We start from the raw sequence: 143,434 nt of genomic DNA, 5'->3' as shown, positions 1-143,434 counted from the left end.
ATACTATATTTGCACAATAGATCTAAATTCAGACAAAAAAAATTCAAAATCCGAGTAGAAAATACTTGTCATTTTTACTGTAAAAGCCACAAACATGTTTAAGGAATTGTTTTCATAACTTGAAATGCGAATAGAAGTTGTACATTTGTAAAAATTATGCACAAGTTTTGCAAACAACTTTATGTTCAGTATAATATATGCAGGTTTTCTTCCTGAATACTATCGTTGTTTATATTTACTGCGGGAAGAAACGGTTTTTATAAGGAAAAACACTAGAAAGCACTCAGTCCCCCTCCCAACTCCCCCAGCCTTTCCTATTGGTGAAAAAATATACCATGTGGACCAATCAAAAAATGATAGGGCAACATAGCATTTAGTTGTTTACGAAGGCGGGCAGGTGTATACATATAGTTTGAGTCTGACGGCTCTTTGTTTGCTTCTCATCTGTAAACTCTGCATACTCTCTCATGTGATTCAGTTTGTTTTGAAAAGTCTCAACAGGATCTTGAGCTTTATTGTGAAAGGTTTACGTGGAAAACAAACAAGCGTACAGCGGAACCACGCGATGGTTTTACCGTCATTGTTGCTAACGAAAACACGTAAAAACAGGCACTTGCCCGCCCATAGTGTGGTTATATTAAATATAAGAGAAAGAGAGAACTTTAAGAAATTAATATAGCCACTAAGGTGACCGTCAAAACGATGAAAAATACTGCTGTAAACAGTTTATTTTACGACATCACGAAACAAACGATAGCGTAATAGGAAACGATAGACATTTTTATATTGTCATTTGATATATATCGTTATATCGAACAGCCCTAACATACACTCTTATATTTGTACATATATTTATTCTTATAATTCTCAGATTTACCCATTCGTATATTTTGCTTGTTCTTATGTTATTGTATTTTGCACACCTCTGTTGCACACACATAAGAATTTCGCTCACATGTGCTGTACCAGTGTACCTGCACATGTTATGTGATACGGGAAATCTCCAATTTTTTTTTATTTTGTTTTTTTTGAGATTAAATAATATACCATTGTAAAGACGACACAAGAGTTCCAGAGGCTCTTCTGGGAGCCAGAGTCGACCAGAAAACGTTTCCCCGAGCTTGAGTCCTCTATGAAGAGCAGCCTTTCCTTATCGGCAGCGGTCACAGCCGCTACAGAGCGCTGGCAGGCTTGTTTCCCTGGGCCTTAAAACTGCAAAGGCGGCACGGTGCTGTCACGCTGATGGTAAAAACACAGGCCTTTAACACAGTGCCGCTGTGCCACTTTATTTTTTAACAAAACACTACGCTTTATGTATAAAGAACTGCCTATTCTACTACTTATTGAAGAAAAAGAATCCACAAAAGATTATTTTTACTTTCTTTTATTTGTTCCAGATAAATTATAAATTATTTTTTAAAAAGCAATGAAATGCATCAGATGTCTCCCATGCTTTCTTTTCTGCTGTAATTTTTTTTTTTTGAACATAAATTGGTCTATTGAAAATAAAATGTAGTAAGAACCACTACATTTTTTCAATAGGCCAATTTATGTTTAAGAAAACCCCAACAATCAAATGATCTCATCTGAGCAAGCACTGGGCGACGGTGGGAAGGAAAAACTCCTTTGTCTTAAAAAGAAGAAACCTTCGACAGAACCAGGCTCAGATGGTGCGGCTTCTGTCAAGACCGGTTGGGGGTTAGGTAGTTAAAAAACTACTCTAACGGTACAGCACTACAGCTTTTTGGTGGAAATGGGTGGAAGGATGGGTGTTACACCTCGTTTCATTGGAGGTCTTACAGGTGGTCGGGGTGTAGATTCAGCTTTTTTACAAATAGGTGGCAGAGGGACAGGACTAGGTCGTGGAATTATAACTAGTTGGGTGGGAATAGGTTGTCTGTGAAGGTTCTCAGTCATGGGAATAGGTTGCTTTCCACTTCTGGATATAGGTGGAACACACATCCTACGAAAAGGTGGTAGGTTGTCGGTCGAGAAAGTTTCCTTTTTCGTTGGTTGTGTGACTTGAGGAGCGGGTGTCAACTTTGTCTTTTTCGGTCTAATGGGTGGCAGTGGAGTCCGCTGTAACTGTTGTTCGTCAGATGCATCTTCCCTGCCTACGTAAATGTATTTATGTTCCTCAAAAAGGGCAATGTCTTTTTCAACTTGACTCATTGCCTCTTCGAGAAACATTTTGTAATTGTATTTTTTGTGCTGTGAAGGGGAGATAGTAAAAGGGAGGGATTGATATTCAAAGTTTAGCTCATTAAACCTCCTCTTTAGGCCCTGGAGAATGTTTTGTTTCTCCTGTTCGGCCAGTGGTTTAACTGTTTCCTGTTGTTTTGTTAACCAGGCATCATTGTCCTGCTTAGCCTTTTCTTTCTCTGCCTTTCTTCTACGCAGGTAGCCTGGAACGATTCTGTAATCGTTTTTCTGTAAATAAAAGGGGACAAGTCCAGATTTCTCAAGGAGCTGCTTGTCCCCTTTGCGTGTATCCACACAAGCAGGTTGAGCCATGACTTTCTTCATGCCTGTGTGTTCTGGTTTTTTCCTGAATGTGTGTTCAGGTTTTTCGCCTTCTGGCCTCTGTGGGCACATTTCGCGATGAGATGGGGCCTTAACCGTTCTTGGCACCATGGTCCTGTGTTCATTTTTATATTTATTTTCTAATACAATTGCTTCCCTGTATTTAGAAATATACATTTTAGGTTTGGGTGGAGGAAGAGTACTCTACTTTGGGAGAAGGTTATAAGCGCTTTCATCTGAAAACACAATTCAATCGCTAGCTTAAATTCACCTGCAAGGGAATTCTACAACTGTGTGTCGAGGCACCCCTATTTATAGATTTTTATGGCCTGGCATGTGACATCATGGTGGCCTGGCTTGTGACATCATGGTGGCCTGGCATGTGACATCATGGTAGCCTGTCTTTGTTCTGTCATTTAAGCCCCACCCCCCTGGTTACTGTTGCTATTGTAACTATTATATTATGAATGCTGGTAGCTAGCATTCCACACACACACATACACTTTTTGCCAAGGTTCCAGCTGCAGTCACCAAGACATGTAAATGTATTTAGTAACCCTCTGGGGTCCAGAGTATAATTGGCCGTTTTTGACTACTTTAGATTTTACCTCTATATTTCACCTTTAAAAAAATCTTCTTCTTTTTTTTTTTGGCACAACCTCAAATATCTGAAATTTGAGTTAATTTTTCATTTATACTATATTTGCACAATAGATCTAAATTCAGACAAAAAAAATTCAAAATCCGAGTAGAAAATACTTGTCATTTTTACTGTAAAAGCCACAAACATGTTTAAGGAATTGTTTTCATAACTTGAAATGCGAATAGAAGTTGTACATTTGTAAAAATTATGCACAAGTTTTGCAAACAACTTTATGTTCAGTATAATATATGCAGGTTTTCTTCCTGAATACTATCGTTGTTTATATTTACTGCGGGAAGAAACGGTTTTTATAAGGAAAAACACTAGAAAGCACTCAGTCCCCCTCCCAACTCCCCCAGCCTTTCCTATTGGTGAAAAAATATACCATGTGGACCAATCAAAAAATGATAGGGCAACATAGCATTTAGTTGTTTACGAAGGCGGGCAGGTGTATACATATAGTTTGAGTCTGACGGCTCTTTGTTTGCTTCTCATCTGTAAACTCTGCATACTCTCTCATGTGATTCAGTTTGTTTTGAAAAGTCTCAACAGGATCTTGAGCTTTATTGTGAAAGGTTTACGTGGAAAACAAACAAGCGTACAGCGGAACCACGCGATGGTTTTACCGTCATTGTTGCTAACGAAAACACGTAAAAACAGGCACTTGCCCGCCCATAGTGTGGTTATATTAAATATAAGAGAAAGAGAGAACTTTAAGAAATTAATATAGCCACTAAGGTGACCGTCAAAACGATGAAAAATACTGCTGTAAACAGTTTATTTTACGACATCACGAAACAAACGATAGCGTAATAGGAAACGATAGACATTTTTATATCGTCATTTGATATATATCGTTATATCGAACAGCCCTAACATACACTCTTATATTTGTACATATATTTATTCTTATAATTCTCAGATTTACCCATTCGTATATTTTGCTTGTTCTTATGTTATTGTATTTTGCACACCTCTGTTGCACACACATAAGAATTTCGCTCACATGTGCTGTACCAGTGTACCTGCACATGTTATGTGATACGGGAAATCTCCAATTTTTTTTTTATTTTGTTTTTTTTGAGATTAAATAATATACCATTGTAAAGACGACACAAGAGTTCCAGAGGCTCTTCTGGGAGCCAGAGTCGACCAGAAAACGTTTCCCCAAGCTTGAGTCCTCTATGAAGAGCAGCCTTTCCTTATCGGCAGCGGTCACAGCCGCTACAGAGCGCTGGCAGGCTTGTTTCCCTGGGCCTTAAAACTGCAAAGGCGGCACGGTGCTGTCACGCTGATGGTAAAAACACAGGCCTTTAACACAGTGCCGCTGTGCCACTTTATTTTTTAACAAAACACTACGCTTTATGTATAAAGAACTGCCTATTCTACTACTTATTGAAGAAAAAGAATCCACAAAAGATTATTTTTACTTTCTTTTATTTGTTCCAGATAAATTATAAATTATTTTTTAAAAAGCAATGAAATGCATCAGATGTCTCCCATGCTTTCTTTTCTGCTGTAATTTTTTTTTTTTTTGAACATAAATTGGTCTATTGAAAATAAAATGTAGTAAGAACCACTACATTTTTTCAATAGGCCAATTTATGTTTAAGAAAACCCCAACAATCAAATGATCTCATCTGAGCAAGCACTGGGCGACGGTGGGAAGGAAAAACTCCTTTGTCTTAAAAAGAAGAAACCTTCGACAGAACCAGGCTCAGATGGTGCGGCTTCTGTCAAGACCGGTTGGGGGTTAGGTAGTTAAAAAACTACTCTAACGGTACAGCACTACAGCTTTTTGGTGGAAATGGGTGGAAGGATGGGTGTTACACCTCGTTTCATTGGAGGTCTTACAGGTGGTCGGGGTGTAGATTCAGCTTTTTTACAAATAGGTGGCAGAGGGACAGGACTAGGTCGTGGAATTATAACTAGTTGGGTGGGAATAGGTTGTCTGTGAAGGTTCTCAGTCATGGGAATAGGTTGCTTTCCACTTCTGGATATAGGTGGAACACACATCCTACGAAAAGGTGGTAGGTTGTCGGTGGAGAAAGTTTCCTTTTTCGTTGGTTGTGTGACTTGAGGAGCGGGTGTCAACTTTGTCTTTTTCGGTCTAATGGGTGGCAGTGGAGTCCGCTGTAACTGTTGTTCGTCAGATGCATCTTCCCTGCCTACGTAAATGTATTTATGTTCCTCAAAAAGGGCAATGTCTTTTTCAACTTGACTCATTGCCTCTTCGAGAAACATTTTGTAATTGTATTTTTTGTGCTGTGAAGGGGAGATAGTAAAAGGGAGGGATTGATATTCAAAGTTTAGCTCATTAAACCTCCTCTTTAGGCCCTGGAGAATGTTTTGTTTCTCCTGTTCGGCCAGTGGTTTAACTGTTTCTTGTTGTTTTGTTAACCAGGCATCATTGTCCTGCTTAGCCTTTTCTTTCTCTGCCTTTCTTCTACGCAGGTAGCCTGGAACGATTCTGTAATCGTTTTTCTGTAAATAAAAGGGGACAAGTCCAGATTTCTCAAGGAGCTGCTTGTCCCCTTTGCGTGTATCCACACAAGCAGGTTGAGCCATGACTTTCTTCATGCCTGTGTGTTCTGGTTTTTTCCTGAATGTGTGTTCAGGTTTTTCGCCTTCTGGCCTCTGTGGGCACATTTCGCGATGAGATGGGGCCTTAACTGTTCTTGGCACCATGGTCCTGTGTTCATTTTTATATTTATTTTCTAATACAATTGCTTCCCTGTATTTAGAAATATACATTTTAGGTTTGGGTGGAGGAAGAGTACTCTACTTTGGGAGAAGGTTATAAGCGCTTTCATCTGAAAACACAATTCAATCGCTAGCTTAAATTCACCTGCAAGGGAATTCTACAACTGTGTGTCGAGGCACCCCTATTTATAGATTTTTATGGCCTGGCATGTGACATCATGGTGGCCTGGCTTGTGACATCATGGTGGCCTGGCATGTGACATCATGGTAGCCTGTCTTTGTTCTGTCATTTAAGCCCCACCCCCCTGGTTACTGTTGCTATTGTAACTATTATATTATGAATGCTGGTAGCTAGCATTCCACACACACACATACACTTTTTGCCAAGGTTCCAGCTGCAGTCACCAAGACATGTAAATGTATTTAGTAACCCTCTGGGGTCCAGAGTATAATTGGCCGTTTTTGACTACTTTAGATTTTACCTCTATATTTCACCTTTAAAAAAATCTTCTTCTTTTTTTTTTTGGCACAACCTCAAATATCTGAAATTTGAGTTAATTTTTCATTTATACTATATTTGCACAATAGATCTAAATTCAGACAAAAAAAATTCAAAATCCGAGTAGAAAATACTTGTCATTTTTACTGTAAAAGCCACAAACATGTTTAAGGAATTGTTTTCATAACTTGAAATGCGAATAGAAGTTGTACATTTGTAAAAATTATGCACAAGTTTTGCAAACAACTTTATGTTCAGTATAATATATGCAGGTTTTCTTCCTGAATACTATCGTTGTTTATATTTACTGCGGGAAGAAACGGTTTTTATAAGGAAAAACACTAGAAAGCACTCAGTCCCCCTCCCAACTCCCCCAGCCTTTCCTATTGGTGAAAAAATATACCATGTGGACCAATCAAAAAATGATAGGGCAACATAGCATTTAGTTGTTTACGAAGGCGGGCAGGTGTATACATATAGTTTGAGTCTGACGGCTCTTTGTTTGCTTCTCATCTGTAAATTCTGCATACTCTCTCATGTGATTCAGTTTGTTTTGAAAAGTCTCAACAGGATCTTGAGCTTTATTGTGAAAGGTTTACGTGGAAAACAAACAAGCGTACAGCGGAACCGCGATGGTTTTACCGTCATTGTTGCTAACGAAAACACGTAAAAACAGGCACTTGCCCGCCCATAGTGTGGTTATATTAAATATAAGAGAAAGAGAGAACTTTAAGAAATTAATATAGCCACTAAGGTGACCGTCAAAACGATGAAAAATACTGCTGTAAACAGTTTATTTTACGACATCACGAAACAAACGATAGCGTAATAGGAAACGATAGACATTTTTATATTGTCATTTGATATATATCGTTATATCGAACAGCCCTAACATACACTCTTATATTTGTACATATATTTATTCTTATAATTCTCAGATTTACCCATTCGTATATTTTGCTTGTTCTTATGTTATTGTATTTTGCACACCTCTGTTGCACACACATAAGAATTTCGCTCACATGTGCTGTACCAGTGTACCTGCACATGTTATGTGATACGGGAAATCTCCAATTTTTTTTTATTTTGTTTTTTTTGAGATTAAATAATATACCATTGTAAAGACGACACAAGAGTTCCAGAGGCTCTTCTGGGAGCCAGAGTCGACCAGAAAACGTTTCCCCGAGCTTGAGTCCTCTATGAAGAGCAGCCTTTCCTTATCGGCAGCGGTCACAGCCGCTACAGAGCGCTGGCAGGCTTGTTTCCCTGGGCCTTAAAACTGCAAAGGCGGCACGGTGCTGTCACGCTGATGGTAAAAACACAGGCCTTTAACACAGTGCCGCTGTGCCACTTTATTTTTTAACAAAACACTACGCTTTATGTATAAAGAACTGCCTATTCTACTACTTATTGAAGAAAAAGAATCCACAAAAGATTATTTTTACTTTCTTTTATTTGTTCCAGATAAATTATAAATTATTTTTTAAAAAGCAATGAAATGCATCAGATGTCTCCCATGCTTTCTTTTCTGCTGTAATTTTTTTTTTTGAACATAAATTGGTCTATTGAAAATAAAATGTAGTAAGAACCACTACATTTTTTCAATAGGCCAATTTATGTTTAAGAAAACCCCAACAATCAAATGATCTCATCTGAGCAAGCACTGGGCGACGGTGGGAAGGAAAAACTCCTTTGTCTTAAAAAGAAGAAACCTTCGACAGAACCAGGCTCAGATGGTGCGGCTTCTGTCAAGACCGGTTGGGGGTTAGGTAGTTAAAAAACTACTCTAACGGTACAGCACTACAGCTTTTTGGTGGAAATGGGTGGAAGGATGGGTGTTACACCTCGTTTCATTGGAGGTCTTACAGGTGGTCGGGGTGTAGATTCAGCTTTTTTACAAATAGGTGGCAGAGGGACAGGACTAGGTCGTGGAATTATAACTAGTTGGGTGGGAATAGGTTGTCTGTGAAGGTTCTCAGTCATGGGAATAGGTTGCTTTCCACTTCTGGATATAGGTGGAACACACATCCTACGAAAAGGTGGTAGGTTGTCGGTCGAGAAAGTTTCCTTTTTCGTTGGTTGTGTGACTTGAGGAGCGGGTGTCAACTTTGTCTTTTTCGGTCTAATGGGTGGCAGTGGAGTCCGCTGTAACTGTTGTTCGTCAGATGCATCTTCCCTGCCTACGTAAATGTATTTATGTTCCTCAAAAAGGGCAATGTCTTTTTCAACTTGACTCATTGCCTCTTCGAGAAACATTTTGTAATTGTATTTTTTGTGCTGTGAAGGGGAGATAGTAAAAGGGAGGGATTGATATTCAAAGTTTAGCTCATTAAACCTCCTCTTTAGGCCCTGGAGAATGTTTTGTTTCTCCTGTTCGGCCAGTGGTTTAACTGTTTCCTGTTGTTTTGTTAACCAGGCATCATTGTCCTGCTTAGCCTTTTCTTTCTCTGCCTTTCTTCTACGCAGGTAGCCTGGAACGATTCTGTAATCGTTTTTCTGTAAATAAAAGGGGACAAGTCCAGATTTCTCAAGGAGCTGCTTGTCCCCTTTGCGTGTATCCACACAAGCAGGTTGAGCCATGACTTTCTTCATGCCTGTGTGTTCTGGTTTTTTCCTGAATGTGTGTTCAGGTTTTTCGCCTTCTGGCCTCTGTGGGCACATTTCGCGATGAGATGGGGCCTTAACTGTTCTTGGCACCATGGTCCTGTGTTCATTTTTATATTTATTTTCTAATACAATTGCTTCCCTGTATTTAGAAATATACATTTTAGGTTTGGGTGGAGGAAGAGTACTCTACTTTGGGAGAAGGTTATAAGCGCTTTCATCTGAAAACACAATTCAATCGCTAGCTTAAATTCACCTGCAAGGGAATTCTACAACTGTGTGTCGAGGCACCCCTATTTATAGATTTTTATGGCCTGGCATGTGACATCATGGTGGCCTGGCTTGTGACATCATGGTGGCCTGGCATGTGACATCATGGTAGCCTGTCTTTGTTCTGTCATTTAAGCCCCACCCCCCTGGTTACTGTTGCTATTGTAACTATTATATTATGAATGCTGGTAGCTAGCATTCCACACACACACATACACTTTTTGCCAAGGTTCCAGCTGCAGTCACCAAGACATGTAAATGTATTTAGTAACCCTCTGGGGTCCAGAGTATAATTGGCCGTTTTTGACTACTTTAGATTTTACCTCTATATTTCACCTTTAAAAAAATCTTCTTTTTTTTTTTGGCACAACCTCAAATATCTGAAATTTGAGTTAATTTTTCATTTATACTATATTTGCACAATAGATCTAAATTCAGACAAAAAAAATTCAAAATCCGAGTAGAAAATACTTGTCATTTTTACTGTAAAAGCCACAAACATGTTTAAGGAATTGTTTTCATAACTTGAAATGCGAATAGAAGTTGTACATTTGTAAAAATTATGCACAAGTTTTGCAAACAACTTTATGTTCAGTATAATATATGCAGGTTTTCTTCCTGAATACTATCGTTGTTTATATTTACTGCGGGAAGAAACGGTTTTTATAAGGAAAAACACTAGAAAGCACTCAGTCCCCCTCCCAACTCCCCCAGCCTTTCCTATTGGTGAAAAAATATACCATGTGGACCAATCAAAAAATGATAGGGCAACATAGCATTTAGTTGTTTACGAAGGCGGGCAGGTGTATACATATAGTTTGAGTCTGACGGCTCTTTGTTTGCTTCTCATCTGTAAACTCTGCATACTCTCTCATGTGATTCAGTTTGTTTTGAAAAGTCTCAACAGGATCTTGAGCTTTATTGTGAAAGGTTTACGTGGAAAACAAACAAGCGTACAGCGGAACCACGCGATGGTTTTACCGTCATTGTTGCTAACGAAAACACGTAAAAACAGGCACTTGCCCGCCCATAGTGTGGTTATATTAAATATAAGAGAAAGAGAGAACTTTAAGAAATTAATATAGCCACTAAGGTGACCGTCAAAACGATGAAAAATACTGCTGTAAACAGTTTATTTTACGACATCACGAAACAAACGATAGCGTAATAGGAAACGATAGACATTTTTATATTGTCATTTGATATATATCGTTATATCGAACAGCCCTAACATACACTCTTATATTTGTACATATATTTATTCTTATAATTCTCAGATTTACCCATTCGTATATTTTGCTTGTTCTTATGTTATTGTATTTTGCACACCTCTGTTGCACACACATAAGAATTTCGCTCACATGTGCTGTACCAGTGTACCTGCACATGTTATGTGATACGGGAAATCTCCAATTTTTTTTTATTTTGTTTTTTTTGAGATTAAATAATATACCATTGTAAAGACGACACAAGAGTTCCAGAGGCTCTTCTGGGAGCCAGAGTCGACCAGAAAACGTTTCCCCGAGCTTGAGTCCTCTATGAAGAGCAGCCTTTCCTTATCGGCAGCGGTCACAGCCGCTACAGAGCGCTGGCAGGCTTGTTTCCCTGGGCCTTAAAACTGCAAAGGCGGCACGGTGCTGTCACGCTGATGGTAAAAACACAGGCCTTTAACACAGTGCCGCTGTGCCACTTTATTTTTTAACAAAACACTACGCTTTATGTATAAAGAACTGCCTATTCTACTACTTATTGAAGAAAAAGAATCCACAAAAGATTATTTTTACTTTCTTTTATTTGTTCCAGATAAATTATAAATTATTTTTTAAAAAGCAATGAAATGCATCAGATGTCTCCCATGCTTTCTTTTCTGCTGTAATTTTTTTTTTTGAACATAAATTGGTCTATTGAAAATAAAATGTAGTAAGAACCACTACATTTTTTCAATAGGCCAATTTATGTTTAAGAAAACCCCAACAATCAAATGATCTCATCTGAGCAAGCACTGGGCGACGGTGGGAAGGAAAAACTCCTTTGTCTTAAAAAGAAGAAACCTTCGACAGAACCAGGCTCAGATGGTGCGGCTTCTGTCAAGACCGGTTGGGGGTTAGGTAGTTAAAAAACTACTCTAACGGTACAGCACTACAGCTTTTTGGTGGAAATGGGTGGAAGGATGGGTGTTACACCTCGTTTCATTGGAGGTCTTACAGGTGGTCGGGGTGTAGATTCAGCTTTTTTACAAATAGGTGGCAGAGGGACAGGACTAGGTCGTGGAATTATAACTAGTTGGGTGGGAATAGGTTGTCTGTGAAGGTTCTCAGTCATGGGAATAGGTTGCTTTCCACTTCTGGATATAGGTGGAACACACATCCTACGAAAAGGTGGTAGGTTGTCGGTCGAGAAAGTTTCCTTTTTCGTTGGTTGTGTGACTTGAGGAGCGGGTGTCAACTTTGTCTTTTTCGGTCTAATGGGTGGCAGTGGAGTCCGCTGTAACTGTTGTTCGTCAGATGCATCTTCCCTGCCTACGTAAATGTATTTATGTTCCTCAAAAAGGGCAATGTCTTTTTCAACTTGACTCATTGCCTCTTCGAGAAACATTTTGTAATTGTATTTTTTGTGCTGTGAAGGGGAGATAGTAAAAGGGAGGGATTGATATTCAAAGTTTAGCTCATTAAACCTCCTCTTTAGGCCCTGGAGAATGTTTTGTTTCTCCTGTTCGGCCAGTGGTTTAACTGTTTCCTGTTGTTTTGTTAACCAGGCATCATTGTCCTGCTTAGCCTTTTCTTTCTCTGCCTTTCTTCTACGCAGGTAGCCTGGAACGATTCTGTAATCGTTTTTCTGTAAATAAAAGGGGACAAGTCCAGATTTCTCAAGGAGCTGCTTGTCCCCTTTGCGTGTATCCACACAAGCAGGTTGAGCCATGACTTTCTTCATGCCTGTGTGTTCTGGTTTTTTCCTGAATGTGTGTTCAGGTTTTTCGCCTTCTGGCCTCTGTGGGCACATTTCGCGATGAGATGGGGCCTTAACTGTTCTTGGCACCATGGTCCTGTGTTCATTTTTATATTTATTTTCTAATACAATTGCTTCCCTGTATTTAGAAATATACATTTTAGGTTTGGGTGGAGGAAGAGTACTCTACTTTGGGAGAAGGTTATAAGCGCTTTCATCTGAAAACACAATTCAATCGCTAGCTTAAATTCACCTGCAAGGGAATTCTACAACTGTGTGTCGAGGCACCCCTATTTATAGATTTTTATGGCCTGGCATGTGACATCATGGTGGCCTGGCTTGTGACATCATGGTGGCCTGGCATGTGACATCATGGTAGCCTGTCTTTGTTCTGTCATTTAAGCCCCACCCCCCTGGTTACTGTTGCTATTGTAACTATTATATTATGAATGCTGGTAGCTAGCATTCCACACACACACATACACTTTTTGCCAAGGTTCCAGCTGCAGTCACCAAGACATGTAAATGTATTTAGTAACCCTCTGGGGTCCAGAGTATAATTGGCCGTTTTTGACTACTTTAGATTTTACCTCTATATTTCACCTTTAAAAAAATCTTCTTCTTTTTTTTTTTGGCACAACCTCAAATATCTGAAATTTGAGTTAATTTTTCATTTATACTATATTTGCACAATAGATCTAAATTCAGACAAAAAAAATTCAAAATCCGAGTAGAAAATACTTGTCATTTTTACTGTAAAAGCCACAAACATGTTTAAGGAATTGTTTTCATAACTTGAAATGCGAATAGAAGTTGTACATTTGTAAAAATTATGCACAAGTTTTGCAAACAACTTTATGTTCAGTATAATATATGCAGGTTTTCTTCCTGAATACTATCGTTGTTTATATTTACTGCGGGAAGAAACGGTTTTTATAAGGAAAAACACTAGAAAGCACTCAGTCCCCCTCCCAACTCCCCCAGCCTTTCCTATTGGTGAAAAAATATACCATGTGGACCAATCAAAAAATGATAGGGCAACATAGCATTTAGTTGTTTACGAAGGCGGGCAGGTGTATACATATAGTTTGAGTCTGACGGCTCTTTGTTTGCTTCTCATCTGTAAACTCTGCATACTCTCTCATGTGATTCAGTTTGTTTTGAAAAGTCTCAACAGGATCTTGAGCTTTATTGTGAAAGGTTTACGTGGAAAACAAACAAGCGTACAGCGGAACCACGCGATGGTTTTACCGTCATTGTTGCTAACGAAAACACGTAAAAACAGGCACTTGCCCGCCCATAGTGTGGTTATATTAAATATAAGAGAAAGAGAGAACTTTAAGAAATTAATATAGCCACTAAGGTGACCGTCAAAACGATGAAAAATACTGCTGTAAACAGTTTATTTTACGACATCACGAAACAAACGATAGCGTAATAGGAAACGATAGACATTTTTATATTGTCATTTGATATATATCGTTATATCGAACAGCCCTAACATACACTCTTATATTTGTACATATATTTATTCTTATAATTCTCAGATTTACCCATTCGTATATTTTGCTTGTTCTTATGTTATTGTATTTTGCACACCTCTGTTGCACACACATAAGAATTTCGCTCACATGTGCTGTACCAGTGTACCTGCACATGTTATGTGATACGGGAAATCTCCAATTTTTTTTTATTTTGTTTTTTTTGAGATTAAATAATATACCATTGTAAAGACGACACAAGAGTTCCAGAGGCTCTTCTGGGAGCCAGAGTCGACCAGAAAACGTTTCCCCGAGCTTGAGTCCTCTATGAAGAGCAGCCTTTCCTTATCGGCAGCGGTCACAGCCGCTACAGAGCGCTGGCAGGCTTGTTTCCCTGGGCCTTAAAACTGCAAAGGCGGCACGGTGCTGTCACGCTGATGGTAAAAACACAGGCCTTTAACACAGTGCCGCTGTGCCACTTTATTTTTTAACAAAACACTACGCTTTATGTATAAAGAACTGCCTATTCTACTACTTATTGAAGAAAAATAATCCACAAAAGATTATTTTTACTTTCTTTTATTTGTTCCAGATAAATTATAAATTATTTTTTAAAAAGCAATGAAATGCATCAGATGTCTCCCATGCTTTCTTTTCTGCTGTAATTTTTTTTTTTTGAACATAAATTGGTCTATTGAAAATAAAATGTAGTAAGAACCACTACATTTTTTCAATAGGCCAATTTATGTTTAAGAAAACCCCAACAATCAAATGATCTCATCTGAGCAAGCACTGGGCGACGGTGGGAAGGAAAAACTCCTTTGTCTTAAAAAGAAGAAACCTTCGACAGAACCAGGCTCAGATGGTGCGGCTTCTGTCAAGACCGGTTGGGGGTTAGGTAGTTAAAAAACTACTCTAACGGTACAGCACTACAGCTTTTTGGTGGAAATGGGTGGAAGGATGGGTGTTACACCTCGTTTCATTGGAGGTCTTACAGGTGGTCGGGGTGTAGATTCAGCTTTTTTACAAATAGGTGGCAGAGGGACAGGACTAGGTCGTGGAATTATAACTAGTTGGGTGGGAATAGGTTGTCTGTGAAGGTTCTCAGTCATGGGAATAGGTTGCTTTCCACTTCTGGATATAGGTGGAACACACATCCTACGAAAAGGTGGTAGGTTGTCGGTCGAGAAAGTTTCCTTTTTCGTTGGTTGTGTGACTTGAGGAACAGAACAAAGACAGGCTACCATGATGTCACATGCCAGGCTACCATGATGTCACATGCCAGGCCACCATGATGTCACATGCCAGGCCATAAAAATCTATAAATAGGGGTGCCTCGACACACAGTTGTAGAATTCCCTTGCAGGTGAATTTAAGCTAGCGATTGAATTGTGTTTTCAGATGAAAGCGCTTATAACCTTCTCCCAAAGTAGAGTACTCTTCCTCCACCCAAACCTAAAATGTATATTTCTAAATACAGGGAAGCAATTGTATTAGAAAATAAATATAAAAATGAACACAGGACCATGGTGCCAAGAACAGTTAAGGCCCCATCTCATCGCGAAATGTGCCCACAGAGGCCAGAAGGCGAAAAACCTGAACACACATTCAGGAAAAAACCAGAACACACAGGCATGAAGAAAGTCATGGCTCAACCTGCTTGTGTGGATACACGCAAAGGGGACAAGCAGCTCCTTGAGAAATCTGGACTTGTCCCCTTTTATTTACAGAAAAACGATTACAGAATCGTTCCAGGCTACCTGCGTAGAAGAAAGGCAGAGAAAGAAAAGGCTAAGCAGGACAATGATGCCTGGTTAACAAAACAACAGGAAACAGTTAAACCACTGGCCGAACAGGAGAAACAAAACATTCTCCAGGGCCTAAAGAGGAGGTTTAATGAGCTAAACTTTGAATATCAATCCCTCCCTTTTACTATCTCCCCTTCACAGCACAAAAAATACAATTACAAAATGTTTCTCGAAGAGGCAATGAGTCAAGTTGAAAAAGACATTGCCCTTTTTGAGGAACATAAATACATTTACGTAGGCAGGGAAGATGCATCTGACGAACAACAGTTACAGCGGACTCCACTGCCACCCATTAGACCGAAAAAGACAAAGTTGACACCCGCTCCTCAAGTCACACAACCAACGAAAAAGGAAACTTTCTCGACCGACAACCTACCACCTTTTCGTAGGATGTGTGTTCCACCTATATCCAGAAGTGGAAAGCAACCTATTCCCATGACTGAGAACCTTCACAGACAACCTATTCCCACCCAACTAGTTATAATTCCACGACCTAGTCCTGTCCCTCTGCCACCTATTTGTAAAAAAGCTGAATCTACACCCCGACCACCTGTAAGACCTCCAATGAAACGAGGTGTAACACCCATCCTTCCACCCATTTCCACCAAAAAGCTGTAGTGCTGTACCGTTAGAGTAGTTTTTTAACTACCTAACCCCCAACCGGTCTTGACAGAAGCCGCACCATCTGAGCCTGGTTCTGTCGAAGGTTTCTTCTTTTTAAGACAAAGGAGTTTTTCCTTCCCACCGTCGCCCAGTGCTTGCTCAGATGAGATCATTTGATTGTTGGGGTTTTCTTAAACATAAATTGGCCTATTGAAAAAATGTAGTGGTTCTTACTACATTTTATTTTCAATAGACCAATTTATGTTCAAAAAAAAAAAATTACAGCAGAAAAGAAAGCATGGGAGACATCTGATGCATTTCATTGCTTTTTAAAAAATAATTTATAATTTATCTGGAACAAATAAAAGAAAGTAAAAATAATCTTTTGTGGATTCTTTTTCTTCAATAAGTAGTAGAATAGGCAGTTCTTTATACATAAAGCGTAGTGTTTTGTTAAAAAATAAAGTGGCACAGCGGCACTGTGTTAAAGGCCTGTGTTTTTACCATCAGCGTGACAGCACCGTGCCGCCTTTGCAGTTTTAAGGCCCAGGGAAACAAGCCTGCCAGCGCTCTGTAGCGGCTGTGACCGCTGCCGATAAGGAAAGGCTGCTCTTCATAGAGGACTCAAGCTCGGGGAAACGTTTTCTGGTCGACTCTGGCTCCCAGAAGAGCCTCTGGAACTCTTGTGTCGTCTTTACAATGGTATATTATTTAATCTCAAAAAAAAACAAAATAAAAAAAAATTGGAGATTTCCCGTATCACATAACATGTGCAGGTACACTGGTACAGCACATGTGAGCGAAATTCTTATGTGTGTGCAACAGAGGTGTGCAAAATACAATAACATAAGAACAAGCAAAATATACGAATGGGTAAATCTGAGAATTATAAGAATAAATATATGTACAAATATAAGAGTGTATGTTAGGGCTGTTCGATATAACGATATATATCAAATGACAATATAAAAATGTCTATCGTTTCCTATTACGCTATCGTTTGTTTCGTGATGTCGTAAAATAAACTGTTTACAGCAGTATTTTTCATCGTTTTGACGGTCACCTTAGTGGCTATATTAATTTCTTAAAGTTCTCTCTTTCTCTTATATTTAATATAACCACACTATGGGCGGGCAAGTGCCTGTTTTTACGTGTTTTCGTTAGCAACAATGACGGTAAAACCATCGCGTGGTTCCGCTGTACGCTTGTTTGTTTTCCACGTAAACCTTTCACAATAAAGCTCAAGATCCTGTTGAGACTTTTCAAAACAAACTGAATCACATGAGAGAGTATGCAGAGTTTACAGATGAGAAGCAAACAAAGAGCCGTCAGACTCAAACTATATGTATACACCTGCCCGCCTTCGTAAACAACTAAATGCTATGTTGCCCTATCATTTTTTGATTGGTCCACATGGTATATTTTTTCACCAATAGGAAAGGCTGGGGGAGTTGGGAGGGGGACTGAGTGCTTTCTAGTGTTTTTCCTTATAAAAACCGTTTCTTCCCGCAGTAAATATAAACAACGATAGTATTCAGGAAGAAAACCTGCATATATTATACTGAACATAAAGTTGTTTGCAAAACTTGTGCATAATTTTTACAAATGTACAACTTCTATTCGCATTTCAAGTTATGAAAACAATTCCTTAAACATGTTTGTGGCTTTTACAGTAAAAATGACAAGTATTTTCTACTCGGATTTTGAATTTTTTTTGTCTGAATTTAGATCTATTGTGCAAATATAGTATAAATGAAAAATTAACTCAAATTTCAGATATTTGAGGTTGTGCCAAAAAAAAAAAGAAGAAGATTTTTTTAAAGGTGAAATATAGAGGTAAAATCTAAAGTAGTCAAAAACGGCCAATTATACTCTGGACCCCAGAGGGTTACTAAATACATTTACATGTCTTGGTGACTGCAGCTGGAACCTTGGCAAAAAGTGTATGTGTGTGTGTGGAATGCTAGCTACCAGCATTCATAATATAATAGTTACAATAGCAACAGTAACCAGGGGGGTGGGGCTTAAATGACAGAACAAAGACAGGCTACCATGATGTCACATGCCAGGCCACCATGATGTCACAAGCCAGGCCACCATGATGTCACATGCCAGGCCATAAAAATCTATAAATAGGGGTGCCTCGACACACAGTTGTAGAATTCCCTTGCAGGTGAATTTAAGCTAGCGATTGAATTGTGTTTTCAGATGAAAGCGCTTATAACCTTCTCCCAAAGTAGAGTCTTCCTCCACCCAAACCTAAAATGTATATTTCTAAATACAGGGAAGCAATTGTATTAGAAAATAAATATAAAAATGAACACAGGACCATGGTGCCAAGAACAGTTAAGGCCCCATCTCATCGCGAAATGTGCCCACAGAGGCCAGAAGGCGAAAAACCTGAACACACATTCAGGAAAAAACCAGAACACACAGGCATGAAGAAAGTCATGGCTCAACCTGCTTGTGTGGATACACGCAAAGGGGACAAGCAGCTCCTTGAGAAATCTGGACTTGTCCCCTTTTATTTACAGAAAAACGATTACAGAATCGTTCCAGGCTACCTGCGTAGAAGAAAGGCAGAGAAAGAAAAGGCTAAGCAGGACAATGATGCCTGGTTAACAAAACAACAGGAAACAGTTAAACCACTGGCCGAACAGGAGAAACAAAACATTCTCCAGGGCCTAAAGAGGAGGTTTAATGAGCTAAACTTTGAATATCAATCCCTCCCTTTTACTATCTCCCCTTCACAGCACAAAAAATACAATTACAAAATGTTTCTCGAAGAGGCAATGAGTCAAGTTGAAAAAGACATTGCCCTTTTTGAGGAACATAAATACATTTACGTAGGCAGGGAAGATGCATCTGACGAACAACAGTTACAGCGGACTCCACTGCCACCCATTAGACCGAAAAAGACAAAGTTGACACCCGCTCCTCAAGTCACACAACCAACGAAAAAGGAAACTTTCTCGACCGACAACCTACCACCTTTTCGTAGGATGTGTGTTCCACCTATATCCAGAAGTGGAAAGCAACCTATTCCCATGACTGAGAACCTTCACAGACAACCTATTCCCACCCAACTAGTTATAATTCCACGACCTAGTCCTGTCCCTCTGCCACCTATTTGTAAAAAAGCTGAATCTACACCCCGACCACCTGTAAGACCTCCAATGAAACGAGGTGTAACACCCATCCTTCCACCCATTTCCACCAAAAAGCTGTAGTGCTGTACCGTTAGAGTAGTTTTTTAACTACCTAACCCCCAACCGGTCTTGACAGAAGCCGCACCATCTGAGCCTGGTTCTGTCGAAGGTTTCTTCTTTTTAAGACAAAGGAGTTTTTCCTTCCCACCGTCGCCCAGTGCTTGCTCAGATGAGATCATTTGATTGTTGGGGTTTTCTTAAACATAAATTGGCCTATTGAAAAAATGTAGTGGTTCTTACTACATTTTATTTTCAATAGACCAATTTATGTTCAAAAAAAAAAAATTACAGCAGAAAAGAAAGCATGGGAGACATCTGATGCATTTCATTGCTTTTTAAAAAATAATTTATAATTTATCTGGAACAAATAAAAGAAAGTAAAAATAATCTTTTGTGGATTCTTTTTCTTCAATAAGTAGTAGAATAGGCAGTTCTTTATACATAAAGCGTAGTGTTTTGTTAAAAAATAAAGTGGCACAGCGGCACTGTGTTAAAGGCCTGTGTTTTTACCATCAGCGTGACAGCACCGTGCCGCCTTTGCAGTTTTAAGGCCCAGGGAAACAAGCCTGCCAGCGCTCTGTAGCGGCTGTGACCGCTGCCGATAAGGAAAGGCTGCTCTTCATAGAGGACTCAAGCTCGGGGAAACGTTTTCTGGTCGACTCTGGCTCCCAGAAGAGCCTCTGGAACTCTTGTGTCGTCTTTACAATGGTATATTATTTAATCTCAAAAAAAAACAAAATAAAAAAAAATTGGAGATTTCCCGTATCACATAACATGTGCAGGTACACTGGTACAGCACATGTGAGCGAAATTCTTATGTGTGTGCAACAGAGGTGTGCAAAATACAATAACATAAGAACAAGCAAAATATACGAATGGGTAAATCTGAGAATTATAAGAATAAATATATGTACAAATATAAGAGTGTATGTTAGGGCTGTTCGATATAACGATATATATCAAATGACAATATAAAAATGTCTATCGTTTCCTATTACGCTATCGTTTGTTTCGTGATGTCGTAAAATAAACTGTTTACAGCAGTATTTTTCATCGTTTTGACGGTCACCTTAGTGGCTATATTAATTTCTTAAAGTTCTCTCTTTCTCTTATATTTAATATAACCACACTATGGGCGGGCAAGTGCCTGTTTTTACGTGTTTTCGTTAGCAACAATGACGGTAAAACCATCGCGTGGTTCCGCTGTACGCTTGTTTGTTTTCCACGTAAACCTTTCACAATAAAGCTCAAGATCCTGTTGAGACTTTTCAAAACAAACTGAATCACATGAGAGAGTATGCAGAGTTTACAGATGAGAAGCAAACAAAGAGCCGTCAGACTCAAACTATATGTATACACCTGCCCGCCTTCGTAAACAACTAAATGCTATGTTGCCCTATCATTTTTTGATTGGTCCACATGGTATATTTTTTCACCAATAGGAAAGGCTGGGGGAGTTGGGAGGGGGACTGAGTGCTTTCTAGTGTTTTTCCTTATAAAAACCGTTTCTTCCCGCAGTAAATATAAACAACGATAGTATTCAGGAAGAAAACCTGCATATATTATACTGAACATAAAGTTGTTTGCAAAACTTGTGCATAATTTTTACAAATGTACAACTTCTATTCGCATTTCAAGTTATGAAAACAATTCCTTAAACATGTTTGTGGCTTTTACAGTAAAAATGACAAGTATTTTCTACTCGGATTTTGAATTTTTTTTGTCTGAATTTAGATCTATTGTGCAAATATAGTATAAATGAAAAATTAACTCAAATTTCAGATATTTGAGGTTGTGCCAAAAAAAAAAAGAAGAAGATTTTTTTAAAGGTGAAATATAGAGGTAAAATCTAAAGTAGTCAAAAACGGCCAATTATACTCTGGACCCCAGAGGGTTACTAAATACATTTACATGTCTTGGTGACTGCAGCTGGAACCTTGGCAAAAAGTGTATGTGTGTGTGTGGAATGCTAGCTACCAGCATTCATAATATAATAGTTACAATAGCAACAGTAACCAGGGGGGTGGGGCTTAAATGACAGAACAAAGACAGGCTACCATGATGTCACATGCCAGGCCACCATGATGTCACAAGCCAGGCCACCATGATGTCACATGCCAGGCCATAAAAATCTATAAATAGGGGTGCCTCGACACACAGTTGTAGAATTCCCTTGCAGGTGAATTTAAGCTAGCGATTGAATTGTGTTTTCAGATGAAAGCGCTTATAACCTTCTCCCAAAGTAGAGTCTTCCTCCACCCAAACCTAAAATGTATATTTCTAAATACAGGGAAGCAATTGTATTAGAAAATAAATATAAAAATGAACACAGGACCATGGTGCCAAGAACAGTTAAGGCCCCATCTCATCGCGAAATGTGCCCACAGAGGCCAGAAGGCGAAAAACCTGAACACACATTCAGGAAAAAACCAGAACACACAGGCATGAAGAAAGTCATGGCTCAACCTGCTTGTGTGGATACACGCAAAGGGGACAAGCAGCTCCTTGAGAAATCTGGACTTGTCCCCTTTTATTTACAGAAAAACGATTACAGAATCGTTCCAGGCTACCTGCGTAGAAGAAAGGCAGAGAAAGAAAAGGCTAAGCAGGACAATGATGCCTGGTTAACAAAACAACAGGAAACAGTTAAACCACTGGCCGAACAGGAGAAACAAAACATTCTCCAGGGCCTAAAGAGGAGGTTTAATGAGCTAAACTTTGAATATCAATCCCTCCCTTTTACTATCTCCCCTTCACAGCACAAAAAATACAATTACAAAATGTTTCTCGAAGAGGCAATGAGTCAAGTTGAAAAAGACATTGCCCTTTTTGAGGAACATAAATACATTTACGTAGGCAGGGAAGATGCATCTGACGAACAACAGTTACAGCGGACTCCACTGCCACCCATTAGACCGAAAAAGACAAAGTTGACACCCGCTCCTCAAGTCACACAACCAACGAAAAAGGAAACTTTCTCGACCGACAACCTACCACCTTTTCGTAGGATGTGTGTTCCACCTATATCCAGAAGTGGAAAGCAACCTATTCCCATGACTGAGAACCTTCACAGACAACCTATTCCCACCCAACTAGTTATAATTCCACGACCTAGTCCTGTCCCTCTGCCACCTATTTGTAAAAAAGCTGAATCTACACCCCGACCACCTGTAAGACCTCCAATGAAACGAGGTGTAACACCCATCCTTCCACCCATTTCCACCAAAAAGCTGTAGTGCTGTACCGTTAGAGTAGTTTTTTAACTACCTAACCCCCAACCGGTCTTGACAGAAGCCGCACCATCTGAGCCTGGTTCTGTCGAAGGTTTCTTCTTTTTAAGACAAAGGAGTTTTTCCTTCCCACCGTCGCCCAGTGCTTGCTCAGATGAGATCATTTGATTGTTGGGGTTTTCTTAAACATAAATTGGCCTATTGAAAAAATGTAGTGGTTCTTACTACATTTTATTTTCAATAGACCAATTTATGTTCAAAAAAAAAAAATTACAGCAGAAAAGAAAGCATGGGAGACATCTGATGCATTTCATTGCTTTTTAAAAAATAATTTATAATTTATCTGGAACAAATAAAAGAAAGTAAAAATAATCTTTTGTGGATTCTTTTTCTTCAATAAGTAGTAGAATAGGCAGTTCTTTATACATAAAGCGTAGTGTTTTGTTAAAAAATAAAGTGGCACAGCGGCACTGTGTTAAAGGCCTGTGTTTTTACCATCAGCGTGACAGCACCGTGCCGCCTTTGCAGTTTTAAGGCCCAGGGAAACAAGCCTGCCAGCGCTCTGTAGCGGCTGTGACCGCTGCCGATAAGGAAAGGCTGCTCTTCATAGAGGACTCAAGCTCGGGGAAACGTTTTCTGGTCGACTCTGGCTCCCAGAAGAGCCTCTGGAACTCTTGTGTCGTCTTTACAATGGTATATTATTTAATCTCAAAAAAAACAAAATAAAAAAAAATTGGAGATTTCCCGTATCACATAACATGTGCAGGTACACTGGTACAGCACATGTGAGCGAAATTCTTATGTGTGTGCAACAGAGGTGTGCAAAATACAATAACATAAGAACAAGCAAAATATACGAATGGGTAAATCTGAGAATTATAAGAATAAATATATGTACAAATATAAGAGTGTATGTTAGGGCTGTTCGATATAACGATATATATCAAATGACGATATAATATTTTTGTTGGAAGGATACAAGTTCTTCCTGTTCTTCTTGTTACTGATAACCTGACCGCTGTCTGTTTTGATCTTCTTCTTCTGGTCTTCTTTTCCCGTTTCTCTCACAAAACGCTTCCTCTTACGGTCCCTAAAAAAAGAAGGGGGAAAAAAGACTTTAAATTATAGTTTGAAATGACCATTTGGTGGATACTGAGTCAAACATAGGGAAATTTGTACCATTTCATCATTTTCTTCTGCTGGTTAAGGCGATCGCCTTCATCTCCCATGAGATCAAGGACAGCTGAAGAGGCCTGCTGTTCAAAAGCACTGCCCTCTCCACCGAGACTCAACCTGTCGACGCATAACACAGGACAAAACAGCATAAAACACAAAGCCATTCACATTTTTTAAAGAAACAGATGCAACAGTTTAATGCCTCACCCTCTCTCAGAGTCAAAGTCTTTAGGTCTGTAAGGGATATAATACTGTTCATCTTTGCCTGACTGCCTCTTTTTCTTGGTCTTTGGTCACTCTTCGCCATCTTCCTGCTGACCTCTTCTTTTACCACCTACCACTTCTGAAAACACCCCCTGGTGGAAATAGAAAGAATTACATGGTACAAAGTGACAAAGCATGATACAGAGATCCTACTATCTTCCTCTTCTAGTTTGTATACAACATCATCTACATCAAAACTGCACTTTATTTTGCTTCTTCTTCATCAGACAGCACAAACAACTTTCTCATTTTGACTCAAATATTGGTTTTGAATGAAAATGATGAAACAATCCTGGGTGTTTATTCAACTTGTGAGCAGGTTTTCTAATCCACCGTACTATTATTATTGACACTAGTACATGTTCGTGCTGCTGGCAAACTAATACACTCAAGAACATATAGCAAAGCAAAAAAGTGAAAAGTAGGTCTTGCCTACATAAATAAACATAAGACAGTTGTGAAACTTTGACATAGTAACATCTGCAGTAATATTTACACCTGTGATGACATCTCACCAGCATTAGCCTTATTTTGAAACCAAGATTGTTTACACAGAGTTTGTAATTGCAGAGAAATGCTCCATTTATTTTGGTCATTTCATTTTTGAGCAGGAAGCTCACCTTTCTTGTTATAGCCTTTAGACGAATAGAGAGATTTCCAATTAAATACATATTCTTTAAATAATGTTCCCTCTTATAAAAAGTAGGATAATTTAAAAAAAAAATTTAAAAAATGTATTATACCTCTATTACTTAGAAAAAAAATGTTTTTTTTCTGTTGTCTGTTATATAACGTTAGTGATGCTCGTTTCAATTCATTTCTTAATCAGCTAAACAGGTCAGTTAAGAAACAGTCAAATATTAAGTTAAATTTGAAAACGGTTTAAAAAAAAATATCCCCATTCCAAAATGTCACATGACAATCTCATTGGCTCATGGAGTTATGATGTCACTACACGATCCTTTGAAGTTTTTCCTTAAACAGGGGTGACACACAGCAGTTTTTTAGTTCGTGTCTTCGCAGCATTTGTGTTTGCAGCCTTCACACGTTCACCACAGAAACTTTTGGAAACCTTTTCAGAGTTGTCGTGTACAACCTTCAACATGTATCCAACAAGACACCAACCAAGGCAAAAAGATTACGCCGCTTCTCCTTCCTGTCGTGGCCGGCCAATTTCCCCAAATGACCTCTTAGCCGTCCAAAGGGCATTACATGACAGTAAGAAGGAAAACTACCATCTCCAGAATAAAATTCAACAGATTGAAGAAGAGAAACTTCAACTGGAGGAGAAGTGTAGACAGATGGAAGCGCAAAATAAGAACCTGGAAGAAAGACAAAAACGCCAGCCCGACATAAATATTATTAATGAGGGTTGGGGAATCAAGTTTGGACAAGCCCGAGAGCAGATTGTCTTCCTAATTAAGGAAAACAAGCAAAAGAGCGTGGAACTAAAGGAGATGTCCAACCAGCTTAAAGACAGCAAAGCTACTGTTGAGAAGACAGAATGGGATCTCCAATATATGGACCAAATGAATCGGCTGCTCCAAACAAACTTCGATGAAGCTGTGAAAAAAAATGAAGAAATCCTCCAACAGAAGGAAGAACAGGAGAAAAAGCAAAGAGACATGGAGCACAAACTCAAAGTCACGGAGGAAAAATACAGAATGCTGAAAGAGAAGGTGGATGATACTCTGCGCCAAAATAAAGACCTTCTTCACGAGAAAAAGCAACTAGAAGGGGAAAAAGAAAAACTGGACAAACAATGCTCGCACATGCAGAAAAGGATGGAGCAAATGGCGAGAAACAACTCCGAGCTCACTAAGGGGATATTGTTGGAATACAACAACTTGAAGCGCAAACACACTGAAATGCAGGCGCAAAAGCAAGAACAAGACAACATACATGACGACCTGCAGCGTACGCTCCAAGATATCCACAAAAGAAATGAGGAGCTACAAGACATGTACAAAGAAGTACAACAAAGAAACGCAGACATGCACAAGGACAAGATAATGCAGGAGGAAACATCCAAAGAGCTCAGGGAAAAGCTTGAAGAAAAACAAGCAACGTTGGAAGAGGTGGAGAAAACGTGCAAGAAGCTTGAGAAACAAAACAAAGAAACCATCGATGAGTTGAGAACCCTCATCCTGGAAAAAAAAGCTCTTGTAGAAAACTGCATGAAAAAGAAGAACAAACGCTTCCGCTGGCCCTGGAGGAGGAACTCTACTGCTTCCTCAGCAGGTGTAGCCTCGTCTTGCTCCACCTCTGTTCACCTCCCCAACCAGTCCCGGCAGTTGACTGTCCCCTCCTGAGCCTGGTTCTGCCGGAGGTTTCTGCCCGTTTAAAGGCAGTTTTTCCTCCCCACTGTCGCCTAGTGCGTGCTCAGAGGGGATTGTTGGGGTTTTCTCTCCTCTTGTTTCATTATTTACTTAACGTTTTGTTCTTACTTCATTTTACCTTGTTTCATTATTTACTTAACTTTTTGTGCTTACTTCATTTTACCTTGTTTCATTATTTACTTAACGTTTTGTTCTTACTTCATTTTACCTTGTTTCATTATTTACTTGTTAACGTTTTGTTCTTACTTCATTTTACCTTGTTTCATTATTTACTTGTTAACGTTTTGTTCTTACTTCATTTTACCTTGTTTCATTATTTACTTGTTGACGTTTTGTTCTTACTTCATTTTACCTTGTTTCATTATTTACTTGTTGACGTTTTGTTCTTACTTCATTTTACCTTGTTTCATTATTTACTTGTTTAACTTTTTCTTTTTCAACTTATTCATAAAACAATAAACCAATTGAATTTATCCTTTGAGTATTTTTCATCTTTTCATCTATAACTTTTTCAAACATTCATATCTGTCGTTTATCTTCTTCTTGAAACCTCATAAATGGTGAAGGAAAAATCCTGGAACATGGTTTGAAACACTGAAATTGTTTCAGCTGAAACCGGCAAAGTCATACGTGTGTGTGTGTGTGTGTGTGTGTGTGTGTGTGTGTGTGTGTGTGTGTGTGTGTGTGTGTGTGTGTGTGTGTGTGTGTTACTCTGTACATGAAACAACTTTGTAGAAAACCATTTTCCTGTCGAAACATTAGCAAACACAAACAAAGTGTTATTAACAAACGAATTACTAATATCCCTCTCTATGATAGTGATTTATTTTCTTACGGGATTAAAACTGTAAATTTTACCAAACTAAAGAAAGCAATACAAAGTAATAAAACTTTTTATCATTTAGTTAAGATCCAACATCCATTCTTTTCATAGTTGGTTGCTACCACCAGAGGGCGACATGGAGTACTTTTACCCATGTAGAGAAACATAAACGCTCATATATTACACACGCACCAACATTTTACTGTCTATTACTACATCAGTCTGTTTACATTAAACTGATATTGATGAATAAACTCACAAATATAGCTTCATGAATTTGGTAACGTCCTGTAAGTCATATCGTCAAATGCTTTTGTTCCAAAATAAAAAGGCTGTTGAAATAATGATTGGTGTGGTTTTTACAGGTGAATGAGCAGCAGAATAACTACAGAGAATCTGTGAATACATGAATGACCTTTTGTAATATGCCTTTAGCCTATTAGTGCCCTGAAAGAGTGGAGATTTTACCTATTTTAGCAAAATGATCTACAAACTGTATGGGTGAATATAGGAGCTTGTTAACAGGTTAGCATGTCCAACTAACAGACAGGAAAATGAGCTATGTATTTTTTAGATATCATGTTATCAGCTGACCACTGAAAGCTCTTTCTGCATATATCTTCTACACGTTCTGTCTCTTGTCACGTGTGTGTTTATATTTAAATCATGTATGTTGATTATTTAAATATGCTTTTTCATTCATTTTTAAAAAATGTCAACAGCTGTCGTTTACAGATTCATTGTTTACTATATGCTATATATATATATGAACATGAACAAAACTGAAAACACTGGGTCACCGACCCAGGAACCCTGACAATATGTATTTTACCTGGTTAATGTGTGTGGCGGGGCGTGGTCTGCAGCGCCGCTGCAGGGGAGGCGGACGCACCTGAGCGGCACCCGCGATCACGCCTCGGCGCCTTAACGTCTGTGCTCTCTATGCTGTTGTGTTGGTATGTGTCGGGCTGTGAGCTTTAACACCGGCTGTATGCATACAGCAACCGTGTGTGAAAAGTGGTCAATAAAGAGAAGCTGTAAAGCGTGTTCATGGAAACATCGTTGGGTCTGCCGTGATATGTTTACAATGGGACTTCTGCTCCTGAATCTCTGCACACAGCGTCTGCAAATCGGAGCTGTATGAAGTCACTTTCATCTTTATGCAGGACTGTAAGCTGTCATCTGTGAGGCGTGAGCGGTGTTTGTTTTTAACATAGTTCACGGTGCAAGAAGCTTGAGAAACAAAACAAAGAAACCATCGATGAGTTGAGAACCCTCATCCTGGAAAAAAAAGCTCTTGTAGAAAACTGCATGAAAAAGAAGAACAAACGCTTCCGCTGGCCCTGGAGGAGGAACTCTACTGCTTCCTCAGCAGGTGTAGCCTCGTCTTGCTCCACCTCTGTTCACCTCCCCAACCAGTCCCGGCAGTTGACTGTCCCCTCCTGAGCCTGGTTCTGCCGGAGGTTTCTGCCCGTTTAAAGGCAGTTTTTCCTCCCCACTGTCGCCTAGTGCGTGCTCAGAGGGGATTGTTGGGGTTTTCTCTCCTCTACCTTGTTTCATTATTTACTTAACGTTTTGTTCTTACTTCATTTTACCTTGTTTCATTATTTACTTAACTTTTTGTGCTTACTTCATTTTACCTTGTTTCATTATTTACTTAACTTTTTGTGCTTGCTTCATTTTACCTTGTTTCATTATTTACTTGTTGAGGTTTTGTTCTTACTTCATTTTACCTTGTTTCATTATTTACTTGTTAACGTTTTGTTCTTACTTCATTTTACCTTGTTTCATTATTTACTTGTTAACGTTTTGTTCTTACTTCATTTTACCTTGTTTCATTATTTACTTGCCAGCCCCACCTGCCAGCCCCACCTCCAAGCCCTGAAAACACATTTAGATCATAATCCAACATCACTGCATGAGTCTCTCTGATCCTACATCTGTTAATTTGCAAAAAAAAAAAAAATGGTATCATCTCCTAATCACACTGTCGTGGTTTTAGCAATAAAATGATGCTTGTGTCAAAAACATAGACTGCATATGGACTTGAAGACAAATATGTAACTTTAAGGGGAAAAATAAAAGCAATCTGTGTTTAAGATAAATAAATTATGTCTCATTGAGTAGGAAGATGGTGTAAGTGATACTGTAATAAAACGTGTGTGCAGTGCCATCCTCAGCTTTGTGCAGGCACGTCCTGCTTCCATTTAAGCAGCAGAGGGCACTCAAGAGTCGGTTGTTTGCACCATACACTCAGTGGCTCTGAAAGAAAACTTTCACTGTGGAGGTCACTAAAACACCACACACGTTAGCATAATACTTTGGTTCTTTCATTTGATAAACAGAGCACAATCAACAGCAGGATCTGAAGAATAAGCATCTGTAACATTTTAAAGATGTACTATGTTGCACACCTTTTAATCCTCACTTAAGATTCAATTCAATTTTATTTATACGGTGCCAAATCTCAGCAACAGTTGCCTCAAGGTGCTTCATATTGTAAGGTAAAGACGCAGTAAAAACCACAACAATCAGACACCCCCCTAGCAAAAAAAACTGGTGACAATGGCAAGAAAAACTCCCTTTTAACAGGAACAAACCTTGGGCTCAACAAGGCTCAGGAAGGGGGAAGCAATCTGCACTTATGAGGGCAGATGTTGTGAAAATTTGCACTGAATAGGTCAACATGACGGACTACAAGAGAAGCATTGCACACAGATGTTTTGGGTGATGACTGAGAGATTACTCCAGCATTAGCATAGTGCCTTCTGCATTATACCGATTCTTCACACTGGTCAACTTAAAATAACATAATAAACCTGCTGTTTATACTGAGATGTGATCTGAGATTTTTGGACTTGAACAGATGAGACCAAAAGTTTCAAATCTCTAAATCAAGCAAACAGAAACGAGGCTTTTGTCTGTTTTCACACTGCCAGTGCTACTAGGCTCTTCAAACCATCCACCTGGCTCCAGGATCATTTATGGCCTCTACATAGGCCCACGTCAACCAATTGGCTCTCAAAGTTGCAGTTCTGTCATTTTAGACTGAAAATCTGCAGCACTTTATCTTGAAAGTGGTAAAAAAAAACCCAACCTAAATATCTATTTAAACATAATATCACCTATATGTATAGAAATGTTGCAAAAGGTTCCAAAAGTTAACTGCCCATTTATAATCTCCCTTCTCTGTGACTCCTTCTGTGTTCATACAGGCTGACTGTAATAGAGAAATTGCTGATTTGCCAGCAGATGGAGACTGAGAGTCCAAATGATCTGAGTCTTGATTAAGTTGATCAGAGGGGATTCCCGCAGAATTTTCCTTGTTGTTCAGTGAAGATCAGGTCTTGATAACATTATGAAGGTTGTTGTGCCACATTTTGGCACACGTTTGCTCTCTGTTTGTCTAATCGCAGGCTTTGCTAATGTGTAGAGCAAAGCAAAAAAACAAAAAAAGCTAAACTATGATGCAACATTGGGTTATGGAGTTTAAGTGATTAAAAAAGGGTGTATGCTACAAACTACACCCAGCTGGTAAGGCTGGTTGCCAGAGAGCCTTCACTGATCAATGTTTTTCTACAGCAACAAGGTCTATAAAACCACATATCGTTGTGTTGTTTTACAGGCTTTAAGGTGTATTCTGTGTGCATTTTGTCAAAGAAACTGCAAAAATAAAATGCAAAAACAGGCAAAGGAAACACACTGGTCACAACAATAAAAATTGTAAATCCTTTGTGTCTTTAAATGATTTTTTTGGATTCTCTTCCCAAAGTAAAAAGAATAAATCAATCATTTCAAACATTCCAAAGTGTATTCAAACGAGATAGACAGCAGGTTGTAACAGGCTGGACTCTGATGTTGACTTAATAGTTTCTCAACTGAGCCTGTCTTTCCGTTCACTGTGAAAGTGCTGTTTTGCCCACATGTGGTTAGTAAAGCAATATAGTTATCCCCATGGCAAAAGACCTAATTAAGCTTTGCGACAACAGCTCTGGAACACAAAGCTCATTTGTTACTAATGGGAAATCAGCCCCGACTGTCATGTGAATGTGACTCTGCCATCTATGCATGAACCTCAGGCAGTAATGTGAAGGGAGGGTGGTCAGTATCCTGAATGCAACCTTTGTATTTGTGAAGCTTTTTCCCCACAGCAAGCCTTTTGTTGGCCTGGTCTGTGTCACCAAAAACTGTGACCCACCATAATGTTTAATACGTAGACGGTGCTGATGAGATACACAGTGATAATTATACTGTCATACAGATGATGTGCTAGTAAAAAGAATTTATGATGAGTGCAGCCTCATGTTGTTTATGTTTAATATTTAAATATCTTTATATTACTATTTTTATGTAATACACTCTATCGTAGTGTCATAGTACTTCATAGTGCTGAAGTAGATGATACTTTTACTGCACTACAGTACACAACACCACACAAGAACATACTGTATGGTTTGGTAAAATATAGTATATTGTGAAACTGCACAATATACTACTGTAAATTTTAAAAATCTATCATTGTGCTGTAAGACTACTCTCACATAAAACACTGCCTGAAACAATTACATGAAAATTAAACACAACAATATCATCATACAGACAGCTGAAACTGAAAGCGAAAGTATAACACAGTGATGGAGGAGTGGAGAGGCAAATTTCGTGGTACTAACTCTTAAATAGTACTGTAATATTAGTAATAGTTATTATTATTATTATTATTATTATTATTATAGAGATAATAATAGTAGTATTTATTGCTAATAAAGTAATAGAGTTTTAAGTTTGTCAACTCCAAACCACTGATTTTAACACAGGAGATTCTTTTTTCACACATTTATCTTCACTCACAGTGTAAACAGAAACTGTGACAGGACCAGATTGTTTGCTGTATTTTTTCCCGATTAACTGTATTTACATTTGTCACTCATTAAACCTTTGTTGACGGAAAACAAGGCCCCAGGTGCTCATATATTCCATTCATGCCCATTCCAGTTGTTAATGATTACCTAATGTTATTGTATTTTTGTCATTACAGACCATCAAATACTGCTGTTTAAACCCAGCTACCTCCGCTCAGGGAAACAAGGAAGTAGCCCTGGGAGGTACGCGGAGCAGTTCTCGTCTTACAACCAAATTATCTCATTTGAACCAAAACCACATGTTTTCCTAAACATAATTAAATACTTTTGGAGCCAAACCTAAACCTAACAGCTGCCAAAAATAACAGAGAACAAGAAGTGAGAACGAACATAACCTGCAAGTGAAACAGAAGAAAGCGCAGGTGTGAACAGGCCTGTGGTTCTACTCACACACTCAAGCTAGGCGAGCTAAGCTAAGCAAGCTAAGCTAAAAGCTAAGCAAGCTAAGGTTCAGTCAAACATCACTTGATCATTTATGAATCATGGAACTAATACGTGTTTCCAAAATCTTCCAAGGATTAAAAGAAATTTATTCGCTTTCTTAGTTCCTTTTTCACTGTTAAGCCATTTGACCGCATACATGTGTGGAAGTTTGATGATGCAAATAAAATTGCGCTTATGCCAAAATCACATGATGAAGAAAATTTACCCCTTTCATGTTTTGCACGCATGGAAGGCCTTACTTCCCATTTCTGATATTTCTTTACTTTCCTCTAATTTTCACACCCTCACGGGACACGAATAGAATGTATGTAGCATGTATCTTTATTGTTATTATGCGGTGCAGAAAAATTTGGTTTGTATCTCCACAGATTTTAATAAGATTAAGTTAAACACACACACACGCACATACACACATATACTATGCAGATATGATTGCAAATATGTAAATTATAATGTGTATTTTTTTTCCATCAAAGCTAATGGAACACTGCAAATTAATATGGTCTGCTGGTCTCAGGCAGGGGTCTCATGCTTGTTGAATCAAACGCTGTGGGAAAGAATTCTAATTGCTCACCGAGTGACACAGCTAAGCAACAATAGAGCAGTGTTGTCTGCTCATCAGCTCCCTATCATATGCGTGTCACACAGACATACACGGAAGCAGTCTTGGTTAAAAACCTGTTTGATGACCGACTTCTTCAGAAAAAAGAGAGGCTTTAGTCTCTGAGTGATCCAACACATATCATAACAAAAACCTAGTGTGTATCTACATCACATTTATGCTGAAAGACATGTGCCATTGTTTAGTTTAAAAAAAAACAAAACATAAATTACAAGAAACAATTCCACTGCAGGAAGCAGCAAAAAGTACCACAAAGAATGGCCTTCTTAATATGGCACAGACTTATCCCTGTGGGGATATGACATGGATATTACACATATTTCACATGAGGAGGACGTTTTAAACGCTTTCAGGGCCCACAAGAAGGCAACACCCTTAAGCGACCCAATGTCACAGAGTTCTGCAACAAAAGGGCTGTGCGTCTTATCACATCACAACACGTTTGACAAGTTCAGACAGGAAGAGCCACACACTGCCAGGCTCTCACTGAATACAGCAGCATATTAGTTTGTTTATCAAGCAGTCCTTCACAGTTTAACACAGCACAAAAGATATAAAGGATAAACAGTACTGCTGCGTTCAGGTGCCTCTGGTGATTTTCCAAACCTTTGCTTGTTCTCTGTGTTTTCCTGAGCGAAACTTAGTTTTGCATACAGTGTTCCTGTCAATAACGCCATCTACCCACCATGTAACTATTGGAACTATCACTGAACCAGAAGGAGTGAACTGCCTATTTATTTTTGTACAGTTTTTCCTCTTGTGCTTTGGTGAGTTAGGGAAACCACGTCTTTTTTTCTTCTTTTTACATTTTGTTTCACATAGGGTTAGGTAACACTTCCTCTTACTGGTTGGTTTTGTTTTTAGCTTTGCTTATGCCTTCAGTTTTGGGTACTGACCTTTTGACCAAGAGTCACTGCTCTTGCTCTTGACGAAGGCGGTCGCACTTTTCTCCTCTCCTCCCCTCCCTTAGCTTCCCTGCTTAGCCTCTTATGTCCTTGTCTAGTCTCGTGTTTTTTGTATTACTTTTCCCTGGAACACTCTCTCACAGTCTGTTCTCTAAAACCTAAAAGAGGAATTATGGATTTGATCAACTGGTCCCTAAATGCAATTGACACCCCTTTCTCAACGAGAAGTTTGGGCTTGGGTGAGCCTGAGTGCTGAAGATATCTACCTATTCGGAACCATGGTAACAGGGTTCTTTCTGATCGGAGCTGGCTTGGCCCTGACTTATCAAAGATTTAAGAAAGCAGAACCGGCTGTTCAAACCCCCACAAGGCTGCCCACTGGGATTGAAATGATGGGACAAGACGTGAGTTTCTCAAAATGGGCTCATTGAGTGCAGCACGGATAAGATCTTGGAGAACGCACGGCTGCCGTGAATACTCAGAATAAGATCTCTGAGTGCAGACTGGATTACATCTTGGAGGGGCTCGCTCGGAATAACATCTCTGAGCGCAAATTGGATTACATCTTGGGGAGGCTCACTGTGGTCGTGAGTTCTCAGAATCGGCTCTTTGAGCACAAGAATGACAACATCACAGAGCGCAAGTTTGATAACATCATGGAGAAGCTCACGGCTCTCCAACGGGAGATTGAGAGACCAGTGTTGGACTGTTAGAACAGCTTTGAAATTCATATGAGCTGTTCGCACTAAAGTAAAAAGCACCATCACTTCATGCGGATACCCTTTCGGCGCCAGCTGCGGTCGCAAGGCTGGAGCCGAACAAAAAAACCCTGATAACGACTGTGTTTAGTCTGTTCCTTCCCATTCCATGCAAGACCACCTGGGTTGGCTGGAAGACTGTTTACTTAGCCTGGCAGGGCGAAGGACACTGTCTCAGCTGAACTCTGGACACGCACACACATACATATATACTGATATGCACACACTTATCCCCCCTCCCTTTCCAAACGCCTTCGATGCTTGTTCCCTCCTGGGAACACGGCGGGTCTGAGCCCGCGCTGGAATGGTAGCGCTGGGCAGGATGGCTGCTGTGTTTGCTTCGGATTACTCCTCACCCCCCACCCGACCCTGTGGCTTGTCATGTGTTCCATAATGTTGTGCTGTGGACATTTATGTGCTTTTTTGTGCAGAGGAGTTTTTTTGTTTCCTGCTGTCCTCCCAGGAGCCCAGCATGAGTAGAGGTCTCTTTTTTCCTCTTGTACTTTCCCATTGTAGTGTATATTTCAGTGTTTTTTTTTTTTCCGTAACACTACCGATCTCCGACCTGTATCCCTATGTGATGTCTATGATGTGTGTGTAAGGTCGGGGGGGGGTGTCCTATTTCACTGCAGGGCAACCTGCACATGGCGAATAAAGCCTTGATTGATTGATAGATTGATTGATTGAGTAGTAACAAACCACACCTTTAATTGTGACTGGCAGCTGGACCTGGCTGCAGCTGTTCCATTTCCCTACCTCTGGACCTGGGTATTACAGAAATCTTCACTTATTCTCATTCATATATAGTCCTTCTTCGTGATTTCTTCCAGCTTGATTAGACTCTCAGTTCCAGACACACTGAAGACTGACAACATAAACATCTACCGTGTTTCTTTGTGGGTAACACTGTTCTTTGAACACCTCTCCCTTCTTTCTCCAAACATAAGCAGCGACTTTGTGGCCAAGGAGCTCTAGTTCCATCTTATCTGACCAAATCACGCACTTCCAGTATACATAATCTGTCTCCTGGTTGTCCTTAACATGTTTTAGTCTGACTTGAAGGTGTTTCTTTGGCAGAAGTGGAGTTTTTCTTGGTCTGCACCCTCAAAGTCCATTACTGTGCAGGGCTGATTGTTTCTTTGAGACTACAATTCCTGACTTGGCTACATCATTTATAAGTATCTTGGCAGTTGTTCTAGTGTCTTTTTGTTTGTTTGTTTTTTTCGGCTTTTTCCCAGAGTCTTTGAAATCTTTCTCTTTTTTCTCAACTCTATTTATTTTATTTTTGGCATGATGCTTTCTCTTTTCTGCACCATAACACTGCGACAAATTCCTTGGTCGTATACAAATCCGGCAATAAAAGTGATTCTGATTCAAGAAATCATCACTGAAGTTTTTATGCTGTATGTTAATTTGAAGATAACCCTCAGTTTTAACTCGATTTTACAAGCTTTAACTATTACAAAGCTAAAGCACATCATCATGGTTTGTGTTGTGGTATAAAACACTTTTGTCATTTTTTATTTTTTTAAATAATTCTGTTATTGCGTGCAGATAGAAATAACTTATGCTCTCTGAAGAAAACTACTATGTTTAGAAATGCTATGTTGGAAATCCACATTAAAAAGAATGCCGTTTTTATACTTTTTATAAGATAGGTTGACATGAAGTAAAAGTTATGTTGTGCCAAACATGTCATATGCATATTTCTCAGGTCACATGGGGGTTCACAATACTACAAATTCATAAAAAATACGCAAAACAGGCTCCTCCACAGCTCTACATCAAATTTCATATCTGGCTTACACAAACATATAATTTATTGTTTTGTTTTGTTTTTTGTTTTTTTGTTGATGAGTGAGTACAGGGGTGGGATTTAATAAGTTTTCTTCGTCCCACTCCTTTTTCAGGCAATTTTTGTTTTTTGTTTTGTGCATTTTATGTTCAATATAGGTATTTGTTGTGCCTGGAAATGAACAAATAAATGAATGAATGAAATGCTTTAGAAATGAAACAAAGCTTAAACAAAGCTTAGAGACATATATCTAAACACTGAAACATTTCAGTGTGTGCTTAGCCATTTCATGTAAAACTGACATTCGTAGATCATCTATAACAAACAAGAGAACCCACTTCCTGCATCTCCACAGTCACATACACCCATTTCCTGTGTCTGAATAGTTTCATCCAAACGACAAAGCCATCGTTATCTGTGCTAATGAAGTTATGAATGTGCACATGCAAACCAAATCTGGATATACAGAGCCCCTGTCAAGGTAAAGGTAACATAAGCTCTGGATATAGATATAAAGCACAATAAGACACAATAAACACGGGAAAGGTTTTTGGTCATCTATCCATCTATAGTCTTAACCGCTTCAGGGTCCACTTCAGGGTCGCGGGCTCTAACGCAGATGCCACTGGGTGGGGTACACCCATCTATCAGACAGATGGAGAGATATCAGACAGATGATGAGTTATCAGCCAGTTTAGAATCCCTAATTAACCAAACATACATGTCTTTGAACTGTAGGGAAAAGCCGGAGTAAACTTACAACTCCACGCAAGGAAGCCCGAGCCGGACAGCGGTTCTTGCCTCTTACTATGAGGCAAGCAGCGCTAACCACTGTTTCACCACTAACAGTAAATCCCACGAGCTGCGTGGGTGTGAATTGGTACAAATGCAGCACAGAAATGCCGAATATTCCCCAGATTTTACTGATACTTAAGCACGTAAAATTAATTTAATGCAACTGTCATGGTTTGAATATAAATCGTTATTTGCAATGCATTCATAGGTTTAGTAATATATGTATTTAAAACATTTATACTTATATAGATGAGTATAACGGATATTAAGTGTAAAAATGAATAAACAAAAACAAAATAAGTAAAATCTCTTGTCTAAACTATAAACTACTAGGTGCATACTTTACACAGTTGCATAGACTGTGGTACAGCGCGGGGGAAATCCGGGAGTTTTTCACCACCGTTTTGCATTTGACGTTGTACGTAACATGATTTTTCATAAACACGAGGTTTCCGGGAATACCTCGAACGCCTCACAGCCAAAGCGCAAACAAGTTGTGAAGCCACAGGAGAGAGAAGTGAAAGTGAGTAAGGTGAGCTCGAGCGCAGAAAAGAGGATACGGATAAAAGAAAACAGAGAAATATCTCTCTGTCTTAATTTGTGACATTAGTCCGGATAGAGCAGCGGAGCCTGGGTGTTCCTCCTACTGCAAAGTCGAGTCGACTCTCCCCTTTTAAATGCGGACTCTGTGACAGTTTCGACGCAAACAGCACGAGACAACATGGACTCGGTAAGTGCATACCTGCCTCCTCTGAGCTAAAGGACATTTAAATGGCTTTCACAAAAAACACGAGATGAATGAGAGATAAAGTTTGTTAGAGCTGCCGTTTTCTTTCTGTCTTTTGTATTTTCTTTACTTTTAAGAACGCCTAAAGCACGCTGTGACCATTTATAGTCTGTTATGGTACTAATGAACAGGCAGGTCAACCTTCAGTTCTCTTAGCTTAGCTTAGCTTTTTACAACCCAAACTAACGTACTCATCCAGAGACTCGGTACAGCGAGATAACATGACGTCTGTGAAGGTTCTCAGTTAGAGATAACATGACGTTAATTCATACATTAACAATGTGAAGGTGAAGAGAGGCTAACCCATTTTCAGTCAAGAGAGGCACCAGGTCATGTGTGAAATGAGATAGATGTAAACTAAATGGAATGAATTTATTTATTATATTTCTTCTCTTTTCATTTTTAAACCTGCTCATTTAACACATCCTGCTTTAAGAGTAAACATCTAAGATTATAACAATTTATGGACCAGCAGAACACTTAAAACAGTGCCATGATACAACATACTGAGCATGTTATAACATGATGTGGCTTACTGGGATAATATCAGGTACCTGAATGCGGGCAGGCAGGAGGGAGGGAGTGAGGGAAGGAAGGAAGGAAGCAAGGAGGGGAACTGGAATGGGCAGCATTTCCTGTGTCAAGACACCGCCATCTGAATTTTAAACATACACCATTGTTCAGCTGCTATTTGCTATGCCCAGGATGAGATAAGCCCAGCATAAATCAGTTGTCACCATTGCTGGGTGAGATGCAAGTTTCTTAGCCAGGTCCAATGAAAAGCAGACCGCAGTATGGGAGGGCTACGAAAGCCTTTAGAGAAACAGACAGCTGAGCGTGAAGTGAATCAAGGTGCTGAGGCGTATTTGTTTTGCTCTGTCTGTCAGTTTCCTGTTCCTGTCAGTATCTGAGATGTCGGTTTCCTCTCACGCCCCAGAGGACGAAGGTGAAGGAGAGAGCTGTCAGGATACCAATGGCCCTTTGGTCAAACTATCCTTGAAAGTAGTTCAAGGATAATTTGACTTGACAAATATCCTTGAAAATCATCCCTCTTGTTGTTGTTCTGCTCATTTGCTGTCTAATAAACAGCTGGTACCAGTCTGAGTGGCAACACGTTTTCTTTTTAATAGTTTTAACATGTCAGAATGTGTTTGCTTTACTGTGTAAGTTAGTTTGTTCTGTGAGTTGCTTCCAGAAATATATTTGTAGCTATACAGTTTAACAATTAACATATCCCTGCTTAAGCACGCTTGAAAAGCAGGTGACGGGTGGAGAAGAGTGCTGCTGTGTTTATAAAACAAGATGCCAGTCTGACCTGTATCAGGCAGCCTAGATCTTGTTGGTGCTGGTTGCCATTTTTTTTATTTGGCAGCTTAATGTTTGATTCGATTTCTTTTCAAAAGTTGTTTACAAAAAAACGACACCAATAAAAGTAATATAGTAATAGAATTAGAAGTAACTAAACATCCAGTGTTGCTACTTGTTCTGTTTAAAAAAGAATTTCCACAAAAGCCCACTGAAACGTCTCAGCTCCATTAAAGGAGACCTGTTATTATTTTTCTTACTTTCTCTCATATATACAGTTACAATGGTAGAGGCTCTTAATTAACTTAAGCAGAGACATTATAAGATAAGTGACTTCTGCAACAGCAAGGTAGAAGTATAGTTTTAAACTCTTAAACTCTCGATCTAATTTATTTAACCTTAATTGAACCAGATGCTTGAGATTAAAATTGTGTATTGGTGGCAGATGAGGGGCTGCACAAAGACACTAAATTAGGATTATTTTTGACCATGAATGATATGAAGCTCTACTCTAATAGAGTCAAAGAATGAAAATATACCCTTGGTAATGGGCATAACAGGTCTCCTTAAATTTGATAGCACATATTTGAAAGTGACGCACAACAGGAACAAAAACTGGAGTCATCCAAATTAGAAATCCAATCTTGTGACTTTCTTCTTTTTTTTAAATTTGATTTTAGTTGTGACATAATGATGTGCGCTGACCTGCATTTTTTGGCTACACAGATGACTTCCACAGTCACTGTGGGCATGCTCACTGAGATCCTCTGTTTATCCAAAAACACAAAGAGCGCCTCACAGTTTGTGTGTCAACTGACATCTGTCATTATGTCACCGTGAGAAAGTTTAAATAATGTGAGCACATAATTCCTGTGAGGGTCCTAGGAGGTTGGGTTGGTTTAGTTTTAATCAAACTGTGTGTTTTGATTGGACAGGAGAACGGGAAGAGCCACCTGCAGAAGACCCAGGAGGAAGTGGAGGAGGTGAAAGTCATCATGCTGCAAAACATGAACAAAGCTGAAGAAAGATCTGGCAAACTCAATGAGCTTGAAGACAGGGCTGATCTGCTGCTGGAAGAGGTACACTGTCCAAGTGGAAAAACATCATCTCTTAGCACAGCTCTATTTTGCCTACATGTTCCTTGTAAAAGTCTTTGGCTTTTATTTTGAAGGTAAATAACTGGGGCAAATGGCACACAGATCCCCTCTCCACAAGCACCTTTGGATTAATACTAAGACATGTCACATTGATGTCTATAAATATGCTTTAGGTGGAGCTGGAGAGGAAAGCAAATGTGCGATTTACATCCTGATTCTGTTTTATGGTGCTATATTTAGAAAGGTATTTCCTATTGTTTCTTAAGATGAATGAAACAAGCTGGTCTCCCTGGGTATGAATATCCTTCCAGGGGTCAACAGCGAGGTTGCATCATTCCCACATTGCCCCATTGGCTGCGTTACATGACACTGGTGAGGAGCCAGGGGGAGAACTAAAAAAGCAGACAGGCAAATTGAAGTTCAAGAAGCAAACTGAGCTACTTTTGAATATCGTAGACTGTGAAAAAAACAAGGTTCGGTTCCTATGTGTTTCAAAGAAAATGCATAGATTCTTACAGAGGATCTCACCGATACAAAAAAGGAACAGGCTTACCCCAGACAGAAGTAAGCAAGTTTGACAAAACTGGGATCAGCTAAATCAAAAACATTAAAACTCTTCAGTCCAGAGCTTTCATTTACACAGCTTTGCTCACTGACATTACTACCACCCTACTCAGCACCAGATCATTTGCATTGCACTCAGACCACAACACAGGAAAAAGAATCTGCCAAAAGGTGACACCTGGAGGCAACTTTAAATCGTGGGTTATAATGTAGTTAATGTAATCTATCCAGTTCAATAGAACTATTAGAATAAAAACACCCCGAAAAATCATTTATCCCACTTCATGTATGCCTGTCTGATGAAAAAATATGATCAAACTGAACCAGAAATATGTGGGCCCTAAAGAGAAAACAAGATGAAAGAAGCTAAAAAATCAAAAGCTGAGACATAAAGCAAATCTCTGTGGATTTAACATTAACAGGTTTGAATAAGAAAGCACTGATTGCTGCAGTTATATCGAAATCTCCATTTTTCTTGTACTTTCCTGTTTAATGAAAAACACGCTGACCTTCAGTCTGTGACTCGTTTGACCTAAAGATACAAGGACTTCCTCTGGATTTGTTTACGTGATAAGTTTACTTGGAAGTGGCATGAGCGTGTCAGTTCTGGGTTTTATCTTTGTGATCACAGCTATTAGACATTTAGAAATGTAATTATACAAGAACAAAATCTTAAACCTTTTAATTTTGTTTTTCGCAGAGTAAAAAGTTTGAAAAGACATCCACCCAGGTGAAGACACAGAAAAGATGGGCGAACAAGAAGATGAAAGTGGTGCTTATTGCAGTTGCGGTGGTAGCAGGACTCATCATTCTGAGTCTTATAATCGTTGCTATTGTTCAAAGCACCAAAGGAAGTGACTAAAGGTAAAGCACCTGGGAAGAGGAGAGGAACTGTAACTGTGGAACTCCAGCATCTTGCCTGAACTGTTCTCTATGACATATTTATGGAGGATAATTCCTGTTCTTCACTCTACTGCACGCCTTAAGTTGATATGGTACCGTGGGTTGCTCAGCTGCTTTTTCTCTCTCCTTTTTAAAAGACTCCCTTCTTTAAAAGGTGATGTTTTCAAAACACTGAACAGCCCACACCAAGAGATTATAGGTGGATTTAAAGTCTTATAAGTTCACTGGATGAATATCAACAGAATGAAACTGGTCCACTGTCCTCCCAGTGAAATCTCACTGCCATGAATATTTATTCAAATGGTATCTACATACTAAGTAGATACCATTTGTGTTTTGCCCCCTTTCTTTTTTTTAAGGAAAACTGCAAGTATTTTTAATCAAATATCACCAGGCTCCTGCTGCGGTGCCCATTCATCTCTCAGAGATGATCAAGAGATGAAAGAAAACAGAACAGATGCCAAACTTTTATAAATATGTATCCGCCTCAGATAGCTCCACGTGGGAAAGGAGAAATAAATGTCTAAATGTGATAAGTTTAGGTGTAAAACTTACTGTCCTCACAATCATTAAAATGTTTTTGTGTTTGTTATTTTTGAGTGGTTTATTTTAGTGTCAGGTTGCTCTTCTTTTCTTTGCTCAGATACAATCTCCAGATTTCTTCTTCATGTTGCACTTACAAACAGAATGTAAGGTCTCCACGTGCCATGTCAGTATGTCATGTGACCAGCACATGTGGATGGAGAACAGATTCACTCCTTGACCGTCTCATGTTTGGAGTCGTATTGTTAATAATTTGAAAGTCTGAGCTTGGAGCCCTCAATAACGGGAAAGACAGTTTCTGTTTATCTGTAGTCAGAACGAAGAGTATTAGAGAAAGCAGTGACCCCTGGTGACTGATGTTTTCATTTTAGATAAACATGCTAGGTAGAGGCCAAAAACCTCTGTGGAACCATAATATTTATATGTGTGTGGAGCTTTCCAAATAATCAGGTGACTTGGTTTGTTAACATAAGAACTATGTTCACTGTTATTACTAACTGTCAGTCTGTAACCAAATAATAGAAACCCCATGAAGATATTAACATTAGCCTACACACACACATATTGTAACTGGACATTTAATAAAAGAGTGGATTACTCTTACAGTTCACTGATGCGTAGGCATGTGTCACCTTCACTCTAGCAGGAAATTACAAAGACATGCTGTGCAGCGAGGCCAGACAGTGATATTGCGAGGTGAAAGGTGATTGTTTTAGAGCTGTAATATGTTCACACGATTCACTGTGGCTGCACTACTGTGCTTGGAGTTTATGCTGTTAGAATCTGTGGTACCTGCATTATTATGGTTAATGATTGTGTAACAGTCTGCATGTCAAAGTTACCAATTCTGTGTTCTTTTGTTAGCTCATTAGACCAAAATCATTTCTGGATAACCGTAGAGCTGACTGACAACAGTTTCCCTGGGAATAAAATATGTTATCAACACAATGTGCTTTATAGCAAACTGGGCCAGGAATCTCTGTATATTTGCCTCTGAACTCCTCCTACATGATAAGGAACTGAGCAACCAGAATTGGCACGTAGCTTCTTGCTCACCAGAAGATTCTAATCTATATCAGATATTATGATCTTGTAATGTTGCCTAGCAACCACTTACAACATCTGAAGCTTTTTCTTTTGTATCTGCAGCTCTTTATAAATGCATGTTCATGGCAACATCTGATTTATAACAATAATCTTATAATCCTACAGTGATAACATGATAACTGTCATTTTATTTATCAATGATGCTTAGCATGTTACCTAGCAACCACCTAACAACAGACTGAAACCACAGATCAAGCAATACTACAGCATGGTCATTACTTGAGAGATAAATATAAGGGTCTGTTTTTAAGTTTGGATCATGAAAATAATAAAAATATGGATTTTTGAATGAGCAGAATAGATTCACTTTTATTTATATATTAACAGTATTAATCATTTAATTTTGCACACTTATTAACACAATATATGCCTATACCTGATTCTCATTTTACTACACTTAAAAAAAAGAAAACACATTACAGTTTTCAGTATCAGCATACCCACATTTACATATGGCAGTGAAATATGTGCCCATATGCAGCTTTCCTTACACTTTGTCTTCATAGCATAAGCCTTTATCTTTAGGCTTTGTGAAACGTTATGAACAGACTTTCAGTAAGTGGACTTGAATTTTTCTTCAGTTTGAGACTCCATTGTGTAAAGAAATAATTAAATAAAAACAACAACAACAACAAAAGAAATAATTAAATAACACTAAAATGACAAATGGTAAAAAAAAATACATAAATAAATAAATTATACAAGTCAAACACCACAAGTTAGATACACACAACAGGAAGAATAGCAATAACGGCCTTGTATAAATTAATTAGAGGACACATAAAATCATGTGAGAAAATGTTAAAGCTAAAAAATGAACAGCTTTTATAATCTGACATAGTCTTTGTGAAATTTACCAAATGCAAATGTTAAACAATTTTCTAATCCCCCCTGTCGCGGGATTTTGTAAATAAAGTCTGAAACACTGAAAAGGCTGTGTTCAAGCTATTTATTACTGCGCGCAGGAGAGCCAGCACACACATCAAACATTACAGTTCACAGTCATGCCAGCTTTGCCTACACACAACTGTTCTTCTCCTTCTGAGCAAAAGAGTTAGCAGATAACATAGCGAAACATCGTTAAGCAAAGCTAAGCAGTTTTCACAAAGTCACGCTGACACATACACATACTTCATCTGAGCATACAAAGGTTTTACAAAATCATACAGTGAAGTTCTAACCGCCTAAATCTACATGTGAGGTTAAACTAGAATTTTTCTGCAACACTCCAAGACACAGGAGAGAACAAAACTGTGAGGGGACATGACGATGACAATGATTTACAATGGATAAAGCTGCTGCAGCAACACACATCATTGTTATTGCTGCTCTTTCAAGACTTTGTTGCTGTTATTACTGCTCTTTCTTATGTTGGGAAAAAGATTTGAACCCAACACCATTTACTTACTCACACCACAGGTTAAAAATAAAATAAATGTGGTTTACACACTGTTCAATAGCAGACACAAATTTCCTTCGCGATTGCGTCAGGAGAACTACGCCAAATCAGTCAAGGAGCTATCTGCTGTGGCGACAAGGGAACAGCTGAAAGTGGCATCTTATCTTACATGGAACTGTGTGTTTGATATTATAAAGAAAACAGGACTGAGTGCGGTTTAAGTTGTGGTGCGTGTGGGTTTATGGGGTTGCATTCATAGTACCTCGTGCATAAAAGTTTGCAATTACAAAATTAGGTGTTACAGATTACTATTGTGTTTTCTTTATGATTTTTCTTGTTACTAGATTGGAACTTGAACTTTCCCAGTTCTCAAGAATGCAGCAGAAGCATACGTAGCCGCCGTGACCCGGAAGTGGCACTAACAAGTCCTTCCTGCATCAAGACCGGCAAGATGGCGGCGGACACGCAGGTTTGTGTGGCAGGATTTTATTAACTACTTTTACTATAGCTTTCAGGTGAGGCAGAAACAAAAATGGTGGTGTCTTGGGGGTCCATTTATTTGAACATCTCGACGGGTTTCGGTGTTCGCCACCAGACTCGAGCGGCCCTCTACAGCAGCTAACTAGCAAGCCGTTAGCTTTGTGCTACGTCGCATCAAGTGTGACTGGATGAGGCTGAGCTGTTGCAGCTGACGAGAGCAGAGGACCGCCTCAAACTTTTGTTTTCATCGTCTCCGACCAAGTTCATAGCCTTCTGACATGAACGTTCAAGTATGAGGGACAAACATTTTAACAGAGCCGAGCTGACAATTAAGTTCAGCAGTCATTTAAGACACAATCCAATAAAAAACACACCCAAGTATTCTTATCAAGCCCATTCTCTGATGTGTTACTGAACCCCCCTCCTCTGCCTCACATGACCACAAGCTGCACATTTTTAGCTCTTACACAAGACTGCTGTCATGTTTTCCTTTCTCATTGTGAGTGTTGCTTCAGGTTTCAGACACGCTGAAGAAATTTGCTGTGAAAGTGAATACAGCCAGCGTGAAGGAGCGTAAGGAGATATTCGGAGACCTGAAACGGTGTATAAAGGGCAAAGGTGAGAGCTTATGTCTTCTTTTTTTTTTTAATCTCTCCACTTTTCGGTCTTCAGTAAACAATAACAAGCTGTAAAATGCTTTTGTTTTAGAGTTACCAGAGCCCGCCATTAAAGGACTATGCAAGCTCTTCTGCCTCACCCCACACAGATATCGGTGGGTTTCTGACATCATCTGTAACAGTGAAGGTGAATCTTTACACTCAGTTGTTGTCAGGGGTTTCAACACTTTCTATCCTGTGTGCGCTCTTCAGGGATGCTACATCACGCAGAGAGCTGCTCTCTGTTATTGGCCAGCTGGCTGAAAGTAAGCCTGACATCCTGGTAACCAGCCTGCTCCACTGCCTGCTCAACAGTGGAGTCATCAGCAAAACCGGAGAGCCCAGGTAATGACCCAAACTTCAGGGTGCATCTAGTTGGCTTTAAACATTGCAGATGTTCACTGGTAATAAATTCCTGCTTTTACAGACTTACAGAAGAGAAGAGTCATAAACATCTTTAATCTTTCTGTGTTTGCCTGTCACAGTAAACATAATTTATATAACTTAGTGTAGCGGCTTTAATTAAAATAATGTGGGTGCATTGCTTTATGGCATAGTAAATAGTGTTTATTCGCTTTCTCGTTGCACACACTACTCCACAATCCTCTTGACATGGCAAGAGGGTTTGAGTGTTTTCTAAGTGTATGAAAAGTAAAAACTGAATATTTAGATTCTTTGCTTGGGTGAAGCCATTGACAGCATCGACGCCCTAAAGTTGCCTTGGATCATAAAAGCTTGGATTTTTTTTTTCTAAACCTTTGAGAAGGCATCAGCACACAGCAGGGCAGCAGTCCAGAGCTTTATGAAGACACTGCTTTCTTTTCACATTCTTGAGTTTCTAAAATGTGAGATCTGGGGCGCTCTGGAAGAAAAGTTTTCACTGTATTTTTCTGCATCCGTCCTTCCATCTGTGTGATCCTGTCACAGAACAACAGTCCTGCAGCATGTTGCTGCCATGACCATGTTTGACTGTAGGTATTCTGTAATGTCTTATCCATCTGGGAATTACTGCCGCCTCACAGCAAGAAGGTAATGGGTTCCAGTGTGCTTACTGGGGGTCCTGAACTAACAACTTCTCCACCTCTTGCCCTACGACAATTGGGATAGCCTCCTTCAACATTACCATAAAAACTTACGTTTTACGTGCTGTTATTTTTTTTTGTTTTCCAAAGTTCTCACATCTCCATTCAAATTTGGAAAACTTGAAGTGTTCTTCCATTTTTTTTGGATGCACTGTGGAAAAATGTCATTTTTCTGTTTACATATTGTTCTGGTTGATTTCTTTGTTGTATTTGCAGTAAAGCCACAGGCTCCGCCGCCTTCGTTGGCCTGTCTTGGACCTGCCTTTTAGTGTCCAGTGTGTTCTCTGCCCCAGAGAAAAGAGAAGGACCAACCTGGAAGAAAATGGTCAGTGAAAATGCTTTTTCTTTTTTTTTTTCTTTTCTCTTTGTGACAAATAGCATTATTTAAACATTTTATCAACAGGATTTGCTCGCATGAGACCAGGGCCATATACCAGGAAGCATGGTCAACAAACTGAGTTTAAAAATAAAGTCTGACATCAGCAGCTCTTAGTTTCTCTTTCTGAAACAGCTGATCAGAGCAAGTTCAATTTTAAGATTGTTCCCCTTAGTTAAGCGCATAATTACGTAAAGAAAGCCATCATCAATGGAGCCCCAATGCCACAATTCACCATGGTAACGGATAAATATAAAAGTTGAGGGTAAAGAGCAGAGGAACACATCAGTGTGGACCGATATCTATCTTCAAAAATTGGAGGAGGAAAAGAGTTTTAATCAGCTTGCACCATGATGGCCTCTGACATCATCACAGACTGTATAAAAGTTTGATGTAAAATTTATGTCTGTGGTCGTCATTTACCCAACTTGAACTTTTTATGAGGTCAAGATGGAGTCCTAGTTTGACATTTAATATTTATATTCTAATTATTGTGACAGGAGCAAATTTAGATGACAGAATCTGTTTTATTAGTAAAAGCAAACGTTCTGATCCGGACTGAATCCATTTAGCATCCATCCTGCTCTCCAAGTGGACTCTGACATGGACACGGTTTGCTGATCTGTTACAGAGTCTTTTACCTGTCCTGGGTCGACTCACTGGGAGTGATTTAGGTGCTCTTCACTTGAAAATATGTTAAAGTTGAGACTCTAAATTTCAGGCTCTTTGAAGCCATTTAATGGCTGAATCTCAATCTGTGAACAAATTTCAACTTTTTGAGATTGTTAAACCTCAGACTGTCTGCAGCTGCATTTAAAACGTCCATTTAAAATACATTTTGTTCAGTTTGTAGAGTCTTAAAATCATTTAATTTAATTTCAGCCTCATCTTCATTGAAATAATCACATGTCTGAGATCCACCTGTAACGGACATTTTTCCACCAGAGTGATGACAACACAACAAATGACTGTTTAAAGCTTCATATACAGAGATGTTTTATTTAAACTGTGAATGCTGCAATAAGATACAATAATTGTTTGCAGTGCAGGGACAGCTGACAGGAATAGCTGTGTTATTGTCCACAGAGTCAGAAACATGGAAACTGAAATTTTATTCTGAGCTGATGATAAATCTGTGCTGCAGTCGCTGTCTCCATCCTTTTAGAAAGCACTCGTTTTAATACAAAAATCAAGCAAACTTACATCTACCTGGGACTTCAGTGTTTGTAAAAACATGAAGGTCTGCAGGTGAATCCACTTCAATGTGCGCTTTTAAACTTTATGAATGAGGAAATGAATCTGAGTGTCAGTCAGCTGGTTCAGGTGCACCAGGAGGGGAGGAAGAAAACCTGAATGCGAGCTGGCTGAGTCCACAGAGTCTGTTAGCTCGCTTTCTAGAACAGAAAACCAAATCTCAAGGTTAACAAACTCAGAGTTGTTCACTAAACCTGCTTCCTGTAATAGAGCACAGGTTTTACTTGGATGTTGGTCTCACCCCTGGGTGTTTTGGCTTCTCTTTCAGGTGGAGGTTCAGAGTCTTCTTGTGGCTGAGGTTGTGGGTGGAGCCAAGGCCACCGCTAAGAAGTCAAGCCTCAAGAATCTCAGTCACTTGTGGAAGGGAGTGAGTTAGAACACATTCTTGGATCTGACCTGCTTTTTTCACATCTCACTTTCATTCACTTCACCTAAAGGTGCAGTTTATTAAATTCACAAGCACCAGATCATGTCAGCTGTCACAGAGAGCACTCAATAAACAGTTTGTTATGGCTTTAATTATGCATGCGAAGCTGATTTCATTAGCTCAGCATGCACAAACAGAAATTGTCCTTTGCTTACGTGGGTTCATTTCAACATAACTTAGCGTGCGTGTGCACACACAGTGAGGCTACAGTGAAGGTGATAAATTGTAGTTAAAAACCCAGACTTTACTAACACATAAAAATGGCCAATTTGAATATCATATTCCAGATGATTGTGTACTGCTGAAGTGTTTTCATATGATGTAGCTGCACGTTATAGAAAGCTGGTCATTTCTTACTACCATGATAAATGATATGTAAACTATCTCACTATTTGATTTAATGTCAAATTTCAAAAAAGTAACTGTAGTTCAATAATCGAGATGGACCAAATGTGAAATTCTGGGCTGATACAGATGTTTAAAACAACAGTTTTGCTAACAGTAAAGCTGATACTCAGTTTTTGGTTGTTTTTTTTGTTATTTCCCATTTTTTTTCCCACTGAAACAAAGACAGTGTGTTTATAAAAATAAGTCACTTCTTTTTATTTTAGGTTTTTTTCTTCCATGTTTTAATATTTAGTTACCACTGAACATGACATTGATATAAATATGGTGTAGAACAGGCTGCAGAAACTTCAACTGCTTTTAGCTTTAGCCATCTAGCCATTTGATGATTCACACAGGTTTTCTAACAGTCACTTCTCTTTACCAGAACCCAGGGATGGTCAATCAGTACATCAGCACCCTGTTGACTCTGGAGCAGAGCCCCACGACTCTGGCTTTGCTGGGGGTGTGTTTTGACTTCTGCTCTGCTCAAAAGGACAACGCTACTATAGAGAAACACAGGGTGAGTTTAAATTTGTTTTCCATTTTTAGCAGTTCTTTCTGATATCTCTTTGTACCCTGATGTTCTTTGTGTGCTTCTTTCAGAGCGCGCTGCTGGACCTGTACGTGAAATCGGTCCTCATGAGCAAGACGAAACCACAGCAGCACATTCTGGACAAAAGTACTTCATTACTGCGTCACGTGTCTCACCCTGAGTTTAAGGAGACGCTGCTCCCTACCCTGCAGAAGACGATGCTCCGCAGCCCGGAGAACGCCATGCAGAGTGAGCTGCCTTTAGCTTTTGGTCATAGTGTTTAATCCTCACCTGTCTGAAGCTCATGCAGCAAATGAGGAAAAAAAAAAAACTCTTTGATGTCATTGCAGCCGTTTCCTGTCTGCTGTCTGCTGTAACGCTCGACCTCAGTCAGTATGCCATGGATATCGGAAAGGCACTCGCAAGTAAGGCTTCGGCTGGTGCTCTTTATTTCTTGAGCAACATGATTTTAAACCACACACTCAGCCTGTGCGATGCTATGCTTTAGGTATCATTGTGCTTTGTGTTGCAGGTCAGCTGAAAGCTAATAATGCCCAGCTGATGGAGGGAGCAGTCCAGGCCGTGCAGAACTTGGCCCAGCAGTGCAGCGACCCCACAGCTGTGCAGGATGTCGTCACACATCTCTTCAAAATCCTCGGAGGTGAACTAACTATTTCCCAAATAATGAAGATTTTTATGTTTGGGTTTGTTGAGCTGAAGCAGTATTGTTGTGGTTGCAGGTTCTGAAGGAAAGCTCACAGTTGTTGCCCAAAAGATGAGTGTGTTGTCAGGTATGCAGGCTTTCAAACACTTTGTATTTATGAGCTTGGCTGTTTAACATGAGAAAAGAAAGGCAAGCATTTGCTCTAAATGTTGCAGGCATTGCCAGCTGCAGCCATCATACCGTGTCAGGAGCCTCCAACCAGACTCTGAGCTCTGCAGTCACTGTGATGTTCATCCCCTATTTACAGCAGGAAGGTAACGCTCATCTTCCTCACCTTCCTCTCTTGGTCCTGTGTGTCTGTGAGCTCAAAATCCAGGGTTACTCTAAACTTGTTGTTCTCCTTCTTTTGTTTAGTCCATGAGGGCACGTTGGTGCACGCAGTGTCTGTGCTCTCCCAGTGGAGCAACCGCCTCACGGTGGAAGTTCCCGTCGCTCTGCTGGATTGGTTCAAGAAGGCGTTCACCCTGAAGACCTCCACCTCTCTGGTTCGGCATGCCTACCTTCAAGCCATGCTGGGGGCCTTCAAAGGTCAGTGAGACGCAAGGAGACATTATGCTGCATCACACGTGTGCAGCTGGCTTAAAGGAAGTCAAACCTTATTTGTCTGTTGTCCAGGTGACACTCTGGCCCAAGCCTCAGACCTCATACCGTTGCTGCTCCAGACAATTGAGAAAGCTGCAGCGCAGAACTCCCAGCATGCTCTGCTTGCGGAGGGCGTGGCGGCGTCTGTTCTCTTGAGTCGATTGGCTCTGCTGGAGACACAAACAGGTGAGGCTTTTGTTCCAGCTGTGGCTTTTTGTCACTTATAGAGCCTCTAAGAGAATATGAAGTGACAGAGGCTGTTTTTGTCCCTGCAGAGACCAAATTCACCAGCTTTTGGAATCTGATCTTGGATGAGAAGAAGCCGTTATTCACTACAGAGAAGTTCCTCTCCCAGTGCAGTGAAGAAAGTAAGAGCATTTTAAAAATGCTGTTATGTAGTTTTACGTTGCTTATGAGCGATTTAAAAAATGTCTCATTTCTGTTTTGCACTCTGTCTCTAGCTCTGCTCACAGTGCTACAGCTCTGTGAACGGCTGTTTTTAGATCATGCCCACAGACTGAACAGCAGCAAAGCACAGTGAGTCTAACCTCAGTGTTCATTCACACCAGAAACACTTAGATATCAAAATACTGTCCTCACACATCGTGTGCCCTTTTTGATATTTCTAACAAGGTGAAGGTGAACTTAGAGCCTTTCTAATGTCTCTTCTTTATGGCTGATACAGATTGATAGATTGAATAAAAGCTTTAAAGGATTTTGATGATAGCACTTATTGACAGCATACCAGTATCTGCTGTCAGTGCCTACATCAGCTGACTGATATCAGCCCAGTTATAGCCAGAAACATATGTTAATTTTAACCTGAGATGGTACTTTTTTTTTAGTGGGCAGTGAAATAGGGTTTAAAATGTAGTGCACAACAAGGACCTTACACAACTTGCTTATGCTATTTTACATATTCCCATGGTATTAATACTGTTGGGGCAGTGCTTTTACTGTATGAAGGAGCCTAAATGCAAGAAATTGTTGTGTGAAAAAGTCTTCACATGCGATGCTTGATCCCTGTAGTTTGTTTTTCTTGCTGTTATTTATTCCCCTTAGGCTAGTAACAAATCTTAATAAGAAAAAAAACTGTTTTAAATCTTTTCATCATACCATGTTTTAACATTTAAGCAGTAAAAAAGTGGAAACAACAGAAAAACATCAGTCTGTCATTTAGATACAGGTCTGGAAGGCAATATTGGCCCATGGCAGTGTTTGGTTGGAATACAGATACAACCCCAATTCCAAAAGAGTTGTTGAAGTAAACAGGACAAAACCCAAACTTGCTGACTTGCTGAAATTAAAAGTCACCTAGTGTTGTTTTTATGCAGGAAGCACGCAGTCTGCCTTTTATCCCGTTTTGCTTTAATGACATTTGCCCTTTTGTGCGCTCTGTAGGATGTATCATCAGGCCACGGTTGCGGCTCTGTTGTCTCGAAGCTGGCGTGTGAGGAAGAGAGCACAGCAGACAATCAGGAAGCTTCTCTCCTCTTTGGGAGGATCCAGTCTTGCTCATGGCCTTCTTGGGGAACTGCGGGTGGTCATCAACAAACACAAAGTACAGAATCACTTATCATTTCCAGCCGCTGCAGGGCTGGATGCTAACTCTTTCTACTCACTTTATTTTTATCTTACTGACAATACTGTAAACTTTCAGGTTTTACCCCAGGACAGCGTGGTGTCAGAGTCCGGAGAGCTGACTGAGCTGGGTCGCAGCTATGTGCCCCCTCGCGTCCTGTTGGACGCACTGTGTGTTGTTTGCTCCTCTGCCAGCCAGTGGGGCGATCCTGCTGAAGCAGAGAGTTTGGCTATGGAGACCCTGATAGTTTCTCATCATCCATCTATAGGTACATGGTTTTCACAGTTTGATAACCCCGAGGTTTGTTGCTATAGTGCTTTGGTGGTGGTAGCAGCATCTGAAATGTCTCACTCCACGTTTATCTTTTTCAGTGGAAGCTCGCCGTGGCCTCTGGCCTGTTCTCCTCTCCTCCATGAACTTGAAAGCTGAAGAGTTCATAGAAAACAACCTGGAGGCTATTCTCCCACAGCTGCTCAAAGTCGATGCCGACAACCAGGTTTGACAATCGTACAGCTTCATTTCTTGTATTCCACATTTGTTTATACAGATTCATGTAGAAAATGGTGAAAAAACAGAATGAAACAGCTTCATGTAGCATCTAGATCCAGGAAAGGAGACGTGTTCAGATGATGATAACAAACATGCACCTCTTTACATTTGCTCTCCAGCTAAAAAGCAGCATTTCTTTTTTTATTTCATCTTAAATTGAAGAACAGTTTTTCTTACTGTTCACTAAACTCGTACACTTGCAGACTTTCTGTTTGTATCTTAAGTGATGAATAAGGTCTTGGATTATTTAGTGATTTTATGTATTTATTTTTATTTTCTTCCTTTCTCCTCAGGCGGTCAGAAATGCAGTGGGCTCCCTTTCACGCCTCTCCCCAAACAAGCTGTTGCCACGGGTGATCAGTCACATCACTGAAGGGCTTTCCAAACCGGCACTGCTTCAGGTCACCAGGGAGGAGTACGCCATCATGTTGACACCCGAGGGAGAACTGTATGACAAGAGTATCATCCAGAGGTAAATGCGCAGTTTCACTCACCTGCAGCTGAACTCAGAGCTCCGTCTGTGGGACATTTATTCACTCCTGTCTCCCCTCTGTTAACCTGCTGCAGTGCCCAGAAGGAAAACACTAAGAAAGTAAACATGAAGCGAGAGAACAAGGCGTACTCATACAAGGAACAGATCATTGAACTGGAGTTACAGGAGGTAGATTAATTATTGTTTTTTATTTTTTAAGGACCTTAATGTTTGAAACTATTTGAATGTGTTAATTTCCTTTTTGATGTGACAGGAGCTCAAGAAGAAGAAAGGTATCAAAGAGGAGATCCAGCTAACTACCAAACAGAAGGAAATGATGCAAATCCAGCTGGAAAAAGAGTCTGCTACTCGCAAAAGACTCCAAGAGGTAAGGAGCTCTAAAGTCTGTCCAGTAAATCAGGTCATTAAAACAGATTGCCCCCCAGTGTGACATTTTAAAATTCCCTGTTTGCTGTTTGCAGCTGGATGGAGAGCTGCAGAGTGTGGTGGGTCTCCTGGAAGCCACTCTGATAGAGAGACCTGCTCAGATCACCAGGGAGCTCCCTGCTGTCCTCCAGGTCCTAATGCCCCTGCTGCATTCCCCCCTGGCTGCTCCAAGCATCCAGCAGGTCTTCTTGGATATTGGAGTGTGCCTCATGCCCAAGAGCCTTCAACATCTGGGTACAAAGTCTGTCTTGGTGTAGTTTTAAAACACTGTTTCTGGCATCTCAGTTTAAAATCACTTTTGTTTTTCTTTCCCCCATCCAGCTGTCCTTGTGGGTCATGTGACTTTACGGTTACTGAAGCCTGAGTGTGATCTGGATAAGGCCTGGGAACAAGAGGACCTGGCTACAGCTGCTCACCGCACCGTGATGCTGCTGCACAACCACACCGTCCCACAGAGAGAGGGCAAGACTGCCGGTGAGTACATGTGGTTCACAAAATGAAATGAATGTGAGTCAATAAATCTGAAAGGCTTGAACCAACACCACACTGATGATTAAAAACATTAAAAGATGAGAATAAAATCTAAAGAACACAAACTAAAGCGCTGCTCACTGTGACCACAGTATAACTGCTGAATGTGATGAATATTAAACTGGTTTCAGTTTCATATTTTTTCCCCCAAAAGATGAAAATAATTCAGATGAAAGCTCAAATAAAGGAGACAGGTTTATAATAGACATTTCTGTGCAGAAAATACAAACCTAAAGTATGTAAAAGATACCTTATGGGTCTGAAAACCTGAATTCTTTCAAACGTCCAGCAGAGGGCGCCTGCTCTAGTTTAAAAACAAAAAAGTCCCAGTCTTTAAAGGTCTAAGATGAGCTGATCTCTGTAAATACTTTACTGATGAGTTTGTGCCGTTTAACGGTAATTTTAATCCTTCGTGAAAACAGTGAAGCTCATTTAGGTTTGGTCAGTACTCTTGATTATCAACAGACATCAATGACCCAAAAAATATATTCAGGCCTTGTAGTGAACAAGGCTATTAAGTATAAATTACCCTAATAGCATACATGTGTAAATCATTTTAAATTATAAGGTACTAAAAATAATTATCCGGGCACATAAAGCAGGCACATGAGATTCCGAGGAACATAAAAATGATAGAAAGCAAACTGTTAAAAAACCCAGAATTAAGCGTTACCTTGGCGTGTGTGTTGGGCGGTGTCAAGCAAGCGTCGTTCAGGAGAGGGATGACCTTCTCTTCCTTTCCTTTCAATATGTATTTTTTATTTTTTCCTCAGATGCGGCGCCTCTATCTGCTCCTGCCTTTTCCTTCTGCTTCCCTCTCCTCAACGCTACACTCAGGGAGTCTTCAGACAGCACCGAGGAGACTGAGAACACCATGATGAGAGCACTGCAGGTCATCAATGAACACTCTCAGCTTCGGGCTGACACCAACAGTGATGACGTTGCCATAGATGAGGTACAGACGAATGGCTTTATTCCATTTTCTGTGTGGTGGCTGTTATCTGCACAGAGCGAGTTCTAAACAAGTTGGGAGTCTGTGTGAAGTGTAAATAAAAAGAGAATGCAATCATGTGCAGAAACCCATATTTTATTCATATAGTGCACATAAAACATATCAAACATTTAAGAGGAGAAAATATTCAACTTCAAGGAAGATATTGGCTCATTTTGGTATTTAATGGCAGCAACTCGTGTCGTGAAAGTTGGCACAGGGTAGAGTTCCCTGTTCTTTTAACAACAGTCTGTAAACATCTGGGGACTGAGGAAACCAGGTGCTGGACGTTTGGGAGATGAATGTTGTCTCACTCTCGCCTGACAAAGGATTCTAGCTACTTAACAGTCGCCATACTTCTTTGTGGTGTTTCATGTTACATGACGCACTGAAATGTTTTCAGTTGGTGAAAGGTCTGAACTGCACGCAGGTCGATGAACTCTTCTAATATGAAGTCATGCTGTTGTAATAGATGCAGGATGAGATTTAGCAGCATCTTGTTGGCCTTTCCTGAAATAGATCCTGTCTGCATGGGAGCACACGATGCTCCAAAATCTGGATATGCCTTTCAGCATTGTGCCTGGTTCCAGATGTACAGTCTGACATTTCTATAAACACCAATGCACCCCTATACAATCAGGATGTTGGCTTCAAGGCTGATGGCTAGCCGGATGATCCCTCTCCTCTTTAATCCAGAGGACGCAGCGCCACTGTTTTCCAAAGAGAATTTCCGATTTAATTCATCTGACCACAGAACAGTTTTCCACTTTACCTCAGTCCATGTTAAATGAGTTTATGCCCAGAGAAAGATGGCAGCATTTCTAGATCAGGTTCACATAGAGCTTCTTTACATGATTGAGCTTTAACCTGCTTTTGTGAATGGCACAGTGAACTGTGTTCATAGAGAACAGTTTCTGAAGTGCTCCTGAGTCACGACAGAATCGTGTCTGCTTTTTAATTCAGTGCAGCCCGAAGGCCCAGAGATCATGTGGTATCCAGTATTGATTTTTCCGCCTTGTTCCTGTTTCAAGTTAACCTGATTAGCTGTCAAACGTTGTTCTAGCCCAGTTTTTTTAGTACCACTTTTTAATTTAGTTTGTTTTTTTCCTGTCCCAACATATTTGGTCATGTGTTGCCACCATCAATTTCAGAGTAAGCTGAAATGTATTTTGAGAAATGATAAAGTTTCAGTTTAAGATGTTTTCTAAGTTTATGAGATTTGTAAATCTTTGTTTTTTGTTTTCTTTTTTTGTTTTTAAATTACGCTTTACATACCGTCCCCCTTTTTTCTTGGCCTGGATCTGTTTATTTTATTTTACAATACAATTTAAAATCATTTGTTTACTCTGTGTAAAAGCGACATAGGTTTATTCTTTGAGTTAGGGCCTTTGTTGTTTGCATGATTCATATATCAGTGTTAAGTAACTTAACAACATATCTACCCTTGACCTTCCTTTGAAAATGCTCAGCTACAAGTGCTGGACTGAAAGTGAAAAAACAGCCAGTGTCCAAAGAAAGGCCTTCAGAAAGTCTGGAGAATTATTGCCCAAGAGCACTTTAGAAATGACAAAGTCTGGCTCTTTGCAGTGTAAATAAAATGAAGAGTGGCTCTAGACTTGCACGATATAGAGTACATTTCCAAACACTGCATAGTATCATTTCTTTGTGTTGTTTTCTTGTCATAGAACGGCCCAGAGCTGCTTCCACGTGTCAGCATGTTGTTGCTACTGACCAGAGTCATTTCCACCGCAGCACCGAGGCTCCAGGTAAATGCCAGAGTTTAGAGTTTGTGTATCCAAACATTTGGACCCTTTCTAATGCTTCAGTGGGACATCAAGTCATTTTGAATGTTACCTTTTAGGTCTTGTTTTACTCTGCTCCAGAATTATTGCGTAGCTCCACAATGTGACACTTTGCACACTTTGTGTTTCAGGTGTTGGCGTCTCAGTGCCTGACGGCTCTGTGTGCCAGTGCTGGAGGAGAAGAGGGCTGCACTGTAGCAGAGCAGCCAGAGATCGATGTCTTACTCAACGCCCTGCTTTCACCCTGCTTCTCAGTCCGTGACGCCGCCCTCAGGGTGAGCCTGGGATCACTTCATTTTGATATTTGCTGAAGTGTCTCTGTGTCTCTCTGTCTTGCATTTCACTGGCCGTGGTTTTTAGAAGTGTTTCCATTACAGAACAGTTCAGAGCCTTTGTCCCTGACTGCCACAGATTTCTCTGAATTAACTTAGTCTTTTAATAAATTAATGAAGTTAATTTAATTGTTCAGCTGTATTCCTGAAAGCCTTGGCCTCTCTGGGTTGCTCTTTTTTACACACTCATGTAATTAACCTGGTTTTAAGAGATTCCGCCAGATGTTTTTCAGTCTTTCAGTGCCTCGTCCTAACTTTTTTGAAGCATTTTAGCAAATTAAAATGTGAAACAAACATACGTTTTTCAAGAAAATCAACATTTTAAGTTTCAACGTTTGATTAACGGTTCGTCCTGTTTGTTTTCAGGGGCTGTTGGAGATGGAGTTTGCCTTGCCTACAGACAGCACAGATGCCAGCGGGATGAGTTTGCTGCGCAGGCTTTGGGTTGCCAGATTCGATGTTGAGGAGGAAGGTCAAGCCTTGGCTGAAAAGTATGTAACACCTGTTCCTAACTTCCTGCAAACAGTCACTGACTGAAAATGTTTGACTTTTGTTCTTCAGCCTGTTTGTTCGTTCATGTTTCATTCAGTCCCATGTTGCATGTCTGCAATAACATTGTTTGAAAATTTACATTTTAACCATTCTGGTTTTTATATTCGAGTCAAAACATGATGAAAATGTTTGATTTGTGCTGTGGAGAAACAATGTTGTAAATTGGCCAGTTCCCCTGTTTGTTCCTCCTGCTCAGGCTCTGGGAGTCTCTGGGTCTGGAGTTGGTCCCTGAGATCTGCTCACTGCTGATCGGGGACGTCACTCACCACGAGGAAGCCATCCGCTCTGCAGCAGCTGACGCTCTGTCGAGTGCCGTGTCCCAGTACAGAGACCAGTCTGCCACGGTGCTCTGCCAGCTCACTGAGCTCTACCATCAAAAACTTTATGTAAGAACATGTCCCACCCATAGATTTTTATTGCTGTAACAATGTAAGTTTGTTTTGATCGGTTCTTTCTTCTCTTTTTTTCCTTCTAAAGAGACCACCACCTGTGCTGGATGCACTGGGCAGAGTCATCTCTGAAGCCCCACCTGACCAGTGGGAGGCCAGGTAATTAAATCTGGGTCTGATGGAATTTAAGGAAAGAAAAAAAGCTCTGAGTGCCACACAGTTCTGTATTACCCAAATGTAAATGATGGGAAAACATCAGGACTTAAGAAGTGTTCCTAAAGACTGTGGTTGAATGCAGTGTTGTTCTTGTGCGCTGATTATATTTTTTATTCCCAGGTGTGGCATTGCTCTGGCTCTGAACAAGCTCTCTCAGTACCTGGATGAATCTCAGGTCACCCCTCTCTTCCTTTTCTTCGTTCCCGATGCTCTGAACGATCGCCACACTGATGTGCGGCGCTGCATGCTGGACGCCGCCCTTTCAGCGCTCAACACACACGGCAAGGTAACGCTCAGTTCTATTTTTCTAGACGTTGTTTTCAGACAGCTATGATTTCTGTATTCCTCGGCATCTCATGCGCCTTCCTTATGTGTCAGGATAACGTGAGCTCCCTGCTGCCAGTGTTTGAGGAGTTCTTGAAGAACGCCCCGCAGGATGCCAGCTACGACTCTGTGCGTCAGAGCGTGGTTATTCTCATGGGCTCCTTGGCCAAACATTTGGACAAAAACGACCCCAAAGTCAAACCCATTGTGGCCAAGCTTATTACCGCACTCTCTACACCATCACAGCAGGTAAAGGCCTACTTTGGCTCCTTTTCTACCCACTCAACCTGTACTACTCCGATTTTCACAACGTCATCTTGTGTGGTATGTCGTCCTTCACCAGGTCCAGGAGTCTGTTGCCAGCTGTTTGCCTCCTTTGGTCCCCGCCATCAAAGAGGATGCTGCAGGGATTGTTAAAAACCTGCTTCAGCTGCTGCTTGAGAGCGACAAATACGCAGAGAGGAAGGGTGCAGCGTACGGGCTAGCTGGACTGGTCAAAGGACTCGGGATCCTGGCACTTAAACAGCAGGACATCATGACCACACTTACTGAGGCCATCCAGGATAAGAAAAACTTCAGACGCAGGGAAGGTCAGCAAGAATTCATGAGTCATTGAACTGTCTGGTTTTGATTCATCCTCTTTATACCAGATGCCACCATTATTAGCACAGCTCAGAGTATCCGGTTTATTTTTGGTTTGTTGCAGGGGCGCTGTTTGCCTTTGAGATGCTGTGTAACATGTTGGGAAAACTGTTTGAGCCCTACGTGGTCCATGTGCTGCCACACCTCCTGCTCTGTTTTGGAGACGGGAACCAGTATGTTAGAGAGGTGAGCAGGCAGGTCGTGTTGTTGTCTAAATATTAGTTGTTGGAGACTTTTCCTCAAGTGGGACATTTTACCACCCCTCCTGCTTGTCCTCCCAGGCTGCAGATGACTGTGCCAAGGCTGTGATGAGGAACCTGAGTGCCCATGGGGTGAAGCTGGTCCTGCCCTCCCTGCTGGTGGCCCTGGAGGAGGAGTCTTGGAGGACGAAAGCAGGTAAAGCGCATCTTCAGTCAAAGGGTGTCACAGCAGGTCTTGAATATAGTGATGTATTTAGAATGGGCTCTAGTTTTTTTTTTAGCACACACACACATGTAACTAGAGAACAGTAGTTACACGTGTGGTTTTCAGCTGTTGTAACAGCACTGAAGAGTTCATAAATGGGTAATAATCAGTCTCAGTCAGATGACTACTCCAATCCCGTCGCTCACCCCTCTTGTTCCTGCAGGTTCTGTGGAGTTATTGGGTGCCATGGCTTACTGTGCACCCAAGCAGCTGTCCTCCTGCCTGCCCAGCATTGTGCCCAAGCTGACGGAGGTGCTGACTGACTCCCATGTGAAGGTGCAGAAGGCCGGCCAGCAGGCCCTCCGACAAATTGGCTCAGTCATCCGCAACCCAGAGATCCTGGGTAAGTGATTCAGTGTCTTGAGGCACAGCTGCCAATGCAGAAGGCTTGTTGCTCATAGGCAGTCATAAAATATGGACCCAAAGAGGATTAAGAAACAGAAAATCTGAATATTTCCTTTGTCTTCATTCAGAAGCTACTGTTTCAGGTAGTGTCGATGAAGAGCAAATAAAATGAAAGCTATACTCTGCTGCAATGAGTTTAATCCTTTTTTAACACAGGAATGCATTCCTAAATTTGAATGCACTTTTTAGAGTGGAAATATTGCACTTTCCCTTATTTTGTCATGTATACTTTCCAACAGTGAATGCTAAGCTTTAACCTGCTCAAAGTTTCAAATGAGGTCAGTGTACAGCTAATCTCCGTGAGCCAAAACTTCAGCCCAAAGCATGAAAAGCTCAGCTTCAGACAGTCCTTTTGAACTCTTTGCGTGATAATAATGAGAACAGATATCCTTAATCTCAGAGCACTGAAGCCCACCCACCTGTTAAAATCTGCAGTTTGCAAGTAGAAAAAAATCATCTGAGGGGCTGCACCAAATACAGTCTAACAATAAAAACAGAATGTAAATAACCATAATTGGCTCACTCTAAAATATTTAGCCAAAAAGGTTTGTTTTGTTCTGAGTGACTGGAACAAATCATCTCAACAATGTCTAGTACATCTAGTACAACACCTTATGATATGACGAGTTGCATATTAATTTAATTCAGTTTTATTTATACAGCGCCACATCACAACAACAGTCGCCTCAAGGTGCTTTATTTTGTAAGGTAGACCCTACAATAATACATACAGAGAAAAATCCAACAATCATACAACCTTAAGCATGCAGTTATTCACCCCTTACTTAAGATGCCCGGCTCAGATATTTCAGTAATGTCAAACTTTAGACCCATCTCTAAACTTCCTTTTCTGAGTAAGATCTTGGAAAAGGTTGTTCATACTCAGCTGATGGATTATCTAAACAACTCTCAAATGTTTTTCAGTCCGGCTTTAAGCAGTTTCATAGCACAGAGACAGCTCTCATAAAGGTTATGAACGATATTCTGGTAGCGACGGGCTGTGGTAAACATGTGGTGCTTATACTACTAGATATGACTGCTGCATTTGACACAGTGGATCACGACCTGCTGATCTCTCGATTACAGCTTTATGTGGGCATTTCTGGCTTTGCACTCCTGTGGATAAAATCATACCTGTCAAACAGGAGCTTCTGTGTTAAGTTGGGCTCGTCATTGTCCTCTGTGGCCCCTCTGCCATGGGGTGTACCACAGGGATCTATTCTTGGGCCATTACTGTTTACATTGTATCTCCTGCCGCTGGGTGCAATCTTTCGTAAACACAAAGTTTCATTTCATCTATATGCTGATGACTGCCAGCTTTATTTTCCTTTCAGTCATTCTGATAGCTCCCCAATTAGACTCCTGCTTGATTGCCTTAGTGATGTTAAGTCATGGATGGCTCAAAACTTTTTAAATTTTAATGAATGTAAAACGGAAGCAATTCTGTTTGGCCCGAATCGTTCCTCTGATATCCCTGATGTTGACCTTGCTGCTCTGACCCCTCACCTGAAGAGCTCGATTACCAATCTTGGGTAAAAATCGACTCTGCACTTACCTTTGATGGCCACGTGAATGGGGTGGTGAAATCGTCATTCTATCAACTCAGGCGTCTGTCGAAGGTTAAACCTTTTCTTTCAAGGCGTGACTTGGAGACTGTTATCCACGCTTTTATAACCTCACGCTTGGATTATTGCAACTCCCTTTTAATAGGGGTTGGACTGGGCACTCTGACATACCTGCAACTAGTACAGAATGCTGCGGCACGGTTTTTATCTGGTAAAAGGAAATTTGAGCACATTACTCCGGTTCTGGCCTCCCTGCACTGGCTTCCAATTGAATTTAAGATTCATTTTAAGGTTCTTTTATTGGTTTTTAAATCTTTAAATGGTCTGGCACCTGCATATTTGTCTGATTTGCTGAAGCCCTATGTCCCCACTCGTTCGCTCCGGTCAGCTGAGCAGCTGTTGCTCTCAGTCCCCAAATCACGGCTGAAACTGAGAGGAGACCGAGCGTTCTCTATCGTGGCTCCTAAGCTTTGGAATAATCTTCCTCTTCACATTAGGCGATCGACATCAGTGCTGGTTTTTAAATCCAGATTGAAAACGCATTTTTATTCACTGGCTTTTGACTCAGTGGTTGACTGACTTTAATTTACTTATATTTTATTGTTTTTGCTATGTTTATTATTTTATCGTATTTATTATTATTATTATTATGGAATCTATTATATTTCTATTGTTCAGCACTTTGGTCAGCCTTGTGTGTTTTTAAAGTGCTATATAAATAAACGATGATGATGATACGACCCCGTATGAGCAAGCACTTTGGCGACAGTGGGAAGGAAAAAATCCATGTAAACAGGAAGAAACCCCCTGCAGAACCAGGATTAGGGAGGGCGACCATCTGTAATCTACTGGTATTATACCAGTGGTAGGTACAGTAATGCTAACAGCTAAGTTTGTTTTTCTCTTCCAGCTATCACCCCCATCCTATTGGATGCTCTCACCGACCCGTCCAGGAAAACCCAGACGTGCCTGCAGACGCTGCTGGACACCAAGTTTGTGCACTTCATCGACGCCCCCTCTCTCGCCCTCATCATGCCCATCGTCCAGAGAGCCTTCCAGGATCGCTCCACTGACACTCGCAAGATGGCTGCTCAGATCATTGGAAACATGTACTCGCTCACTGACCAGAAGGTACACGGGGATAAGCGAAATATCAGAGTAGTCCATTCAGTAAAACTAGTGTTTTCCAAAGCTTTTTCTTAATGATTTGTTTGCTTTGTTTTTGTTTTCTTCTGCTCCTTACAGGATCTGTCACCATACCTACCCAGTGTTATTCCTGGACTGAAGGCCTCCTTGTTGGACCCGGTGCCTGAGGTGTGTTTAGTATTCTTAAATAATCCTGTATGTATGTAGCTGACGATGAAGCAGCAGTTCACTCCGTGTTTTTTTTTTTTTTTTTTTTTTTTTTTTAACTTCATTTTATCTCCTCTCATTTCTTCCTTTCATCTTTTATCATGTTTCCTTCTCTTTCCCCCTTCAGGTTCGTACAGTATCAGCTAAAGCCCTGGGTGCCATGGTTAAGGGGATGGGTGAGTCCTGCTTTGACGACCTGCTGCCGTGGCTCATGGAGACGCTGGCCTCTGAGCAGAGCTCTGTGGACCGCTCAGGAGCTGCACAAGGTGGGTTCTTCTCTACTCTGTCCTCGTGTTTCTGATTTGTGCTCAAAGCCAAGAGCTCAGTGGTTTGTGTGACGGTCTTTTTCAGGTCTGGCTGAGGTCATGGCTGGACTGGGAGTAGAGAAGCTGGACAAGCTAATGCCAGACGTAGTGCAAACTGCCAGCAAGGTGGACATTGCTTCCCACGTCAGAGATGGCTACATCATGATGTTCATCTACCTGCCGCTCACTTTTGGAGATAAATTTACTCCCTATGTTGGTCCCATCATCCCTTGCATTCTCAAGGTACTGGTTACTAAGAGCTACTTACTGCTAAGAGTAAAACATTTTAAAATCACAATGAATAATAATATAAAAATGTTTCTTTTTTTTGTATAGCTATTTTCAGTTTTTCACTGTGTATCGTGTTCACGTACATGTTTCACTGCAGCCTCATGCTCTCTCTCGTCCACCAGGCGCTGGCCGATGAGAACGAGTACGTGCGAGACACGGCACTGCGAGCCGGCCAGAGAATCATCAGCATGTACGCTGAGACCGCCATCGCACTGCTGCTTCCCGAGCTGGAACAAGGACTGTTTGATGACCTGTGGAGAATCAGGTCAGATAAATGCACGGTAACATGTTGGCAGTTCAATAAATGTCACTCATAGAGCTACTGACCTGCTAACTCGTGCCCTTGTTGGTTTATAGATTCAGCTCTGTGCAGCTGCTTGGCGACCTGCTGTTCCATATCTCTGGAGTAACCGGAAAGATGACCACAGAGACGGCGTCAGAGGACGACAACTTTGGAACTGCTGCATCCAATAAAGTATGAATATGTATATATTTTTTTTCTCAGCAGTTCATTTTCTATTAACTGATATTGGTTGAATTTTGTTTGCTGATCTTTGACCTTTACCCCTCTCAGGCTATCATTAGTGCTCTGGGAGCTGAGCGTCGTAACCGCGTCCTCTCAGGCCTCTACATGGGCCGTTCAGACACCCAGCTCGTGGTTCGACAAGCTTCTCTCCACGTGTGGAAGATCGTGGTGTCCAACACCCCCAGAACTTTGAGAGAAATCCTCCCAACCCTCTTCACACTCTTGCTGGGCTTCCTGGCTTCTACGTGTCCTGACAAAAGAACAGTAATGCTTGTTTTTCTTTAACTCTTTTCATGATCTCTGGTGTTTCTGTTTGGCTCTTGACGTGAAAGTAGTCATACAGAGCTTTTTGTTAACGTCATTTGTCTGCACGGTTTTAGATCGCTGCTCGGACGCTGGGTGATCTGGTGAGGAAACTTGGAGAGAAGATTCTCCCGGAGATCATTCCCATCCTGGAGGAGGGCCTGCGCTCTGACAAGAGCGATGAGAGGCAAGGTGTCTGCATCGGCCTCAGTGAAATCATGAAGTCCACCAGTAAAGACGCAGTGAGTCACACTGCTGTTGTAACACACATTTTTTCCGCACGTTTGTAATTATTATAGCTCGTGGGATTGAATTAGAACTTTTACAATGATTTTATTTATTAAAAATGGTTCTGAATCAAGCAGTGGGGCCTGTTTTAGCTTAAGCTGAAAATTCTAGTAAACTTAAAACCTTAAATCTGATGACACTTGTGTTGCAGGTGCTTGTTTTCTCTGAGTCACTCGTCCCTACAGTGAGGAAGGCTCTGTGTGACCCTCTGGAGGAGGTCCGAGAGGCTGCAGCCAAAACCTTTGAGCAGCTCCATGCAACCATCGGTCACCAGGCGCTGGATGACATCCTGCCTACCCTGCTCAAACAGCTGGTGAGGGAGTGAGGGGGAAAATGTAATATGAAATCTGTAGGATTTAAGAAGCTTTGCAGTCTAGTCTATATCTCATACCGAACATGTTTTTGCAGGATGATGAGGAAACGGCTGAGTTTGCTTTGGATGGCCTGAAGCAAGTCATGGCAGTAAAGAGTCGTTCTGTGCTGCCTTACTTGGTTCCAAAGGTAAAGCATCACACGTGATTTCCTTTTTAAGGCCTTTATGTCATTTTTATGTTGTGTGACTATAATCCAGTGTTCTCTGTGCTTCTGCTAGCTGACTGCTCCTCCTGTAAACACCCGAGTACTGGCCTTCCTGTCTGCTGTGGCTGGAGATGCTCTGACACGTCATCTAGGAGTCATCCTCCCTGCCCTGCTCTCTTCCCTCAAAGGAAAACTGGGAACAGAGGACGAAGCACAGGTACAACCAGCAATCTCCAAATATAAAGCTTCCCTACTGATTCTGTTGTGTTTGAGGATTTTGTTAACGTCCTTTAGTCAGATTTTTCTTATTTGCTTGTTTGTTTTTTAATACCATACCACTCCTGTATATGTTAACTTTGTAGTATTCTGAGACAATACTCCAGCACTACTGCTGTTGCCCAGTTCTGCTCAGTAGCTTCTTCTATTTTAAATCAACTGGAGAATTAAAATCCTTCTTATCTGCTAAACAGGCCATATGTCCTACTTTGATTTCCTCTTATTGTCATTCAAAATGCAGCTGCAGACGTACCAGAACACCATGTCTCCCCTCTAGGCTCAGATTATTTTTTTCCCCTTTTTAAAGCACAGCTTTGACCATCACCAGGTTAAATCAGTTACTATCCAGTCTGTGGTCTCCCTGTCTTTTAAAACCTTCTTAATTTATTTCAAAACATTTTGTACACAAAGGTATTGGCAGTGATTTAGAAAGAGCTGCAGTTTTGTGGTGTAAATATTTACAACGCATTTAAACCCTAAAATACTTTTCAGATCTATGCGAGAAGTGAGCTCCATTAAAATGTCATGGTGTTGCTTCTATTAACTCTGACTTTTTAGTGGTTATTTTACTGTGAACACTGCATATTTTAAACTGCCTTTCTGAATGATATGACTGGATGTTGTTACCTTTGCACCAGGAATTGTGCAGCTGTCAGACGGTGATCCTTTCTGTGGAGGATGAAGTGGGCCAGCGGATCATCATAGAAGACCTGCTGGAGGCCACACGGGGCACCGATCCTGGCCTCAGACAGGCTGCCGTCACCATCCTCAATGCCTACTTTGCTCGCACTCGACTGGACTACAGTGCCCACACACGCACGCTGCTGTCAGGCGTCATCCGCCTTCTTAACGATTCCAACCCAGAGGTTTTGTCTCAGAGTTGGGACACCATCAACTCCATCACCAAGGTGTGTTCCTATAAAAATTTCTTTCCATTTGCATGAGCTTTCATAGTCTAGTACAAAATATGTTAGTAAATAAAACAGTGGACCTTTTGATTGTTTTTAAATCAAAGGTGAAATGCAAACTCACTGTGGCTTTGATGTGTTCTTTAGAAACTGGATGCAAGCAGCCAGCTGGCTCTAATCGACGATCTGCATCGAGACATTAGATCAGTAGCCGGAGACGTGAAGGGTCAGCACCTTCCTGGTTTCTGTCTGCCCAAGAAGGTAAGAGGGCAGCGCCTGACACAATAAACACTATTGCTACATTATTACAGCATGGTGATGTCATTCTACAGCAGCTCATTCATCCTATTGAGTTCTTGTTCTGTCAAGTGAGCAGAGCTTTGAGTGGGCACATTTGTGACATGAACTGTGTCCACATAATTAGAAACTCATTAATAGTGATCATTCACGTGGAGGTCTTTCTATTGATTTGCTCAATAAGAGCGGGCACTGCAATGGGCCAAGTGTGTTTTAACCTGGCTTACACACTTTCAGTAACAATCTGATTTTAATGTTGTTTAGTTCTTCAAAAAAGCAAAGTACCACATGTCCACTGGATCCAGCTTTCAAAAGTGTTTATATCATTGTGTATGTATATTACCTGTGGATTCTTGACTGTTCAGGGAACAAAAAAGCAATTTCAATATGCCACCAATTAAACATTAATTGGGAAATGTTGGTTTCTTTCAGCTCTGTTCAGTTAATATTTTTATTTTTATCTCGATGCTTACATAGGGTGTGACCTGTATCCTGCCAGTCCTGAGAGAAGGTGTCCTCACTGGCACCCCTGAACAGAAAGAAGAGGCGGCTAAAGCATTAGGAGGGGTCATCAAACTGACGTCTCCCGAGGCTCTGCGGCCGTCTGTAGTCAACATCACTGGACCTCTTATTCGTATCTTAGGAGACCGCTTTGCCTGGACTGTGAAGACTGCTCTATTAGAGACTCTCACCCTGCTGCTGGCAAAGGTCTGGTGGAAGACAAAATGGCCAACCGTACCTCTCCAAAGCTGGTCAAAGTTTCTGTCAGAAGGCTCTAACCTTTGCACTGCGTTCCTCCTCCAGGTGGGCATAGCCCTGAAGCCCTTCCTGCCTCAGCTCCAGACCACCTTCCTGAAAGCCCTGCAGGATTCAAGCCGTGCTGTAAGACTGAGGGCAGCAGAGGCTCTGGGTCAGCTGGTTTCCATCCACGCCAAGGTCGATCCACTCTTCACTGAGCAACTCTCTGCAATTCGCAATGCCGAGGACTCTGGAGTCAGGTTTGTGTGCAGTCTGGTATTGTTCAGTACAGAATCAGCAACAATAAACATCCCCAACAGAATTTTCAAAATGTGTGAGCCTGTGATGTTAATATTTTAAATCATTTTATCTCCACAAATAGAGAAGTTGAAATGTATCATCTGATTAAAGATGCTGCTTTGTCTTAATGTTACAAGCACAGACTGGGAGCCATTAGTCTGAAAATGTGTGTATGAAGCATAGCCTGTATATTAAAGAGGGCAGTTCACTCCTCTATTTTGGAATAATCATTTAGACAATAGAATATGCTGAGAAAGCATTTACATGCTAATTACTGCCAAACACCAGAACCAAACCTTCAGGGCACAGAGCACAAACTTCAGGATGGACTGAATCACCCAGAAAGTCATTTTATTTGTCACTTAATTTCAGCATGAAGACTCCCAAAGGCACCATGAGCACAAAAAATATGGAGAAGTCATAAATTGGGCACACCAGCTGCCAGTACAGCTCTTTATATTGGCACACGTGTCATTGAAAGAATGATTTTTTTTATTTTTATTTTTTTTTAAACCTGGTTTTGTATCCTCAACATTAACTTCTATAAAGTAGACACAACAGTGTTTGTGTTTTGTAACTTTTTTGCTCTAATAAGGAACATAAAGAGCATTTATTTAATTTATCGGTAGGCCTAAATTAGTGACCAGTATTAGCTATTTGCCACTCTACCGATCTCCTCACTGATAAAAATTAAATAGTAAAGAAGAGGCTGGAGAAACACTCTTCAGTTGTGTTGTGGGTGCTGACATTGCACAGTTTATCCATCAGAGGGCACTCTGTAGCGTCACTTTTTGCAAGAAATGCGACAACAATCTGATCTGAGCAGTGTCGAGCAGAGCGCAATTAATAAGTACACATATCAGATGTTAGGAAAATCTGCTTAAGAAGCATAAGCAGTAATAATATCAGCCAATGATTTAGAATTTGGGATCTTTTTATTTTTTTCTTAAATCATCAAATATTGGTGTCGGTCCAAAAACAAATCCTTTATCGGCTGGCCTCTGCTGGCTTCAGTTTTCTAGTTGCTGCTTGGTTTGGAGTCAGTTTTAAAGTCTGAAACATTTCTCCCAAAATATTATTAACTAGAAGCTGATAGTGCAGCCTGACACCAGCTTAACTCTAAAAAGTGTACGATGGAAGGAGAGCCAGAGTACAGAAATGCAAATGTGTTTGGATTTATCTTTAAAAAAAATAGTTCCTCATTACATCCTTTGTCCACCAGAAAGCACTGACAAATTTACTACAAATCTTCTATCATATTTCTGGGAAGTTGAGTTTTAGCATATAATTAGCAAAAACTGTAGTTTGTGCTGTGTGTTTATATCCAAAATACAATATCTGCTTACATGTTTTTACATGAAATAAAAAATATTTGCTTTTGTCTTTTAGTTTAATTCTCCTGTTTGTGTTCACAGGGAGACTATGCTCCAGGCCTTAAGGTTTGTCATCCAGGGGGCCGGATCAAAGGTGGACCCAGCCATCCGCAAAAACATCACCACCACATTGCTAGGCATGTTGGGACATGACGAGGTATGACGAGCAGCCCTCAAAGACTTCTTTTGAATGTGTTGCAACCCTTTTTTCCAACCCAGAACCTGCAGTAGCTACTGGATGCATAAAGTAATTAGCAGTGAAGTACGTGTATAAGCAGATTTCAGAGTTATTCACAAGTAGAGTTTCCTCTGTGATCTCAGTAGAAAAACGGAAGTCAGACAAAGAGGATGTGGTTTTCTAAAAAGGTGGTTTTAGTCTTCGTGTCAGTTTGAGAATAAATGACACACAACCTGTCTCTGTCTGGCTGTCTTATTGGTGTGTGTGTCTGTGTGTGCACTTGCAGGATGCAACTCGTATGGCCTCAGCCGGCTGTGTTGGTGAGCTGTGTGCCTTCCTGTCAGAGGAGGAGCTGAAGAGTGTGTTACTTCAGCATGTCTTAGGTTGGTATTTGTGTGCAAAGTTATTTTACACCTCTCTCAGGATCTCATTGTAAGTGTGTGTAGGGTTGCTTTGTCATTGTGACCATCATCAGATGTCCTTTTTCCTGCTCATTGTGAGTTATAGAGTGAAATAATTATAGCGCTAAGAAATTTGAAATTTAAAAAATCCTTTTATAAAAACATTTAATGTATGTTTGTCCAGTGTATCTGCATCAAAAAAAGCTTCAGCTTGTTATTGTCTGCTGTTGTGTGCTGCATTATTTTGTGCGTTAGCCGAGCAGTGATGCCACGAGCTCATGAACGGTCTGCCTCTCTTTAGCCGACGTGTCTGGTGTGGACTGGATGGTGCGTCACGGTCGCAGCTTGGCCCTGGCCATCGCCGTCAAATCTGCTCCCGGGAAGCTGTGTGGGAACGAGTACTGTGACACTGTGACAGAGACCATCTTGGCCAATGCCACTGCTGATAGGGTGAGCAGAGAGTTTACTCATAGATACCCACAGGAAGATTGGAAAACAGTAGAAATAGTTGCCATTTTGGGAAGTGTGTTGTGATTTTGTTGTGGTAATGTCTCTTGGAAACATCAAGGTAACACAGTCACTTCTGAAAAACACCAGATCAAAAAATATATTTCAAACCACTGTTAATAAACCAATGTACTCTTTTACTATAAGGATTAAACAACTGAGATGTGACAGGCGGTAATGGAAAAATCACCGTAATGCCTCGCAGTAAGGTGTCACCAGTACAGCTTCCACTCTGATTCTCCAGGTTTGAACTCTGAAAAGTTGGACCCCTTTCCTCCACAGGAATCCTCCATAGGTGTTTTCACATTCATGTCATTGTCACTGTTCAGCGGCCCCATATAACCATTGTCATGCATGGCTTCAGTATAGAAATACTTTTGTATAAAACACTCTGAGTGCTGGAGTAGAGTAGAAAAGCGCTGTATATGAACCGGTTCATTCACTATTACCATACATCATAATACAGTGATTCTGTGATACTCTGTACGTCCAGATATTAAGTAACATAAGAAGGAAAAAAATATCCCCGCACACTCTAAAAGGAGGAATCGGGTATCTGTTTGCTGCACTGTGGTGGTGTCAGTGTGTGTTTGACTACTAACTTTTTATAGAAGCTACTTTTGGCTCCCTTAGTAGCAAGGGGTCATTTGATTTGGCAGATTTTGACACCGGGTGTGCTTCCCAGTGCAACCCCAGTGTGTGAAGCACTATGGACCTGCTGTTATTACATTTTAATAATGTTCCACTTGAATTAATGAGCTCACTGATTTATTTTCCTGTGCATGACACTATTTTAAACCTATGTGTTTCTTCTTCATCACCATAGTTTTATTTCCATTAATGAGATGGTGTCTGTGGTTAGTCAGATTAGTGGAGAGCACCTGTTGTTTTAATAAAAAATATCAATATTTGGTTGCAGGCTATCAAATAGCGAAGCACCAAAAGTAAGTGAAAGTTAGTCACTTCATCTGGATACAGCATTTTCAGCGGGAAAAATATTTCATCACATCCAGTTTCAGCTGACTGTAGGTTCCCCAACCTCGTAAACTGTACAGTTATGTAACAATCAGTGCTACTGCATAGCAATGAGCCACACAGTCATTTTCATCATGACTGATATGCAAATGGATACAGAGTACTGAGGACTGGCTGCAAACACAGCATTGTCTCGCTCTAACAACCTTACAATCTATTGCTCTAGATTGTCTCATTACTGTTGAGGGGGCGACCGTGGCTCAGGGGGTTGGGAAGCGCATCTGTAACCGGAAGGTCGCCATTTCGATCCCCTCCTCTCTGTCCTGGTCGTTGTGTCCTTGGGCAAGACACTTTACTCTTCCGCCTACTGGTGTTGGCCAGAGGGGCCGATGGCGCGATATGGCAGCCTCGATTCTGTCAGTCTGCCCCAGGGCAGCTGTGGCTACAACTGTAGCTGCCTCCACCAGTGTGTGAATGTGAGAGTGAATGAATAGTGGCATTGTAAAGCGCTTTGGGTGCCTTGAAAAGCGCTATATAAATCCAATCCATTATTGATTGGTCTATTTTCAATATTGTATATTTTGATGTTTTGTCCTTTTAATGCACCGTGCGATTATCTTTTTTTGTGTGTGTTCTTAATCTCATTGATGTATTCCTAATGTAATTATTTGCATTTTCATTTTATCTTTCATATCTTTTTAATTGAATTTACTTGTTAAGTTTCTTTGTTCATATAATATGTTACTCTGTCTTATCAGCTTGTCAGTCATCCTTGTAGCAATTTCAGCTGCACTGATCGATCTTCTAGCCTTATCTTAGAGTCTTTTTGTCCTCATGCGTGGCATTTTGTTCCTCTTCCAGATTCCCATTGCTACCAGTGGGATCAGAGGTATGGGATACCTGATGAAGCATCATTTGAGAACAGAGGGGAGCAGTGGTGTTTCCCAGCAGATGATTACACAATTTGTTAAGGTAAAGCAGAGAATCAAACCCTGTCCACTTCCCATTTCTATATTTGTACAGGTGAGGAAGTGGGAGCAGTCAAGTTGCCAAAAATGGGCTCGTGCCCACTGTAATGTTGGAAAAAGGTGTAGCTGTTTAAATTAATACTTCTCACAGTAAAATTATGTGTAATACAAACATAGTTGCTTGTAGTAGAGTTATGCTGTAGTATTATCTTTTTTGGTTTTATAGCTCACGCTCATTGTTTTATTTAGGCTCACAGCTCTTCTTAGTCTTTAGGTAGAAAACTGAACACTAAGAGAAAGTACCTGCACAGTAGTGAGGGCCAGGAAGAAACTAAGCAGTGTGCTCAACAGGATATTCAGCATCTGTAAATGAGGAGTGTAGAAAACATTTATTTTTGTGTGTGAGTGATTAGTGTGTACATTTCCACACTAAAAGCACAGCATGAAAGCTGATATCAGTCTGATCAGGTGTTTGCTGTGAAGCCTGTGTATTTATAAGAAGATGATTCCTTTGAGTACCTCTTTGAACAGTGTGTATTGTGCCATTATATCTGTTGTCTGCGTGACCCTGCAGTGTCTTCAGAACCAGTCTAGTGATGTCAGACTGGTGTCAGAGCGGGTGCTGTGGTGGGTATTCAAAGAACCATCACTGCCCTCCGTGGACGTGAATCTCATCAAACCTCTGCTGAAAACTCTGCTGGACAACACCAAGGACAAGAACACGAGCGTCCGGGCCCAGAGCGAACACACAATCGTCAACCTGCTACGGCTTCGTCAGGGGGAGGAAACCATGCAGGTGCGACTATCAACTCCCTACTGTAATCTGCACACAGATGTAATCTGTAGAGCAAAACATTTTTACACGCTCCTCTCTTTGCATTTCAGACTATTACTGCCATTCTGGACTCTGCAAGCAATGACCTACTGTCAGAGTGTCACCGCCGGTCTTTGAAAAAAATCGCCAGCCAGCCAGACTCCAATGAAGAGATCGATGACACAATCCTAACATGATGGACTAAACAACGAAGTGCTCTGATCTGCAGAAAGCAGCAGAAGATTTACTGACATATTAAACAAATCCGTGTATGAGAACCTCAGACACACTGGGGAGCCTGAGATGAGTAGTGTTTTGGCTGTATTCCCCAGAAAATTTTGTTTTTGGCGTTTTTCTTTCTCCCCCCCCCACTTTAAATCCTTGTTTTAGCGGCCTTTAAGCCCAATTTATTTTATCATATGATGCACAGGTTGTTCTCTTGTACCGAGCAACAATAGAAGACACGATGCCAAATCTGTTTTGATATTTCAGTGTTTTGCTACTTATTTTACCAAAATGATTTCAATTATTGCCACTGTTAATGAAACAGAGCCCCCCTTTCTTTACCTTTTATTTGAACTTTGAGTGTGACGGTTGTTTGGGGAAAGCAACTTCTTATAAAAACACAAATCATTCTTATGTCAGCGATGCAGTTGTAAAAAGGCAATACATAATAAAAGGTTCTGGATTTCATAATGTAGTGTGTTAAATATTGGATGCTTGGTTTTTCTCAGGTTGGCGTCTCTCAGACTTTGTCACACCTCACTTGAATTCCACCAAGTTCTCTGATTCACCAATTGCTGGATTTTACTCTTGAAGCTTCAGCAGACAAAAACTTTTGGCTTCCAGTTAAAACCTCGCCACTCTCTTGCTTTCTATGTGGCCTCATCTCGCTTTTCTACTCTGGTGATTTGGTCTGAAGTCTCCCTTCATGGTCTAGGTTTTCCAAACCAGGAACACAGAGCCTAGAGGAGATGCAGGAGTACATTCACATCTGAAATATTATCAAGTGGCCTTAAATGTCTGAAGAAAAAGGTTTCAGGATTGGTTTTCCACTTGTATATTTTTATTTATTTTTTTTTATTTTTTTGTGTCCCGTTTGGATCTTTAGCCATCAGAATTGTTGTCTTAAGGCCAAGAAAGATGCCAAGCGGATTTATTTTACCAAGTGGATCATCATGGCCTTGCCATATTGGTCCATTTGATTGACCTTTATTATAATTATGAATTTATTTTATTTTCGGTTGCTACAAACGGGACAGACATGACTGTGGGATAGGACAGGGAGAAAGAATGAAAGAAAGAGAGGGAGAGAAAGAAAACCAAAGGGGAGAAGAGACGGTGAGAAGGGGGGAAGAAAGAAAAAAAAACCCCACCTGGATCACCTGTATGGAGAAAAAAAACAGAAGAGAAGGCAAACAACAAAGAGCAACATAATAAAAAAAACAAAACCGCACCATCACAATAAACTAGCTAGCAGTAGATAACAGTAGATACTAAATAATAAACGCTATTGTGCAGCACGCAAGATAGACAGCGCACAATGTGCTTTGAGGCAGCAGCCAAGAAAGGTGTAGTCCGCGTCTGTGAACACCCGTGTGTACACCTGTGAGCATACCTGTGTGGATCAGCATGCTTGTATTCCAAAGGTTTCTCCATGTAACGATCTGCTAGGGAGTGTGGGGAGCCATAGCCCCGTCCACCAGGGTATGAAGCAGGTATGGAGGAGATCCAGGCCCCAGATATCCAGAGGCCCCAGAGTACAAGGTCTGAAGTCTTCCTTCATGGTCTAGGTTTTCCAAACCAGGAACACAGAGCCTAGAGGAGATGCAGGAGTACATTCACATCTGAAATATTATCAAGTGGCCTTAAATGTCTGAAGAAAAAGGTTTCAGGATTGGTTTTCCACTTGTATATTAAGAGGAGGAAGGGGAACTATTATGCCTTTCATTTTTTCTGCCATATGTATGCTCTTACAGCAGTGGAGACTTATTAAATGAGGCTAGTTTCAGTTAATGAGGTTGGTGTTTGTCCTTAAACTACTCTAAATTCCGTTTAAGGCTTTTTTTCCTACGTTTGGCTCTGTGTGATCTCACTGAGAGCAGATACCCTTTAGCTCAGGCACACAGCTTTAAGTTGGCAGCTAAAACAGTCCATTTCAGACAGGATGCACTGAGGGGAAACGCCAAGGATAAGTGTAAGATGAATAAGAATTATGTAAAAGATTAAATTGCCCATATCTGCTACTATAGAGCTGGAAATGCATCAAATTATAAGTGATATCGGATAATTTCTAGTTTTGGACATATTTAAATGAAGTAACAGGTACCCCAGTCTCTGAAGCCTGGTGTGTCTGCGCAACAATCCGGATGAAATAAAAGGTGGAGCAGACTGGAGAAAGGTAATTCAGCTACTGTAATACAAATAATATATAAAAACCATGAGACAACAGCGAAATAAAATAAGTCTTCCCCCTTTTAAGGCTCCAAATTATTTCTAGTTGATTACACAAAACCGACAAACTGAATTTCCTCTCTATGCAAATACGAATTTAGTTGAACTTCCTGTAAACTACTGCAATGTGGAGTTAAACTACGAGTTTAACAACACGTGCTTCTCAGTATTGTGTGGTTTAAGTTGTTTTCAGTGCATTAAAAAAGAAGCATGAATCCTCGGGACTCTCCAGCGTTTCTCCTGGCATGATTCTTGTGTTCATCAATGGGATGGGACCGCTGTGCTGTAGCTCGAGTCTGCGCAGTGAGACTGGGTCGCAGTTGGGTGCAGCTCCACCAGAGGAGGAAGCGGAGTTTCCGGCTGTTTGCAGCGGAGAGTGAGGATTGCTGACGCCGCGAAACCCCGAGAAAAAACGCCGCCGGCTCGGGGGGCTAACAGTTTGTGATATCCTTAGTTGTGGTGGTGTTTTATACCGGGGGGATCTGGGGTCTGGTGATTTTCTTTACGCACCGAGGGAGTCCGACAGCTAACCGAGCAAAGAAGCGGTACACGGCGGGGGTGAGCCACCAGCTACCGGCATGGCCAGGGACTACGATTACCTCTTCAAGCTGCTCATCATCGGTGACAGCGGTAAGCCGACGCCGGGGATGCAGGACGGGAAGTGGGCCTTGTCTTGTTTTTTTTTTTACAATGGGGGAAGCAGAAGTACTATTTTAACCCGGCTATGTACCATCCGGGCGCTTTTGCAGTGTATTATTTTGTCTTTTAGGCACTGAAATTACGTGTTAAACGTACACATCCGCCATATTTTCGTGTCAGCTACAGGGCGGAGGTTGTGTGTCCGGGCTGGGCATGTCAGCCGATGAGGCCGGATACCGCCTCCAGACACTAAGGATTTATCTCTTGAAAATGTCCTAAATTGTTCTTATATCGGTTTAGACAATTGTTTTACCGCCGTAACACAACACGTACTGTGACCTATACCGTTCCTGTGGTAGTAGGATGTAGTTATGGCCTTTTGTTTGTATCTACAGTTAGCTAGGTTGTGTTGGCTAGTTATGAGCTAGGCTAACATGACAAGTCCTTGCCTGGTTATATGTTGATAACTGTTAGTTATCATTTGCTGCACCGGGAAGGTTAAATGCTAAGAAGTTGCCGGCACAGATGTAAATTCAACTAAGTCCGGTTAAGATGTTGCAATGGGTTTTGTTATTTATTTATTTAGCTAGTTAGCTTGTGAGACCTAGGAGGTTGAGAGTGGAGGAATGCTGCACTGCAAAGACATGTTTGCATCTAGTTAGTCAGACTACAGTGAAGTGAGACTGACACCGCGGTTAGTGTCAACCAAAGTGCCCTTTGGTGTATAAGGTATAACAGCACAAAGACTCTGACTGCTTCTTTATGTTTAGCACCTTTTTATCATGTTAATAATTAGAACAAACAGCCACAGGTAGATGCATAACTAAGATCTGTGTATATATGAAAAAAAAATGTTTGCCCCTCTTGTTTTTAAGTGGAAAACATGCTTTAAGAAAAGCGGGAAAATAAAAAAGTATTCCACCCTCAGCAGCTAGAGCCTCATCCCGCTGAACTTCTTTTGTGAGCAATGGTCTTTGGATTCATTGACAGCTCCGGTCCTGGCACTGCCCCATCAGCTGGCTTCTCACAGTGGAGAGACAAGGCAGTACAGCAAGCCCTTCACTGCATGTCACACACAGGGGCCAGTGTGCCCTCAGCTGCAGCATGGAAGCACTACTGTTTGCAGTGCTGCACAGAGATTTTTATTTATTTATTTGGGGGGCTCTGACCTTGTGCCCTTGTTCTGTTGTCAGACCTGCTGCTGGGAATCAGATTCTCCACTCACTGAATCCCTAGTTGAACGTGAACACCCTCTAACCTATGACAAGTTAGAGGACATACAAAATTTCACAGTACACATGAACATCATTCTCTAAATGGAAATTTGAGCAACATTTCATGTATCAGATATGTATTACCTTTTTTTTTCCATGGTCTGTGGTTAATTTATGCTCCATTGATGTAGAGATATAATTACAGGCTGACAACAGAGGTGTCCTGGATATTTTTACACCTGACAGTTTTTTGTTTTTTTTGGGGGGGGGGGGGTTGCCAAGCTAAAGGCCCACACTACATGTTAAAGCTGATGAATGCTCTTCTGCTTTGAAGCTTTGGTCATTGTATGTTTGAACAAAACTCTGTAGTGCTGAGATCACAGGAACCTGATAGCTTTTTATGTGAGGACAAATCAAACATGAAATGACAATAACACAATAGATAACCTGTGTAACTGGGCTGCAGGTTCAGTCCCACCTCAGGCCAAAAGAGTGACTTCCTAACTTTCAGTTGTAACCTCACAATCACTCTTCCTCACACTTATAAACTAACCTCATTTTCAGTCCCTTTCTCTTTTTTTCTTTGTCCTCTCCTGTCATCTTTTATTACTCTTATTTCTTTCTGAATTCCACTGTTTCATATCTGAATTTTTTAAGAAGCCTCCCTGTGTCTGCCTCACTGAGGTTAAATCGATTAAGATTCTAGAGCTACCTTCGTCATCAGAATGAGTATGTAGGGTGTAGTCTTGCTTACCCGAAGCCTTCAGCTTGTACACTGTGCAGCAGGTTAGATCCGTGTTTATGTCTTGAAGAACTAAATCTGTATTTACGCAAAGATTAGAGGAACGATTCAGCTTGACATCCCCCACTTTTCTTTTTTTTTTGTGTGCGTGTGCGTGCCGTCATCACGTGCTGCTGCTCTTGGTTAGCTAGGATATAATATGCGAAACCAAAACTCTTGCTCTGTTGTGGTGCAAAAAAAAAGTGTTTTCAGACTTGCCAGTATCAAAAATGCAGAGTTGTTATAGTGTATATGTTTTTTGTTGTTGTGCCGCTGTACATTAAACCTCTTCCTGTGCTTGTGTTTCCTCCTCAGGAGTGGGGAAGAGCAGTCTCCTCCTGCGATTTGCAGACAACACATTTTCAGGTGCGGGGGTCGACCAAAGCAGCGATGTATAATCAGGACTCATCTCCGTTTCAGTTTCCATGTTTTCATAATAAATTCGATTTTGTGTTCGCGTGCCCACTCGCAGGTAGCTATATCACCACGATCGGTGTGGACTTCAAGATCCGGACAGTGGAGATCAATGGGGAGAAGGTGAAGCTACAGATCTGGGACACAGCAGGGCAGGAACGTTTTCGCACCATCACCTCAACGTAAGTGGATCCATTCACACACACGTCCCCCTCCTTTGCTTGGAGTTTTCAGGTGAAACTTTTTGTTTATGTTTTAACAATTAAGTCTGAAACCATGAAAGGCTCTTTGCGGTCCTGACATTAGGTTTTATATGAGGAAGCAGTAGAATAAGTCATTGCTGTTCTATGAAACTGGGTGGAATTCCCCACACATCCTAATTACAGATGTGAGAGGGAGGCTCCTTGTTGTGTGCTGTAGTGCTCCATGACGGTGCCGAGTGTACGTCATTACCCTCTTACACTTGCAGCGTGTTTCACACTGCTGTCCATGTGCCCTGAGGGTTCACAATGATCGGCACTCCCACGCTTTAAGAAGGAACGTTGGCCTAAATTTTTCTTTTCTCCACAGTTTACCTGAATAGACCAAGAACACAGACTGCTGTCTGTCCCAGAAGTTCACTGCTGTTCAGAAAGCCTGTAAAAACACAAAAAGTGCTGCTGCTACTCTTGCAAATTTAAATTTCTGTTTTTGAGAGCTTTTAAGCGTTGGTCGACTTTTACGACAAATAAACATGAAGTCTGTCAGGATATAGAGATAACAGTTGTTAACAGCATAAATTTGGTTTTGGTCTGTGCAGGCTTTTTTTTTTTTTTTTTTTTTTTTTTTTTTTAAATAGAAATATTATCACTTCAGTTTGGTCTTGTGGTTTGATGGCAGCCTACAGAAAGATGCTCTCTAAGCTTTCAGAAGACGTCCCATCATTTACGTCAACCCACATAGCTCGCAATACCACGAGTGGAAGTCTGGAGTCTATTACATTTTGTTTTAAGGTTGGATGATGCAGCAGTAGTAGACCTCCAGGTGACAGATGGTGGGTTAGTGGGCAAAAAAACGCTTGATGCAAATGAATATGATCCCAAACTAATGAAAAAGTAAAGCAATTTCAGCATTTAGTGCTCATGACTATTACCACGCCCACTAATGTTGCTTCAAACTATCAAACTATAACGATTGCTTTTATCTTGGATAACACGTTTTTAGACTCCTAAAAATAAATTTCAGTAATCTTTGCCATTGTATCAAGAGAAATAGTCTGCATTCATAGGTTTCTATATTCATGACAAATAGTCAGTCACTCAGTGCTCTGAGCAGCACCGATAGGAACATCATTGATGTGACCTACAGCTTAAACTGCAGTCATCTCACATGCTCACCCCTTTTTGACTTTGACTGAAGCAGACACAGACTGCGCTTGGGAGATATTGGAGCGTCATTTGCCTCCCGAGTTTCGTCTTGAATGGGACCAGGAGGGCATGTTTGACTCTTATGTACTAGCACTGTTGCAGGGAGGCCAATCAGAATGCTAAAATCACCCAGAAAGCGTGAAATCCTTAACGCTTTAGCCCCTGTGGAGCATAGCCGTCCTAGTTTGGAAGGATTGTTGCGACTTGTTCTGCAGGAATCCCTCCAGCGAGCAGGCTGCCTATTAAGGGTGATTGTTCCCTGTGCCGAACTAGAGTGGCATGGTGCCTCATTAGATCCTAAATGAATGTTTCTGTGGAGATGGATCATGGGCAGTGACCTGCTGAGTCTACTCAGGCAGACTAACCTGAGGTGGTAGCCATATGTCAGTGAGCAGCTGTGTTTTCAGCCTCAGGCTTCAGTCACAGCATAATATCACTTTAACTTTATCTTTTTCTCTTTTAGAGACTTTTATGCTGTTGTTTTTCTCATAATTATTTACTGTTTTGCATTGTAAATAAAAGAGCACATAATGAGATTAACAATAGTAAAAAGTCCGCAGGTGGACTCCTACCGAGGGCATCTAGGTCCCATGTTCAAGCGCCAGCAGCGGTCCACCTGAATGATGATTCTTTCAGTGAGTTCAGTATGCTAACCCTTTACAGAAAAGGGTACATCAGGTTGGGCTGTGAGGCTGTTTGTGTGTTTGGCAGTTTAAGGTTCTTTATTCATGTGCACTGAGCAGACATAAACGCACAGCCACACACCGCTGTTGTGTGTCTGTCCATCATTGAAGGACTTTGGGGACAAACCCAGACAATAGGCTTGGGTAGTATCTTTTTACTGAGGATACAGTAGTATTGTGTGTGTTGTGGTGTTTGTTTGGTTTTGTCATTGTAGTTTTAATTAAACAATTAGATGTTTCCACCCATACTAGTCAGCACTATTAATACCAGTCTGCTAGCAGGAGCAGTGCAGAACAATGGTCAGTAAAGTAAGGCAGTCTGATTTGTTTAGCCAGAAAATTAGACTCTACAAACTTCACTAATTGCAGCATGTATTAGAGCAGGGCGATATGGCCAAAAATATTTATAAAAATGTAACAGTGCAATTGCAAATTCCTTGCTGAAAGTTTAACCAAAAGGCATTTCCAGTAGAAATGGGCTGACATATCCTGAGCATAACCATGTATAATATCCACTGAAGTTAAAAAGAGGTGCTTTGCAACATTAAACTGCAGTGTTCAGTAACCCTACAAACGTCACTGCTGTTTAGTTTCCTGTCTTCATTTATGTTGGAAGTGATAGCAGAGCTGTACGTTTGATTTTTTTTCAGAAATCTCAGTCAGAACATGCAATATCATGCTTAGGTAACTAGCGAAATTAGCGAGCTAACTTCCGCTAGCTTCCTGCTAACTTCTAACTCCGTTAAATGTAATACATTTTGTTTTCATGGATGCCTGGAAGTTAAACTTCATAGTTACACCTGGTAAAGCAGCAATGCTGATCGTTTTATTAAAGATGAAAGAATTTAGACAGTTTTTAACTCTCAGTGATGCTGCAGTGTTTGACCAGGTGAATACGGAGTTTAGGACCCAGATTACTCCCAGATTTAAGAGCACCTTAGTCCGACAAATACGACACGACGGCCGCTTGCATTGTTCTGCAAAAAAATGTGCTTTGTCGTGTATCTGACGGACAAACACCAAACCAGTTCCACATCACTGAAGTTTCACCATTTTTACAAACCAATTCTGGTTCATCTGTTTCACACAACAATCGGCCATGTGCGTATGAAAACAAATGTACTGCGCACGCGCGTTTTACTCATATTCTATCGCGATATTTCATTTTCCTATCGTTGCCTAACATTATACCGGTATTACCGTGATCGGTATAATATGGCCCAGCCCTAGCATGTATGTATAATAAGAAGCGCTCTCCTTCCATAAATGAGGAGAACCAAGCTTGGTCTGTGTTGGCTTTACACTTTACTCTTGTATTGGCAGTCTTTGCAGTACAAAACATCTCATCAGATCACCCTTGTATCAGTTTCAGTAGTAAGAATAGTTTTTTATGGTATTGAAAATCATGCCCAATAATGTTAATTTACATTAATAACATAGTGTGATGTAAATCCTTGATGCCACCAAACCCTATCAAAACAAGCTGTATCCCCAAACTGTCACCACACACACACACACACACACACACACACAGAGAATCCCTGACAAAAGTTTCTTTGTGTTTGTTTGGCGTAGTGCATTGGTACTGGGGATGCACTCTCTCAGATCTGGCCTCTGTTTTTGAAGCCAGTTCATTTGTCTGTGCGGTATAAATGTGGTGCTGTTGCTTTTTCCTTCACACAGTCATACACTCTGTCCTGATGAATGTATTTATTAAGTTGTGCCCCTTCAAGTGTCTTTCCCTTTGCTGGATAACATTAGTTATTCGCTCAGAAAGTTAGGGATGACTTGAAATTAAAATTATACCGAAGGTCAGGCCATAGCATACTTAAACTGTTACACGGTGTAGTGGTATCAAAAACTCTTCACACATCAATCCTGTTGGCCTTTTTTTTTCTTTTTCTTTTTTTTAAATTTTCCAGTCTGTTTTGTGTGTTAGCCATTTCTGCTGTGTGTTTTATTTTCATCTATTAACTTTAACAAATTATTTTTTACATATTTATTTGCCAACTTTAGCTTTAATAATTCCTTTTATTTGTTATTACCTTTACCAAACTATCTCTGCTGTTTATTCATTAATCCTGTCTAACAGTTTCTATTGAGGCATTACTTTTAGATTTATTTTTAAATTTGTCGGTTACTTTCCATCACCATAATGTGGTGTTCAGAAAAAATGCAGGTCAAAGGGTTTTTTTCCGCCACCGAAGCTACGTCCATGTTTTACCCTGTCTGTTATCCTTTATCTTTAGGTAATCAGTTATACTGTTGTTCATACTCTTCGGCCAACAGTTTTAGCGTTCTCTAGTCTTGCTGCTATACTACCATTTCTCTGTAGTAAAAGTAGAAGTCGTTATAACTGTTCAGCTAATTAGAAATATTTTATCTAACTAGTCACAGCAGACGGAGGCCCCTCACTGAGCCTGGTTCTGTTGGCGGTTTCTTCCAATGTCACCAAGTTCTTGCTCAAAGGGTGTTATATGACTGTTAGGGATTTTTTCTGTATTATTGTAGGGTCTTAACCCCACAATTTAAAGCGCCTTGAGGCGACTGTTGTTGTGATTTAGCATTATATGAATAAAATTAAAATGAATTCAATTGATCTTTTTCGCAAACTGTAAGCTGACTGTTTCCCCTTTCTTCTGTCTTTAGATATTACAGGGGAACACATGGGGTCATAGTGGTATATGACGTCACGAGTGCGGAGTCCTTTGTCAATGTAAAACGATGGTTACATGAAATCAACCAGAACTGTGACGACGTGTGCCGAATATTAGGTGAGTGCGCTCCAAAGAAACACCTTGGCACTGTTCTCGCCTCGTCTTCTTTAGCTTAAAAATAGACTCTGCCCTTCACTCCAGTGCACACCTCTTGTATTTGCTGGCAGTATGGGAATAATTTCTTGCTCCATTATTTTACACTGAGCTGTTTTCTATTTTTAGTGGGAAACAAGAACGACGACCCAAACTCTAAGGTGGTCGAGACAACTGACGCGCAGAAGTTTGCAGAGCAGATGGGAATCAGCCTTTTCGAGACGAGTGCAAAAGAGAACATAAATGTTGAAGAGGTAATTAGTTGTTTTGTGTTACTTGTAGCCTCAGACTGATAAGCTGGTCTGGAGCTGTTCGCCAGACATGCCAGGCATGCACAGAAGCTCTGTGATAACTGCTGATCAGCTTGTCACTGCACAAAGCATCGCTGAAAGTTACTGTTTTTGCCCCGACAAAACAATCTGCTAATCGTTTACTCAGTTAATTCAAGTGAGTGCTATTGTTTAAAACGGTTCACAATCACACAGCACAAAGAATAGTGTCCTTATTTTTGAAAAGCTAAGAGTGGATTTTATTACTTTTTAACCAAAGGCTGTTAATGTGCTCTTCTGCTTTATTGCAGTGTTAGATTGGCTTCAGATTTATAGGAATAGCAATGAGAATGGTGTCGAGTTTGCTAGCCTGCTTGTGTACATAGGTAAACAAATCCACCCCAAGACTCGCTAATCAAAACAAAATAACAACATCTATGTGGAAACTCATCATCAGAGGTTTTCCACCATTGTGAACAGCTGTGGGTGGATTTTTGTTGCCTGATTCTTAATTTCAGTTATCCAGGCTGCATCTTCATATTTAGAAATAAGACTCAAGTGAGGCTTTGAACTGTTCCTTTGTCACCATTATGACACACAAATCTGACCGCTCTAATCTGTTCATGCTTTTTGGTTTGTGCCTCTCTCGGCAGATGTTCAACTGCATCACGGAGCTAGTGCTAAAAGCCAAGAAGGAAGTGCTAGCCAAGCAGCAGCAGCAGCAACAAAACGACGTGGTCAGACTCACCCGGAACAGTAAACGAAAGAAAAAGTGCTGCTAACAAACTCGAAGCCATCCACAGAAAAGCGGGCGGCGTCTTCACATGCATATACACACATACACGATGGGACTCAGAGCATCTAAATTAAAGAGCAGATAAAGATTTAATAAATATATGGTGAAAGATTAAAAAAAAAAAAAAAATGACGGCAAAAATGTCCCCTTTGGACAAACTAATCATGAAGACTTTAATAAAAAAAAATTGTACAGATTTTATTAGACATCAGATCAAGTTTTATTTGGAATTCAGCAGATGGGCACTATTGACCTGAGGTCCTAATTTTTTGTTCAAGGATCTGCAACTGACAGCTATAATGCTCCGATTTGTATCCACTTCCACAACCCTGTTTCTCTCACATCAGTATCTCATCTCTCCTTCTCATTTCACTGCACACGGGACATTCAGAGTCGGGTTGGACTCTGCGTCTGAGGAGGAGGAGGGCTCACCTTTCCTGGATTTATTTGGGTTTGTTTTCTGGGGCGGGGGGAGGGAGGGGGGCAGTTTTTGGAACAGGTGTCTCTCCACTGAACATCTCCATTGAACGTTTCTGTGTTACGATGGCTTCACGCCAACAGATCATGAACTTCTAGGTTTTCTTTTATTTGACTTGTTGGGGGGAAAAATCACTTGGAGGAGGAGAAGGATCATTGGTAGTCAATCTTTAGCAACTAATCTGATGGACAGAACTGGTGACTTTTTTTCTTCTTTTTTGTCTGTATTTTGCCAAGTTTTCCCTTGTTTCCTTTCTAACTTCCAGTAGTGCTGAGCCATCCATAATAGATTTTTTTTTTTTTTTTTTTTTTGAGTGCAGCGGAGCAGTTGAACCACTCTCGGAGCTCTGGGACGTCGAGCTCCTCGTGCACCTTTCACTGCAGTCTTACTATGCTTCAGAGTTTGCTTTAAAACCTTTCCCCAAAATATTTTTTTCCCTTTTTTTTAAATTTTTTTTTTTTTTTTAAACCGTGATACTGCCAATATTATATATATTAAAAAAGAAATATTAGGAGCTGCAGCGCCTCTCATTGGACTGTTGCCATAGTGGCCAGTGGCTGGCCAAGACGTTTGGTGAATTGAGTCCTCAGGCGCTCCCTCCATCCCTCTCCCTCTTTTACTTCTTTTTTCCTGCAGCAACCAGCCTTCTCTCCCCTGATGCCCACATATCAGCACCCCTCTCAGTGATGGACTCCTGCATTTGGTCCAGCGACGGTGCATGGAAGCTCTTCGCCAAGACACCTGTGCAACCACCCAAACCTCCCAAATACATTGCAGACTGTGGTTTTCAATCTTGTGTTTTTGAGCATGTAACACTGTTTGATTGGGTGTGTTTAGGAAAAAAAAAAAGATATACCATGCATTTTAGCATTCAACCTCTTGTGGATTTCCTGCGTTTTCTCCTGCAGAATATTCTAAACAGTCGACTAAAGCATTAAGGTTTATCGCTTTGCTTTTCATGGTCATGATCTGCACTACCTGCCCAAATTGAAGTGTTACAGGACAGTGTTTTTTGGCGACCCTCCACATTGAGAGTGTGGCGCACAGTGGGACTGTTAATATAAGAACAAATGGGGATGAACTGCAGCACTGGATCCGCTCCCTCCCCGCCCGGATTTGCCACAGAGGCCGAAGCGTTGTACAATGTCTTACTGACATTATTATTAATTTTTTTTCTGTCTCTGGAATTGGGAGCGAGCTTGATGTTGCACAAGCTTCTGTCGAAAACACTTTGTTTTCCTCCTCTGGGCAGGCTCCGGCAGCTGGTTTGGGATCCCGATACGTGTCAAGAGGTCACCGCGACCTCAAGGGCCTCGAAATGATATCAGATCTCACACTTTATGATTTCTCTTCATTATGTGTATGTATATATAAATATATTTGTGTGTTTATATTCAATATAGAACATACACACATGATTAGCACACCAACTGCACATGTGTTAAACATGGGCCGTGTGCTGTGGTTGAAAGACACTTGTCAGCTGTGGTTTGCTGTACACTGGAGACAAAGATGTACTATTCATTTTTCCCTACATGAATTTAATCAGTAATAAACGTTTTAAAAGAATAAATATTTGACACATAATGACTGATCTCATTTGTCAGTGGTCGGAGGCTCAGTCCCAACTTGAGTTTAAACCTGTGTCCGTTTTATTTTTGCCGTTTTCTGAGAGTGTTTTATGGTCTTTGGAAAACCTGTGGCTACTTAACTCTTATGTGGGTTGTTCATATTCATTTAAAGGAGGTTTATGACCACTTAAGGAGCACCAAGTGGAGTAGATACCCTCATCTTATACTAAACATCATTAGTACTCTCATACCTGCCTGATTTTACATGGTCAGTGCAACTGTGAAGTAATGAGAAGGATTTGATAAATTACTCATATCCTTCGAATTGTTTACTAAAACGTTTTATATGACTAGTTTGTAATACTGTGAGAAAATAAGCCAACTGGTCAGTCAGTCATTGAGTGTTTTTGTTTTTTTCAATTTCTGAATGCTTGAATAATTGAATCATTTAACTTTTTCAAAATTATTATTATTATTATTATGGCTTTTGTATCTTTTGGGTTGAACCTAAAATTTCTGCACAGAGGAAAAATATGATTTATGATTTTCATATTTATAAACAGTTTTACTGATGGAAATCATAAAAACTAAAAATACCGTAATTAAAAGAAGCTTCATGTGGAACGTGCTCGTGATAAAAGCAACACTTTTTGTGATTTTAAGATGAAATTGTGCATCTACAGTGTTTTGAGAAGTAAAAAAAATTTTCATCTACAACTTATTTTAACTTAAATTTAACATAATGTATTCCAAGTTATATGTTACAGTTTATCGTGTAAGTTATACATGCATACCATGCCCAATTATGTCTGATCTCAGAAGATAAGCAGGGTTTTCTACCAATTGGAATGTCAGTGGTTTGATCCCTGCTTATCACATTTGCATGTTAACGATTCCTGGGCTGAACCCGTAGTGCTAAATAAGTACCAGTTTGCTTTGTTGGTTGGTTGGCTGGGAGTCCAGTGCTAAAGTTGTCTGAGCAATGGCAGTGTTATTACTTTTGTAGGTTTGTGGTCATAAACTAAAGAATATGACAAATGAAGACTTGATGAAGTTAATGCATTATCTAAGCTCGAATGAAATTCATCTGTTTGCGAATCACATCAGATCCCAAACATGACATGGATGTGTCACTTCCTGGATTCCTGGGCCATATATAAAATACAACTTTTGTAAAACTGCTTTTTCCTGCTTAAAATATATGTGGCTCTGAGAACCACAGGCAGAAAGTGTCCCAGTTTTCAAATCCAAGTCAGAAGAGACAAGTTGATTGTAAAGTATTTATTCGTACAAAAACAAACCAAAAAAAAGTCTTAAGAAAATTGCATGATTAATATTTTGAATAGTTTGAAGCATTTTCTAACTGAAACAGTGCCGTTAGTCATGGGTGAATGGAAGCACTCACATGGAGCACAATGGGCCCAACAAAAGCTCTAAATTTCTAAACAACATCCGCCCAAGGAGACACAAGCAAACATTCAATGGCATGTCTGTCTGCCCCTGGACACACACTCGATCCACGGTGGCAGCAGCGTGATGTTTACCACAGAGACACAGCACACAGAGTTTTAAAAATGCTTTCAGTCAGAAAATGAAGGAGAGGATACAGTCGACCGAGGAAAAGAACACGATGCTGACAGATCTGAATATGGTACACAGTATGATTTCTCTACATGAAAAAACAAACAAACTGAAGTCTGGTGATGGGCAGGAGCCACTGGTGTTGAGTCACAGCTTTCTCACACCGGTCATCCAGTCAAAAATCTGAAGGTCCAGTTTTTAAATCCATATGCCATCACTCTTCCTGCTTATTTCTGCTAGAAGGGGGAACACGTTTCTGATCACAACACATCAAACAAAGCAGGAAAGAACTTTGTGATAGGACACCCCTAAATGGAGGGATTTTTCAAAGGCTGCATTAAAGGTCAAAAAACTATCACTGATTATTGGTAATACCTTATGCAGACTCTTATTGGGATCTTTAAAATAAGTCACCTATTTCTGTGTTATGAGCAAGTGGCCTGTTGATTCATTTACACAGGACTTCTAAAGGAATATGTCATAAATGTCATATTTGCACTCAGACACATAGTCACATCTAAACAAAGAGCTACCAACAGGAAGTTGGTATTAGCAGTTTAATATTTCTCAATCAAACTTAAAATCTCAACCAATGCTCATAACTAATCCCTAAAGCATTAGTAAGCAATTTAGTGGTAGTTAAACTACTCCTGATATTTTATGGACTATTTATATGGGATGCCTTGTCAAAAAGTTGTATGAGAACGTGTCAGATAAACTGAAGTGAGGTGATGTTTTTAAGGGTTTACTGTAGATATGATGCAAAGTTTAGGTTGTTTGATCTCCTGGGATTGACTTGACTGGGACTATAATCTCAACTGCATGCCACACCAGAACAACAAAAACAGAAGAAAATAAAATACAGTCTACAAACAACATTATACAGGTGTTCTTCTGTCTACAAAAAGACTTTCATTCAAAAGGTACACATTTTTTGTCATATAAATATATCAATTTCATCCAAACCTATTCCTTTTTTTATATATATAAAAATCACTCTTTGGGTTGATCCTCCCCCTACAACCAGCTGAGACAACACAAAGACATCTGCATAGGTTTGCGCAGCTGCGTTAGACGTGAGTTCAAACACAGACATACATGAGAGACATCGCTGCACCACACTGGGAGTCGTCCATGCATTTTCAGGTCAACGCCTGCTTTTCAACGACAGACGTCACCTACGGAAAGAACGGAAGCCCGCGGCCGAGAAATCAAAGTGCCCGTGAAGTACTGAAGCAATGAGAATGGAGGTAGAACTTCTCTGATAGTGGTAAACGCAAAGCATAGCAGCAAATGCTGACCACTGTGGAGGACGTTTTGTGGAGTTACTGTACACTGACATGCCTTTTAACAATGCGAAATTCAACACGTTGACACGGAGAGCTGATGGGCACTCTACATACAGCAGTTCTGCCTTCTTCTCAAGCTGATGTAAACATATTGGAAATTTTGGTCAACTAGGAAGATGATTGACATCATGGGGACAACATTCAACAGTAGATTATCATTTAAAAAAAATTATACATTTTTAAATCTTAAATATAACATTAAATGTAGAAAAATAACAGCTGGACAGACTTTGTAAATTACTTGAGCTACCCAAAGGTTTATTCAGGTGTCAGAGGTGAACATGGAGGCCTGACTGTGTTCATAACACAGATCATTACACATTCACGCAATTCAGATATTCTCTTAATATAATACAAATATTATGATCATTTTCTTTTTGGGTTAGGAAGCTAGAAAATTACACTAACCCGAAAAAAGTGTTGTAAAGTACAACAGGTAAAAGGTAGGCTGGAGAGGTGTCGGAGAGTGTTGGTTGCATTATACAAAAAAAAAACAACTTGAGTTTCTTCTCCTGATTTCAATGGAAAAATAATTTCTTTAAAACTAAACCAACTGTTGCAAATGGAACTATCTGCAAATACTTCAAAAACACATAATGTCACATTTTATTAAAATTGTTTGGCAACATGACCACATCCCCAGAGCTGAAAAAGCAGTTCCAAAAACTACCTGCAGCAGTCACTTAACGATGGCTCCAAAAGTGAGTGATTCCCCTAAAGTCTCATGTTAACATGGATGTTAAAATCCATGTTTACAGCCTTATAATTAACTCTTCCATTAGGGTATAAACCCAAGGCAAAACTTGGGTGTAGAATTTTTGACTAGCAGGTGTGCTAACAGCTAGCTAGAAGCTGTATAGCTACTAGGCTTCACCTCTGCTAAATTGAGCTAAACACCATATATGTGGTTTCTTTTCTTTTTGAACTTTTTTAAGTAGAATCTTCTGAAAATATATACGGCAGCTGTGCCATACAGAACATCTGCTGGAGTTTTGGTTAATGAATTTCTGGTATGTTCTTAATGCTCCTTAGCACTAATTAGCTTATCGATGCAGTTTGCTAATCATGCTAGCATGACTTAGCACTCCAGCCTCTGATCCAAGCTCTGGTTCCAAAAACACAACATGCAGTGGCCAAAATGCTTAAATTGAAGTTTCAAAACTATAGAGTCCAGAATTTTCTATAAAGTCTATTGTTCACTGATCCATTGGGCAATGGGCTGTAGCATTAGCAGTCGTTTTAAAAATACGTTTCTTTGTGCCAAATAAATTTCAGGGCCAAAAAAGTTGGAATCAAAATAATGGAACAAAGATAGTGATGTCTTGGTGGATTTAATGAGAAAAAGCAAACAAACGTTAAGCTATTTGTTTCTATAAAAATATTGCTTAGTGCAGCTTTAATAGTGTATGTATATATTTGTGATACCCCTGTAGAGATATCTTTTCTTACTCTGAGTGTTTGGATGTGGGGCTATAAATGATGGGGCTCCCCCCCCCCACTCACTTAAGCCAAGTAAACAACACTCTATATTCCTGATACATCAAGCCTCATGTTCCCCTGAACAAATGAATAAACCTGAGAGATCACATGGGCTGACTGGAGCATTGTTGCTCTGTACCTAGAGGATAGCAATCATATTCTGTTATGTCTTATAGTATTATAGACTTATAGCTTTCTCCAACTATCCTCATCTTTTCTTCGTGATCCTGCTTGGTCCCACGTATCTGCCCGTCTTTCCCCAGACTCCTTGGCCTGCTAACTGGGATGCATACAGTAAGAGTTAATAAATAGTCTTCTTTCTCTACAGAGTTGGCAGTGGGGTAGTAGAGATAGTTTTAGGCACTACAAGGAAACCTCCCCTTCTGGAGGTACATTTGATGACCCTGTTCATGCTCTGTAAGATCAATAGCTTTCTATTTGAGGGGCCTTAAGCCAAAGCCTCTGGGGAAGTTCTCAACATTTCACTCACTGTCAGCAGTCACCAATTAATCACTAGGGGAATAATAATGGGACAGATAAAGTGCAAAATGACACCCCCCACCCCCACCCCCCAAATAAAATAAAAAAACCTCAGTGTGCATGTGCCACTGCCTGTCTTTGGCTGTGTTTTTACCCCCTGTATTGTGATGTCACTACCCTCCTTGTCCTGCACCTCGTCCGTCTGCGTCTGTCGGCTGTGCTCAGGGCCAGCATGATAGGGTTCAGTTCTTTTTGAAAAAAGAGAAAAGTCTCTTGTCCCGGTCGGAGATACGCTGAGCTCTTCTTGAGGACTGACCCCTGTGGGTTACGGACGACCCCGACAGAGATGTAGGGGCTGCGCGCCACTCGTCCTGGTGCTTGTCCATCAGCTGCTGGTCAATCACTCTGTGCATATCATCCTAAAAGCAGAAAGGTAAATGAGTGAATGACAAGAAGGAAAGGTCATGCGGAGAGGGTGTGCGGTGAGATGTTACAAGCACTTCTGGAAACATTGGACCCACTGAACAAGTTACCTGTTGGATAGTAATTATAGAAACACCACCATTACCTTTCACCTGTGGTAGATGTTTCTGTTCTGTGTCCTGTTCTTTTTTGTATATGTGTGTTTTTTGTTTTGCTGCTGATACAACCAAAGTTCCCCTTGTGGGACAATTAAAGGATTATTCTATTGTATTATTATAGTTTCCCCTCAGAATACATTATTTAAATCATTTTTGAGAGGCATGGGAGTTTAAAATTATTCAGTAATTCACTAAACAAAGTAAAGGATTGAAAAAAAAAAAAGAATAAAACAAGCATAATTTTGGCACATTGTGTAAGAGTCCACTGTTCTGAACTGCACCAAACACTTTGAATCTGATGCCAGATTCATTCTTGGTTGTTGTTGTTGTTGTTGAGGTATAAAGCCACCAGAGGGCAGTAACAAGCTGTTTAATAAAGTGGGAACCAATTGTGATGTCAGACTGAGACTTACACTCGGTACCTGGAAAAAACAACAACCATAATATAATTTATCCGCTAATGTCACCGACATACAGTAGCATAAATATAACCATACACAATTCAAATATGTGAATTGATGAAGTGATCTGCACTTCTGAAAGGGGTGTTCTCTCAACAGGTAAGCTGACCAGTGGACCGGCATATGCAAGTGAAAGCAGAGAGGACACAAACAGGTGGTAAGAGAGGAGGTGGTGGGTTTAGATGGTTCTCTGTGCTGGCTAATGGTTTCAGATGGGGAGGGAAAAAAGAGCTGAAATGGGCATTTCTCTTGGCATGGAATGGCTCAGCGGTGGCTGGTTTAGTTGGTGCGAGGTAAAACAGCGAGATGGCACTGCCCGGGCTCACCTCTAAGGCAGGAGGGGGGGTGGGTACCACAGGGGAGAAGGGGTGGTACAGAAGCTGAGAAAGGCCACTAGATCAGAAACCACAAGAGCCAAACAGTAAAGAGCCCTGAGGAGGCAAACTGTGGGTAGGGAGGAGAGAGAGGAAAGAGCAGCTTGTTACAGATAAAGGGGATGGGGAGGGAACACACACACACACACACACACACACAATATGTTCAAGCAAAAAGTCTAATACAGTACTGTGTAAAAGTGTTGAGTCACCCCTTGTGGGTGGGGGTAGAAATTTATTGAAACAATCTTGAAAGTCAATATTTGTTATCACTGACTTTATTCTTCAACACAACTTGAACTGTTCAAAATGTCACACAAAATCTAAATCTTCCAATTTCTTTAAGTTGTCTATTGATAATGAATTGGACCAAAAATTTCAAATTTGGATTCATCACTCAATAAGACCTGTTGCCACTTATTTTCAGTCCAGTTCTTGTGTAATTTACCAGAGTCTTTTCTCCCTGTTTCCCTTCTGTAAGAATGGTTTCTTGACAGCCACCCTCCACCCATACAACACTTCATCAAACAGTAGATGACTCAACTGAAGGGCCAGATGCCGGATCCCTCAGGTTCTGTGTCAGGTCTTTGCTGGATGTTTTTCTGATATCTTAAGGACATGACTTTCTGATAGCCTGAAGTTTAAAGGAGGGTTGCAACAGACTGCAAGTTGCAAAGTTCCTAAAGATAACATTTAAAATTCAGTCTTCACCAGGTTGTCTGTTATTTGAAGATATCACTGGTTCCTCCCTTGAGTAAGGTGCTTTTTTTTTTTTATGCTTGACTGTTTCATGGCTGAGTGTTAAAACCTTTAAAAGACTCAGAAATCCTGGAGAACTTTTCCTTGAGACCACTTTAAAAAATTACCAGAAATTCTGGCTCCTTAGAAGCAAAAAATAAATAAATATTGGCTCAAGACTTTTACACAGCACTGTAATGTTCCTTTACTTTTGTCCATCACAGACGAGAAACTGACACTCTCCCTCCGCAGTAAAGTGAGTAGCTCAGTTTGAATACACAGATGCTGTGAGTGGCTTTAAGGTAACAGACTGACACAAGCTACAGCGAAAACAGGGGGGAAGGACAAACTGTTCTAGCAGCTAGATGCATTTTATTCATGTATAAGTGTATTTAAAGTTGTCCAAACCTAATTTAGTCGCACTTCATCTTTTATTGCGTTGGCATTTACGTAACTTATGTTTTTAAAATGAGCTGTTCCAAAAAAAAAAAAATGCTGAATATAGCCTTTGACCCACCTGCCAAGCCTCCAGCTGCTGCGACAAATTGAGCTTCTGCTGGATGGCGTCCAACAGCTGGCTGTTCAGAGACATGATGTCTATTTTACATTTGGCCAGCTCCATTTCTACTGCTTTCTTCCTGCAAGACACACACACAGACACACACACACAACAATATGAATGAAGGCCATGCACAAAGTCAGCTCTGGCACTTTGCCACACAAATTACTCAGTGACAGAATAAGTTGACTTCTTGCAGCAAACCTCACAGTTATGTTGAATATATGCTGTATCAATTTGTACTTGCACAAGCAGCAGATTTTAGATGGATAAGAGCACTTTGTCAGCATGTATGTCACAGTTCTAGATCATGACATTATGGTCTAGAACAGCGGTCCCCAACATTTTTTGCGCCACGGGCCGGTTTATGTCCAACAATATTTTCACAGACCTGCCTTTAAGGTGTCGTGGGAAAAAAAACAAAAACACGGCACCAGTAGGTATAAAAAAAAAAAAAAGAAGATTTATTTATAATACATGGAAAAGACCCAGGAAAACTGAGTTAACGATTAAAAAAAAAGAAGATTAAAAACCCTGAAAACCATAAATTTCACACCTGAGCCTCAACTCTCGCGGCCCGGTACCAAACGACTCACCGACCGGTACCGGTCTGTGGCCCGGGGGTTGGGGACAGCTGCTCTAGAACTGTTTTTTCCATCTATCTAGACTCTAGAATAATAAGGTTTAGGGTTAGGGATTAACAGACTTGATAATTCAGTTATCAAACATATGATTAAGATCTGAAATGATGGCTGAAAATATTTCATTATATTATAACTTGAAAAAAATTCAAGCGCTGTCGCACTGTTTGATGAACTGAGGCATAAATTTAATGTAAATACAGTAAAAAGATAAAACTTGTAATCTTTTCAACAGCAAAATGAACTTACTAAACCCGTGCATACACCTGTTGAAGTAGTGATAAAGGACTAAGCTAGTTGTGAAATCGCGCAGTCTTACTTAGCTATGGCATCGTCTCGGTCTCTGATCGCACTCTGGAGCTGCTCGCTGGGTTCTCGAACATCAGCCATTGTCCTCATTCGCTCGTTCTCTTCTCGGAGAGAGCGCATCTCTACAGAGAGCAGCGCCACCTGTGGATCATGCAGAGTGAATGCGAATGAAACATCCCTGTGAGATTGAGGCCATGTATTCAGGGTGCACGGTTTAATGGCAAAGTTAGACAACATGGTGCTCATGGGCGAGATATTTGTTTGACCTAGTTCGGCAGAGGATGGAGTGCGTGAGCAGCTTGTGTCATTTAAATCATGCAAGACGGCATTTTAAACCCACAGGAGAGCGTGAGCTGTCCTGGCAGAGAGAAGGTTGAACAAGGTTGAAGCAATGTCCCACATTAGAAAAAGCATGCATCAAATTCAAACTGATGCGCGACAGGGTGAGGACTACATCTGCTGCAATACGTCATCACAGTGTTAGACATGAGAAACTCCTTAATGCAGCGTTATTACCCCAGAAAGACAGGAAAGGATCTTGACTTCAGCTACATTTATTATCTAAATCTCTGACTGACATGCACATACATGATGCACACACATGGTTGTTTTACCTGGTTGTGCAGCTGCAGCAGCTCCTCTTCATTGCCGCGTGTTTTGTCCTGCTCCGTCTCATACAGCTCTCTGACTTCCCGCAACTCTTCTCCCAGTTTCCTCACCTGCTCCTCCAGAGCCTCCTCATCACTACGCCGTGAGCCCTTTGCACACAAAGCACACACGTTACAACAAAGACTTACCGTGGACAGTATCGGCTTTATGAGAAAGGAACTCATGTGTAAAGTGACGATGATTTCTTTAATGCTAAAAATATGCATTACATATTGTAAAGACAAAGTGAGGTGAGCATTGCCTGTTTAACATAAAAACAGAGTAGTGGGAAAGTCTGTAGACATTCAGTGTACCTGTCTCCTGGCCTCCTCCATACATACTGATGATAATTTGAACCAAATACTTCAAATTTAGATTCATGACTCCATAAGACTGTTTCCCGTCCCTAAGTATGGCTTCCTGACAGCTACCCTTCAACTGAGACCATTTCTGATGGGGCTTCTCAGGTCCTGTGTCAGGTCTTTCCTGTTTCTGAAGGATGTGACTCTGGGATACTGCCCAACTTCTGCAGATAGCTTAGGCCAGGGGTGTCCAACTCCAGGCCTCAAGGCCCGGTGTCCTGCAGGTTTTAGATGTGTCCTTGATCCAACACAGCTGATTTAAATGGCTAAATTACCTCCTCAATATGTTTTGAAGTTCTCCTGGTAATGAACTAATCATTTGATTCAGGTGTGTTAACCCAGGGTGCTATCTAAAACCTGCAGGACACCGGCCCTTGAGGCCTGGAGTTGGACACAGCTGGCTTAGGCCCACCACTTCCACTTATCTAGTTTCCTCAGATTTTTTTAGGACACACTGCACACCAAGTGCCAAGTTTCATCTAATAGTTATAACAAATGTTTCTGTGACAGACTGCTAGCACCAAAGGGCCTAAAGATAAAATTTAAAATGGATTTCTTTGTCTGTTGTTCCTTCCTTGTGTACCTTTCTTATGCTTGAATGATTCACAGGTCAGTGTTAGGTGGCTTAGCAAACAAAAGAAGTATTCCTCTGAAAAGCCTGGAGAACTATTGATGAGAACAAGCAGTGGCTCAAGACTTTTGTCACACAGAAAATAAGCTGCTGTATTGCTGTGTACAGTACTACATAAATAGTTCTTCTTTTGAAATAATTCAATCGCCAAAAATTACTAGTAGTCCAAAATTAGTCATTATCTCACTTTTTCAGGTAACACCTAATATTAGTCTAACAGCAACAATGCTGACTGCCAGCGTGTTGCTCATTACCGTAGACTCATTGCCATCCAGCAGATTCTGAGTGAGCCTCCGTAGCTCTAGCAAGCTGGTGTGGAGGCTCCCAGTAGGCACATCCTTGGCTGAGGAAGTCTCAGAGGACTCGTCCATGGAGGAGTCAGTGGACAGCGCTGAATCCGTGACATCGTTTCCCCGCAGATGAGAGCAAAGTGAGCGAACTTCACAGTAGGCCTCCCATAGCTGAAGACGTAGCTGATTGATCAACAAGACAAGATAGTTTAGATTATTAGTCACCAACACTCCTGATGCTCACAGCGAGTTTAAACAAACTGACTGTGGATACGATCAGGCAGTCATAAACATCGCTACCTGCTCCCTCTCCTGCTCCTGCTCCTCCTGCTCCATACTTTGCTCTATCTCACACAGCAGGCTGGAAGGATGGGGGGTAAGAGTTTGGAGGCTGTGCTCCTCCGTCAGCTCCTCCAACCTAGCGGCCAGCTGCCTGTGGGACACCTGAACCTCCAGCAGCTCCAGCTGGCTCTGCCGCAACTGGACACGAGAAAGGAGTTAACTAAGACTTAACAGTGGCATTCATCTCATTTCCAACTCTATATGTTTATACTTGGGCTATATTAGAGTAGCTCTGGATGATAGATAGTTCAAAATCATTGTTATTTATGCAATACTGAACCTTAGTGGAGTTCATCAGCGCCTCCACTGTCTGAAACAAGTTTTACCTCCCTTTCTCCTTCTTTTAAGTAACTTTTTTCGGGTTGGCTATGCACATAAAAACTCACAGGGATTACTTGTTTATACACTGATGTAATAGTGTATATACAATACCACTACTGTAATAGCTAGATATGAATGAAAATAAGGGAAAGTAAAATAATCTAAAACCACTCTAATCATTTGTAATAATGATAATAGGAATAATGTACACTATCTACTAAGGTAGCAATTATTCCCCAAAGCTTCATTTATGTGTCCGTACCTGGAGGTCCTTCTCGTGACACTGCTTCTCCAGCACCAGCGTCCTCTCCCGGAGCTCATCCACAGTATTCTGCAGCAACTCGTTCTCCTCGAGCATGGCGTGCACTCGGTGCTCCGACTCCATCTTCCGTTCTGACAGCATCTTAATCTAGCATTTCAAACAGTGACAGTTAGACCCTGCGCTGTGGGAAGCAGGCGTTACATTTAGAATCCAAGGATTGCTCAGATTTCCTGGTCGATCGCAAACAAATGGGCAGCTATGGACCTGATTAAAGGCTGCATATTGTTTTTTCCCTGCCTGTGAGGGAAGCTGGGCTCTTACACAAGATTAAAAGCACTCCCACTGGCCTAAAGAATGTTCGTTGCCTAGCACGGGTGTCTGCATTGGTCGCCACCCTCGTCTTCAGGAATGTTTTGGTGATGCTTTAGCATCTACACAAAGTTTCCTAGCAGTGTACTGCTTACCGTGCCTGTGTAATGGCCTTATATTGAAGACACAAGATAGACTTCATGAATTGTCTTCCCTTGCAGCTGCCTGAGCAGCTTTGCCCATTAAACAAACATCAGCTCTGCTCATTTTTTATCCCTCCTGCTTCTGACCTACATCTGATAACCTACTTCGCAGCACAGGGAGCTTTCATGCAGAACAGTTGTTTTTACTGGCACATGTGCATCTACGTGATCAGGTTCTGGATATTTTGGGTAGTCTCTGCTTTCACCCTAACAGGCCAAAAAGCCATTAGTCATCAAGAACATGTCATATAAAGGCAAAGCATTGGAATAGGGGGAGCACCCAGACATTGCAGTATCTCTAAATATAGAGCAGGAGCCTTTTCTCCCAATTATAGCACAAGCTCTGCAGTCTGGGTGTTTTCTCCCTGGCTTTGAAGAGAAGCTGCGGAACAACCTGAACTCTTACAGCACTGACGTAGAGGACATATCCATTCAGATATGGCACAACTGACATCACAACACAGCTCATGCTCTGATAAAAACAAAAAAAAAAGTATCCAAGCTTGGCCTCGGAAACAGGGATCGGCAAAAATGCTGCACACATAACATATTACATACTATAAAGGTGAAAAGAGTCGGCACTTTGCCCCATCATCAAGACACATGACAGGCAATTGCAAAAATCAAAACAAATATCAGCGCCTTCGCTCTTCCTGCTGTTTTACAGTGTGTCACATGCAGCATGCAGTCAGGCTGAGAGACGGTGCAGGGGAACCACTCACTTCTAGCCCTTGCTGCTCCAACCAAGAAGGAAGGAGGGTGAGGGGAATGGGAAATGGTGAGAAAGGCGAAAAAGATAAAGAAGAAAGGAAAGAAATCACACAAGTGCCTCGAGTTCAAAGTGATGATCATCCCCTGAGAAAAAAATAATTTATTAAGGGAAGAAAGACTTTTCTTTTTCTTTTTATCATTAGTGGAGACTTTAAAGCATGACTGTGACTTTTATTGAACAAGTGGACACTGTGGCTACAGGTGGTAATTGCAAGATAATGGCATACTGACTCTTTAAAGTCATCATCATTAGGCAAGCAAAGTGAGGGGACCGGATGTCAGATAAACAGCAACATTTATACTTACCTACCTCGCGATCGATTACAATTAAAACTAATGATGCATCTCGAGTCTCCCACTTAAATGTTTGAACTCGCTATACTAACTAAATAAAAGATGGACCATAGACTGTGCTGTAACTCATAACAAAGCCCTAGGTAAAGCCTCAGGTGAGACATGCAGTGGTTTCACTTTAGAGGCTGTTTTCTTATATACACTCCCTGGTCTACATGGTCTAAATATTTCAAAAACCCTACTGGGAAAATCCCAATAAATGAGCAATTTCTTGCTGATATCCCATGTCAGTGGAAAGCTGCTTTAGGCTGAGGCTAAGGGAAGGATGAGGGCATCGCTGACTTACAGCTTGTCAAACCTTGAAGCAGATGAGTTACAGCAACAGAAGACCACACCAGGTATCTCTTTTGTTAACTAAAAATAGGAAAGTGAGGCTACAATTCACACTGGCTCACCAAAATTGGACAAGACTGGAAAAGTGTTGTCTGATGAGTCCTGATTTCTGCTGCAACGTTCGGATGGTAGGGTTGGAATTTAGAGTAAATAACATGAAGGTATGGATCCATCCTGTCATGAATCAGCAGGTCAGGCTGGTATTGGTGGTTTAATGGTGTGGGGATATTTTCTTAGCACATTTTAGCCCCTTTTATGAATTACTCCTATTACACATGGAGTATTAATTATATGCCAAAGCTTGAGTATTGTTCCTGACCACGTCCATCCATTAAAGGTCAGAGTATGTCACAAAACTCAAATGATCTCAAATTGGTTGGCTGTACTTAAATGACCTTTGCTGTCACCAAATCACAATCCAATAGAGTAAATTGGGATTGCAGTGGAACAGGATTTTCATTATGAACGTGCAGTTGAGAAACCTGCTGCAACTGTGTGACGCTATGATGTCAATATGGACCAAATTCTCTGAGGAATGGTCCCAGCATCATTTTGAATCTGTGCCACAAAGAATTGAAGCAGCTCTGAATCAAAAGGGAACTAGCAAGTTGTACCTAATGAAGTGCCCTGTGAGTGTATCTCTGACAAGAATGACTTCATGCAGTGCACTGTAAGTAAAGAAATAGTGAAAATATGAAATATTTAAATAGCTGCGTGTATGTTTGCGATAGTTTCCAGCCAGCAGAATATCGTCAGCATCCAAGGGCAATGTCCACACTAGCTATTTAGCTATTTTAGCTAGATTAGCTATTTTAGTTTAGCTGTCTAGATTAGCAATCTTAGCCTAGCCATGCGGATTTTCTTTCCTTTTTAAATCAACCACTGATGTTAATGTGACATGCATGTGGCACAGTTTGGCGCTGGTGCGTATTAAAGCGCCATCTTCAGTATAAATTTTTTTTTAGATAAGTGGTGACTGGCATAACGCGTTTTAAATGTAAATGCAAAATCCAACATTTCTGGTAAGTGTATAACTTGCCTTACTTGACTTGGGCCTGTCAAAAACAGTGTACTACATGGTTGTGGACAAAATGAAGTATCTGAACAGACCAGCTTATTCAAAAAATTGTACAGTCTTGCTTTAACTTCCCTTGAGTTCTGACGCCACCCTACAGTTCTTAGAAATGACTTAAATTGCTTCTACTATAGGCACCATGATTTTTTAACTCTTAAGTACCTAAGATAAATGTTCCTGTTAGAAGTTCTAGTCAGCTTTAGGGGGAGTTTTCTCACTTTGTGCATGTTCAATCAACTGTACTTGTTATGAAGTTATGTATACAGTAGACGGGATGCACACAAGGCTGACCTCAGCCTGTAGAGTCTCTAGTCGTGTCATGTGCTGGCGTGTGGACACACTCTTCTCCCTGAAGTCATCCCGTAATGAATGGACCTGAGTGGACAGCTGCCTCTCCACCTCTGCAGCCTGGACAAAGACAGAAAGGGAAGGACAGAAACTGAGCTTAAAAGAGGCCTGCTTTTAGTTTGAAAGAATACAATTTAGCACTGTAAAATGTTGCTCATGTAAGCGTTGTTCGTGGTAATACTGGCATTAAAAATCAATGTTAACGTGTTGCAGAACTTGATAACTTAAATTAGAATACTGGCACTGCAACTCTTTTGTCTTTTCTCCCCCATGGTGACTCATTGGAGGCTAACACATGCAGACACTCAAACACATTGCTGTTCAGATTGCACTCACACTGTGTTAGTGACACTGACGTGCTGTAAATCAGCCCTCCCCAGTCTGTTTTGGTAAATGGTGCATTTAATAGCTGGTTCTCTAAAAGCACAAATTCACCCACAAGTCATGGCCCTTGCTAAAAGCCTCAAACAACAGAAATGATCTGCTCGCTATTTGTGCAATCCAGTGAAGCAGCAGCAGCAGCCTTAGTGCATCACTAGAGCTTATTGGACAGGTGGGATCAGACCACACAGAGCCAGGCTGTGCATCATTAGCATAAAGCTGCACTCAGGAAGCTACATTTTGCATTATCATCACTGCCATGGCAACAGCAAAATCCTAAAAAGCATACTTTATCTCTCTCAGGAGATACTGAAAATTGAGTAAATGGACTAACAAAAGAAAAACTAGAAGCAGGAAGTCAGTTTATATTTCCTTATTTTTGTTGTCTTTTAATCACCGAGTGTTGAATGAAAGTGAGGATGACTTATTGCATCGATATCAATAAAAGCCTCTAGATGGCACTACACGCTGCTGCAGCTTTTTGAGGCGCTCACAGAGAGATGAAAGGGCTCAACAGCTGGGCTGTACATGCATCAGGCCATTTTAGTTCACTTCTGTTTGTAAAGCAGCACTGTTTGTGGTGTCAGTGTTCTTTGGGAAAGTCTCTAAGGACAGGCTGCCATTATGACCATTTCTGAGGCTCCACTCTGAACAACACCTAACAACACAGTGTAAGCACCATGACTACCCATGTTTCTACTGCTTACCTGCAAAGGCCTATTTACCTTTAAATAAATCAGTTTATCATCCACTTCAATCCATCATGAATTCCAAAAGCACACAGCGCTAAAAAAAAATCCTGATTTACAGAACTTAGCGCCTCATGGACAATCAAATCCTTCCCTGCATGCATATGACCTGGATTAAATAATGAAAATAGGGGTTGCTATATGTTATTCTTTTAGAACAAGTCAATAATGTTTACATCAGAAGGGCAAAAAGTAAAAATAAGTTGAAAAGTGAAAGTTAAGCTTTCCTTCAGAAAACATTGTGGTACTGATGGTCTAGAATAATCTCTGGATCCAGATAAGTTTGTGATATATTTGCAAACATGATTCAGGTCCCGACTAACTCTAAAGGTTTAATCACTTCTAAGCTGAACAAGCACCATCTCTTAACTTTTTGAGTAATCCTACCAACAAGTAGATAAACTGAACCAATCGCATGAACTACTTGGCAGAGCAGTGATGACTAAGTGATGGCTGAGCAATAACTTTAGTTTTTATAGGTCTAATTATTCATGTGTCAGCTTTGCACCTGGTACTTGAACACAGAATTGAAAACAAGCATGCTTTGTGTGCCATGCTGTAATAAAGGAGCCGAATGAGCTTTTATGAATCAAAAAAATATGGTGTGGGAAACCTTCTTTTTACTTTTTACAAGAACCAACGGTGGATGTATATAACTTGGGAAAGCAGAGGGATAAAAAACTCCAAGTTATATCCCAAACACCAAAGATTCATGGATGTTCTGTCGGCTAAATGTGATTTCCATGGAGTTTTTCCCCCTCGTAACACTTGTTTCTCTTTCCTGAACTGAGTGGTTTCGTTCATATTTCAGGGCTGCTCAGGTGTGTGTGTGTTTCTTTATGTGTGATACCTCTAATCTACACGTTCTTTCAACTAGAGAATTTTTTGTCATAGTTTGTCATTAATTAGACTGTAATAATTGTCCTTTTAACATTTTGTTCAACAAGTGTTTGTTGGTTGGGTAGTCAATGTAGTTGACTCTTTGTAAACCTGTTGACAAACTACAGTCATGTTTTCTGAAATAACACAAAAGGACACCTTTTTCAAACAATGTAAATGCAGGTATGGGATATGTCATTCCAAAAAACTTGCTGGGAAAAAGGAAAACATACAAATACTTGACAGTCTGATCAGTTTAGTTCAGTCAAAAAGCCCAGATGTACTTATCTGGATGAACACTACATAGTGCCGTTGCCTTTGAGTGGAAAACAGGGGCAGGTAGCAGGAGCCAGTGTGACAAGCAGGCCAATGTGACATCTGACCCACTGGCCCAACAAGCTGACAGATTGAAATCGTTTTGGGCAAACCGCAGAATCGACCGTGAAGTTCCAAACAGTCACTTAATCTGTGCATAAACTCCTCAGATTCCAGATCAAGTATTATCAACATGACAGGACAAACTGGGGGGAAAAGAAATCAGACTGCTGCGACTGAATCCAGGGCACCAAAGTAGGGCTGAACAGAGAGACGTGTTACTGTAAAGCCTCTTTACTCTGGACATCACTTCCGGTAAATACGTGACATTCGCTTTTCCAAAGGTGGCAGGAGGAAGAGGAGGAGAGTCACTGCTGCTGATTCTGTTTGGGGCTTTCTGTGCGGGACCCGATTCAGGTGCATCAAGGGTCTTGGGTGACACAAGCTGGCATCAAACTATCTGTATCCTTGTACCATTCTGTAGAGCACATTCCCATGGTAACAACACAGAGGGTTTCAATTTGCATGTCACTCTGGTTGTCATAGCAACCGCAGAGAAGTGGGATTGGCGGAGCTGCGACTTGGGGTCTCAGTACTTGTGGTATTTTCCGCATTCTCTTTCTCAGAGCGCCGTTCCTTGCATGGAAGGAGGAACCCTCCGTCTTAAACAGTTGCATAACAAATCCCACGTGACAATACGTGAGTGCGACAGCAGATCTTATAGGTGCTCCAGCAACTGCTCCATATGGTGTCAGCAAACGAATGGACAGATGAGCAGCACTGGCTGGAGTTTATAAATGTAAGGTTTGAACTAACCTGACAGGTAAATTTAAGCAAGTGATGAGGAAAAAAATTGCACTGACTCCTCCTGTACAGCCTCAAATGAATCAAACACAACATTCATGGGTGAGTCCATGTTTCATAAGTGAACTCTGAACGTTGAGGGAAGTAGAAGTGACCCCAAACATAAAGCGTGACACTTTTTTTTGACAGAGTCAGGGCACCCTCTGCTTTCTCCCAGCCTGTGTGGTAATGTAATTACAGAAAGGTCCCTTTTCCTGCTTGTTCGCTCTGATCAGATTAAGCCCGATGAGATTGGCTGCCCTGACACTCCAGACCCACGGAAACAAGCACACACCTCCTGAATCAATGACAGCCTATTTTCTCTGAGTGCACTGAAATAACATATAGCATTAATAGTCAGATCTGGACTCATTCAAAACACATACACACAAATATAGTGGCCAGACAGAAGAAAACCATGAAGGAGGGGACTATTTTTATGATCTTCTTTGCTCAAATACCAGCGTTACCTGCTGCTGTTATTAATTAAGTAGAGTATGGATTGAAGTTGTTTTGGTTCCTGACTTAATGCATATAGCAAGGCTATTAGCTTGGATTATAGCTAATCCCTTCAGGACCGTATCTTACCCCATGACTTACATCACTTCCTATGAAGTGCCCTGGGTTGTCAAGGTCATCTCACTGGAGCCAAATGAAAAGAGCCTGTTAAGAGCTGATCCCTGTGTTGTTAAAAGAGCACAACACTGTTTTCTTGTATTTGCCTGTAGGTTTTACTTCCTCTGAAAAGCTGGCCATTTTACATAAACAGACTTTTTAATGGGCAAATGTATAAATAAAAGCATAAATCATGAAATATTTAGCATTTAAAGAAAATAACTCTAAAAAAGCTGAGATCAATTCACAAATTGACCTTAATGTGATTCACCAGAGAAATAAAAGCTAAAATAAACCTGCAAATATAATTAATGCTAATGATTTCTCTATTACTTTTTTTGTTGCTTCTACATTTTGTAAATCCATATATATATGCTTTATTGGCAAACAGGTCTGATTTTGATCTCTGTGATTAAATTAGAGACAAGGCTGGATTTTCCGTGGCGTTGTGTCTGGTCCACTTGTTTGTGCAGTGATGTATAACACTTTTGCAAGAAAAGGTGCAAGGCTATGTAAAATGTAAACAAGAATGGCCAGTTCAAATATAGCTTATCAAATATAGAAACTCAGACATTTTGATAACATAACGCATTTAGTGCATTGACGACTAGGAAAATATTATATCTTGGATTTTTATTTGTTTGTTTGTTTGTTTGTTTGTTTGTTTGTTTGTTTGTTTGTTTGTTTGTTTGTTTGTTTGTTTGTTTGTTTGTTTGGGAGGGGGGGGGGTATTTGGTGAGATCTCACTGTTTGGGTGGAGGCTTTGGGAATACTATGACCTGACTATCTACTGATGGTACTGGAAATTTCAGCTCTATGATAAGTCACAAGGACAGTTTGCAGCTTACTGATAGTCAAGAGACATACTGTGCTTCCTTATAAGAAGTATGTACTGAACCTGTGTGTGTTATTAGACCTTTAGAACTGGATGACCAGCCCTGCTGTAACATGTAACTTTCTCTTTGACATTAAGTGACCACAATACTGCACAGTATATTTCTGAGGAAAAACTCTGTCTCATCATAACAAATAGTGCAATAAGTAAAGTAACAGCTCACAAATGCAATTTAAAGCACTACAAAAAACCAAAAACACGCAGGCCCATTTAGGCCTATTAAGGAACTGTCTTGCTTGTCACCAGCACAGTGATCAAATCCCACCATCAATTCCAGTAGAAGAGTCCATTAGTTACTGTGCTCGATGTCACAGGTGGCTTGCATGTTTGCAAAGACACCATAAGTGCTGTTTATTATACACAGGGTTTAGAGAGACATCTGCCATCCACACATTAACCATTGTGCACATCATCCAATCACATGGCTCCACAATGAAAACTAAACAAAAATAATAGTTTGTGAGCTGTGCCCGCCCACCTGCACGCTAGACTTTTGCATTTGTTTCCAAAATCCAACTTTTCAGTTTTCCAACTGTACCTTAGTAAAACAAGTGATGCAACACAGTGAAATGTGTCACTGTCCCAACTATTTTCAAACGTTATGTCAGAATGAAGTGAAAAATTTTGAAATATAATCTCATTTCTCAGTTGCAACATCTGGCATGTCTTCAATTAAAAATGAATGATGATTGCACAGTATCCCAACTTTTTTTTTTTTTTTTTTTTTTAGAAATCAGCAACGTGATTGAAAACAATTAGTAGACGTGCTTCATTGTGATTTTTAGGAGGCATGGCTTACGCAACAGTGACAAGCTAGTTATCACTTAGCCAACTTATTTAACAGGGTTAATAGGACAACATATAGATCTACTTTTATTATGAATCTGTTTCACTAGAAAATTTAACCATTACCAGAAACAGGTCAGATGAAAATGAAAGGCCTTCTGTGGCTTTACTACTGCACAGTTTCCTCGGGGTAGCCTTACATTCCCTCCATTCATCCAGACATGTAAACAGCTAATATTACTTAGTCACAGGCCATTGCTTAGTAATGAGCCCAGACAGAAAGAGAAAGAAAAAGAAGAAAGACGCAAAGAAGAAAGAAGAAAGTGAGATGGTGGGAGCACTGTGGCTGACCTCATTATTTTTACTAACCAGTAGGTCTTCCTCTGTCTGCCCAGCACCCTGAATCATGAGATCTGGATCGATGCAGTCAATTTGTTCTCGTGAATTTCCCTGAGACCACAAGATCTGCTGTCCTCCTCAAAACACAACACAGACCACTTCTGGGAATATCTTCAAAGTTTCCCATGCCAGGATTTCAGTGAAATTAAATCCAGTTTAATTTTTCTAAGTGCCTACTTTTGCTGCAATCCACAGTAACTGACTTGTACAGCATCGCCCTTTGATTGCAATGCGATCGTGGTGTTGGAGCAAAACAGCTCAGGAAGCCGATTTAACCTGATGAAGATGAGGGGGAAAACTGTGGGTTAAAAATCAACTGCACTGGGCCTTTCCCATGTGCCTGGGAGCAGATCATATCTTCTCCCAGGAGGGGAAACAAGCACAATCCTGAGCGTCATCAGAGGCAGTAGTGACGGCATTATCGAAGCACCTGTACAGGCCTGTCAGTTGTTCTGTACAGGGGCCTTGGGGCACCTTTAATTGTAGCTTCAGCACCCACTGTAAATCTACATGACACCAGTCAGTACAATGATGCCTCTGTTTACAGCCTTCATTTTGTAACACTAGCCTGACAGGTGCTGTATGTTTCTCTCATGTGCGAGACGAGCAGGATCAGGGGCGTTTCAAGAGTAAAAAAATAATAATCATAAAATTCTGTCTGAAATAAATATAAAACCCTACCACTTGACAGATTTCCAGCCTCCATAAACATGAACTCTAACACATAGCTGGCCTGTAAGAAGTGATGGCAGCGACACTGATTCAACAGCGAGGTACTGGATCTATGAAACGAATGATGCTTCACAGGTCCTTTGTTTAAAGGTCACTTTTAAAAAGCAAAGAAGTTATAAAGGAGACAGAAAGTGGACCAAACCACTGTTAGGCATATGAGGGGGAGTCGATTTTTTCAACATGTAGAATATATAGTTGTTCATCGGCTATAATTAGCACAAAAGGACTTCAGGGCATATTGTTACATTGCTAAATATCATACTTAAGATAATGCATTAAGGTAGACGACACAAAGAAAGGGGGATCTGGCCTCCACCGTCCCCCCATGATCTCCACCAACGGTTACACTGATATGACAATTCAATTCTGGGAGGGGGCAATCAAATTTCATGTGCAAAGGAACAGGGCACACCACAAGCCACCAAATCTAGCCACAAACACAAGCAGCATTCTGGTCTGTGAAAGCACAGCATTCCTATGACATCAGTTATTAAATACGATGACCTTTAACCACCAAGCAGAACATAAATAATATTAAACCGTTGTTTATTAAGTGGCGGTGCAATTATCACAGAGGTGAACAGTGTGAATAAAAGGACACTCTAATAGAGCAATTAAGTGTGCACTCGGTCTGAATAGAGGCTGCTTGTTTTGATGTTGATTGAACAGATTGAGGTGTTGTACTGAGCTCCTTAGGAAGGCTTAATCAGCTCTGGCTACAAACATTAGCATTCTCACTTCTGTCAGTCTCCACCTGCTGTCAGACTCAGTTTACCCTAATGTGTTTCCAGTATATCCAACAAGGATAGAGCCTGAAGCTTTCATGGTGACCCCGATCGCTGCTATATTATACATCTGCGTGCTCATCTACTGTAATGTGTCTGTCAGGAGATCTGCTATGAGACCTTTTCTACTGTGCCAGTCATAATAACTGCACTCAAATTACCTGTCAATATGCAGAGTGCTATTGCATAAGTGTGCAGTCCAATCGTTCTAAATTATTCCGCTTAAGACCTGGAAGCTACACTTTTATATTGATGAGTTAGCATAATTCAGGTGAAGTCAGAGAGAGATGGGCTGAATAAAGATAGATCCACCCTGAGGGGTGATGAATCCTCACTTGGCTGAGCACCTTATGTCATACCAGCCAGGCAAACTGAGTTGTGGCCTCACTGGCCCTGAAGCCAGGCCAGAGAGAAACACTTATTCAGATACACAGATGCACATACTGGCATTTCTGTGAGTCGTGTTTCTAGGTGGGGTGGAAGGGCATTTACAGCGGCTTTAAGACCATGTGATTTGATGAGTCAAAGCCCAGACTAAATCTTCCTTGAGGGTGGCCCAGGGAGCCTGAAGCAACACATTTGAAGCACAAACATGCACACAGGCTGAAGCATTCCTCACCCTACTGAGTTGCTCCAGCAGTCTGTGGTTCTGTTCTGAGAGCTCGCTGATGGCCTTGGTCTTGTCCCTGTCAGCTTCTTTCAGCTGGACTTGCTGTCGCTCCAGCTCGCCCTGCAGCTGCTGGACATCCGTCTCCAGCTCGGCCACCCGGCCTTCCCATTCCCCCTCCCGGCTTTCCAGACGCCGTCGCAGCTCATGCTTCTCTTGCTCCAGGTGCTGCATTATGTTGACAAGAAGAAGAGGTCATCATGTTTAAAACCCTTAACTTTAAACACAAGTACCAAAAAAGACTATTGGGGGTTTGACAATGACAAATACTGGTGGTTCTATGGACTGAGAAAGTAAATCTGTCTTGGCCAAACACATTAGAGTATTGGTGGTTAAAAAGCAAACAAAAAAAAAGTTGAGACTGGAAACACCAGTTGAATCCACTGAACAGATATGACCCTAGCTATTGGAGTGACAGTTCAGATAATAAGATGCTTCTTTTTTCTGCAGTTAGCAGTGGACAGATGTGCATTGCACCACCAGCAGCTGCCAGCTGTTATGGTCCTAGGATCAAGCAATCACAAAAAAGAGGTATCACATAGACTCAAAACAAAACAACATCAAGCACTGCCAAAAAAAAATGAAACAACATCAATAATAAGGAGATGTTAGGGCTCAGCTTCTCTGAGGATAAATATGGATCAAAGGGATGAACAGATGTACAGCAGATACACTAGGCCAGGATTAGTCCCTGTGTTTTTTCATGTGATTTGTTTTTTCTCGGCCCATGTGCCTGGTTGTTCGAAACATTTGGAAAACAACAAGAACTAAAGATCAGCTGTGAAGCCTTCGTTGTAAACATGATGAGTTTATAGTGAATGCTGTGCTGGTCACTCTAGCCATAGACTGGACTGAGCAGCATGCCTATCTACACTGTATACTATAACTAGGCTTGGAGCACATAACTTGCAAGTCTGCAGGCAGCATTTGTTGCTGAGTTTGTTTCCAAACAAGGCCTAAACTTGACACAAACCAAAACGATACTTGAATTAAAACTTGTCAGGCGTACTTTCTTTAGATTACCTCCAATTTCTCGTTGAGATCTTTGTGCATTTTCTCATATTGCTTGGTCAAGTCTTGGTTTCTCTCCAGCAACGCTTTGCCGAGTTTAGCAGCTAAAACCAAGTCTTTTTCCTTTTGGCGAAAGAGCGACAGCAAGTCTGCGTTATGCCCCACCGCAGGCGTGTCTGGGTCTGACAGCTGCTCCTCACCTCCCCGCTCCCCGGTAAGCATGGCCAGTTCCTCCTCCAAGGCCATCCCGAGGCCTCCGGAACCGGCGTGCCGCAGCGGATGACCCTGAAAGCCGCCGGGCTCCTGAGCGGTGGGGCTACCCCGGGACTCCATGCAGTCGCTGTCCAGCTCCAGTGGTGCTGAAACCACGGCAGACGTCTGCAGGTCTAGGCAGAACGCGGACATCGCCGCCCGGCGGAGGAGAGGCCAACAGATTACAGCCGACTGATTTCACACCGGATAAACCCACCCTGCTCCGACTGTGTTGGGCTGACCGGGCCGGCTTCTAATCAACAATTCATCCATTATCGTCGCTCTTCGGATCCCGTGGTGTTTAAAAAGTGCTGCCTTCCCAATTTCCTCACGTCCCCCTCTCCTCGTTAACCTACCAGCCGCAACGGTGGCTCTGATTGAATCCCAGCAAACACCGCCTCCTCTGCAGCTCACTGACTGCTTGTTTATGATTGCTCACAACAAAATATTTTTTATCCCGGTATGAACCGCCTCAGTGAATTCTTCGCAGCTGTCGGTCGGTCAGGGTCCATCCCGTCTCGGGGTCCTGGATCCCCCATAATGATCGGCCTCCACACCGGAGGAACTTAGCAGCCAAACATGATAAGCGCGATCACGATGCCTCTCAACCTCCTTCCTTTCCTAATGCGCGTTCCCGCCACGGCTGTGACGCCAGCTGAAACCTGTTACAAACGAGCAGCCGATTGGGTGAAAATGATAGCGCCATATTTTGGTGCTTCACACACACATCTGTGACATCCAGTAAATGAACACGTGAAGGGATAAAATGAAAACACTGTGCTGCCTTTAGTAGTGCAGGAGCCTAAAACCTACACACATAAGCGGGCACTTAAAAACAACAACAACAACAACAAAAAAAAATACAACCTTTTTTTACATTGATTAATTTAAACTTAAGCTTTCACGATTTTTAAAAAAAGAATCTTTCAACTTGATCGCTTGGTCCAAATAAATAGGCTGGTAAACATGGATTTATGTAAATGAACAAAAGGTAAATAAAAACAAAGAAAAGGTTAAAAAAGAATCTTGACTATTACCTACATAAACCCATCTTGCCACAGTTTGTGGGTATGTTTGACTACAGGTGTAGCTGGATTACAGTGTCAGAGGATGTTCAGGGGTATTTCTGGCAAAAATAGTCTGCAACACGAAGTTATCACGATATTTGATGACGCGCACATTTACAGTCTAGGTTCAAAATGTAATACCAAATCAAAGTGACCAGTAAGGTTATCATATTACGTTTTGTTATGAATTCGTTTATTTGAAAAAAATGTAATTATTTACACCATAAGATACATATGATACATTTTGGGGAATGAGTAAGTTTATAACTTGTTTTTGGTTCTTTGAAAAATGCACGCAGCCTCTCAGATGTTTCTAGAGAAGCTAATTAGCATAATGAGCTAACAGCTGTCTGTGAAATGAAATGTCTGTACACAGTGTATCAAGATATAGCTAATTTAATTGTTGTCAAATTTACACAAATTTAGCATTAGGCTATATTAATTAGTAGTTATAAATAGGTGCTGCGACCTCCGTCCACCCAGCAGTTTGATGTCTTCCAAAAGCGCCCACTAAATATAAACTAACACAAATCATAAGGAAGAAAATGGAGAAATACATGATGGGAAACTGCTTATTAACTGCTTTAAGAGATAAATTCAGGGTAAGTTGATAAATAAAGGATTAAGCGCACAGGGATTAGGTTTAGGGTCATGTGTTTACAAGTTAAAGGTTTTTAATGGACTCACTGAGTCCTTCACAGATACTGTAATATGTGTGTATGTAGTAATGAGGGGGATGGGGTTAAAGATGGGGTTGGGGTCCTACAAACAAAGGCTCTACTGGGAGCACAAAAGAAGTGGGTCACGGCCTGCTGGCCCACCATGGCCCAACTTTGTGGATGGGGGTGCCACCATAGCTCAGTGGATAAACTCTGCTTTGATAAACCTAAGCTTAATGAATTTATCCGTATTAATATTATATTATATTGTTTGCAAATATAGGGAAAAATATTAACATCTGTTCTATGGATAAATAGTTGTACAGTTGCTTAAAGTCTCTTTATATTGTAAGGTAAACACTCTACAATAATAGAGAGAAAATACCAACAATTACACGACTACCTATGAGCAAGCACTTTGGCGACAGTGAGAAGGAAAAACGTACTTTTAATAGGAAGAAACGTCTGGCAGAACCAGGCTCAGGGAGTGGCATCTGCCATTGGGAAAGAGGTTAGAGAGACAGGACAAAAGACACACTGTGGAAGAAAGCCTAACTAAGGTCGGGCAGAAGGATTTCAAATTATTCTTTGTTATTATAAGTTTATTAATTTTCCTTTTATTTTTTGATAATCATTTTTAAGGTTTAAGTAAATGCAAACCCCCTGGCTCAAAAACAAGGTTTGAAACCTTTTCCAGTTTTTAATAGAGGGTAAAAATTTCTTCAGAGTATACCAACGTTTTTATATGCAAGAAAAATCATGAAAAATAAATCTTTTTTCTTTTTCTTCTACTTCTTTTTTTGACTAATAAGGGATTAATCAACTGCTTAAAGCCTATTATTAGGGCTGATGATCAAAGGGACACAAATCAGACCAACCCCGGTGGTTCTTTATTATAGACTGTGGCTCCCTCTGTGGAAAAGATGATGATATTACATTCACCTTCCCCAAGTGATGAATAAGAGATGATCATCCTACTTTCACTACTTGCAGCTCTCTTCCTGCAGATCTGAAAAGTATTTTAGGATTGTGATGTGTTATAAATATTTATGCTATAAAACTGTATCTGAGCTCTTTCTGAATCATTGCCAATCCCTTTGTGTACAAAATGTTTTGAAACAAGTGAAGGTTATTATAGAGATTCATGACCAAAATATGTAAATTGTTGACATATTCTGTGAAGCTTCAGTATTTAGAAGCAGTCGGAACGACCAACAAAAGAAGACGAAGAGCTTTCTGCCTGTGCTGGATTGTGAGTGACAATTCTCCATCCCCTTTTCACGTCAGTTGCCTAATTAACTGATTGAGTAATCAATTTTAAAATCCTCTAAAGAGCAAAATTAGCTCCCTTAATAGTGACAGTTTGGAGTGAATATGAGCAGAGTCTTTTAGTACTTTGTGTTCTGTGCTTATGTAACACCAACCCTTAGTCATACAGGCCTGACTTTGCCTTTTTTTTTTCAACTGATGCAAGGTTTGGCTTCCTGTTATGTAACAGAACCAGGCTCTTCAAACCTCTAGATTACTGTATTTCTCCGTGATAGCCCTCACCCTAAACCAACATAGCAGAACATACAGAATGCAGAAATGATGCTATATAAAATATTTTGCCAGTGGGTGGCAGTGTTTTTGCACTGCTCCTTCTGGTCAATGACTTGGAAAGCTTGTAACACCTGCAGAAGAGGTACTGCTCTTTCTGGGAATTTCAGTTTTTCCCTGTTGATAGTTTCTGCCATTCGTATGCTCAATAATATTTCCTAATGTTTACAGGAACAAAATAACCCCTAAATTCAAGAATCCTGTGCTTGCTCGCTTTAAAACAATTTGACACCAATCATCAGTCAATACAATATGGATGGTGGTCCATCCATATTACTTAATGCATGAGCAGTGGTGTACATTACAGTGAAATACAAGTGAAAACAGCCTTGGAAAAGGCCTGTTATTTTCCATCTTCACTTCAGAATTAAGCTGTGGTCTTAGACACATACAATACCTTGTTGCTAGGTAACATCAGTATGATGCCTGTGCTCAGCCCAGTACTCAAGATCACTTTGAAAATGCGCCCTTATTTCACACTAATGCCAGTAAATTATGCTAACTAAAATATTCCATGAACAGTTTTGTCAGTAAATTGACTTCATTGTGACTTTAATGTTAATTGTAATCAGACTAACTTGTAATGACAGGTAAAATTTTACCATTTTATTCAATGTAGATCCACACTTGTATATATATTAGCTATAAAGGTTGGGAAAAGTACCAAGTGGAAACTTTACATACCTTTAATAACATGCTGGATTGTGCAGTGGCGTAAGCTAGAAGTAGCTCTATTTATAAATCATCACACATTTTTTCCTTCAGATATTTAAGGATCAACAAAACAAACATTATGTAATACTCTACTCCACAGATTTTGGTTTTCAGGTTTCCATAGCAGGTGTGTGTGTGCTATTTCTGAGTGTCATCCCAAGGTCTGTATGCTGAACTCTATAATTAAGGGCTCTTCCTGTATGTGTGCTTTTGCAAACACAGGCTGTTTCACAGTAACTGAAACAATGTAAAAGTGTTGTTAATGCACCAGATTCAAGGAGCAAAGAGGCAAAACTGGTCCGTTACCTACAGCAAGGAGGATGTGCAGAGTTGGAGATGAGAAAGTGGAGGTGTGAGCTGATTCAAGGCCAACATATGGGGGTATGCAGGCCTTAAGAAAGAAAAAAGATGGCTTTTGTTACACAACTAAGTCAGTGATTTCATAACCTTTTTTTAAGTATGAAAGACACGGAGATCTAATTAGCAGCCATAACAAAGCATAAGTGAGTACTTCCCATGTTCTCTGTCTGCCACTGATTACTGTCACACGCACTAAATGTACAGTACTGTATTTTCACCTTGATAGCATTTTGTCCCTTCTGTTGCGTTGATGTAGTACTGCTTGCCAGGTTAGGTTCTGCCATCTGTTACAGAGTGTGTAATCTGTCACTGTGTGCGTGTAGTTTGCAAGTCAGTGCCACGGTGACGTGTCACTTAGATTGCCAGACACCAGGGACCTTGTTAAGTTGTGACATGACATGTACCATTATTCTGTTAGCCCATGTGCAATAATACTTTCATGTATATTGCACCTGGTTTCAGTACTTTAAGTGTACTTTGTTACAGAGCTATTAGACACCATTATGGTTTACTGCTTCTATTGGGCCTTACTGGGTTTAAGCTAAAAGAGGGAAAATATATGTGAAAATGCAACATGTGGCTGACTCAGCTGTTCACAGCTCCTGCCTTTATGTGGGAAAAGTCTTTCACAGTCCATGCAAATGGGCTGATTAATTACTTTGCTGATTTAAAGTAATTTAAAAAAGATTACTATTGTAGGTTACAAACCATATTTGGCCGACAACCTTGGAGTACTTGAGTCTTTTTCCGTCAACTTGAAAATGAAAACAGATATTTGCTGTAACAGCACTCTTGTCCTGTCAGTTATTAGACTGCAGCTCTGCTCCTCAATTAGAAGCTGTTTAATAATGGTCACTGCATTTAGAAACTAATGAGGTGCCCAGTTTAAGAAGTCTTAAGCAAAATAAATGATGTACAGTATGTGGATCAGGCTGCTGACATTAGTGTGATTAGTTCTGGCTGCTACAGAATAGAGAGGAAGACAGAATTTGGGGAACGGTAAGGGTGAACAGATGACAAATAAGTGAGAGAGAGATAGCTTCCTCTCACACTATGGTATGTGATCTGGTCTGCTGCATTACTCTACAATGCATTTTCTATGTAGTCCTCCACTCCCTCCCTCTCTCCACTCTCTGTAAGCAGTAATCTCCAGTCGCTCTCACTGCCTCGCAGCTTTCTGCCCTGCCACAGCGCATCTCTCTCTCTCTCTCTCTCTCTCTCTCTCTCTCTCATTCTATCTCTCTCTCTCACTCTCTCTCCTTTCGGCTCTACTTTCTCCCCAGTGAGGATGACAACCCCGAATTTGATGAACCAGCGAAGCTCTCATTCCGGCTGGTGGCTTCTGAGGGAGACCCCACATGAATGGGCTTACTGGACGAGGAGGTGCCGCGTCTAAGGAGCTTCGTAGGAAACCTGTCAGCTGTAGCAGTCGCTGAGTGAGTGTTATACTATTTTACTTAGGGTTTCTGTCAAGAATAAAGAATGAGTGAGGGTGATGACTGGATCGGGGAAAGAATGAAACCAGGATTTTATTGCTTTTCAGGTGTGACAGTGCATTATTTCCCCTTTAAGCATGCTGGAACCATTAGTTGACTGATTGATTGTCTGACACTACAGCTGAGGATTTATAGACTTATGAGATAACTAAGGCAGCGTTGAGCTTACGCAGCAGCTGTATCCCGTCTGTCAGGGCTGAGCACTGTTCTTGGTCACGACACTGAAATGCTGTGCCTTTGTTTGCCCATCTCTCTTCATCGCTGTGCTTACTGTAGCATACACTCATACAGATGGCTATCACTCCCTAGGGTTGTGTTCAAACTCACCATTGTTTGTAAATGGTCAGATTACGATCACATCAGGCTTTTCCAAACATCTATCTATACTAAGAGTGGGGAAGTTTTGAAACAAAGTTGACATGACTATTTATCATGTAAGGATTTTTCAGGTGATCTTAGCTCACTTTAACAATCCACTTGGCTGTAATAGTTATATGTGGAAAAAGGTCTGAAATAACAAAGTCTGATAAAGTCAGAAAAAGTGTAACAAGATGAAGGCTGTGGTTGGTGGAAGGCATCTCTATGGTAACAGCAGGTTATGCCAAGGTTAGAAGAGAGGTGAAGGAAGCTTGGGGCTTCTTTCTGGCGCACATTTAGGTGGATTGCAAATTACGTTACTGACGGGACTTAAGAGGATCAGCAAAACCGAATATTAATGAGGAAATTGTGAAAGAAAACAGAGGAAATTTACATACAATAAACTGTGTAAAAGTATTAAACACAACTCAAACCAGGGAGGGGGGATTTCTAAACTTCATCTACAGTATTCTGACTATATTTAATTTAAAACAGTTCATCAGGAGGGTTGGTTTGTTGGAGTTTCATCTCTAGTTTCCTGTTTGCGGAGGCAGGCCAGTCTGATGGTAGAGGGCAAAGAAAGAATAGAAGACACCGAGAAACTCTCGGCAGTAAAGATCTTCCAATGTTAATGCGAGCAGCGACGAGAGAGAGTTCGCTGCACCACATCCTCAAGTGTCATTTCCCCAAAAGGCTCCTTTAGAAGCCCACACTGATCCTCTTTGTCATTTGGATTTGAAGTATAACGATGAGCTAGATTTGTGAAGTGGTTTTCCAAATGCTCAGCATAAATTGTGACATTCATTCAATTTGATCGCCGAAAATGGCTGTCTCTGGAGCTCCAGAGCATTCAGTAGCTAGTCCGTAGCACTGATGGAGCTAGTTAAAAGTAAAAGTGTTTTTGGTGCCACGTCGTGAATGTAGGACAGGTTTTAGGAAGGCTAACCAGTCAGTTAGTGATTAAAGTCTAACTGTGGTCTGCACATTTTAACATGGCAGCAGATCTGTCTACAACTGGCTGCTTGGTAACTGGAAGCATTGAAGTGCAGCTCTGAATACCATTTTAACTGTTTCAGGGTGGAATTTTCCTATAAAGCTTATGTAACAACTGATATTTCTGGCCAGTGTTTATTTTGAATGTGCTAGTTCTTCATGCTGTAAGTATAAAAACCTCTAGTGTCACTTGAATTGCCTTAAAACCTCTATCTTATGGAAAATAGTATCTTATATCAATTTCTGATATTCCCATGCACTAGGCCTATGATGGACCTTCAAATTAATATTACTGTAGTCAAGCACCAAATAACATGGATAAGGCTATATTAGTAGTAGCCTTCAAAACTAAAATGCTAGCAGGAAACTGTGGAGCTAGAGAGCCTTGCACTGGGGTATTGTTAATTTGTCGTTGTCATGACAATCAGCATAAAATCTCACAGTATACATGGAAAAGATGGCCTGAAAGATCAACTTAGAGGGAAGTGGTTGAAAGAAAGACATTGAGCTTGTTCTTAGGGAGAATCTGTCCCACTACAAAGTTGCAACAGGTCTGTGATTCACCGCTGCCCATACAGTGGCCGTGGCCCTTGGTCACCTAGACTGAATGTGGAGCAACACCATGACTGGGATGCAACCTCTCTCCACTCTCCTCCTCTTCAACAACTCTGACTCACAGCCCAGCACGCATTATTCAGCCCACGAAAAAGAGCTCTTCGAATGAAGCCAGTGTTCTTCTCGGAGCTCTCATTTGTCTCATTTAAAGTTTTTCTGGAGTTGTTTTGATTGCACTAGCACGCCAAACTATGTTCAGGATTTGAACACTGTTAAGTTTGAACAACACAAATCTAGAGATGTTCAGTGGATACAGATTGGCTAGCTCAGAGGTCAAACTGTCTTTCCTGTTGTTGCAATGAGGTTTTAAAAGTATAGTTATTAGTAATTGCTTTGTGGGAGCTAATTATTGCTGAGGAGGAGCCCAGCTGCACAGTCTGTTAGCTCAGCTGATTATGGGCAGTCAGCTAGCACTCGAATTTTAGAGGAAGACAGCCAGATCTGAATCCCATCTGGTGCCTCATGCTCGGATGGCACCCCTAACCACCAACTTTACAACTGGCTGGCTGCAGATGAAGTTCTCCACATTGTTAAGAAGTGTCAGCACATATAGATTCATTAGTGGCTTTGAGCCTCTTAGACCCACAAGCAGACATGAACCAAAGGCACATAAATCTTCTGTGCCTCTCTGAGTCAAAACAATTTCACAGGAGTGAAAATCTTTTGGGGATCACACTTGCAAAATTGTTTTTCTAACCGCACCGTCACCATTGAATACAAATGGGACTTTTTGACATCTCATATAAAGTATACAGAGAGAACATGCGCCTCTGACGTGATGTGCTTACAGGCTGAAAAATCATCAGGTGCATGAGGAAGCTAACCTCATGCATCATCACCCATTACAAGCCACCTGCTCCTGCATCATGTTGTGCCAGTGAAACTTGAACTCTAGGCTGATGCAGCTTGGGCACATGCTGCGTGGCCTGTTGTGATACCGGACAGAACACTCAAAAAAAAAACCTTGAAGCATGATGATTACAGAATGTCAGATTTCCGGAGGAAGTATTAGTAAGCACCAGCAGCGTCTTTAGAAGTTCACAGTGTGTGTTGTTCATCTGCATAGTGTGCACAGCTTAGTTTCCACTTAGAAATCCATGCAGTCTTCTGGTAAACATCCTGATTATGGAAAAAATAGCAAAATTTCACTAACAGAGTATTGTCAAGAAACGGAAGTTTTCCTGCTATGTTCATTTCTTTAGAGACATTACCAGCCATCTAAACCCTAAGCTTAAACATTATCTGTACATATTCTGACTTCATTATTTGAAATTTCGCTATCTTTAATATGACCATCCCCCACTGCAAAAGCATTTATATGGCAGAAAATCAGAGGAACCAAACTAGATGCCCTTAAAACAAAATAATAAAGCATTTAAATAGTAAATTAAATGTCTTATGAACACAGTGCAGCGGCAGTAGAGCACATACAGTAGTTGAGCTTGAGCCGAGCTTGTTACTGTAGCGAGGAGTGGGAGGTGAGCCTGTGCTTTTAATAGACATCCTGCCTCTGCCACTCATTCTTGTGCATGCTACTTGATCACAAAAGCTGCCAAATATATCCAGTGGTGGTAAAAGAGGCTGTTGTTGTGAACACGAGCAGGCTATTTTTAGTCTCTACCAGGAGAGAATATATGATCACGTATTTGATCAGCACAGTGGTTTGCTTACTAAATATCTAAGCTGTGAACAGCATCCTTTATCTTCTAGTCATCTGTGGTATCATGTTAATGGAGTAAGTGTTAATGTATAAAGTGTCGCTGCTCTGGAATGACTCTGTGCTATGTGAATTTCGCAAGTCTTCAGTGTTTGTTTGATAAATGCTATTTTTGGTATGAAAGTGAGCATTTGAGTTGAGATTTAAAGTGTATGTAATCACGGTACATTTGCTCGAGTCACTACATGCAGTAAACAGGATTTAATCTAGTTTTGGTTTGATAGTTTTGACAATATACCACTTATTTACTTTTTACATATGTAAACACATAGACACATGAATTCTGTTATGTATGGTCACAGGAACTATCCCAACTGACTTATGGAATAAGTCATCTATACAGTATGATTATGAAAGGTAAGTGTTTTACATAAGAGCACTGAGTCAGCCCTTCATATTTCAAGAGAGGATAAGCAGAAACTGTTTATTGTAATGTGTCTCTAACTGCTATCCGTTCCCTCTCACCTACAGATTAATGACTGCATCTATCAACTCTCCTGATAAGACCATCTCCTTTGGCACAGCCTCATTACTTTAAAAGCACCAAAACAAAGGCCAGGATTGCCAGACACATGTCACAGGTATAACTTTTCACATGGTAAGAGTTTGTTTCTAGAGTCAGCCATCTGTTTGCCAGTTTGCCTTGCCTGATGTGTTTTTCTGTATGTTTGGAATTTCTGGCTATTTACCCTTGTGGCTACACTATGTGCTTTACCTTTAACGGCTATGGTAAGAATAAAAATCTCTCAGGTTCAGCAACTGCTGTGAAAAATATACTAATTAATCCTGACTGATGTGATGTAAGTGATGCTTAGCAAAGAAGCTGCATAATCTTTCTCATAAAGTTGTCGTGATAAAGGTGATGAAACATTTAAAAATATTAAATTCAGTTTTATTTATATTGCATCGCTAATATATATTGTAATATATCTATATCACTAAAGCACTTCTGGATGGATGCAAACTGCATTTCGTTGCCCTGTACCTGTGCATGTGCAATGACAATAAAGTTGAATTCTATTCTAATTCTATTCTATCAAATCACAACATCCATCCCATCAAGACACTTTATACTGGGAGGTAAAGACCTTACAATAATAGAGACAAACCCCAACAATCAGATGCCCTTGTGTGAGCATCCACTTGGTAACTGTGGGGAGGCAAAACTCCAGGCTCGGAGAAGGGGTCCCTTCACCCCCATCTGAGTACGGGGTGTGGGGAACTGAACTGAGAAGGTGCTCAGACATTTACAAGTGAAATAAGGATCCTTATGAATTGTGAATCATGCTAAGCTACATTAGTCCAAGAATAAAAACATGGAGTTGAAAAATGGTCCCTTTTAATTTTTGTTTTGCTGCACAAGCTCATCAACAAATGTTACCATTTTATTTCATAGCTTACACAAGTTAATTCTCACAAACAGATATATTATTTTGTTGAATGTGCTCTACTGATTGGTGGTGAGATTCAGTTTTGTATTGACTGTTTGTTTTTGTATGCAACTCTATCAAAATACTCAAAGTTAGGCATCTGGTTCAGTACATCGAACCAAGCAGCTCGTAACACAAAGAATCCATCAGTGAGGGAGCAGTAATATCTCAGCTACTTCAACACCTCCGTCTCATTCTTAAGCACATATTTAAACCTGTCAGAAGGAAACTTTGCTGACTTATAAGATCTGGCTAATGTAATCTGTATGACTCAAAACATACCTCTTATAACACCTCCACAAGCCCCAACCAGATGAAGATATAATGAGCAGTGTACTTCAGTGTCCTGAGTCACATATAAATGTGTGCAGATTTACACCAATCCACCTTTATTCATGTCACTGTATTTCTCTGAGCTGTCTGCTGAAAGACTTGTGAGTGACACATCATTTTGGATTCCTGTACCACACTGACCCTTTGGTTTTACTGGCTGCAACACCCATGCCGTGGTGCTGTGTTTTCGTGAGCATGTGTCTGCATTGTGACTGTGTTAGTGCTGCTATAGACTAAGCGCTGTCACAGTATCTGTGACTGTGCTGCCTGTCCTGCTGTTTCTCTGCTTTCCAACCCTCCTCTTGGCCTGTAATGCTATAATGGCAAATGTAATTGTAACATCAATCACTACCAATGACATGTGGCACCAAACAAGTCTACTGCACTTTTACACAGACACACACAGACAGATAAGCATATTACATGCATGTTGTGACAATTGCACAAATATACTGTTTTTCCTTTCAGGTTGAGCAAGAGATCTCGCTCATTCAGAGGAAGATGTCTGACCTTGAGTCAGTGCTCCAGCAAAAGGACATAGAGTTGAAGGCCTCAGAGACTCAGAGGACAATCCTAGAACAGGATCTGGCCACTTATATCACCGAATGCAGTGTGAGTATCTCCAGGGATTATAAGACAGAGACATAGCACTGGAAAGAGTGTGAAATCTATGGAAACATTTGCTAAAAGCAAAACTGAAACTGAACTACCAGGTAAAAAGTTTTAGTACGCCTTATTTTGGAGCAAAATCGATTTTTATTAGATTTAACAGGAGATTTTATATTAACGTTTTTTATGATGTGTGACTACTGGAATTAATCAAGCACCAGAAGTGTCTCATGATGGTTGGGAAGTGGTAAGAACTGCTTCTACAAGAACTTTGTATTACTACAATCGCTAGCATATGGGCTGCTTCCTCATATGCATGTGTGTGTATGCCATATATACTATGACTCTTGCTGTCAATTCACTAAAATGCAATGGTAGATGAACAAGATATTGGAAATACTACTTAGCTGATGATAGTACGATTCAACAGCATCCAAAAAGTGAAACAACACCTATTTAACACTAACTATTTATTTCAGGATTTTGATATCAGGTTGATTTATTTTCAGCTGAGTATTCCCAACAAAGTGTCAGCTGACTGAACACAAGTTTGTCTTGATTTCAGAGTCTAAAGCGTAGTTTGGAACAGGCTCGTATGGAAGTGACACAGGAGGACGATAAAGCACTGCAGCTTCTTCATGACATCCGGGAGCAAAGCAACAAACTTCAGGAGATCAAAGAACAGGTAGGACGACATTTCGGGTGTCACATTAGGTCAGCTGGCTGAGAGTACGCCTGATGCTGTGGGCTCAGAATTGAATAATTAATGAGGAAATTAGTCAGCTCTCTACTGTTGCAATCATTTTTTGATTTCATTAAGTTTTGTTCTTTTGAGTGAAAAGACTTTTCTTTAGTGACTGTTTTCCCCTTCGTTTTCCAATGAGTATTCATGCAGTACTTTGCAGTGAAGGGAAGTACAGTATTACATAAATAACGAATTGTTTTTCAAAAAGAACATTTTAAGAGGATTTCATAATGGCAGTCAGATGGAGCAGGTCGAGCCACCAAGGCTGAGTGTGTGGGTTGTGAGTGTTAATTAGACAGGCACATGATGCTGAAACCCCACAGCTAGGGATGGGAATTGATAAGAATTTAGTGAGTCCGATTGCACTATCTATATCACGTGTCGATTGTCATTGGGTTCTCATTGGCTCTGTTTTGAGAGTCAGCACCATCACTAAGCAGCAATGAAGAAAATACATTCATGCAAATGAATTGCAAGCTGTGGGTCAAATGTTTGTGCATGTTTGCTGAGCTATTTCCCCTCTTTGTTGTGATCAGTGAGGAGTTGTTACTCAAAAAGTCATTATTTAACATAATACACGCTTTTATTTTCATGCAATGCAGTACGTTTCTAAATTACTCCAAGGAAAAAGTAATTTGTTGTACTACCTGTTACATTACGTTCATGTTACTCTGTAAAAAGCTGAAACACACTGTCTCATAATCACTATTTTACAATATAAACAACCCCACACACCAACACAAATCCCTAACGAGGACACACATCTCTAAGATCTTTCTCTTAACAGAATACAAAGCTGACCGCACAAAGCAAAGATGAAAACCAGCACAAAAAAGCGATCGCTGCAGGGATTCTGCTTTAGAAACACGAACAGGTAGAAAGGGAGGCTGCAGCCTGACTGCTCATCTGCTTGTTACCTGTTGAAGTTCAGGGTCTGTCTGCATTCACTCAGCTTTCACCCTGGGTTCTTGGCTAGCTTAGCGTTAGCATGCTGTCTTGGCAGATGCTTGCAAAGAAAGTTGTGTTAGCAGCATAATGCGGCTGTTCCTGCCCTGGATGCAGTTTTAAGCTTTATCATTTATCTCGTCCTTTTGTGCAATAAAAATAAATGCGCATATCCAAGCTCTAGACTGCATCACTATTTTCCTCTTCTGAAATCAGCTGATTGTAGCACAAGTGCAAGAATGGATAACTGGGATCGACAGGCAAGGAGACTAACAGTTCCAATGAATTGGACTACTGGGAACTGGTTCTTGAGTCCCATGCCTACCCACAACAGGCTGTAGGGGTGCAATCAGTATAGCATTACCTACATCATGTGTAGAAATGCCTCATGTTGGAGTACCCTCTTAATGTAAATGATTGTGGTTTTTTTAATCCTTGAAAAACCATTTTTTATACATGTATATATTCAATTTACGGTATATGGATGGAGCGCATGTACAGCGCTTTATTGGAAAAAGGTTTGTTTACCACAAGCCTGAGAAAGAACTCATCAAAGGTTTAGTTCACTCCTCTGTTTGTAAGACCTTGCTTTATTAGGCTGAGTTGATCGTGCAGTTTTTAAGATGTTAAAATACAGTGAGTCTGTAAAGTGCTTCGACTCAGTGAGTCTCTTTGGAATCAAGAATATGTCTGATATCAAATGAGACAGGAGTGTACACACAGCTCTTAATTAATGAAATCAAAAGTGATGAGTGTGTGGCATGTGTTTGTGCGAGCATGTATAGTTCTGCAGGGGTGACGGCACAACATGAAAGAACGTTGCCAGCTGTGAGAATCAAGCTGATACAAGATTGACAATTTAGGACAAGAGATAAGGAGCATGAAAAATCATCTTCCTGGCATTATGCACCATTTTTTTTCTTAAAAAGCAACCTGTTTTCCTCAGCCTACACTAGTGCCGGTTACCAAGCACTGAATACAGGGAATATAACTGGTTGCCATGGTGATGAGAGCCATATACCTACAAGTGAGGAGAGCGCTGATGCAGTGGGCAGGCTGTCGTGATGAGGTGTTGGGGCCTTAGCTCATACTGTTTGGAAAACAGAAATTTTGACCATCACTTCATATTCTCCTTAAACAAACAGTGATCCGTGTGATGTAAGAGATTGCAAAATACCACTCGGATTAATAAATTGTCCAGAAAAAAAGTGATGGAAGTATTTTCTGGGGGGGAAGAAAATGGAAAAAAAAGCTTGAAATGGAGGGTGATATCCTGTCACAAAGCTGTAAAGTCACTTTGCGAAGTGAGGATAGTTATCACATTGTCTTTTTGGAAAGTTACAGAGATGTTGGACACAGAGCAGAATCAGTTTACAGCTTGCTTTTCACGTAAAGCATACTGTGGCCCCGGGGATCCCTCAGCAGGAGTCTGAGGAAGTTGTTTTTGTGTCTGTTTGTTTCTTTTTCTCAACATTTCAGTACTATTATTCATTTTAGCGTGTTACTGTGCAGAGCTCAGACTGATAACCTGAGAGTGCAGTCAGTCTCACTGAGTTAAGTTAACAGCAGTGAGATTAGGGTTGTGGTTGATTGTGCTGGGGTACTAAAATATCAAACATTATTAGGTGTTTTCTTTTCAGTTTTCTTCTTATATGGAAGCCCTTCATGGATAAATTCTGACTAAAATAAAAAGAATTCAGACTACACTGTCAAATTTGTGAGGGTTTTCTGCTGCTCGTGTGTATTATACAGCTCTGTGTTCCCACTGGTGCCTCCCAGCAGGGTATTTACACCAGCTAAATCCTGCATTTCATCTTGAATAGCATCTGTCTCCCACGCTCTGTCACATGACTGCAGTGTTTATCACTTTTGTGCAGTGTTGGATCAACAAAGAGAGATTGGGGATAGATTCATTTACAAAGAGAAGAACTCTGTGCCAAAGCCAGGAAGACCTGCAAACATATAGAAAGAGACAGTTTCACTGAAGATACAAGAGTAAATAAGACCCACAGAAAAGCACACGGTTCCTTTTTTCTGCTGTATCAACAAAAAAACGTTAGAAGTCATGAAATTTAAGAAAGTACCAAGAAAGAGTGCATGAACTGTGTCTGCATATATACATAATAGAATACTGCATACAAAAAATGTTAGACTTTAAAAAACCCTGCCCAACAATGGTTTGAATTTAGTTTTGCTCCTAATAGGTCCGTCTGTGGAACAGTCCCAAACTAAGCCATGAGATGAGCGAAGATTTTGGCCAGGACTGAGTCCTGTTGACTTTCATTGTTATCAGTAACTCATGCAAGTTTCAAGAGCCTAACATTTTTCTTACTGAGTGGAAATAACTAAAACAACATTTAAGACAAATTCGATTAAAATTTTTTAGTATAGCACAAAATCACAACAATGGTTGCCTGCTTTATATTGTAATATATTATAATAATAGAGAGAAAACTAATAAAGTAATGAAGAGAAAACCCACCAATCACACAATCGCCTACAGCATAAGCAAGCACTCGGCAACAGTGGGAAGGAGAAACTTCCTTTTAACAGGAAGAAATCTGAGGCAGGACCAGGCTCAGGGAGGGGCGGGGCCATCTGCTGCGACCGGTTGGAGAGAGGTGAGGAAAGAGGTGCGTCAAGGAGAAGTGCTCAGTGCATCATGGGAAATCCCCAACAGCCTATCGCTATTGCAGCATAACTAAGGGAGGATTAAGGGTCACCTGATCCAGCTCTAACTGCAAAACTAAAAAAAGGAAGAAAAAAAGATTTAAACCTAATCTTACAAGTAGAGAGAGTTTCTGTCTCCTGAATCCAACCTGGAAGCTGGTTCAATAGGAGAGGAACATGAAAGCTGAACACTCTGCTTTTAAATATTCTAGGAACCAGAAATAACCCTGCACTCTGAAATGCTCCATTAGGCTGATATGGTACAATGCGGTCCAAGTAAGCGCACCACCCAAATAAAACTAAAAACGCAAGGTTTGAAACATCAGAACACAATTCAGAATCAGAATTTTTACCTCTAATAAGGTGAAAATTGCAAACTACCTTAGAAACAATACATTTATGGATCCTTATGTATTTGTCTTGTGAAGTGAGCAAGTAGGAACAATTTAATGTCATTAATTTGCTTCTTTTTCCTGTTTTTTTCCTTTGAGTTTATCAATTCTTAAAAAAAAATCCGCATAGAAAAGAAAACAGATTAATTTATTTACTTTTTTGTTTGTTTGTTTGTTTGCTTTTTTCTTTACAAGTAAACACAGATTTGAAGATCTCAGTCTTTAGGGGTTTGAGGGTGTTAACAGTGGCTTCCTTCATTGCATCAGCTCATCTAAGTTTTGAATGTCATGTCTTGTCTCAGAGTTTTTTTTCTGTGCAGGTGTGTGAGCCACAATTATGTTCCATCTCAAGAAAAGACCGCTGCTGTGATTCAGCAATTCACAAGCTGTATTTGTTTAGCACACTGAAAGCTTTCTTTTTCATTTCTTTAGGCCAAATCATCGTTCTGCTAAAGAATTAGTGGAATTGGAGAAACATTTCTAACCCATAATCATGATTATTGTCACTATCAAATGGGAGATGTACCTATGGATCCAATGAATTGTCACTATAATGGAAACTGCCTTGCTTTAATGGAGCCAAAGTGGTCATGGTGGAGGCAAATGTTTACTTCAACATGGTGCCAAACCAGCTCAGTGATGTTTTTCTTCCTGGCCCACAGCAGTACATTCTGACAATGTGGGGACTCTTCGGATCACCATGTCTGATGCTGTGTGCTTCGACATAGACCAGTTTTAATCTGCGTCGGCTGAGCACCAATGCTCCCTGGATGCACAATGATGCTAGTTTTTATTAGACTGACAAACAGGCTGATGTACCCTGTAAGCAGATGAGGTGGTTAAAATTAGATTTGTTATGCAGTGACTAATTACTGTTTAACAGACATCTGCAAATGACTGTGGCCGATCATTGTTTCTACATTCTTTTCTCCTTTTAACGGTCTTTTCATAAATGTTTATTTTCCTCTACTATGTGATGAGTTTTGAACGTGTGCCTGGGACTGCTATAAATGATGCAGTGATCTCTAACAAGGACATCTTCTTCAGGTTCTAGTCAAACAATGTTAAGGTTGTTTGAGAAAGCGTGCAGTATTTGCTCTAACCAAATATGCTACACTGGAATGAGGACAATCTTAATGGATACTAAAAATATAGTTACGTTACCTGGATTAAGTGCTTATGATTAAGATATCAAATCCTTGCAATATTGTGCACAAGTATTAATTCAACCCTCATTTGTTCATTGCTTTGCTTCTAAGGAAACAGAGCTTCTTGCGAGTGTTTGTCTTTGTTGTCTACAGTATGTTCAACATGTTTTAGTAAGCTTTCATAAACCTTTAAGAAACCTTATTTCAAAGTTGAATCCTGTCACTGTGCATCTGGAAAGCCCTATTTGTCACCATGTAAAAAACCATTTGTAAAAGTCCAATCGGACAATGCTCCCAGCTTTCTGACTGTAGTTTGATGAAGCCCAAATTTTGAAAAACATCACCATGCTTCCCTTGTGATGATTTAGATTCAAGTCTGAATTATGTGAGAGTACCTAATTTGGGTAGATGTGGTGTTGGGTCAGCATTTTGTGGGACTACTTGGACCCTTTGCTTAAATTTCTGTTTGTGTTCAGCTTCACTTATCCAGTCATCTAAGGTTTCTCTTACCTGTGTGTAGGAATATCATGCCCAGCTGGAGGAGATGCGAGTTTCCATTAGACAGCTGGAGGAGGACCTGTCTGCTGCCCGTCGCCGTAGCGACCTTTATGAGGCAGAACTGAAAGAGTCCCGCCAGGCCAGCGAAGAACTGAAGAGGAAAGCTGCAGAGTACCAGCACAGGATTCAGAAGGTCTGCACTGGAACTAAAGCTTTTAATGATTCAAAGGTTTTAGGAAGGCATCAAACTGTATGAACAGTTGTGGTCAGACGTTTGCATCATGGGCATGAATGTCATGGTATTGGGGTTTTTTGATGATTTCTTTGAAATGTTCTTTCTCCACATTGTTGAGCAGTGATTGTATGGCATACATCTGTAATGGCTAAAACACAAGCATTGGGTGCCCAAGTTTGTGGACTACATTTAAAGGCAGGTCAGTTACAGGAAACCAAACAATTGTGCAACTTTCTAAGGGGCATTAAACCAAATATTAGTGTGGGTGTGTGCATATATTTGAGCCTAATTTTGACCCTTAGTGGATTTGATGAATGCTATGTAAACTACTGAGCATACCTGTAATCTGGCTGTTGGCAATTATAGCGCTCACAGTGACAGAGCAACCACATGATCGTGATTTGCAACTTCTCACTTTTCTAGTAAAGTAGTGATCATTTCTCTTCCTGACCTTCATCTTCACAGGCCAAAGATCAAGGGAAAGCAGAAGGAGATGAGACGATCACCAAGTTGGAGAAGGTAGCTCATGAAGTTAATTTATTCGTGATAAAACTGTGTGATTGGTGAGGGTGAAAATTTATTCTAGGTAAAGACACTGAAGAGTTTAAATGACTTTAATGTGGGATAATATTTCCATATTAAAAGGATTTTTTCCCCCTTTTTAGACAAATACTGAACAGCATGTAAAGATCCAAGAGCTACAGGAAAAACTCACCAAGGTAAAATATTTTTGTTTAAAAGACCAATTAATAATTTATTTGAACTTGTATCCTAAATGGAAGAGATGCAGCAGTATTTTTGCACTTTGAGATGACTTTATAAACTTTTCATTACCCTTCCCAACCCCCTCCTTCCTCTCTCTGTCTCTTGATTAAACTTTGGTCTCTTGTCAGATGTAGGCTATTGCCAGGGAACGATTAAAGAGTTACTGATTAATAATCAACAGTCAAACAGTTTTGGCTACAATTGGCCTAAATCTGACACAATGCGAACGAAATGTGAAATAATTAACATGTAGCATGTAATTTTCTTAAGGATTTGGTATGAGCAATATAAAGTAGTTTATTTAAACGTAAGAAAGAGAGCAAAAGTTTGGTTATTCCTTCTAAATGTTTTCCATCTTTTCCTTGTAATTACTAGGCATTAAAAGCAAATGCTGAGGCTACTGACCTCCTTCAGACTACAAAACTGGCCAAAGAGCGCATGGAGCGGGATCTAGAGAGGCTCCAGAATAAGGAAGACTCCAGTGACAGCCTACGCAGACGTCTCCGTGAGACTGAGGTACACACACACAAACACTGCTGTCACAGACACTGTACACATGCACAAAGACTTTCATACATGCGTTCTGGGGTTTTTTCTTGCTATTCTGTGTTTTCAGTCATTCGTAGATTTGCACCGTCAAAATTTCTGTGTTAAAAGTCTTAAATAATCTGATAGAAGCACAAACCTGTTCTGTAATGAATCGTTGCTTGTCAGAGAGGTTTTGTTTTGGGATTTGATTATTTCCTGGTTGTCGGGATCTCCCCCCGCTGTCCAGTTCTTGTGAGTGACACCAGATTAAACTAGACAAAAATGTCTGAGCTCAACAAACATTTATTTTCTTTAGTTTAAGGTCTTCAGCCTGTATCCATTATGTAGCGACTGTGTGGTTTTGGACAGAAGGACATTTATTGTGATTGTTCCTGTGAAGCTAACCAGGCTGCCTATTACATTTTACTACATGATCACCGAGTGGCTGTTTCTGTATACAGTTTTATTCCAGGCCACATTCAGGTGACTGCCTTAACATCTTTTTTTTAAAGCAGCACATTCCTTTTTTAAGCCTTTTGTCCTGTTTTGACATAAAAATTTAAGGCTCTAAATCTGGATTGTTTGGACAAAATGATTAGTCCTTTAACAAAATTTTAATTCTAATTTAGATTTTATGAAGCAAATAAAAAATAAAACACTCCAGTATGCAGACAATCAGGCACCAGCAGCACATCTCTAGTTTTAGCATCATCTAAGTTTTAGTATCTTTCTGAGAGTACTAATCTGAATCTGAATGCACTGCTACGTCACACAACTGTCGTGATAAATTAATGACATAAATTAAATGACATAAATATGCAGTCATATAGAAGCTCTGTTTGTAGGGTCTTTTTGTTATGACCGTATCTTAGTACTTCTGTAAACAGCATAACTTAGAATCAGAGAAAAGAGAATATGCAACAAGGTCAAATTTATACAGCTCCAAAGATCTCCTACACCTCCCAACATGAAAGGAAATGAGCTCTGTGGAACTTTAGTTGGGAGTAACTTGAAATAATGAGATATAAACACAGCAGAGATGCATCCCTAACAAGCCAACTGGGTGTGACCATTACAGTATGTCGCCAGTTCTTCCTTGAAGTGGAAATTTAAAGTTAATTGCTGTTCTTATAATTGTGTGTTATGTCTAGATAGCAAAAAAAGCACTGTTTTAGAGCATTAATTCTTTTGACTTGTGGATGAATTTGAAAAAATCATCGCTACGTTTTGTGCATAACTTTTGCTTGTTTTGTGTTATCCAGGATGGCAGGAAGACTCTTGAGAACCAGGTGAAGAGGCTCGAGATTGTTGAGCGCCGGGAGGCCAAACTGAAGGATGAAATCCAGAGCAAGGGCCAGCAGATTCAGCAGATGGCAGATAAGATTCTGGTAACCCACCTTTCATCTTTCAAGCAGAGCAAAATGAAGAAGGAGGTGTGAAATAAACAGAACTCATTGTCATCATTGCAAAAGAAATGCAAATTTACATCTAATATTTTTACATATGCAGTGCTCAGACACTCCACATTTTGTATTTTAATTGCCTTACAGCTGTGATACAACCAGGCCAGCGCTTTGAATCCGTTTACATCACCAGACTGTGTGTGATCAGATCTCTCTCTAACTTTTCCAATAGTTTTGTTGCACCTGTTATGAGAAATTACTCCTTTATTTCCATTGTTTTCTGCATTATCAGCGTCTGAACTGTGTGCCTGAGATGAAAGTATTAAGCATATCCACTCAGAGCTGACAAAACCGTTTCAAACAGACAGTTTAGAGGACTGTGAATCCTGAGCTTTTGACTCACAACGATTATAGGGAAATTAATATGAGCAAGCACAAAATACATGCAGCCATCTGAAAAAAAAAAGGTTTTACAAGACTATTTGGTGTCCCGTGAAAAACTAAGAACACCTTGTACTATTCATATGAATTAACAGGGTGAGTGCATTTGCTGATAACCAAACGCATCATTAACATTAAGTGATGATCAGGAAGTGTGAGCACCTCCATAAAAGCAGTTTTTTGCCATGTTGCTGATCTGGATGATTCATGTGTTTATTGTCACAATGCCATAACAGTCCCCTGAGTGTGAATATTACGCAAATTCATATATTGTGCACTGCAGATTCACCTGAAATCAGACTGTGCATTGCTCAGGAAAAAAACAAAACAAAAAGCTGACAGCACAATTTGAAAAAAGACTGATCACATAGGGAGTGTTGCAGCTGGAGAAGCCACAAGACAGCTGAAACAATGTACTTTGGGCAGATGAGACCAAAGATGACGTTTGGCCATGATGCTCGACACCACGTTTGGCAAAAACCAAACACGGCATATCAGGACAAACACCGTATACCAGCTGTCGAGCACGGCGGTGAGCAGTGATGATTTGGGCTTGCTTTGCACTTACAATGCAGACCAAGAACTCTGTGTGCCAAATTATTCTAGATTTGAATGTGAGCCCATTTCTCTGAAGCTAGGTAAATGGTAACTGGACTGGCTTTTCTACTCTACCTGAGTGCTCAAAGTGCTTTAACTCATTCACCCATTCACACAAGCACTTAAATAGTTTCTGTCTTTCTAACTGACATTCACACGCCAGTGGATGCATTGGAGACCAACTTGAGGTTAGTATCTTCCCAAGGATATTGGAGATGCAGACGGAAGCAGCCATTGATCAATACACCAACCTTCCCATTAGTAGACGACCTGCTCCACCTCCTGAGCTACAGCCACCCGTTGACCAAAACTTGTTCATGTAACAGGACAATGACGCCAAACACATCAGCAAATTTCTAAGAGAGAGGCTGAAAAAAACAGTCAAGGTTTAGTAATGATCTAGTCATGATCAATCTGATTGAAATGTTATACCTCAAGAGAGCAACGCCGTAAGGAAGAGTGGGCCAAAATTCAACCACAATGATCTGAAAGACATACAGAAAGTGATTATTTCAAGTTATTGCTGCTAAGGCTAGATCTATAAGGCACTAAATTATGGGCATGTTTTGTTGTGAAAACGTTCTGGTTCCCGTGTCTGCTTGTGACAATCAATAATAAAAGAAGTCCCTTTTAAAACTCTGAGAGAGTAACAAAGCTTCTCCATTTACTTTTGATTAAAAAGAAGTCATAGAAATTGACCTTTTGCAGCAGTGTGTGTGAGGTCCACCTGTGCATTCCCTGCTGCCTCTCAGCCAAAATCTGTGCTATTAATAAAGCCCAAAAAAGAGAGGAGCTGACGCTGGAATCATTGATATAAACGACTTTGTGTTACCTGAGCTCCTCTACATCCATAGTAACAAAGACAAGGAAATTTTACACTGTAATCATTGCATTTAATACTAAGGGATTAAAAAACACCTGTGTGTTGGTGTTTGAATCTCTCGCTGACTACCAGAGACCACAATCAACCAGAGCAGAGCTAAATAAACAATTGTTATAATTATATCTCAAAGCTCTCAAAACCTACTGGTGAGCAGCAGGAACCATCGCTTATTGTGATTAGGTGTTAGTGATTTTGAAGTCCTTTGCACTGCCTCTAACAAATGTATGAGTTGTGTTTTGTGATGAAATGCTTTATGCATTACCTTTATGCCAGAAATGATGGCTACTTTAGTGTTTGCGAGCATGGCTGCTGATGTCAACATGAAGCAAGTGACCTATTTGTATTTTGTGTAGGAGCTGGAGGAGAATTTGCGAGAGACTCAAACCACAGCCCAGCGCCTGGAGACTCACCTGAAACAGAAAGAGAAGCTCTACGAAGACAAGATAAAGGTTCGATTTATAAATATGTACACACAATCATATACGCAGACCCATTGGTTTGATGTAAAACACCATGCAGAAATGTCCTGATAAACTTGCTGGAAGTGCTCTGTCTAGTGGTCGTGCCTTAGCCGGGGTGCTGGGAAGAGCAGCAATATGTCATATTCAAATTCATATTTTACCCTGTTAAGTGATATCCCGGCTATGGGTCTGTGGGTTGCCTGGCATTGAGCAGGTGCTAGAGGCCCAGATGAAGGCGGACATGGCCGATAAGGAGATGCTGGAGTCCAGTCAGAGCAAATATGAGGAGGAGGTGCGGGAGAAGTGCAGCATCATCAGTGAACAGAAGGCGGTAAGAACTGACCAGCTTGGGAGCACTATTTCAGGCGTATTTTAATATTTATCACACTGACATAGATTCCATGTTTGGAATAATGATTGTATAATTAAAAAGCACAAAAATCACCCTTAATCCGATCCCAGGAAGACCAAACTAAATGTTTGTTAAGCGTATGTTATAGCTTACACATTTTCTTTTCAGACAATAAATGCAATGGACTCAAAGATGAACAGTCTGGAGCAGAGAATTGCTGAACTATCTGAGGCCAACAAACTAGCAGCTAACAGCAGTATCTATACCCAGAAAAACATGTAAGTACCCCAACACAAAGCATTGTTATTGTGCTCCATAATAACAATAAAATACAATAATAATACAATAGATACAAATACGCTTGTAAGCGTGTCCTTTTATTGTGTCAGGGCAGAGTGAAGCTGCAGCTTGTGCGCAATAATATCTGGAAGGTACTTAATTCTGACCTTGCCGTTGCTACATGGCCTTCTATTTAACCTTTTGCACATTTTGATGTTTTGTCTTGCCAGGAAAGCCCAAGAGGAGATGATCTCAGAGCTTCGCCAGCAGAAGTTCTACTTGGAGTCTCAGGCCGGGAAGCTGGAAGCTCAGAATGCCAAACTGGAAGAGCATCTAGAGAAAATGACTCAGCAAGAGCAAAGCAATAAGAGCCGCGTGCTGGAGCTGGAAACCAGGCTCCGAGAGGTGAGGAGACATTAGAACAGGTGCAGGATATCTCTGCTGATAGATGGTGGTGGATTTTCCAACTGTGTGACAACACTTTTCTTTGTATTTGCTCTGTTCCCTGTCTGTTTGTCACAGCACCATCCGCTTCATAGAGTCTTTTATTTATATGCTTTATTTTGTACATATGAAGTAATCTTAGTTAATAATATTATAGAGTATCTGCACAGATTTTTTTATCAAAGCATAAAAGGCATTTTTGAATATTAAATAGACGAAGCTGTGCAGTAAACCTCTTCCATCTGTGTTGATCTGGCTCCATGTAGTATAAACACACTTGCGTGGAACTGTGTCCCCGAGTGTATATTGAGGAAATAATTATAGTGTAGTATATATATCGTGACCTCTTGGGGAAGCAGGTGGTGCATATAAAATAGTTGTTTGATGGTAATATATGGACTAGAGCTGCTAAGTTGGACATTGAAAAGGTAGGGACCATTTGATGTGCAGTGCATATTATGATATATGGAGTTTGGGATCCAGTAGCATCATTTAGGATACGTCCAGATGAACAGAATCAACTTTTTGGGATTTAGGATACAGGATATTTTCTGTAGTACTCCATTTATCTCCATAGTAGCTTGTAATTTGAATTTCCCCGGGCCATAAAAGTCTCACTTGCTATTGTAAAGTCAGATGTTACAAAAAGTGAAGCCTAATAACTGAAGGCAGTCAGACATGTGTCAGGTGTAATGCTCTCACACCGAGGTGATGTCAGCATGTGTCTGACTGTGCTGGGGATGAATCGCCTCCTCCTCCTGATCCTGGTCTTTCTGTCTGCTTTTGTAGATTGGGCTGGAGCATGAGGAACAAAAGCTGGAGATTAAACGTCAGGTGACAGAGCTGACCCTTTCACTGCAAGAGCGTGAATCTCAGATCAGCAACCTGCAGGCAGCTCGCCATGCCCTGGAAAGCCAGCTGCAGCAGGCTAAGACCGAGCTGGAGGAGACTACTGCAGAGGCCGAGGAGGAGATAACTGTGCTCAGAGTAAGAGAAATGGAAAGGAAAAAAAGTAGCGAAGATGCTGTCTCATTGATGTTGTGTAATGTAGGCAGTAATATCTGTCCCTGCATCTCTCCTGTCATTCCTCCTAGGCACACAGAGATGAAATACAACGCAAATATGATGCCTTGAGAGACAGCTGCGCGGTAAGCTGCTCATACCCTTATTTTTGTCGTTCGCTCTTTACAGGAATAAACAGCTCTTCTGGCACCGAACACCAGCTGAATCATCGCACTAGAAGTAGCCTCGTTTCAGTCCATATGTGTTTTTGTCACTCTTGGATGAATTAAAATTTAAAATCATTTGACTCCGTGTCACTTTTAACACCTTCCCCGTTTCATCACGTTTGTCTACCTTGCTGGTGCTCTTTATGGAGATGTAAAGCTGACTGCATAAATGTGCATCCTTAAATATGAGCAGGTCTCCACCCTGTTTTCAAAACATTATGTTTCTGGTCAAAGTGAGAATTGTTATTCCAGACACAATTTTTACAGTAATATTAGACTAACTCTCAGAACTGTTTGTTGCTTTCATGGCACCATTGTGCGCATTAACACAGAAACTAAGTGAACCTCCACTAACCAAAGTTAGCCCTACTGAATCAGAAAATAATGCCCTCTATTCGGTGATCATTGCTATTTGGGAGCTCCAAATTTTTTTAGATTTATTTGCTTTACGTTGTTATGAATGAACATTTCCTGGTAACTCTTTGGTTTACTAACACAGGATCTTGTGACATGTGACTAACCTTGCGAAATTATGTTGTCATTTTTCAGGTATTTAGGTGCCGTCAAGTTTATGTAGCTTGAATAAATACCAAAACCGTCACAGTCTTCCTTTATCCCATTGCCCTACTTTTGAGATCCTCCCACTCACAAACTGTTCAGAAAGCGACAACCATAGATTTAGCTGGCCAGTAGTCAGGCAAGCACAGCCAAATTCAGCAACAAGCAGAGCTTGAAATGCCACTCTATTTTTTGCCCTGCTGACTTGCAGTGTTGGTTTAACCATTAGTCTGTGGAGCATTTTGGAGGAGAACAGCCACCGATTGTGCAAGTTCCCCCACTTAAAATGATGACAGAGGTCAGTAATTTGCACCAGAGGTACACGTCAACTGTGAGAGACAGAATGTGAAAAAAAAATCCATGAATCCACATGGTAGGATTTGTAAAGAATTTATTCGTAAATCAGGGTGGAAAATAAGTATTTGGTCAATAACAAAAATACAACTCAATACTTTGTAACATAACCTTTGTTGGCAATAACAGAGGTCAAACGTTTACTATAGGTCTTTACCAGGTTTCCACACACAGTAGCTGGTATTTTGGCCCATTCCTCCATGCAGATCTTCTCGAGAGCAGTGATGTTTTGGGGCTGTCGCCGAGCAACACGGACTTTCAACTCCCGCCACAGAATTTCCATATCAGCGTTGCATTTACACTCTATAGCATTCACACTGCTCACTGAAAGAAAGATCCTCCTCTGTGTTTTGTAGCAGAGGTAAACAGTAAATGATATGTTAATTTTAATCAGTGAAAGTGTGTGACAGCCACAGATTTCACAAACAGCACTGAGCAGTTTGTATTCAGCAGCGTTGAGGATGCAGATCTAGATGTGATTTACCTTAGCTGTTTAAGTTGCTCTATAGATTTGGTTGACAGATGATTGGAATAAATTGCCAGATCACCGCTGCACTCATTCCACTGTTGACTTCTAGCCTTGCCTTAAGAATTTAGTCGCTGCTGTCAGTCCCCTGCCGAAAGGGAGCAGAAGCACTGAGTCAGTACAGAACAGGCAGCTAATTTATGTACTTAAAAGCTTTGCCTCTTCCCCCCTGCCACCTTGAAATTCTGTGTGGTCCCCTTGTTCCCACAAGAGCTGAGAATAAGGGGCTTTTAACAGACAGCCTCGTATAACCCTCATCTCTTTACAGTGTGCACTGTAGTCATGGCTGATTAAAGGAACAGACCGATGCTGATGAAATGATTATTCTCATTCTGAATGCTACTTGGGTTGAAACAGCAGCATAGAAAAATGATTACTGCATTACATCACTAACCCAGATATCTGCATCATGTAATCATGCAGCAGTAGAGTTGAGATTGTGTGGGGTGTTAGGTCAGCTGTTATTGTGGAGGAGCAACGATCTGAGCATTATATGCACAACAGCACCAAAACTTTTTCTTATGTGCGAATTGTAAAATTAACATTTTTATTACTTTTCTCGAAAATCCAGGAATTCTGCTTTTACAGTGTAGGTACACACTGCCTTTGGAGCAACAAAAACACTGTGTAAAGTGTCACATTACAGGGGTACATTTTAGTTGCAGATGGATACTGTGTATGTATTCAGCCATTTAAATGTGAAATATGAATGTTCCCTTTACTCTGTAGGTGATCACAGACCTGGAGGAGCAGCTGACAACATTGACTCAGGAGAATGCAGAGCTTAACCGTCAGAACTTCTACCTGTCCAAGCAGCTGGATGAAGCCTCTGATGAGAGAGAAGATCGACTGCAGCTCAGCCAGGATGTGGACAGGCTGCGTCGGGAGGTGGCTGACCGTGAAATGCACCTTAACAACCAGAAACAGGTGCTGACTTCTGATGATGGTGTACAGTCCTAAAATGCAGATGGGTTTGTGAACCCTGAATAAAAACAGAAACTTAGTTACCAGAAAGCACACTGAACCTCTACTATTAGCCCAGAGAGATGTTTTAATCAGATTCAAGAGGCTTGTTGAATCTCTTGTTAGGGTTTCAGGTGTAAAATCTGAATAAAAATGCAACGATTTGCAATTCTCATAAACACATATTTCATTCACAGTTGGAACATAGGAATAAAGAAATGGTTTAAAATGAGAAAATTTTACATTTTAAAAAAAATAATCACTCATTATGAATTTGATAGCAGAATGCATATGTAAACACTGGGTCAGGAGGCATGTTTATCACTGTGTGGCATTCCCTCTTCTTTTAACATTAGCCTGTAAATCACTGCGAGCAGCTGCTGGACTTTTGAATGAGGAAACTCATCCAACTGTTGTGTGATGTAGGATCCTTTGCTCAGTGGTCCTGGGCCTACTTTGTTGTGTTGTTTGTTTCTTGAGCCCCAAATCTTTTCAAGCCTGTATTCAGCTTTTAGCACTGATGGTGCCTTTCCAGATGTCCAAAGACATAGGCAGTGATGCCCCCCATAATAAGCTGAATGGTCCCTCTCCTCTTAAATCTAGTTGATGTGGCGTCCATATTTTCCAAAAAGAATTTAAAAGTTGGGTTTGTCTCACCACAGAACAGCTTTTCACTTTGCCTCAGTCTATTTTAAATGAGCTTTGGACCAGAAAGGAGAACATTTGTGGAAGTGTTTCAGAATCATGTCTTTTTTTAATGGTAAATGGACTCATTCTTATATAGCACTTTTCTACTCAATCTGAGCACTTCCATAAGGAAGCTTCCTATCTAACGTTCACATACATTTATATTCTGATGGACGCATCTGAGAGCAACATGGGGTTAGTATATTGCCCAAGGATATGTGCCAGACGCACGATCTGATATCCTCGTGTTGGTGTTCTTCCCACATCATCATAATAAATGTTGTTCCAGGTTCAACATTGCAAGTGACCAATCACATTGTTGTGACATCATACGTTTGTGACTTCGGAAAAAAACGCATTAAACAAAAAATCTACTTAACTTGCGAGAAACCGCCTCCGTCCGCCGATCCAGCAATTTGAATTCTTTGCACTTCATACTGTTCTTTAATAAACGGTAAGCATTATACATATTGTCCTTGCAATATTGGAATTTCATAAATGAATGAATCGCTTAGCTTGCAAAAGTATGACGTCAAACAATGTGATTGGTCACTTGCAGTGTTGAACCTGGAACAACATTTATTATGATGATGTGGGAACAACACCAACACGACGATATCACCAACCTTCTGTTTGGTAGGTGATCTGCTCTACTCCCCGAGCTACAGCCTCCCCTAATGCTGTTTCTTGTGAGGGCCCAGAGATCGCAGGCATCCAATATTAACTTTTGGCCTTGTCCCTTGTCCTCAGAGGTTTCTTCATATTCTAAGAATCTTTTGATGATATTATGTGCTGCAGATTATTCAGGAGAAATTGTTGCATAGCTTTTTGCAGATTGATGTCTCTAAGATGATCTTTTCGTACCCAGTTTTGTTTTGACCTGTTGCTAATTAACCTAAATACTTGCAAAATGTTTAATTTTAGTACCACTTGCATTTTTTCCAATGTTTTATTGCCCCCATCTCAACTTTGAAATAGCTGTTTCCATCAAATTCAAAATGAGCTATGATCTTTCATGAACTAGCAATACATCTCAGTTAAAACATTTGATATATTTTCTGTGTTCTGTTGTGAATGAAATCACAGTATGCTGTTTTCATTTACATTTTACACAGACTGGATTTTCCTTTGGTGCTGGCAAAATTGTTATATGCAGGAACAATCCAGCTGGTATTTTTTATTACTTACCAGCAGATTTATTAGCTTCTGACACTGAATTTCCTGCTCAAAAGAAAAAGTTAGGCAGGTTCAAATCAAATAACTGTTTACTAAGCTCAGGTCAGTAACAGGAAGTCTGTCAGAGAAGGCGTGAGCATCAGATGAAGAGCAGCAAGCAAAACTACATGTACAGACAGGAACACTGTATTAAGCACAGGGAACACTACACAACAATAACATGACAACCAGATGTGAAATAAAAATAGATTTTACTGCAAAGCAAGAGCACGAATCAGATAAGCGAGAAAGAAAAACACAAGCAAAACTCAGATAAAGTGTGAAGTCTGCATTCATTCTCGATATCATTTTGCACGGGCTGCCAGTCATTCAGCAAATAAACACATAAAGAGTTGACATCTGAACCCAGCATTTAGAGTCACAGTGCTTACCACTCCGCCAACATGCCACCGCTTTTGTGTGGCAGTTGTTTCTGCATGAAAGTTGAAGTCTGTGAGAAAACATCATTTTCTGTTTTCTAAAACACTTGTATTCCTTCCTCTTATTCAAGTTTCTTCACCCTGCCCACTTCCCACTCACAGTCAGACAGGAGCTTTTCACTTACGCTCACATTATTTGATATCTCCACAACACCTGTGACAGGTGACCTAGACATCTCTCCCAGCTCCGAGAGTGCCAAGTGTAAATCAGGCAGCCGAAACACTGGAATAATTTTATTATTGTTATGCGTCGTATTCTCAACGCAGTGAGAATGAGAGATGGAGAGAAAGAGAGGGAGAGAGGAGGCTGTGTGATGGTGTGTTGCCCCTGTGGGAGGATTTGTGTGTGGGTGTCCAGTAGCGCTCTCAGTCCTGCTGGTTGTGTAACCACCGATGGAAGTCATAGACGAGGGATGGGGTGGTGTGTGGGAGGGATGTGTCATCCCCATCACTCCCAGGTCGTGTCAGCTGTGGAAGCATTGGACTTCAGAGGGCCGTGGTGTTGCTGCAGCACCGGCAGAGGCTATATTTGTCTCCCCATGCTTTGTCTAAAGGAGTCTGTTGTAAGACATTAAACATGGAGCTTTGTGTAGGCCTGGTGAAAAATATATGAAAACATTCCGAGGCATGAAAATAACTCCAGGTTCAAATAGTCATTTACATGGAACGTTAGTTGTCAGACTTCATGTATATTATTTAAACAGTTTGTGAGCCCCTGGCTCTAGCATTGTGGTTTCTTTTTAACAGATTGTGACTGACAATGCCATGAAAACATTTTTACTTTTTGACTTCTTAGTTTTTTGCATATTTGTTACACCTACATTTTTCAGATCATCAAACAGTTTTTGATACCCAGTGCCCGATGGGTGACGTGATACCCACGTTTGTGAATATGATAACTCAAGAACAAGGCAAATTACGATTTTCCAATTGATACCGTTGGTGCACCTACAC

The 143,434-nt window shown here is 40.6% G+C and overlaps 7 protein-coding genes across 10 annotated transcripts in view; 5 read left to right on the top strand and 2 right to left on the bottom strand.

Moving 5' to 3' along the window:
* Positions 1–1,331: 1,331 nt before the first annotated feature.
* LOC147316877 (uncharacterized) lies at positions 1,332–3,365 on the bottom strand. The gene has a single exon (XM_086312845.1). It carries the CDS (start codon positions 2,698–2,700, stop codon positions 1,735–1,737), a length of 966 nt encoding a protein of 321 aa, XP_086168971.1. The 5' UTR covers positions 2,701–3,365; the 3' UTR covers positions 1,332–1,734.
* Positions 3,366–25,004: 21,639 nt separating this feature from the next.
* On the top strand, positions 25,005–26,271 carry LOC147316876 (uncharacterized). Its single transcript, XM_086312843.1, has one exon. It carries the CDS (start codon positions 25,063–25,065, stop codon positions 26,269–26,271), a length of 1,209 nt encoding a protein of 402 aa, XP_086168969.1. The 5' UTR covers positions 25,005–25,062.
* An 11,558-nt stretch (positions 26,272–37,829) lies between these two features.
* On the top strand, positions 37,830–42,607 carry vamp5 (vesicle-associated membrane protein 5). The gene is made up of 3 exons (XM_086313436.1): positions 37,830–38,089; positions 40,387–40,530; positions 41,813–42,607. The coding sequence occupies exons 1-3, from the start codon at positions 38,081–38,083 to the stop codon at positions 41,972–41,974; spliced, it is 315 nt and encodes a 104-aa protein (XP_086169562.1). The 5' UTR covers positions 37,830–38,080; the 3' UTR covers positions 41,975–42,607.
* A 2,868-nt stretch (positions 42,608–45,475) lies between these two features.
* On the top strand, positions 45,476–74,848 carry gcn1 (GCN1 activator of EIF2AK4). The gene is made up of 57 exons (XM_086313435.1): positions 45,476–45,533; positions 46,060–46,162; positions 46,253–46,316; positions 46,414–46,545; positions 47,499–47,607; positions 49,181–49,279; positions 50,112–50,246; positions 50,330–50,507; positions 50,609–50,683; positions 50,791–50,919; positions 50,999–51,049; positions 51,138–51,236; positions 51,337–51,510; positions 51,598–51,750; positions 51,840–51,932; positions 52,026–52,101; positions 52,966–53,125; positions 53,225–53,414; positions 53,518–53,642; positions 53,989–54,167; positions 54,263–54,356; positions 54,442–54,555; positions 54,650–54,848; positions 54,936–55,088; positions 55,919–56,100; positions 57,822–57,902; positions 58,070–58,213; positions 58,637–58,761; positions 59,019–59,208; positions 59,300–59,370; positions 59,548–59,713; positions 59,806–60,000; positions 60,095–60,341; positions 60,458–60,579; positions 60,675–60,789; positions 61,022–61,201; positions 63,739–63,959; positions 64,074–64,142; positions 64,309–64,447; positions 64,533–64,729; positions 64,900–65,042; positions 65,135–65,252; positions 65,352–65,567; positions 65,684–65,848; positions 66,046–66,207; positions 66,303–66,395; positions 66,487–66,630; positions 67,328–67,597; positions 67,745–67,858; positions 68,372–68,602; positions 68,699–68,892; positions 70,348–70,462; positions 70,770–70,866; positions 71,186–71,334; positions 73,228–73,338; positions 73,909–74,130; positions 74,220–74,848. Exons 1-57 carry the CDS (start codon positions 45,516–45,518, stop codon positions 74,343–74,345), a joined length of 8,016 nt encoding a protein of 2,671 aa, XP_086169561.1. The 5' UTR covers positions 45,476–45,515; the 3' UTR covers positions 74,346–74,848.
* Positions 74,849–76,911: 2,063 nt separating this feature from the next.
* On the top strand, positions 76,912–86,083 carry rab35b (RAB35, member RAS oncogene family b). The gene is made up of 6 exons (XM_086313434.1): positions 76,912–77,232; positions 79,552–79,602; positions 79,709–79,832; positions 84,389–84,513; positions 84,679–84,803; positions 85,472–86,083. The coding sequence occupies exons 1-6, from the start codon at positions 77,181–77,183 to the stop codon at positions 85,598–85,600; spliced, it is 606 nt and encodes a 201-aa protein (XP_086169560.1). The 5' UTR covers positions 76,912–77,180; the 3' UTR covers positions 85,601–86,083.
* A 6,563-nt stretch (positions 86,084–92,646) lies between these two features.
* bicdl1 (BICD family like cargo adaptor 1) lies at positions 92,647–112,383 on the bottom strand. Of its 2 annotated transcripts, XR_015131750.1 has the most exons (11): positions 111,534–112,383; positions 110,463–110,678; positions 102,408–102,524; positions 99,072–99,218; positions 98,447–98,626; positions 98,111–98,329; positions 96,830–96,973; positions 96,226–96,356; positions 95,224–95,344; positions 93,921–94,038; positions 92,833–92,971 (listed from the first exon to the last, which is right to left on the bottom strand). XR_015131750.1 is itself a non-coding variant. In XM_086313433.1 (10 exons), the coding sequence occupies exons 1-10, from the start codon at positions 111,924–111,926 to the stop codon at positions 92,795–92,797; spliced, it is 1,845 nt and encodes a 614-aa protein (XP_086169559.1). In that variant the 5' UTR covers positions 111,927–112,383; the 3' UTR covers positions 92,647–92,794. The 2 variants fall into 2 exon arrangements, 1 of the variants encoding a protein (XP_086169559.1); XM_086313433.1 differs by lacking the exon at positions 93,921–94,038 and having other exon boundaries at positions 92,647–92,971.
* A 4,949-nt stretch (positions 112,384–117,332) lies between these two features.
* The window catches only part of citb (citron rho-interacting serine/threonine kinase b), a 48,863-nt gene continuing 22,761 nt past the window's right edge, over positions 117,333–143,434 (top strand). Inside the window, exons 1-16 of one of the 3 annotated variants that reach the window (XM_086313423.1) lie at positions 117,333–117,608; positions 121,822–121,931; positions 123,582–123,725; positions 124,288–124,407; positions 130,143–130,313; positions 130,821–130,874; positions 131,021–131,074; positions 131,496–131,636; positions 132,911–133,036; positions 135,326–135,421; positions 135,648–135,764; positions 135,954–136,063; positions 136,295–136,469; positions 137,298–137,495; positions 137,603–137,656; positions 139,905–140,102. In XM_086313423.1, coding sequence (XP_086169549.1) covers positions 121,923–121,931; positions 123,582–123,725; positions 124,288–124,407; positions 130,143–130,313; positions 130,821–130,874; positions 131,021–131,074; positions 131,496–131,636; positions 132,911–133,036; positions 135,326–135,421; positions 135,648–135,764; positions 135,954–136,063; positions 136,295–136,469; positions 137,298–137,495; positions 137,603–137,656; positions 139,905–140,102 — 1,767 coding nt within the window. In that variant the 5' untranslated portion in view covers positions 117,333–117,608; positions 121,822–121,922. Of the gene's footprint in view, positions 117,609–121,821; positions 121,949–122,396; positions 123,215–123,581; positions 123,726–124,287; positions 124,408–130,142; positions 130,314–130,820; positions 130,875–131,020; positions 131,075–131,495; positions 131,637–132,910; positions 133,037–135,325; positions 135,422–135,647; positions 135,765–135,953; positions 136,064–136,294; positions 136,470–137,297; positions 137,496–137,602; positions 137,657–139,904; positions 140,103–143,434 lie in introns of those variants that run through there. The other 2 variants (XM_086313424.1, XM_086313425.1) reach the window with 2 other exon arrangements.

Source organism: Aulonocara sp. 'chitande type north' Nkhata Bay, linkage group LG12 (assembly GCF_057382095.1).
Source record: "Aulonocara sp. 'chitande type north' Nkhata Bay isolate Kocher_YH1m ecotype deep benthic linkage group LG12, A_spYH_male_GT1.1, whole genome shotgun sequence".
In the NCBI taxonomy this organism is placed as follows: Eukaryota; Metazoa; Chordata; class Actinopteri; order Cichliformes; family Cichlidae; genus Aulonocara; species Aulonocara sp. 'chitande type north' Nkhata Bay.
The sequence above is the reverse complement of the archived record's forward strand: the minus strand, read 5'-3'. Positions and strand labels throughout refer to the sequence as shown.

What these genes read in the sequence shown, in the direction of transcription:
- LOC147316877 (XM_086312845.1), bottom strand. Translation starts at nt 2,700, where the DNA reads ATGTATATTTCTAAATACAGGGAAGCAATTGTATTAGAAAATAAATAT.
- LOC147316876 (XM_086312843.1), top strand. Translation starts at nt 25,063, where the DNA reads ATGTATCCAACAAGACACCAACCAAGGCAAAAAGATTACGCCGCTTCT.
- vamp5 (XM_086313436.1), top strand. An exon ending in CTGATCTGCTGCTGGAAGAG is followed by an intron (nt 40,531 to 41,812) that starts GTACACTGTCCA and finishes TGTTTTTCGCAG; the next exon opens with AGTAAAAAGTTTGAAAAGAC.
- gcn1 (XM_086313435.1), top strand. An exon ending in CCCCTATTTACAGCAGGAAG is followed by an intron (nt 51,237 to 51,336) that starts GTAACGCTCATC and finishes TCTTTTGTTTAG; the next exon opens with TCCATGAGGGCACGTTGGTG. An exon ending in GTCTTGGAGGACGAAAGCAG is followed by an intron (nt 60,790 to 61,021) that starts GTAAAGCGCATC and finishes TTGTTCCTGCAG; the next exon opens with GTTCTGTGGAGTTATTGGGT.
- rab35b (XM_086313434.1), top strand. Translation starts at nt 77,181, where the DNA reads ATGGCCAGGGACTACGATTACCTCTTCAAGCTGCTCATCATCGGTGAC. An exon ending in TGCAGACAACACATTTTCAG is followed by an intron (nt 79,603 to 79,708) that starts GTGCGGGGGTCG and finishes GCCCACTCGCAG; the next exon opens with GTAGCTATATCACCACGATC. An exon ending in CGACGTGTGCCGAATATTAG is followed by an intron (nt 84,514 to 84,678) that starts GTGAGTGCGCTC and finishes TTCTATTTTTAG; the next exon opens with TGGGAAACAAGAACGACGAC.
- bicdl1 (XM_086313433.1), bottom strand. Translation starts at nt 111,926, where the DNA reads ATGTCCGCGTTCTGCCTAGACCTGCAGACGTCTGCCGTGGTTTCAGCA. An exon ending in TGCTGGAGCAACTCAGTAGG is followed by an intron (nt 102,525 to 110,462) that starts GTGAGGAATGCT and finishes GTCTTTGTCCAG; the next exon opens with GCTGCAGAGGTGGAGAGGCA. An exon ending in GTCACGAGAAGGACCTCCAG is followed by an intron (nt 98,627 to 99,071) that starts GTACGGACACAT and finishes TCTCGTGTCCAG; the next exon opens with TTGCGGCAGAGCCAGCTGGA.